Here is a 142,812-nt window from a genome sequence, read left to right on the forward strand (position 1 = left end):
AACACTACTGAAATGGTTAAAAAGATCCGCCGTTAATCAAAGGTTTCATATTCGAGTTAAATTTTATTGATAGTATCATCTTCGAAAGGATGTTATTATGTTCGATTTAGATTTAGTTAGAGCGTGGAAAACACTAGGTGGGAAATTACACGGACAAAAAAAAAACTAGTTACTCTGAGTTCAACAATAGCTATTCAATAATATTTGTCCATGAAATCAATAGATAATTTTGTAATTAATTTTTAATTTTATCTTTTATCATTAATTATTATCATTCTCATATTACTTTTTTAAGAATTGTGTTTATTACTTTTTCTGTTCTTTACTTATTCACCTTTGAATTGACATGTCTATTTAAAAAATATTATTGATATAGTGAGTTTATTATTTTATCTATATAAATAATGAAGTGGCTGGATTAAAATTTAAAAATTTAAGATTTTCAAAAAGTTTCACCTTTTTCAAAGTAATATATTGAGGATATAACAGGTAAAAAAAGGGCAACTTTCAAATATAACAAACATAAAATTTATATTTTTGTATGCTATAGCAAAATTTGCATGATTACGCTCCATAGCAAACTTATATATGTATATTCGCTATACATATATAATTGAAGCGAATTGTATAAAATTAGAAAGAGAGAAATTATATACAATTTGAATTGTATAAAAGGAGAAAGCGAGAAAGGCAAAATTGAATTGTATAAAACAAGAAAAAGAGAAATTATATATAATTTGAATTTGTATAAAACGAGAAAGAGAGAAACGCAAAAAGAGACTTGTGTAGGGAATATACAATTGATCGAATTGTATGAAACGAGAAAAAGAGAAATTATATACAATTTGAATTTGTATAAAACGAAAAAGGCAAAAGAGACTTGGGCAGGGAAATATTTGTATTGTATAATTAAATTGTATAGGACGAAGATATATGTATTTGCATGTGTTTATACAATTTTCTAGCTTTATACAATTAGAAACAAAATTTATAAAATTCTATCGTATAAAGCGAGAGAGGCGAGCGACAGGAATAAGCGAGCAAGAGAGGGTGAGTGGCGAGCGAGAATATGCGGGAGAGAGGAACTGACAAACAGTTTGCTATGAAACACAAATAAATCAAAGGGTAGCTAATATATTTATTTTATATTATTAATTTGTCGTTCTATAAAATTATCCCTAAAAAATTGTTCTTTGTTGATTTATCAAAATGAACAAATAATTAAAAACAAAGTAAGTATATACAATAATACAAAGGGTAATATAATAAAATCACGCTTCTTAATAATTTCTTAAAAAAATATGTAAAGTCAGTAACAAACATGTATTGTTAGATAGACAGAATATTATGATCTCAGGAGATTACGAATTCGAGTTATAAAAATAACTTTTTGTAGAAGTACAAAATAAATAAAGATACATATATTAGGTATTTATGGTCCATTTTTTCCCTTTTTCTTTTGTTAAAAATATAACAAAAGTTCATTAGATTGGACCATATATTTTTTTTCCTTTTCACGCACACCCTAGACTATATAATATCTTTCTTTTTGTCTTCATATATTTATAAATATATAGTAAATTCATGAAATTTGGTTCATGCATTTGTGAAGGTGGCTGTAGTTGTCTTTTCTTTTTCTTTTCATTTTCCGTTATTTGACTGGTTAGACATGCCCAAATGCCCCATCTAACTATATGGATTGTGATCACATCGATGTTACTGTTTCATTCTTTAAAAATTTTAAATTTGATTTTTGTAAATAAAAAAAAATTATATTAAAATTGTTATCTCTACATAAATCTATAATACGTGTGTGATCTATAAAATTTAAAATATTCTCTTTTAAAAACGATTATAAAGTACTAGTCCCTCCTTCCATTTACTTGTCCCCATAAGAATACTTTTTTTTATCTCATTTTATTTTATATTTTAATTACGAAAGAGGATCAAACATATTTTTGAACTATCAGAAATAGCTTAATATATACCCTTGAAGTATATTTCGGCTCAAATATACCCATATCGTCAAACTATTGGGTCAAAAATGTTAGGTTGTAGAACATGATTAATATATATAACTGTATTTTAGGTTGTACTATTTATTCTCCATTTATTCTCTGTAACAAAAAATACTCTGATTTATTAAAATATATATACCCCACCGCCGTGGAAGTTTACTTACGGGGTGTTACCACAAAATATTGGTTTCTCTCTTTCTCTCTCTAGATCTCTCATCTCTTTCTCTCTAAAGTTCTTGTGTTCTTTATTTATCAAGTGTGTGGATTCGATCCTAACAAAAAATACCCTTCTCATTAACTGAATCGGTTAAACGCCAGTTAATTGTCATGTGAATGTCACAAGGCATGTCACATAAGCCAGTAGAGTTCTACTCATGCCGCGTAGACTAATAAACTTATCCTAATTTTCTTCATTTTTCGTAGAATTTAGAAACGATTTCACTGAAGAACATAGAACTCCTTTTCCTCCATTTCCTTATAACGATTTCACAAAATACATAAGTTCTAAGGATTGGGGTTCTATGTTCTTCAGTGAAATCGTTTCTAAATTCTAAGGGAAATAGAGAAAATTGGGAGAAATTAGGGGTAAGTTTATTTTCTACATGACATGAGTGGAACTCTTGGCTTATGTGGCATCAGTAGCGGACTTAGAATTTTCGTTGAAGAGGTTTGAAAAATAAAAGTATAAACATCTAACTAAAAAAAAACTGAAACTGAAACCAAAAAATATAAAAAATAAAACACCAACCCAAGGATTTGAACCCTAAACGTCGCGCATAACTTTGAGCTCAGCTACCGCGGGGCTATCTCATCCATTTGTGATTTAGGGTGTTCAAAATATATATATCATATCGAGGGTGTTTGGTGAACACCCTGAATGGCACGTGGGTCCGCCCCTGTGTGGCATGCTATGTGGTATCTACATGACAGCCAAGTGGTGTTTAACAGATTCTGTTAATGAGAAGGATATTTTTGAGCTTATAGTTTGAGGAGAAGAGTATATTTGAGCCGAAATATATTTAAGGGTATATTTAAGCTATTTCAAATAATTCAAGGATATTTTTGACGTTTTCTCGTTTTAATCATTATAAGAAAACAAAAATAAATTTAAGAAATATTTAATTATTAAAGTAATTTATGTTTAAGAAAAATATATTAATGTATGAGCGCCGTCTTTTAACGTTCTGTATGTGATCTGGCATTCTCTTTATGATTACAGAACCCAAAATGGAATCTACTAACCATTGATTAAAATATTTCTGCTAATTAATTAAAATAATGAACTTAGCTTGTTTTGTAAATAATAATCCAAACTTAAGAGTTCAGTTTGTTAATGATCCTCTAAACCGTCTTTTTTTGATTGGTCGGTGTATTCAATTAATTTAATCCAATTAGGAATATAATTAGGATATAAACCAAGTACATTATTTAATTAATGGTTCTGTAGTTCCACTTGATATATGCTGTCTTTTAATTAATTAATTAATTATAATTAATTAATGGATTAATGGGGAGTACTACAACTATGTGCATGTAGAAATTAAAGTCAAAATTTGAAATTTTAATTTGTTAAAATTAAAGAATTTTAAATTAATCATTTTTATATATTCAATAATTTTTTACTATAGATTTAAAATTTGAAAAAAATTAATGAATTTTGACAAAAATTGTAATCAACACTTTGACTCCGGTCCGGTATGTATGTGCACCCATTTTCATCCTACTAAAAAAAATAACATAATAAAAAAAGATAGAATATTTTACGCGAATAAATATGTATTTTTATGGTGGGTGTTATTTTATGTGAATATATATGCATTTTTATGATGGGTGTTCTTCTATACAATCTAACGATTTGTGTGCGATCTGTGGCTCACGCCTCCTATTTGTTCAAGAAAAGTAATATTGAGTTCGATTCAATATATGTATTCAATTTTGCTGTTGAAACACTCAATTAATTTCTTAACCTTGATAGAATAAGAAATTTGGATGTAAAAATAATTATCATAAAATTATTTATTTTCCCTGTCTCTAATTATGTGGCACATTTCATTTTTTTGGGAGTCAAAGAAATCGAAAATTTTCGTGATAACTTTTGAAATTAAATTTATATATTTATAAACTACGTAAAAAGTTATATAAATTATAATAATTGATAATTTAGAATTTTTTTAAAAATTTATGTTAAAAAGTAAATTTATTTAAATTTTAAAATCTAAAAAATAATCACATAAAATAAAACGAAAGGAGTATTTATTAGACAAGTAAGACAACTCATCCATTTGTACGATGGCCGTCCTTTCTACAAAAAATTGGTTGGAATCTTTCATTATCTCTTACTTACAAATAACCAATTTTTAATTTAAAAAAAAAGACTTGTAGTCAAAATTAAAGACTGCATATTCAAACTATTGTCTACCACGTTTTAATTAATTTTAACTTTTAAACTTTTTGATAGAAATACTCTAATTTAAAGACTTTTATCATATATTATAATTAAACAAATTAAAACACTCATGTATTTAGTGAATTCATCAAATTTGATTCATGCATTTGTGGAAGTGGCTGTTGTTTGTCTTTTCTTATTTCTTTTGATTCATGCATTTATACTTTTTTGAGATATTTAATTTATTTTTCAAAACACATTTTAATTCATTTCACAATATTTAAGAAATATTTTCTCTAATCCATATTATATGAATTATCAAAACATTTCATTAGAAAAAAAAATTGATAACAAAACCTAAATGTTGTTTGTCACTATTATCCTTTGACTATTCTCCTCCAAAATGTGAAATGCTCCAATAAAAACCTCATTTAAAAAATATATAATAAATATGAAAGAAGATAAAATCCAAAAAATCTCTTAATTTATTATTAAAAATGATTCACTTGCAAGGTCAGACCCATCCATAACACCTCTTTTTTAAAAAATTATACTAGATATCAAATTTTGGTTATATATATATCGACAGAGAGTATCGACATCTCTTGATACAAGTTAAATTTAGTTTAGTAATTAAAATGTTGCAAAAAGTTATTGAGGTCGTGTGTTCTAATCAATCCTATTATCTTCATAATTATATTTTTTTACTATAATAACCGACTTCTCTTAATGATTATTCTGAATCTATTACTATGTAATAATTTTAGGCTATTATAATGAGACAAGAAAATAAAATACATGAGTGCTGTCTTTTATCGTTCTATAGAATGTAACGATTTGTTTGGACTCTCCACAACATTAATCAGATTCTTCTGCTAATTAATTAATTAATTTAAAATACTTTTAATAATTGAACTTACCTTGTATTATAAGATCTTCTAAACCGTCTTTTTTGGATTGGTCGGTGTATTATATAACTCTAATCCAATCAATAAATGAACAATTGGATATAAATTAACAAAATACAGTATACAATAGAATCTACTAATAATATTATACATACTTCTATATATTATTTTTAATGGTTTGACTAAATCAAAGATGATTATTAGCGATAATTAATTTTTAATTATCACTAAATATATATTTTTTGCAGCTATAAGCGTTTTTTTTGTATATGCATGTCCTTAAAATCTTTAGCAGCATTGGTTCTAATGAAACTTAACTAATATCGGTAAAGACTTAAGAACTCTTTATTAATGTCAATAATAATAATATTATACATATTTCTATATATTATTTTTAATGGTTTGACTACATCAAAGATGATTGATTATTAGCGGTAATTGATTTTTAATTATTAGTAAATATGTATTTTTTTTTACAGTTATTAGCATTTCTTGTATATGCATGTCCTTAAAACCTTTAGCGACATTGATTCTAATGACACTTAACTAATATCGATAAAGACTTAAGAACTCTTTATTAATGTCAATATTTATTACCGCTAAAAATTATTTTTGTTATAATGACAGGCATATCATGATTCAAGTTTTATGAATTTAAAATGTGATACTATCGACATTGTATTCATTATATCTAAAGTTTATAATGAAAGTGTGATGTGATTATTTTTATTGAAATTTTAATATGTAAATTTATGTTGTGTGTCGAAAATACTTCGATATTATCTTTGATCATACTATTCTACATCCACCTATATGATTTCTTCATATTAATTAAAAAAATGAGAAATTAAGGTGTCAAAGTAACCTTAATAATTAATGTTTTTTCAGCTTCCATGTGAATGACAGTTAACGATATTGTGAAGGATATTTTAATTTTTTTTTGAATAATAGTATTTATTTGTTAGAACCATTCAATTACTTGAACAATATAATACTACTAATAGTACAATGAAAAATGTTTAATATTTTAATCTTTAATTAAGGTATACTATATCAGCTAAAGTGTGTGCATTTCATTTCGTCTTTGTGAATTTCACTTATAATCTTTCAAGGATTTATTGACGAGTTTTAAAAATATTTATTTATTTGATAAATTAAATTTTAATATATTTTTAATTTTACAACATGAGTAAACTATGTTTTTTTAAATTCTCACCAAGTTAAGATACGTTTTTAATACTAATTTAATACTTTTACAAAAATTTTAAATCAGAATATATTTAACTTTAGTTAGTCAAATATAAAATATGTTTAAGACTGTTAATAATTTAAAAATTAAAAATATCTTCCATATTTCTAAAATATCTAAAAAGGTCAAGAGTATCAAATTGTCAAGTTCAAAATATGACTATTGTAAAGTTCAAATATGTTTGTCAAATTCAAGAGAATCCCAATCTATTTTGCCCAAAAAACTAACATAAAATTAGTGTATAAATGATTGTAATAACATATTTAGGGGACAAATCCCTGATCCCAGAATCTGTTTTGGGGCTGTCATTTTATAATTACGTCTTAAAACAGCAATTTTTTTATAAAATAATATTGTTATTTATTATTGTAATTTGTAGGTTTAGTAATTAGCATGATTATTAATCAATTAATATGGTCTGACTCTATTAATCATGATTTAGATGCTTACCTGCTTTTATCAGCTGACAAAAGAACTTCCACATTCAATAGTGGCTCGATATATTTTCTTTAAGAAATAATAAACAAAACAGTAAAAGATATTTAGTGATAATAGGTTCGATAATATTTATTACGCTAAAAATATTTAGCGATAATTGAGTTAATGTCATTATATTCAGAACCTTTAAAACTTTTAACGACATTTATTAGAGTATTGATCATATACATATCCATATTTATTATTGTCACTAAACATAATAGAATAATAATTTATCATATTACTTATAAAATATAATAAATTTCAAAAACTTTGCAAAATGACTAAAGATAATAATTATACTAATAAATTAGAAATTAAATAATAAATTATCTATTGATTTTCTAAACTAAACGAGTAAAAATAGAGCAAACTGACCAAATGACACATTATAGAATATGTATAAGATGTAATATAGGTTTATATATATATATATTCACGTGTGTGTGAAAGAATTAATTATTTCTTAAAGTAATATTTATTTTTATTATAAATGAATTAGTAAAAATGAACGAAGAAAATAACAATTAGTTATCATATTTTCACCAATACGTCCCTATTGATACACTAGTAGGAATGCTCTATACTGCGTTGTCAAGTCAAAATAAGACAAAAAAATTAAGATCGGAAAAAATTAACGAGCACTAATATGTGATCTGTCATTCTCCTTAAACTAATTAATTCGTACTAAATTAGTTCCACTAATAAATTAAAATATTTTTAATAATTGAACTTAGCTTGTGTTCTAAATGATCCTCAAAACCGTCATTTCTGATTGGTCGGCACAATAATTTAATCCAATTATGAACAATTAGATATAAACTAAATACAGGTAGAAATAGTATCTACGATTAATGTTATACGTATTACTACGTATTATTTAATTATTTGACCTATAGTTCCAGTTGATATATGCTGTCTTTAATATTTTATAATATAATATATAGTCACTCTATTGTTATGTGAAAAAAAATGTAGTCTTTAATGTACAGTATCAAGTTGAGACTATAATAAACAAAAGATTTTGTGGTAATTATCTATAAGTGATGTTAAAACTTAAGTAACTACGAATACATCTCAAATATTTCGTAAACTCGGATATTTTTAAAGAGAGATCAAATTCAGATCATCTTAACTTGAGAAAAATGTCACTAACAGCTTTCAAATTATGTAGATCAAATCCAAATAACCTTGGGTCAAGAATTACGTCACCCTCAAATTATGAATAGATATTTTATAAGAGAACAATCAAGGGAGGAACAAAATTATAACTGCTATCTTGAATAAAATTAGGTACCTTAAAAGAAAAATATGGATACAACGACATTAAATTAATTATTGTAAATATTTTTCGATAATAAATATTACTGATAAAAGAAGAAAATCTATTGTTGCTAGAGTGTGTTTGGCATGAAGAAAAATATTTTTCAACCTCATACTCATGGCTTGAGTAACAATTCCTGATATTAATTCAGTATCCTAATTCTCTACTTGAAACTCAACGATTCTTGAACTTGATTCAAAATTCAATCTGAACTCGCAATTTAAATGTCAAATTTCAAAAGATTGAATTACACTATCAAAATCGAATATCAAATGAAGTGTCGTATAAATTTTCTAAGTAGAAAATTTGGTAGATTTCATATTTTCGAAGTTAGAGCATTCCTTTAGATAAATACATGTATCCTTATCACTAATTAATGATAAAAAAAAAAAGGGCACAATTATGTTAATTTATTTTATTTTCTTATCTAAAAAATTTAACTTTTCGATTTTCGAATTTTTATTCTATCGTATACATTAAAAAAGAGCGTATTCACATCTTTTGTCATATCAATATCTAGTGGATAGGGGTTGTTAAGCCTAGCTATCAAATTGCCAAATTCAAGGAATAATTAACATAAAATATAGCTATTTTTAAATTAAAAGACTTGTATTCAAGCTATTACCTACCACTTTTTAATTAATTAATTGACTCAATTTATAATGAAAATAATTTTAAAAACTTCAATCAATGATTGTGTTCTAGATTATCCTCTAAAAGACGGCCTAATTTTTAATTTATGATATTATATTAATCGGATTAATCATGAAATAGGTACACTTACTATTGTTATGCATTAATTAAATAGTTTGATTTGGTAGTTAAATGAATTTGGACATTATGGTCTCATTTGTTTGTATTTAATAAATGTTATGAATTTTAATTATTTAGATTGAACGTTTGATTTTAGGTTTGAATTTGAATAAGTTCTTTTGTTTTTTTTCCAAAAGTTTATTAATGGATCTGAAAAGCTCTGAACGAATCAGATTTGCAGGAGAGTATTAACACCATTCAACCTTATTTAATAAGTTATAAAATAATATTGTATAGCGTTTCTCGGTCTTTGCATGACTTTTGCTTTCACAATTTAAAACTTTCTTTTCCTCTTTTCTCAATCAAACACTAATTTTTTCCTCTTGAAATTGTAATTTTTCATAATCTTTACAAGTATTTTTTTTATAATAATAATTTTCTTGGGTGTATTGAAGTTTGTCTTGAACACTTATTGCAATAATATTTTGTTGTGCTGATGTCATCAAGGGTTTTGAGTGAAAAAAGACTATTTATAATTAAAAATAATAACTATGAATATATATATAAGGTCTCTTATTAGAATTTTGTCTTAAGTCAATAATTTTATTAAGATTCTTTGGTCATCAAATTTGTTTGTGAGATAACACTAATACAGTCTTGTTGTTGAATTGGTTGGTGACCAAAATAATGGAGCTTAATAATTCACCATCTCAATATTTAGTTTCGGCTGGGAAAGAAAAAAACTTATTCATCTTACTTGGAAATTGACGAGAAGATTACTGCTTTGAAATAATTGATTAGTGCACCTACATTTGAAGAATATATGAAAAAATTAGATGAATTTAGATGAGAAGAGTCATTATGCAATACATGGGTTGGTACATTTTGTGGAAGTGTCAACTACAAAAAAGTATGAATGACGTTCTAGGTTTACAGGTTAGAGAATTAGATAAAGGTTATAAAAAAAAAAGGATAAAAAATCTTTATTTTTTTTAATTAACCAAAATATATGTTAGGCACTGATAATATGATACTTTAATCATTATTTTTTAACTATATTTATCATACTTATTGAACTTTTTAATACTATATTGTGTCTATAAAATACTTTTTATTCGTGTTTTTTTTTATGTTATACTTGATGGTTTTCACTTTTTTTTTTTAAAAAAAAGCAAAACGTCATATTTTTTGTTGAAATGAACTTTTTATAACATTTTATTAATAAACTGTATGATCTCATATGCATATTCAGATATTGAAAATAAATAATAATCATTCAGTGTTCAGATTTAGCGACAACATCTTAATATTCAGATGTGTATTCAAGTCTAGACTCCTAAATCTTAATGCAAATCTTAATATTCATACGTGTATTCAGATTTAGAGGTGTTGATCTTAATGAAAACAAATGAGGCTATAACAGCAATTCGAAAAATAAGTACTCCCTCGGTTTCGTTCTATTGCACTTTTTGAGTTCGAGATTCAAACAAATCTATTTTTAATCTATGTATCAGTACACTTACTATTGTCATGCATTAATAAGTACTCCCTCCGTTTCGTTCTGCTTCACCTTTCGAATTCGAGATTCAAGAAAATCTACGTAAATTTTTCATAAATCTTTTAAATACTTTGAATAATCAATGAGTGTGACTTAAGATCTCATTTAGATAATTTACAAATATATAAATTTCATTTCAAAAATATTGAACATTTCATGCGTAAATTGTCTATCAAGCTTAAACGGTTTGACGATCCAAAAATAAAATGTATCACACAAAATCAAATAAAAAAAGTACTATTTTACTAGTTCGGTTTATTTTTATTTGTCCATATTTAACAGCAGAGGCCGTAATTACAGTAACATTCAGTACACAGTAACATACTGCATGAACTCCGGGTCAGACTCCAGGGCATCCATTGTTTCCGGCGACAAAATCACCTCCAAATCCACACTTCCTCCTCCTCCTCTCCCCGGAAAAGCTGATATCTTCCCGTCAAATTTATTCGCCCGTCCACTCCGAACAGCAAGCGGCCTTCCCCACCCGAAATCATTATCGTACATTGGAAATCTCGGCGAGCTTCCCATGGTTAACATAGCTCCATCGAAATTTCCCAACGGAAAACACCGTGGATCCTTTTCCCAATCCTCTACGAACTTCCTCACCATAACATCATCGTGCGCGTTCACGTTTTTGGTCAATTGCTCCGCACACCAGTACAGATCATTAGCCAGAACTTCCCCTGCTGATGCGTAAATCGGAATGCTCTGAATTGCATTGCCGAAGTACAACGGATTTAGCTTCGGTTGGAGACGGTGACGGCAATTTACCGCCATTCTAAATGTCGTCATTTTCGAAGGTGGGAATTTCCTTGCACGTGTTACTGCACGCCACAGCAATGCGCATAGCGATTGAAATGACGAAATCTCAGCCGTTTCCGTTTTGATTTTCAGGTGATCGTTGCTCTGTTTTGCAATCAATTCAACAATGTTGATTCCTCCATCGAAATTCAATTTCTGATTGTTCGTCTTCGCTTTGAGTCTCTGAATCGATTCCCTGCTAAAACTAAAAATCCTCTCCCTCAACGGAGCATCACCGGCGAAGGTAACTTTCGGTCCATCAGCCGGTAGTTTCAGTACAGAATTTGAAATCAAAACAGAATCACGTGTAAAATCAGGCTGCCTTACAATCCTTTTCACACCTCTACTCACCTCAGCAAACGTATTGAAGAAATTCCAAATCGAAGTCCCGTCAGTGACGGAATGATTGACGGCGCATCCAATGAATACGCCGTCAGCTAATTCCGTCACTTGTACAGCTAGAAGAGGGATAAAATGCCCTCGATAGCTAACCGTTCTGTCCAAAGGGAAAAACTCGTTAACACAATGAGGAACATCAATAGAACCTATCACATCGCGAATACAAATGTGTGTAGCTGAAGCATGCACAAAATCAACACCATCGTCGTTGCAGGTGATGTATACGTAGCCATCTGAATCTGTGACAAATCGTCCCGCGAGCGGAGGGAAGCGAGTGAGAGTATGAGATAGATTGATTTTAAGAAGGGAAATGAGTTGAGGTATCGGAAAAGGTGGACGAGTGAATAAACAACCTTTCTGAATGTAGTGAACAGAGAGCATAGGAAGATCGGAAACGGAGAGTTTCAGATCGGGAAGTGACGATTTTTCCGACGGGAAAACGGTGCATTTGGATACCAAAGCTACAGGTGGAGTAGTCATTGTTAGTTAAAATTTGTAGCTGAGGATGAAAAGTGAGAGGATGGCTATTTATAGGGAATTTGATTCATGTATTTGTTGACCCTGTGTTCCATTTTATTATTTAATTTTGGGGGACTGCACTTCAATAATATCTGTATTTTGAAGTAATAATGAACTTGAGTCTTTGTCATTAACACTAACTGATAAAATTCAATGACCTATCTATATTGATTTTACGCTCGTAAGAGAAAAATAATATTATATATACAAGATAAATTTTAAATATTCTCTTCGTTTAATTTTATATGACATCTTTTGTGTTTCGATATTCAAACAAGTGTATCTTAAACTGTGATTTTTTCATAAATCCTTTTAATATTTTGAATTATCAATTACTGTGACTTATATATAGTACTTTTTACCTAGTTTACAAATATATAAATTTTATTTCAAATAAATTAAAAATTTCATATGCAAATGTCCGGTCAAAGTTAAACAATTTATCAGCACAATCCATGAATTTACAAAGTTGAAACGCGTGGAAAATATTTAGATACCACGTAAATCATAGAGGTATACAATACTTTTTACACACATGCGTTCAGTAGTAGTAGAACTTTAGTTTAGTTAAAGTGTATCTCTAAGATTTCAATAATAGTCTAGGTGGTTCTTATGTCTTATTTTGATATAAAATAATGTTATGTATCCAAGTTTAAAATAACTTTTTGAGAGATATGCTACAATTTTAAACACTCTTAAAAAAAATTCTAGTTTTGATAGATCATAAAATTCGAACAGTGAAAATAATCTCTTACAAAAATACAAATTATATTAAGACCAAATATAATAGACTACCATGTCCATCTCTACTTCAACTCTCATAAATATATATCAAAAGCTTAATATATCAAACTATTTTTCATTTCGCTTTCATATTCGAGTAATAACAAATGACTTAACAGTCTTCGGTATAATCATTTTTAGTGAATCTACGGAATTTGATTAATGTATCTGTAAAGATTGCTAATGCTGTCTTTTCGTTGCTTGAAAGATATGGCGGCACGGTGCCCAACTAACTATAAACCATAATGAAACTTATTCCTCCGTTTATTTTTATTTATTTGTGTATATAAAAATATATATTCGATTTTAAAAGTTATTTATTTTTGATGAAAAATTACGATTTTTCTGTAGATTATCTATTTTATAAAGAGGTTGTTAGACTTCTGAATTTGCAAAGGATTGACACTTTTCTAATAAGATACATTAAACAGTTATTCACACTATCACTTGTTATTTATAAATATATATCTCCTTTTATTTTTGAAAATGAATTTTGAGAACTTTATCTTCTTTTCCACAAATAAATTTCGATATACTTTATTATCGTTTAGTGATTTATTGATATCGATTTTAGGTACTAATATATTGGTGAGTAAAATAGTTTTATCTTTAAGGAATATATCACATTAACCTTCGATATTTGAGAGGAATAATTTTCTTAACAAAATATTGTAAAAATACTCTTTAATACATATTAAAGACAGTATATTATAAAAATGAATTTACTTCAAGTATCTATAGATATTTTGTGATTTTTAAAATATATGTATGTGTTTATACTTGGACAAAATATGAAATATATGTTTCTGCTAATTATTACTAATTAATTAATTAATTAATTCCACTACTTAGCTTGTGTTCTACATGATCCCAGATAAGAGTTCAGTTTATTAATTCTCAGAATGATCCTCAAAATTGTCTTTCTTGATTGGTCGGTGTATTCTAATTTATAATTTAATCCCAATTAGGAATATTTGGATATTATGAAGAAAAAAATAATTAATACAGTTGTAATCTACAAGAGTTTTATAAGTACTACTTTGCAGTATTATTTAATGGTTTTGACTTTTTGAGTTTTATTTTTAATCCGTAGTTTTGGATTCAGAATTTTTTTTAATTTATATAAATTGGGAAAAAAGTACACGTGCAAAAAAGTGTATTAAAAATAATGTTGTCAATGGAGCAACATATATATTACGATTAGAATGTGAAAAATGTATTTTTAAAAGTACACTGAATTAGCTTGTGAATTTCCTTTAAAAAATCATGTATGAGGGACCCCTTTTCATCCTTTAATATAGTCTTAAAACAAATGATTTAGCCATTGCAAATTTGCAATCAATATGTCCACTATAATTTAAGTGGAATTATCGTTGAGACTACGTGAACTTTATACCTATCTACTTTTTGAGTAGAAAGAGTATTCTCGAAAGCTTCTTAACTCGAAAAAAGTAATCAAATCGGCAAAAACAAACAAACATATGATCTAGATAGCCATTGCAATTAATACGAGCAAAACCTCTTTAGCACTTTTTTCTTCTTTCTAAGCCCCCATACACCAGAAAAAATTTAATGGAGAGAAGTATTGAAAACACTCCTGAACTTGGTGCAAGTTACTATTTTCGTCCTTGAACTATTTACGATCTTAAAAACACCCCTCTACTTAACTAACTAAATTTAGATACACCTTCAATCTGCCACATGACATAGCAAATGGTCTCAAACTCTTGTAGGAGCATATAACTCTTAATAAAATGCCGATAAAGGTGTTAAAAACACCTCCAAACTTAACAAGAATTTCAAATTTTGTTTCACTCATGTAGAAAGATCAAGAATTTCAAATTTTGTTTCACTCATGTAGAAAGATCGAGGGTGTATCTAAATTCAATTAGTGAAGTAAATGAATGTTTTAAGGCCATCAATAATTAGAGAATGTAGTTCAAAGTGTAATACAAACCACCATAACATAATTTAGATTGTGCAAGTTGCAAATTGTGCCAAATTCAAGAAAGTTTTTATGTATTAATATTACTATTTTCTGTTTCTGAAAAAAAATCGAATTGAAGCTGTCAAAGGTACTGGACATTTTCAATGAACTGTTACAAAAAGATGGAAACTTATGTATCCTTACACCTCTCTGACCTCTAACCTATCGAGTACTCCGAGTCTCTCTCGCACGGAAAATCGTCTGTCTAGTTAAACTATTGAGTACTCTGAGCCAATACTTGAAACCCATGAGCCTCATCTATTGAGAGGATTGATCGCGTTGAGAAAAGCCAGACCATTCAGTCACGCGGTCAAAAATCTGGCATTGCATTACGAGAATGAAATCATCATCAATCACAGGATCTGAGCAGCAGTATTCAGCTTTTCTGCAAAGCTGAGTTGAGTCCTAGTGAGGCTTGCCAAATACAGCAAAAGCAATTGGTCCTACAAATAAAGATAAATTCAGGGTAAGATAACCCAGATCGAACCACAGTGACTTAACCGGCAGTAAAGAGTCTCTTACCTACTTTCTGGGTCGGGAAAAGGGGCAGAGAAGCAACGGCATAAACATAGTAAGGGGCAAAAACACTACCTGAAGGCCATCATTCACAAGCTTATCAAAGGCTTGGGATGAGAGTTTAGGAATTGTAGCCACAGTATCAGCAATGAATCTTCCTGTTTTGTTATCCTGGGGTAGACGTCCTTCCTAAAAATGAAACCCAATATGAAGACTTTAAGAGACAAAATCCATAGAAACTTGCTAAATTCAAGTAAGAGAAAGTTACTGTTACCACGACATCATCAACATATTTGTGGACATCATCAATAAGAGCAAGTAATCGCTCCATTGATGCTTCCATTCCTTCGAGATCATTGGGAAGTTTGTCCACACTTGTTGTCTTGAGCATATCAACTGCATCAAGGGGCGCAAGAAAGTCACAGTAAAGATTTTTATAGCGAACAGGAAACAAAACCTAGTGCTTCAACCAATATATATACACTACTTCCCAACTTTAACACATAAACTATACGGCTACTTTTTGCATAACATACTTGAGATGAATAACTATTTAACCCCTCTTCCATCCAATCTGACCAATGCACATGGACATAGCTAAGTCAATAGCAGTAAAATAGGGCCTACTCTATTTGGAAGGGAAGGGAAGTAGAGACGACATACATCCAACCCTTTCAGCTTCAACCATGCGTAGATCCAATGGGATTTCCTGGAATTGAGCAGCAAGTGGCTGATCTCCAAGAGACAAATGCACAGAGACAAAGCCTTTTATTGAAGCTTCCCCATTTTGAAATCCAGTATCAACAGTCAAATGTATAGGATTTGAACTTTCTCTAGAATAAAACTCTTGGATCAAAGCACTACCACCAGAGACTCCAAAACCAGTAGAAAACCTGGAAAGTTTAAGCATGAGATATCCACAAATTCATCAGCTCAAGTTTTCCAAGTGTTTGATATGTTGACTACCACACAGAATAGGAGGCGCATAAGTCCACTAACCAAAACTTAGGGTGGATGTAGTGGGATGTTCAAGGAAAAAAGAACCTGAAAAAGTTGCCTAATGTTTTATATTATATAAAAGAAGGCGGAAAGAATTGTATCTTGACAAATGCAGTCATTATTACATGTTTTCTACATGCAAAATATCGTGGCTAGTACCATTCCGCTCAGTCTCACTTATCCAAACAAACACAATTTCCTTCATTCCAGATAATTCACCAAATATTCAAGTAGCACCCAAAAAAAAAAGATGAAACAAACAAACAACAACAACAATTGTGCCTTAATTCCATGAAAGTTGGGGCATAAACACAAAAGCATAAAATAAAAGGGCATAAATATATCAAGAATTACCATCCAACAATCACTTCCTTTGGATTCACCTTCTGATGAGACGATAACATGTTATGATGGTAATCAATATCCAGTGCAACCTTTAAAAGAAGGCATGCCCAAAAGTTCAGAAAAAGTAATAAAATAAAGCACATTACAACAAGCTCTATATCACAAATGGGGTTATCTTTTTAGAATCATGAAATTAAGAATACCATCACGAGAAAAGAAACAACAATATGGCAAAACAGAAAGAACGAAGACATTTTAGAAAGATGTATTAGCTCTAGGAGTATTTAGAACATATAAAATAATTCTACATAAATTTGTGTGCTTGTGTAGTTCCTGCAGACTCTTTCGTCGACATGATGTTCATTCTTGACACCATCGTGCAATAAAAAACAACCACTCTCCAAATTAAAAATATAAGGTTAAATGCAGGCATTTCCCTCTCTCCCTCTCTCATTGCATTTACCCCAACTTTCCACTTCTACACTTAAATGCTAAATAAATATTTGCTATTCCCTCCTATCCAGAATAATTGGTTTCATTAAAGTGGTTCCGCAACAATTTATGTGTCACAAAACCAAGAAGGGATTTAATTCTTTTTCTTAAATTTTCCCTCGACACACTCCTAATCAACATGATATTTATGTCAACTAAGAAAATAAAATCATAATTGTAGGTATTTTGGTCAAGCCAACTATTAATTTATAGGAGTTAGTGAATTCCTTAATTCATGTGCCCAAGCCTAAAACATCTATTGTTTCGTACCTATTCCAAAACCTTGCTAACAGTTTTGTCCAAACAAATCTTTGGTGTATTAGTTTGATACGTCTACATAGCTTCAACTATTTTTCATTGTCTCTTTCTTTGCATTTTCATCTCTACACTTTCTATGTGAAATTTCTTCTTTTAGAAATATAATGAGGAAGGAGCTTAATTGCAATCAATTAACGTAACAACTGTAACTAAGAGTGAAGAAAGAAAACTGAAACAACTAACATATCAGAATTTGGTAAACATTAAGGTCTTTATTAGTTGGACTGTCACTCCATGAGTTTATGTTGTCACTCCAGTGAAAAGCACTGGATAAATGGATCCATTATCTGATGACTGATTACTTCTTAGATATGGTTAAGACAGATCAAGGACCAGATATAACTCTTATATTGTACAAATTGTAATACTGGTGATATTTACAGGTTAACTCAAGCCACAAACTAGCAATAAGGATTCAGATTACAGAATACACGTTGCTGCAAAGAGTCCTTCATCTTCTCTTGAAACTCTGCCCCACCCCCACCCGACCTACCAAATAAGCCCTTCCTTTGCAATGACAGCAAAAATGAATTATCTAGTTTCTAACTAATACACCTTAAGTTTTCTTCGTTTACTGCACCTCAGTAAAATACGGTGCAAAATGGCCGCCATACCCTTCTCCATTTGAATTAATACACATTAAGTTTCTTCTCATACTGATTGGCTCGACACACCTGAACTATTAAGCTCTAAAGCAAAAAATAAAATTCAAATTGACACACACTAAGTTAACAAGATCTATAAACTAGTAAAAATATCAGACAAGGTTACCAAAATGCAACTACATTCCTACAAAATATATTCCTTTCTCTATGTATTTTCACTCAGTATTTGCATGGACACAATTACCATGCACAAACACAATATGCACCCTAATCAGCCATATTTTATCAATAAAGTAATATAAGCAACAATAACATTCTCTAACTTCGAAAAATTGACTGAAAATTTACTCTCGCTAATCAAAAATTACACAAAAATCATTCAAACAGAGAGAAAGAGTTACAAACGAAATACAGCTCATTTCCGATTCATTCCAGTAAAATCAATCTAAAACGGACTAAAATTAAGAGAATTTGCAGTAATGAGAGGCAAACCTGATCTTGAGACTCGCTGTGCGGAACAGCATAACAATTCCTAACATCAACAGTACCATCAGGTAATACAGAACCGAGAAGAGTGCCAATGATACGCTCGGCTTGGTCAGGTCGCCTCACAAAGCAATCGCAGATGTTGAAAATGACCAAAGGATGAACTTTAGCCGATAAGCTTGCTGATGATGCCGAAAATTGCAACGCTGTTTGATCGCTGGACGCCATTGTTGTTATCCACTGTTCTTCGTACTGTGAGCGAGCAAAATACGAAGAACTGTAAGATGGAGAGAACTGTGTGTGAGTGAAGTTGTTAGGGTTTTGCGGATTGGAAAAAACGGGTGAAGCTTTGTTTTGGGCCGGGTCTTCTTTTTTAACCCAAAAAAAAGAGAGGAAACTTACATAAATATACTATAATAAAAAAAATATTTACCATTTATAGCAATAATATTTTTATCTCACTTGATCACTTTTAATTCATTTATAATACAAGTTTAATATATATTACAAAAAATAATTTATTATTCACATATAATACAAATTTTAATGATGAATAATACATTTATCACACATTTTAATACATTTATAATACAATGTGACAATTTTTTACCAAACAAACATGATATATTTCAAAAAACAATTATAATTCATATATATTGCATACATAATTCACTTTTAATTCATATTACAGATTTAACAAAGTATTGCTATAAATGGTAATAAACAAAAAGTATCGCTAAAATCAGTAATTATTTTTTAAAATGTATTAATTTATGTAATTTTTCCAAAAAAGAGAATGAGACTATTTTGGGCTTTTTCTCGTATCGTTAAAATTGACAATGAATTTTAGTGACAGAGCTACAAATTTCACGAATGGTGTTCAGAAACTGTAGAACGAAGAGTTTTTTTTTAAAAAAAAAAAGACAACATGAAGGGTGTTAGTAACACGCACTCATTCAAGGTGTTTGATACCCATTGAAAAGGTCTGAAATTGCTACTACAACAATAAATTGTGTCAAGAGTGTTTAAAATATGTTATTTAATCACTTCATATATCATTTTACTAGTATATACAATATATATTTTTTTCGATAGAGGGTGTGCAATGGGTCACTCTTAATGGTATTGACTCATTTGATCGAGAACAAGTTATTTTGAATCAGTTATTAGGGGATTGTTATTCTATCTTCAATATAGGATAAAAATAACACTACAATTCTATGATAAGTTACATTGCGTCTTATCCAACTAAACATGAGATAAACTCATCTTAACGTTAATCAGAAGTAGTTATTCTGCATTTTATCCAATCAAATATGAGATAAACCCTTCTTAATTTAATCAGAATTAGTTATTATAAGACAGATAAAGTCATTCAAAAATTAATTTCTAAATTAGTTATCATTTGTCCTATGTACCATACAAGCCCTAAAGGTCTAAAGTTGAGTAGAACATCAACCTAAACGTATATGGTCGAAATTTATTCATGTTTATATCAAATTAAATGAATATATTATCATTATCATATTTTTTTTTGATTTATTTTTTTCGATTCTTATAATTACAAAATAAAGATTCTTAGTGAATAGATAAAGAAACAAATATATATAAGATCAGGATGGTATATATACATGCATAACTTGTTAGACAATAAAGATATATATGCACAATTTTTTAATGAGTAAATGTATCTATCTAAAATCGTAAAGTTAAAAGAATATATTTTCTACCTTTTTTCTATAATACAATTAACTAAATTTCTTTAAAGGTGAATTTCGATCCAAAAATTTATTCATTTTGAAATGGATTACCTTCTTTAATATATCATCGTAGTCATATATTTACACTTCTATTAACTCCAGAAGAGAATTGACGAAGAAGCCTTAAAGTTTCTATTGCGAGATAATTGAAGCAAATTCAAAATTTATAAATTTTTTAATTTTGTAAAATTTCATAAAAATGGTGAAAGATAGGAATACTTTCTCTTTTTATAATTGTTCGACTTTTCTTTTTTATCTTTTTAGATTTTTTCAAAAAATAATTCTATTATATTTTTGTAAAATAAAATTAAAATTCAATGACGTGCGCTTTAGAATTCTAGCTTAATTCGGATAGCGTATTACAAGAGTGTCATTCAAAAATGAGGCTTTCAATATATCAGTCTTACTATTATACGTTATCTAATAATTAGGAAATAAATAATATTTAATAATAAAAATAAATAAATATAAATATATTTTTATAATTTTAAATTAAACAAAATAAAATAAAAATACTTTTGATAGTAATAGACAAATATAAACGAACAAGAAAATATGCTAGGTGATTGTTATATTTTTGTTATTTTTTATTATATAGTTTAGTGGCGTGCATTTAAATTAATAAAAATTGTCGTATTTTAATACTTACTATATAGGTGGAAATTTTATGTTTCATTTATTGGGATATGATTTCCTCTTACGTGTGTGTGACTTGGGTTAATACACGTTGCTTTCATTCTTATCATGTTTTTTTTTTGGTTCACTTGTATTTCTTTTATAAAATTAATGTAATTTATTTTATTTTTTGTTAATAGAAGAGTCCAATTTCAAACGATATAATTATCTTTGTGTATAAGAATTCTAAATTATCTAGTTGAAAATATTGCATATAATCTTTTAAGATTATTTTTGATTAACGATTCGATATGTACGAGCTCAATTATTTTAAATTTATGTAATATAGAGCTGAAACTTCTGATTAAGAAAAAGACTCTATATTCTATTACATTCTTTGATGATAACTTTCGAGAAGTTAAAAACAAGGCTAAAAGATAACTTTTCTCTATAAGTATTTTGAAGTTTAAGCTAAATATAGCTTATTTATTTTGAAATATTTTGAAGTTTAAGTTAAATATAGATTATTCATTTTGAAATATTTTTAAATAAGGAAAATTTGGAAATAATGAATTTAGGGATGTACCAAAAAAAACAATATTTAACTTATTTCAGCTAATTGCTGAATACTTTGAATATGCATGTGTTGCACTTCTTAAAATACTTCTGATTCTCACTTTTACTATATTAAGAGACAAATATATCTTATCTTTAATATTAATTATTTATTATTATTTTTCAAACTCATTTTTTTTTAATAAATATATCTAATAAAAATTTATATATTACGTCAACATTTTTAACGAAAGAGAGTGGGAATTAGTTGAAGTGTTTCAAGATCTTGAAACTCAAAAAAAATAGTTTTCTTCCTTTTTAGAGATCTAAAAAAAAAAGTCCCCTTTCCCCACGGGTTTTCTGTTTTTTCTTTTTTTTTTTCTTTCATATTTTGTTTTGATTTGACCACTTCTTGTGCCTATTTTGTTCTACTTCCTCTCCATACATTTTTCCTATTTACTCTTAAATAATGACCAAAAAATAGGTATTATACTAATTATGAAACTCCAAAATTCTCTTCTTCTTCAATCCTCTTCTCCTTCAACCCTTTCTTTTCTCAATTCATCTCCAAAATCAAACAAATGGGGTCATAAAAATCCAAACTTTATTTGTAAACTTGTTCTTTTTAGCCCAAAATCACTTGGTTCACAATATTTTGAGAAAAATGAGTCTAAAGGTCATAGTAGAAGCATACAACCATGTTGTTGTAGTTCAAGATTTGATGAAGAAAAATTTGATGGTGAAGGGATTGAAAGAGGGGAAAATGAAGGGTCTTGTGCAATTTTTGGGAGTAAAGATTCAATTTTTCCATCAAAATTTGAGTCTCTTGAGCCAAGTTTGTTTGGTATTGAGGCAGAACCAGAAGCACCCTATTGGCCAGAAAGGGAGGAAGTTTTATGGGCACATATAGAACAAAAAGCCAAAAGTTTTGGACTTCCTTTGTCACTTAGAATGATGCAAAAGAAACATCAATGGGAATCTTGTAGATTTAAAGATTTAAAGGTAACAAATTCTTGCACATCAAAGGCTTTAAATTCATTGGTATTTATTATTGTGGAGCTGCAAACTTATGCATTGCATATGAGGGAATCAATTTGTAATGAAGATTTAGAAATGATTATTGATAAAGTGCAAAGGGATATGTATGCATCATTTGTATGTCTTTTTCGACAAGTATTTTCGCAAACACCTATGTTAATGATGGAGGTAATGACTCTCTTGGCTAACTTTAGTGTTTACTCTGCTTCTGGTGAGAATTGTGATCAACCATATCTAAAAGTTCATTATCCTGATATTGTTCCTCAAGATGTGTCAAAAGTAGTGTGGACTGATGAAGAGAAAGAATTGTGGGATTCAATACAAGATGAAGCTTTGAATATGAGGGGTGGTTCAAGGGGCATTGATTTTGATAATGAAGTCATGTCGAAGTTTGTTTCGCCATTGTCAGTGGAGATTGAACCAGATAATAGTGTTGACTATTATAAGACTGATCTTGTTTATCAGATGAATCTCACACATGAGCCTAATAACACTCTTTTGCTATGCAATTATGCAAACTTTCTGAAAGTCTTCGTTCGAGATAATAATAGGTAATTTCTTCAACTTCCCTTGTCTTACATATATTACATGATATGATCAGATACGGATTTGGATAGTAGTTTAGTTGGTAGTAGTGTATTGTTTTTGTCCATACTAGTAGTCGTAGTATTGCTCTTATAGTTTCTTGTTCTATGATTTCTGTCAATATTTGTTGTTTTTGTACTTCCATTATCGAATTATTTTGCTGTAGTTACTGTTCAGATTGACTTGGACCGTTCTTCCTTGAGCCAAGGGTCTATCATAAACAACATCTCTATCTGAGGCAGGTCTGCATAAACTCTACTCTTCTTAGACATCACTGTTTGAGATTACACTAGTATGTTGTTGTTGTCGTCATATAAAAACGCCATACAACTAAACTTAAGGCTAATACGTCGAGCAACATAGAATTCTGTTGTGTCAATGCACAAAGAAAGCACACAATGACTGTGTATACCTTTGGTCGGTCTATGTCTATCATTGCTCATGTTGTGTTAACTCCTTTTCTTTATTGTGTCAAAGAAAATGGTATGCAGAATTAGTTCCTCTTTGACCTAATATTGTAGTTCCTCTTTTTTTCTCTAAATTTTCAAAAGTTGTTTTTTGTTTTTTTATAATCGATCAAGTTTCAAGAAGAATAAGCAAAAACTGGGTTATTGAGTTTGCTTGTTCTAGCCAGCCTAGTTCCATTATTTGGTTTTGACAGTGCTACTCATATTTCAATTATTTGAAGTCCATTCCTTAGATTATAGTTTGCTGATTCCAAGATTTTGAAAAGATCACTTGAGCAATTTCTGGAAAATTCTTTGCGATCTTGGGAACAACATGATTTAGTGTTGAGATAAGTAGCATCTCAGATTCATAGCTCGGAAATGGTCCTCTTAGACATCGGGTGGAGAGCTAGGAGGCCCAAGGGGCTTCATCACAGACCCCTTCCCTATAAAATTATACTTTATATAAAAACTTAATATTATTTTTATGCTTACATAATAGATGTTGAATCCCTTTTCTTCTTCTTGTACAACAACAACATCTACCCAGTGTAATTCTACAACTGGGGTGTATGGAGAGTAGAGTGTACACAAATCTTACCCCTACCTAGACACTAGAGAGACTGTTTCCGATAGACCCGGGGCTTAGGAATCTTAGCTTCTCGTATTTAGTCTTTTATATTTTGGATCTCCTTAGTGAAAATCTTTGTTCTGTCAATGATAGACATGACTTGATATGGGTGCTTTTGGATGGAGAATAGAACAAGGAAGACATGTCCTTTTTTCTGTAAGTAGTTTCGGAAAACAAAATGAAACGGACACAAATAGAGATTGATAGTTACATAGAGCTCATATAGTCATCCCGAATTAGTTTGGGATAGAAGAGTAGTTTGTTTTCTATAATTTCAGACGATGAGTCATTTGTTGTAACAGGGCGGAGGAGTGCTTCAAACGGGCAGTCCAAGTGGAACCACCGGATGCAGAGGCCCTATGTCAGTACGCGATCTTCTTGTGGAAGGTTAAGAACGATTTATGGGGAGCAGAAGAAAAATACCAACAGGCAGTGGCAGCTGAGCCTAGGAACCCTTATTATAGATGTACATATGCCAATTTCTTGTGGAACACGGGTGGCGAGGAAACTTGTTTCCTTCCAAGTAGTACTTCTTCTATCAATAACAAGAAGGGTGAAGAAGTTTAGTCGTAACAGAGAAAAATTGTTCAAGAAATGCATCAAACTAAGGAGAAAAATGGTGAGATTCCCTTATGCTTCTGGTAATTTTAACTACAGAGTGGAGAAGAAGTTCCTCAAGACGTCGATTTAAATCACATATTTGAATAAATACTAACGTGAATGATCGATCTATTGTGTTTTTTTTCTGTAGGGAAATGGCTATATTATTTGTTCTTGATTTTCTGTGTCTAGATTGAGTAGAGTGATTTGCATGGGAGCTGTTCACCACCACCAACAACAACATCTACGGTTCAGTACCAAACAAGTTGAGGTCGACTATATGAATCTGTACTGTCATAGTTCGAGGTCAATTTTGTGGTCGATAATAAGTGAATTGAGTTCTCAAATTTTTGTAGAGTAGGGTATTTCATCTTTTGACTGACTTGTTATTAATATATTTTTGTATTTTTGAGTGAGTTTGGTAAAAAAAAAATTATAATCAATTGGGAATGTCTTGTATGATTAATCATTGTGTTACTTCCTACATTGTATATCAACGTACATTTTTTTCTTTTTTCTTGTCTTTTAAGAAATATTAAAAATATTTATTTTTTTACTAATTTACTGTTATAATTATTTTTCATAAATTCTATTTTTTGTGTCTTTATCTGTTAATAACAAAAGAGGAACTTTACAATATTTATATTTTTAATCAAAAAGAGTCGATTTAAGGTGCAAAATGGAAAAAAATAGAATTAATTTTTTAATTTGACAAGTAATTTTGAATAAATATCTTTGTTAATGTAGACAAGTAGTCTGTCATAGAGGTGTACTATTATCTCATTACTTCTCTTAATTATTATATATGTTAAAATTTCTTTATGTATGTGATGAAATCTAACTATATTTATACTCCCTCCGTCTCATTTTGCAATTTATTTGTCTATTTTCACACATAAAAAAAGATAATTTTTTTTCTTATTATATTCTTATTTAAGCTTCCTGAAAATTTTTAAGTTTTAATTCATCTTTTTCGAAATCATAATTAATAAGGGCAAAATTGTAACTTCACTATTCTAATTATTGCTATATTAATATGTTTGTCATTTCTAAAATGGACAACTAAATAGGAACAGATAGAGTTTGAGATAACACTATTATTCCTTATTTCTCGTTCCAAACAATCCTTTTCAGGTCTCAGTTTATTGCTTGATATACTTTTACATAAAAAATAATTGATCTTCTGATAACTTGAATTCACAATTTTAAAGTTTAAAATGAATGGTATTTACCATCCAAGTAACTCTTAACGTTTTTTTTTTTAAAAAAAAAAAACAAGGAAAAATAAGTGAATTTTACCTTAATTCAGGGGTATTTGAATAAAAAAAAGACAAAGGGCACATTATCTAGAAACAGAATAAGAAGCTATAGAACCACCACAAATAAAATCTCAATTCTATCAGTTGAGCTGCTGCAATGGCGTCGTTGTTAGTTGGTTCAGTTCCTATGAGTACTGTTCAATCCATGGCTTCTCTTTCTCCTAATTTATCATTCTCTCGTTCTCACTCCGTCGCCGGCAGCGTTTCAATTACGGCGGCATCTCCTTCACCATCAATTTCGTTTTCGTCTCTCACTGATTCAAATCTCCCATTGGGTACGAATCACATACCTTTTCGAATTTATTGTTTGTGAAAATTTTGTGATGATTGAAGTTTCAGTTCGAGAAATTGAAATTTTGATTTGATTTCATTTTCAGTTTACTGCGGTAGAGGTGATAAGAAGACGGCGAAAGGCAAGCGGTTCAATCACTCCTTTGGCAATGTGAGTTTGTATATTTTGGTTTATTGCAGGATAAGACCTCCTTAATATGATTTAGTTTCAGATACACCCCTGTATATTTTATAAACAAACACTTACCTCCTCTATATTAGGAGAATCCTACACTAACATTCTAGTTTGATACGTGGAATAAGAATAATAATCTCGAAATAGAATTTGAGATTAAATTTATTGCATATTTGAGTTAAAGGTATTGGCTTAAAATAACGAGTGTATCGAAGATGAATAAATAATTCCATGAGATATTTAATGTATTTATGCCTTTAAATTTTAGAAAAGAGAAGTATGTGTTTTGTTGAAATTGATAAATAAGATATCAACACAAATTACTTAATATGAATAATTTTTTAACTCATATTTGATTAAATGAATGTTAATTCCATATAAAATGATTTATAGATTCACTTGGAATAAGATTATTGGTGCATAAGGTTTTGCATAATTAATGCAGGAGTTTAATGCTTTTAATATTATAGAATTTTATACTGAGATTCAATTGTTCATACATTTAGACGAATTGACCCCTAAAAAGTTTTGAAGTTTATTTTTGATTGCAACCTAGATGCATCTCGACTAATTTTATCAATAGATGGGATAAATTACCTAGTGTTATTTTGTCTCTGATAGAATTTGAACCTGAAACCTCATGATTCTCGACCCTCTTCGTTAACCACCAATGTTGATGATAGATTCAAAATAGTCTGTTAAATATGCTCTAACCAATTTTTAGTACTTTGAAGTTTAGAGTGTTATCATCATACGTTTAACAATTTATGTTCGTTAGATTTGACAGAAATAGTGAAAAAACAACAGTTGTTTCGACATTTTTTGTTGTTATTTTGAACTGATTCCGATGGTATGAATTGGTTTAGGCAAGGCCAAGGAACAAGAAGAAGGGAAGAGGACCACCTAGGGTTGCAGCACCACCAGCAGCACCAAAGAGAGATCCATTTGATGATGGCCAAGTCGTTAAAATTGAAATACATGACCCATAGTTTTCTCGGAGGAGCAATTTCATTTTTATGTAGCTCTAATCTTCTACTACTTTGTTTATTTCATTGAAATATCGATTAAGTTAATCATTTGGACTGAGATTTCTAGTTTGCTTGAAGGGTCTTCGTTTAAATGCTCTTGTGTCCTGTTAAATTATGCATTTTGGTTCTAGCAACCTTCAGTAGACAAGTGGTAATAGTCACTACTTTAGCTATTGAGAAAAGTGAAAAGCTTAGAGAACCCCACATTCCTTATGGGTTGAAAACCACGAGGTTTTAGGTTCATATACTAGCGGAGACAAACACATTAGGAGGTCTTTTTGTAGAGTGTATAAGAATAGTAATATATAGTGTATTACTAATGCTGGGATTAGTTATGTTGGAGCTATTTCCTACCCACTATTTGGTTTGATATATTATCAAGGGCACTTTGGCCTCGAACAAAGAAAGGATCAAAAAATGTCATAGCTAATACATCCTACCAAATGACCCCTAGGTGGTTCTTATTTAGACCTTCGTGGATAGAATTACTCCATATCTGTGCTGGTTGGAGGTAACCTTTACCTCGAAGAATTAGTCAAGATGTGAGTGAGCAAATCCAGTCACAAAAAAACTTCTTTTGTTTGGGTCACCAAGTTTGTCTGCGTCCACTATACAATCATAAACCAGCTTTACAGCAGGACACAAGTTGGATAAATAGAATTCACATACATATTGGTTGAAGAAAATGCTGATTTTGATGTACAGGTTAAGCTAAGGACAAATAACCAACTCTTTTTTTAGGACCAAGAAATCCTTTAAGACCAATTGCAACCTTCAAAACTCGGGAATAATGGGTCCAACCTTCTACCTTCCTCCACTTAAATACCAGGCTTAGTCGGCATGTCATAGGGCTTGAACTTCTGATCCAAGTCACAAGTCCCTTCACCTTTGCCACTTGAACCAAGCTCTGGGGCTAACTAAAAACCAACTTCTTGAAACAATAATTGGAAGAGAAATTTTATTTCTGATCAGTTTCAGTTATAAGGCAACATCTGAAACTACTAAATAGGCTGAAATACTTAACTTGGCAACTATGGAGATGTGAGCCTGAGAAATCTCGCCAAAAACAAACTTCTCTAGGTATTAGAAGACTCTCATCTGTAGCATATTTCATTCCAAAAAGAACCAGTTCTTTGATTCCGCGAGAGAAAGTAAATAGATATCTCTATGGCCATATCATGCAACATCTTGTAGATCATTAGACACTACTGTTAACGAAACTCAGGATTTTTCTTCTTCTATTATACCACACTAATATAACTAGAGGGAGAGCTATCTAAAATCATCTGGCTACCCACCAAAACATTAAGGACGAGAAGAAAGAAGAAGCAATCTGGCTGTAACAGAAAGGACCACCAAAAGGAAAATGCTTATGGTACAAGACAATGAGGGTTCACCCTCACTTACAAATGAATGTAGATCCAAATTCACATGACCAATCTAAACGAGGTTCTATAAAATGACCCAAATAAATATATCACCGCAGAGCTAAATTAGCAAGAGCTAACCTTGGGAAGTTAATGTGTCTTAGACTCAAACCAAGACCACCACAATTTGGTAGCATACATTTTTAGAAAGATGCATATATACAAGTTGAAATCCATTTGATCTTGTGCAAACTGGGGATAAAATGTGCACTAATACAAGTTAGAATCCATCAAGGAGAAACAAAAGATTAACCAATGAGGTAAGCACAGGGCTATGGTCTAATGGTAAATGCAGAGCGTGACGTGTGTTAGACGCACGCCACAGGTTCAAATCCTGCTCCAGACAAGCATGGTACCTCTAGAAATCTAGAGGGGTGGACCCATTCTCCACCGAACTTTGAACTGTCCGCCATTGACCCTCCAGGATTTCTCGGTTACCATAAAAATAAAGAACTAATGAAGGAGCCTGTCTACAATGCTGTAATTTTGCAGGAGAGCTTAAGAGACAGATATTGAGACATGTTGAGTAAAACAGAGCAACATCCGAGTAGCTCGAGAATCCAAGAACTAATATAGCTAGAAACTAAGATAAAAAGTTCAAGGGACAGTATCAAGCCCTGGATTTCCTATTCTATGGCATTATGTAATGGTGGAAAACGATACAATCTATCCAAACATTGTATTCATCGAGACACACAATCCGATATATTATGAATCCATATATAACAACCATCCAAACAAACTGTTATATACCTCTAAAGTGCCATCAGAATTCGATAAAAAAGCAAGATAAAATCCTTAACAGGTCAAAAAAGCAAAGGAGAAACTTCAACTAACAAATGACTGGAAATTTACAAGATTCATGATTCAAACAGAGTACTTACAGCTTCAAATACCAGAAATTATATACTCAATTCACACGAAAATAATTAATTTCCAAAAAAAGAAACAAAGATACACGTACCATAATTTTATTTCCGGCTATCATTATCATAGTCGAGAATTTCATCACGAGTAACAGATCTAGAGTGCTGCACTATAGACCGTCCGATCGAATTGATCCAATACTCCTTCTTCTCCTCAGAATCAGCAATAAAATACATAGTATCAGACCTAGTTGAAAGCTCAAATGCAAATTGTTTATTCAGAACATCTTCAGCTCCTTTCACTGTAAGGCAATTAGCCACCGGAATAACACCACGCGGTTTCGATCCTCTATTGAGATTCGCTTCCTTGAACCAAAACAGTTTCCCCTGTTTCAACACGAACCACCGGCGACGCCAGGTTTTTATGTACTCGCCTTGTTTTGTGAGCCAGCCGGCTCGTTCGGGGTTAACCCAGAATTCTACTCCGTCGTAGTCGTCGGTCGATGGAGTTGTGTTATCGCCCATCACTGCTCGCCATAGACTGGCCATGGGTGATGCGATTGAAGGAGAGAGAGAGAAAAATGTGAACACTAGACAGGTATTATTTTCTTTCTCTTTTTTTCTCCTTATTTTATAAGTTTTTTTTAAAAAAATCGTATATAATAACAAACTAATAACTTAAAATAAATGGAGTAGTTAAAGTTTGATTTAATTGTGCTTTATAATAAACGTTTGCAAAAAATTGTCAGGCGCCTCTCTCCCAAATATTTCGCTCGCCACTCTCCTTTAATCTCTCGTTCGCTTCCTCACTTTTTATACAAACACAAGTGTATAAAAATTGTTTTCAATTGTATAAAGCAGAGAAAACTGTATAAATATATATATATATATTTTTGTTCCTCTCTCTCCCCTCTTCCAGATCTCGCTCGCCACTGTCCCAAAACTCGCTCGCCATCCTCGCCTTTCTCACTTATACAAACAGAAGCGAAATGTATAAATTGCGTTTTTGTTTGTATAAAGCGTGAGAAAATTGTATACGCACATGCAAGTACATATATTTTCGTCCTATACACTTATAATTATACAATAAAAATATTCCTCTGCCCAGTTTTTTTTGTCTTTCTCTCTTTCTCGTTTTAAACAATTTCCAAATTGTATCTAATTTCTCTCTTTTTCGTTTTATACAATTCAATTAAATTGTATATTCCTTGTAAAGTCTCTTTTGTCTTTCTCTCTTTCTCATTTTATACAAATTCAAATTGTATATAATCGTTCTATACACTTATAATAATACAATTCGTTTTATACACTTCGTTTTTATACAGTTCTCTGTCCAAGTGTCTTTCTCTTTCTTGTTTTATATACTTCGTTTTATACAATTTGGTTCAATTGTATATGTATAGCGAATTATACAGATTCTATATTTGCTATGGAGCGCAATTATGCAAACTTTGCTATAACATACAAATATAAATTTTTTATTTGCTATATGTGAAAGTTGCCTTTTTTTTTTACTTTCAAAATTATTTAGAACTTGTGGACTTATTACTCCATCTTCTCTTATTAGAGTTTTGAGTTTGAATTGATATAAAAAAAAATCTTAATAAAAATCATTTTCTTTTGAACACAGTTCAATGTGATATGAATTTGAAATAACCTGACTCCAATATAAGAATATTGAGCATCAGGCTAAAAACCATTAAAAAAAAAAATCACTTCCTTCTTTTATCTTGATTTTTTGATAAATTTTCCATTTTAATCCATTACATTTACAACACTCTTCATGCCTCAATTTATATCACTATTTCTTTTTCTTGATTATAACAAAAAAAAAATATTTCTATACTTAGTAACAAATTAATTTTATAATATTTTTTTTACAATTAATAAAATAATTTATAACTCCACAAACATCCATTAGTTATTTTAGATGGCACTATTTTTAAAAAAAATATTCTTAAATTGTATGTTAAATCAAATTACAACATGGAAATTTGAACGGAATAAATATTAAATTATTAAATATCGAATGGAAAAATATTTTGTTGGAAGGACTGCCTCCAAAAATGGATCGCATAATGTGCTATGCCAAGTTAAATCAGACTTCGATAAGAATATATATATATATGGATTTAATTTATAAATACTGAAGTTTCCAGCTTATTCAAACAAAATACCAACCTGTTGGGTCATAATATTATATTGTCCTTGTAGGTATGAACTCAAATTGTCCTTGACCATAGATTTTGATAGTAAATTCAAAAATTTATCTTCAAATATCTACCAAGCCATGAAAACTGAAAGTATTTTCAAAGACTTCCATTCACAAAATTTCAAATTTTTCGAAGTAAAATGCATGTCCAAATACAACTTCCAACTCGAATTTTCAAATTTAAACTTCAAAATCAATGGTCAAACGAGAGGTTATAGTCTGCAAGTAGGAACTAAAATGAGGCGAATTACTGCTTGTAGCAACTGGGAATTATATACTCACTTCAGAACCAGCATTTCTGTTTGCAAAAAATGGTTCTCAGCACACAACATAACTTATGAGAATAGGCTGGCTTAAAATTTCATAGCTAACTGTGCATCAATCTTTACATAACGTGGGAGACAACATGCATTGGTTTTTCCCAGGAAACAATTATAATTCAAGCACCAAAACTATCATTCTGGCACTGAATCGAAACTATAATTTTATGATCGTGCACCATCGAAGGGCAATCATTACCTTCCATGCATATAGGCAGGAGATCGAGCACCTTTAACACCGCTAATAGCATCATCAACTTCACTCCCATCAAGACACATTGTATTGTTATTCACACTCACTTCAGAACTAGCATTGCTGCTCGTAGCAAGTGGGGAGTCGGATACACTCACTGTCCTGGTTCTGTTAGGTCCTGATCTTACACTGTACATGGAGGATGCTGGAATATTAGTCATCGATGGACGCAGATTTCCAGAGATGCTTTGCCTTATATCCTGTGAGAGGAATGTTCTCAATTAAGCAAAATCTTTGAGCAAAAAAAAAAACAAGGATGACAATATGCGGAGCTTCATAGCGCTCCAGCAAAACCAAGAGAACATACTTTTAGACTTTTAAAAAAGGGGAAAACTAGCCATGGTCACTATACATGTGTTCAAACTACAGAAAATTATCCCAAAAAGGAAGTTGTCATTCTGAAGATCACTATGTTGCATTAACACGATAATGACAATTTCTAGAAATGCTGCATAGAGAATTTTGTGTATTAATCTTTGCCCAAAATAGCAGGCATCAAATGAAATATACATACCATGTGCCTCATAGCCATGTCCAAGGATTTTTTTGACAATGTCCTTCCAAAACCTGTACTGTCAGGTGATGAAGAGTGCGCATATAAGTTATTACGGGGAGAATGTTTATTATCTTGCTTAGCAGGAGGAGCCAGCTTCCGCATATTTACCACCCTTTCAACCATCTTAGTTCCAATCATACCAGGGCTTACATTATCATTAGCTTTAGCATGTAACCGACTCATAGCTGGAATAGGAACAGAGCTTCCACTGCTACGCACAACACCATTAGGAGGGCGTCCTCTAGCTGGGGAGCAAGATTGTCGTCTAACCCTTCCATTTGTAACTGGCTCAATGGATGAAGATCTAGCACTTGGTGCTCCAGGTCTACCCCTTGTAGCTGAAGTTGGCCTGTCAGATAGTGATGTCCGTAGATTTGGTGGAGCATCATAGGAGAGCCCTGGGATATCTGAAGGCTTCCATGGTCTGGGTTTTACAGCTGGAGAACTAGGACGTGAGGCTACAGGATTTCTCGCTGTAGTAGTTGCTGGTGTAACTGAAGACAGAGATTTAATTGAAGGAGCAGTAGCATTAGCTGTACTGGACACTGAAGTAGGCCGACGAGTTGGAGTTGCTGCCCTTGATGTGGACTTTGATCCAGGAATGGATGCCCTGGTTGTGAGTGTTGAGGAGCTTCTGGTTGGTGTTGAGGACCTTGTACTAGACCTGGCTGTAGGTGTTGAAGATCTTGTAGGAACCGTAGACTTAGCAGAAGGCAAGGTGGAACGAGAAGTTGGTGTTGAGGACCTTGCTGGCCGAGACATGGTTGTGGTCGACGTTGTTTTAGAAGTTGCAGTGGATGTCATTGCTTTGGATGCTGCAGTAGATGTGCGTCTAGTTGCTGATGTCAAGGAAGATGTTGCACTTGATGTGGTTCGTCCAGTTGGAGTTGAAGGTCTTGATCCACCGGATGAAGATGGTCTTCGAAGACCTGAATTTGAAGTATTTAACCCGGTAGCAGAAGCAGGTTGTCTAGATGCTAAACTGCTTCTACCAGAGGGCTCAGGCTGGGGATTTGCCAACTGCATCCAGAATAACAAGTTGCATAATACAATCAGTCCATTGTTCCCAACAAACTCAAGTTAAGACTGCCTAACTGGAAGCTCCAACATTCCATCTGAAATTCCTAATTTTAACTGGGGCAGGTGGTTATGGGTGGACATTAAACCGATAAAAAGGGTCCGAACCGAATTAGGCCAGTTCTTCAGTTTTGGTTCTTTGGACTGTTTTCAGCTTTAATTTTTCAAAAGTTCGGTTTTTTGTTTTAAGATATCAGTATTTTAGTTGACCGAAATACCGCCAGTGACAATGACCACTGCAGCTGCCTCTTAGTCGTGTTCAAGAGCAAAGCACCGTGGCTGCTGTTCTTTGATAAGGAGATAGAATAATCAGGTAAATCATTTATTACCAGCAATAATCCTCCTTGCACGAGAAATTTGTCCTTTTAAGAAGCTATAGTCTCATTTCTTTCAGTTTCCAGATTATGAACAAAATAGGTTGTCTCTGGATTGTGTTGCAAATATATATAACAAAGAACCATGCTAACTGTAGGAATCATTTTCTTATGTTCTCATTTGTCATGCATTTCACTAATAGCCAATATCATCTAACTTTTGAAGCTCAATGATCAAAATTGCGCAATATGATCATCAACGGGTACAACGAGAATGTGTCAATTCTAAGCAGGGCGTTGGTAGCATACTATGCTTGTAACGAAGAACCAAACTAACAATGGATCAGTATTCGGTATATACTATTGAAGAACTGAAGACCAAAGAGTCACATAACCTAAAGGCTACAGGTGGTAGGCAAAATTATGTATCTGTTTACGATTTAGGAGAATGTGTACTTTGTTAAACAAGCCTTACTACCCAACAACAATTGCACTCCTAGAAATTTACATCTACAAAAGGTGGTGAAAACTTTGAAAGATTGAGCAATGGTAATTCTACATGCTCATGAGAAACTTCAAAAAGGAAATGCACATGAGTGTATCATATTATTTGATTTAAGAAAATCATTACGATAACTGTGATATACCAACAAAGATATTTTGTTGATAATAGCATTTGCTAAGCAATGGAGCCACCATGTGTGTTTCGAACTAAAAGACCTGCAAGGTTCTTTCTACCTGATTATAGATTTTTTTTTCTTTTATTATGCTTCTTGCACATCTCTACATCCCTTCCACTGGCTGGATGTGTAGCGAAAATAACTTGAACTCATGAAGATAACATCTCATGTATTAAGCATATTATCATATATAATACTCAACCTAATTACAGAAAATGCATTATTTCAGCAATCAAGGACGAGCTTTAGAGTATATTCTTACTCTAGATCTCAATGCAGTTGGACGAGCTTTAGCAGTTCCCAGCTGACTCGTCATTGATTTTTCCGACTCCATCTCAAGCGAAGGAAAAAGAGGAGTACTGGGAGGTGTTAGAAGCCTGAAATACAAAAATATATCAGACAATAAAAGACAAGCAGATACTCTTTTGATATAGAATGTTGAATAAGTGTAGCAAAAGATCATCCAACATCAGAGGTCTCGAGGCCTTTTCTCTTCTATTTTGAGCTTTTTAGTTTTTTTGATTGATTGCATGAGGGGGGGGCTTAGGGCACCCACTGCTTTACTCGTTTGCATCAACATTTTGATATACGAAATTTATTAGTTGAACATCAAAATTGCTATGCATGAAGTCTGTATGAACATCAATTATTAAATGCCATTCTGTCCCAAATAGTTTGGCACAATTACCTTTGAAGGAATTCAAGTAGAGGTAATACTAAACTGCAGAGCTGTGACGTAACATGACTGGAGGCTACTGCAATGTGGTGCTTAAGATAACAAGTTCGTTTAATTGTCAGTTAGATTGTTAGGTAGGTGTTATTTCATTTTGCAGTAAGAATTGTTAACCTGAAGCAGTTATATTTCTCTCCCACTCGCTGGTTTTTCCTTACTCTAACTTAGCTGCGCTCAATGGACTCTCAGGATTGTCACCAATTTCTGGATTTTTCATTACCATTTTGGGAATCAAACTGCTTTTCCATTGATTATGACTCATTAAATAAGTTCTAGTTATTTTGACGGAGAAAAAATCCAAAAGCCCCCTAACCTATATCCGGATTTCCAACAACTTCACTTGAGTCTTATCACCCTGTGAACTATTTAAAACTGAAATTCCATCTCCCTGGAGGTGATAGGACTCAAGTGAAGTTGAAGAGTGTGGTTGAAAATCCGGATATAAGTTAGGGGGCTTTTGGCTATTTTCTCTATTTAAACTACAAACATTTGTAATCTGTAGTACCTTTATGTAGTTTCCAAATATGCAATTTTAATTTCCAAGCAATTAAAATTCAATGTCTGAAGTTCCACAAAAATTAGAAAAGTTGTCTCAATTACTCCGAACCAAGCCTTTTTTGGGAGGAAGGAGGGAGTACTCCTTATTGATACCAAATTAGAATGTCCATCACAAAAGTTTATTTATCCTCAACTTCTTACTTTGAATGTTCATCTTAAGTTAACCAGCATATCATGATTATAGAATTTCCTGGAAGCATGGTGACCAAATTTTACGGATCGTAATCAAGTTTTGAAAGACACATTTTCCAACGAAATTCTATTTCTAATAACTTTTAAATTTGGACTCTCATGTCAAAATATCCTAAATCAAAGACAAAGAGGAGAGACATTGTATAGGATCTAGACATTTAACATGGTACTTTAAATTTCTTTGCATTGCAACCAACTGCAGTAGTTATTTTTGAATCTGTCACTGTCACATTAAGGAAGCATACTCCGATGAGTAACTTCTTAATGTTACCTTTCATAAACTCCACCGCTCCCTGAGAGGAAACAACGATTTTTCCACCCCCAGCCCCCTTCAATCTTCACAATTTTGTGTTTTGTCTGTACTAAACTACTCCTTAGGGTGCGCGATCAATATTGAACATTATGTCCATTTAAAGAATCAGTAAACTTGCCTGCAGAAGATTAGAGCAGACATGTATGATGGTATTCTAAAAGCTATCATTGCTTTACTCAAAAAGAACAATAAACAGATAAAGATAGAATATGAAAACATAATGTAGGTGACATGACACAGACATTTCACTTGATTGAGGAATTTATGACATTTCAACCTAACCAGCTAAAAAAACATAATTAACGGAAGAAGAAGAGTCACCATCAGTACATGCTCGAGAAGACAGTAAAATTAAAGGAGATTACCACTCATAATCATTTTTGTCATTGTCAGCATTGAGGAAATCATCAGTACCATTCTTCCTCACATTAGTGGTTGATCCAATATTGAATATAGGCGAACTTCCTGCTCTTGATTCTACAAAGGACAAAGAATTTGCAAAAATAACAATAAATGAGCTTAGCTTATGAAGCACAGTTCAATGGAAAACCCAAATTCACCATAAATCAAACATATTGTAGTATTCTTATGCCTCTACAGCTAAGTTGCACAGACTCGTGACGGATTCCCCAAAAATTTAGAGAATCCAACACACACCTGCTCACAACATTTACGAAGAGTCGGAGCAACGTAGATCTAAATTCATAAATCAACTAATTATATCAAAGGAAACACAAAGTCTCAACCAGAAACTAATAATGAAGACAATAATTGAAAAAGTAAAACTTCAATTGAAAAGGATTTAGTTTTCTCACCAAGCGGAGCATCAAATTCATCGCCGTTTTGGAAAAGTAGAAGATCATTTCTCTCCTTCTCCCTTCTTCGCATTTCGAGAAACAAACCTAGCTCCTCCTCCTTCTCCTTCACTACCGAATTCCTAAAGCTCCCCATTTGCTGTTGCAGCTCCCTTAACGCCGATTCCTCTGCCCTAAAACTTCTATTCATACTTCAAAAAAAACTAAAAACCCCTAATCCATCAACTCACCAGAAATTCTCCATTTCTTCTGCAAATTTCATCAAACAAAAACAGCATTTCACACTCATCATCTACACATCCTCATGAACTACTTCAACAAGCTCAATAATGCTAAAACCCAGATGTAACAAAAATTACTTGAAAAAAATCACAGAAAATTCTACAAAAAGCTTAACGAAACCGCAATTTGCAGAGACAAAAACACGGTAGGTAAAAAATTAGAGAGAGAAATCAAAAAGAGGTACGATATGAAGATCATCAGAATTCAGAGAGAGAAAATTTGGAAGCTAAAAATGTTACTTATGGGAAGAACGAGGGATGAAAATGAATATAAAAAAAACTTTTGGGACTAAGTTGTTCATTTTGTTTTTCTTTTTCAGAATTAGATAATTGATAGGGTCAAGTCACGAGAGTGGGGGCAACCAAATAAAACAAATCGTGGTGTAACGGATAAGGTATCTCCGTCGTTAATTTGAGATCTCGTGTTTAATTTTAAACAACAAAATTTAATTACGAAAACATCTTTTACATAAACAAAATTAAAAAAAAATGCCAAAAAACACTTTTAAATTCATGTAAATTATTTGTCATTCATTCACTTGACTAACTGAACTTTAATATACCTCTAAATTCTCTATTTTTAACATTTTTCTCGACTTTTCATTAAGAATTTTATGCTTCTATTGAGACCAGTTGTTATGTTATATAGCAGATCGAGATATATCTGAATTTAATTAGTTATGTAAAGAGCGTTTTTATGACGTAATAATTTGGGAACGTGATAAATAATTTAATCAAATTTAAAAATTATTTCTTCTTACTTCTCTCTAATTAAATTTTATGCAATATAAATTTAATTTAATCGAATTTCAATGAAGTTAAAAAGAAAGTGATGAGTGTGGGACATGTTTAATGCAACTAACACAGCTTCTCTTTTGATGTTTTCTTCACTTGAAGGGTACGTTATCAGAATTCCAATGGTTGCTATGGATAATTACAAAAATAGCCCCACTTCATTAAAAAAAATTGATTTTTTTTTAATTATAATTATTTCTGAAATTTCAATTTTGCCTTGTTGTGAGGGAAAAAGAAGTTATAGTGGTTAGTTGTCTTCAAAAAGTTCAAATGAAGATATCATATTATCATTGCATTTCTTTTTAGATTTTCGTCCAGCGTTTGATATTCAAAATTTATTTAAACTTACGTTAAATAGAAATTACTCAATACAACATTTTTTATTCAAAAAAAATCATATTTAAAAGTCAAAATAGAAATCTCTTATTGAGAGAAAAGCAATTTCATTCATTGCATTACGTCCTTTTAATAATATATTTGAGGAAAAAAGAAGGAAATTTCAATACCACTTATAATAGTATGACATATAAAATCTTGATTTTAAGCAAATTCAAAATTAGTTCGAATTTGTGTTGAATAGAAATTACTCGGATACAACACTTTTTATTAAGAACTTTTTTTTATCCTTAAAATCGAAATAGAAACCTCTTATCGAGAGAAAAGCAACTTCATTCATTACATCACGTCCTTTAATAATATATTTGGGGAAAAAAGAAGGAAATCTCAATACTATTTATAAGAGTATGATATATAAAAACTTAATTTTAAGCAAATTTTAGTCAATTATATCATTTTTGTCAAGCATAATATATATCCAAACTTTATTTTATTTTATATAATACTATAATTCAGTTTTATCAAACAGGCTATTAATATATAACAAATCAAATTGGGAATTTCGAGTAAGTATATTGTATGCGTATGACACCTTGTTGAAGTAGTTGGGTAAGGTAAGTAGAACAATTCTTTGTATTAAAAAATGATTAATTAAACATTTCTTAACCATTATCCTATTTGTGCCTTTTATTTGATTTTTTTAAGTGATGTTGTGGGATATAAGTTATAAGTTGGGTAATATTGTTACCTAATCATTTTTATAAACATGAAAAATAACAAAGATAGGACGATTAAAAAAATTATATAATCTATTTTAAGTATTTGATATCAAGACTTTATTGTTATTGTTTCTTTTTATTTGACATATATTGTATAGTGGTTCAAACTGATAACCAAATTTTAAGTGACACGATAACAATTTTCAATCTAATTTATCCAGTGACATGCAAATTCATCATTTAGAGTATAAATTTAGAAGAATAATTGTAGTTACACGTTTAATTACTTTTTTAAAAATTCTTGTTATTAAATTTGAATTAAAGATAATGAGTTTGATTGAACTTGCTTTTAATATGTCATTTTGATGAGTTGGGTACTTCAGTTTTGTCATCTTCCTTTATCCCCTAATCATTGTTTAATGACTATTTTAGATGATAATTGAATTTTAAATTTAATATTTAAATATATTTTGATTTATAAGGAAAAAATGCTTTATTTAACTAAAAGTTAATGAATTTGATCAAATTTGTATCCAAATTTCTAACTCCGTTCTTGATCATATTGATATATGTAATTTTCAAAAAAAAAATCAATTTTTGATTAACAATAGAATTTGTAAGGAGTAACTAAAGACAAGTGAATTAAGGATGAGTTATATGAATGCAAGACTACACAAAAAAGATAAATATATATATATATATATATATATATATATATATATATATATATATATATATATATAAAGACGAGATTCTCTTTTATAAAAATCCTTAAAAATTTATGAAATTAAATATATTTTCAAAGTGATCTCTGTTTCTTAAAAAGCTCGATCTTTTTATAAGCTAGAAGTCAATCCTACACCTATGTATGAAATGACTATATACATATTATATACTAATTTTGAAACATATATGGTTTAGATATTGAGTTCGAGACTGATTGGAGGAAGGTCGCCATCAGACTCAAAAACATATCTAGATTTAGATATTGGGCTCAAGACGAATTGAAGGATGAAGTTGACTATTGATCTAGCCGAGGACCATCATGAGGGTGCTCTAGTTATAAAGTAATATGTTTTCGAAAAGAGATCCTTCAGGTCGCACGTTTGATTATAAAACGACTTTAATTATATCACGAGTAATATCAATTTAAGACATGTCGAACGTTTAGTGACTGAATGGTCAGGGTCTTTACTTATCTTAGCTAAGCCTTATGTGTGCGATTTATGAATCTTCTCAAGCTAAAGTAAAATAATCGATATTTCTTTGATTTCTATTCAGTCACATGTAATAATCTTATTCATTCATTCGTGAAGCGCGATGTCCCTCGTTATTATATTGATATATGTTTTTTTTTATTTTACAAAATAAAAAATTAACAAAAAAGTGAGTGTCGACAAGCTTAAGATAATAAAGAACCACATAATGTATAAGAAAAAGAAATCAAGAAAATGGTATTTGTTTGTTAAGAATAAACAAATTTTAGGCCTACTTTAATTCAATATATAATATATATATCCTCGTAAAATTGTTTGATCGGTGAATAAGTTAATCAAAATTAATAATAATGGAATTATAATATCTAAGACTAATGAAAGTTTAGAGTTGTAAATATGGATTTGACTCACTGAATGATCCAATCCAAATATATAAAAAAAAATTATAATTGGACTAAAATATTTTGAATTTAATTTTCAAAATTTATGAAAAGTATTTAAAGAAAAGTGAATTGGTTCAATCTAACTCACAGCTAGCCCATGTATAATTAGGATGTGCTAATCATAGAAAACTTACTTAACTACACAAACATTTTTGTTTTACTTACTGAGTTCCAATAATTTGAAATATTTTCATATTAAATGTCTGAATAACTAATAATTTTATAATATATTTCAAGCGAGAAACACATAAATATATAATATTAAATTTACTTTGAAATATAATATAAAAAGAGAGAGCTGAGTGAGATAGGAGAAAGGAGAACAAAAGAGTCGAACTATTTCAGTATCACGTGAATTGCGTTGATACATGAATCAAAGATATCATAAGATACACACGAAAACAAGCGAGAGAGATGCGAGTGTGTAAATCTCATGTATTCTAAACTAATGAAATTTATCTTACTTATACAAGTTATATTAAGGTTGTTGAAATGATGGGCTAGCTCATCCTGACCTATATTGACATTTCTAAATAAGAAAAAATTACGGTAAGTATCTTTTTATTTGTTATCATATATAGCAATACTATGACTTTATGGTAAGTCTCTTATGTATTAAAAATGAATTATTCATACAATATAAATATGTTATAAAGTGTTTTGAGATATATTATAAATTGTTTGATAAAAAGTTGAGATAATGAAATGTATTAAAATGTTTGATAAATATATTATTCATAAATAAAATGTGTATCATATGTATTTTATAAATTGTTTTTGAGTAGCATATATCAAAATTATATTATAAATGTATTACAAATATCCAGTGATATAAATATTATTACTATAAATGATAAATATTTTCTTAATATAATATATCTATGTAAGTTTCTTTCTGCTTATTCAATATATATTTGTATTAGTATATACTTTTAAAAAAAATAAAAATGGACCATACATATATAATATAAAGTACGTGTCTGATTTAAACTAAGATAAAACAAGATAAATTTTTAATTTTAACTTTAGTTATGTTTGTTTAAACGACTTTGTGAAAAAGAGATGTAGAGAAAGACAAATATATCAACTTAATATTTAATACCTTGATTATAATTAGAGATTATTACACCATATGATTTTCAAAAAATACAAAATTCAGATATGAAATCAATATCTTAAATTTAATTTCAAATTTCCAATTGAGTTTATTTTCTTATTTCAAAAATCAAACGATCATCAAGTTAATCAATAATAATAACAAATGATACATTTTCAATAAAATACTTTCTTCTCTCATTTATATAAGATAAGAAATATATGTCCCATTTATAATTTCAACTTTTATAAAATTCTAATTAGAATATATTTTTAAAAAATATTTTATGTAGTTGGAGGTTGGTTTGGGGTGGGGGGGGTAGGGTGGTAGGGTGTTTTTTTTTAAAGTTAAAGCTTTATCAATTTTGGAGTTATTGAACTAATACTAGATCCTTTTTGTCTCATCATCCATCAACTTTTCAATCTATTTGTTTTTTCCCATAATTAACAAAAATCAATTTGTTCCTAATAGGCTAATATGATATATAAACTAGCTACCTACGACTAGGCCACAAGTGATTTATTTTGGATTTATTAGTTGTGATTAGACAAGACATAACTCGATTTTATTACGTAATTTTAATTTCTTTTATTTATTTTTTTGTTTTCTGTTTTGAGAAATGGAATGGCCAGAAAATTTGGCCTACAGGTCAAAAAAATATATATAATATTTTTCCTGTTACAAAACAAACTGATCTTTTATTTTAAAGTTAAAAGGGTAAAAATATTTAAAAATCAAAATAACATAGATAAAATTATCATGTACGTTATTATTTGTGGGTTAAATAAGAAGGTTGGGTTCGAATTTCATTATTATGTTTTAATAGTATTATTAAAAAAGAACATGCATTTAACTCATAAAAATATAAAGTTGTATGCAAGATGCATTATGAAAATACAATTAATTAAATATAAAATATGCTTTCAAAAATTTAAGTTTTTAATTGAAATGGTCATACATACTCACACACTTCGTTAGTGTAATATAAAATTAAACAAATAAACTAATTAGAAACTACAAACAATTTTAATGGTATAATCTATGAATTACACCAAAGATTACATTACTCAAAATCATGATAGTAGAAAAACATCATATTTTATTTTATTAAAATGGGAATAAATTACAAGATGGAAAATCAAATCCCCACTGATAAAACAAATATTTACATAATCAACCAATTGAGTTACGTACTAAAATACTATAACATAATTAAATCTTGATCATCAAGATCTAATCAAAGAGAACACCTTTTCAAGATGTTTAGCCTTGAGACTAAGATACTCCTTCACTTTCACCTTTCTATATTTTGGTACAACAACACCAACATTTTTATCAAAAGAAACTAATGGAACAATTGTAGAATCAACTTGAGGTCCAAAAAAATAAGCCAAAGAAACCCTATGCTTAGTTTGATCCACAAGAACTCGATGATAAACCGATGGAAATTCACCATTAGAGAGTATATGAAGAAGATCACCCACATTAACGATGAGGGCATCATTGGAAATTGGAGTAATTGAAGTCCATTCTTGGTCTTTTTTCAAGATTTGAAGACCCTTTGTGTTATTTGTTTGATGAAGTATTGTTAGGAATAATGAGTCTGTATGAGGAGCTAACCCTAGTGCATGGTTAGGGTTTGGGCAACATGGATATGAATTCAATTGTAAAGCTTGTGTAAATTCAAATGAATTAATCAAATGTTCTTGAGATGGTTGCAAGTAATTGAGGATGAACAACCAAAGTTGAAAGGATAGAGCTTTCATCTTCTTTTGATAATTTTCCATCACATCACTACAAGATTAACCAAAACAAATAATCAAAACAAGGAACCATAATAGCATTTCTCGTGTATGAAATTATCTATCGTGATTTTTAAAAGTAAATTTGTCTCCTGAGAGAAATGTAATTGTTGTGTAGAATTATCTTCTAAATAACTTGATTATATTAATAAATGTTTTTTTGTATCGTTAATGTATATAACTTCAACTCGTTTTTATATGCTTTTACATAAAATCAATCCATGCACTTACCAAAATTCTTGATAGTCATGTGGCCAAAGTTTCTTAGCATGATCAAGTGGTGAATCCATAATGGTGAACCCTTCATGCCACATGAACTTAGAAAAAAAGGGTGTTATTCGAGCTGTGCCATAGCCGGTGGCACCACTAGTCGATCTCATGACCTTCACCTTCTCTTCTACAGGCAAGGCGAAAAGTCGCCTTGCCTGTGATTCAACTTCATCAAAAAAATCTAAAGAAATTCCATGATTAATAACTTGAAATATTCCCCATGTTTTGCATGCATGACCTATAAGTTGAACAACATTAGGAGCTAAAAGATCAATTATTGGGACATTAGGGTTTTTTTCATCATGATTAATTGGAAAATTATTGATATTAGGCCATAAATGAGAGTTTGGAACTTCTTGGATTAAGTGAAAATCTATAGGAAGGATGTGTTGAGGGCTTTGAGGGTTTTCTTTGAAAGATTCTTCAAGAGTAGAAGTAGACATTATTTGGGAATTTGGAGAATAATCAAATATTGTAATGAGAAGAATATAGTTTTTTCTTGGAATTTATATAGGGTAGGGATAATATCTTTTTTTACACATTTATTGATTGGTCTTTTGGAACATGTGTGGTGTATAAGTAGGTTTCTAATTTTATCTGACTAAGCTATCATTTAATCATAAATTTTGAATCAGAAATTTAACTATTTTTCTTTAAATATCTATTTGAAGTAAATTTTGAATTGGACATTTATAATTTTTCTTTAAATATGTGTTTGTTCAAATTTTGAATTAATCATTTAATTGTTTTCTTTAAATATTTATTTGACTTGGATTTTGAATTACTTATAAATATTTATCCTCAAATGTATGTAATCAGGCAAAGCAATTTGATCTTTATATTATTTTCAAAGTCCCTCCAAAAAGTAAGTGTTTGAGATTTTCATTCACAATATTTATGATCAAACTAGAGCAAAAAATAGAGTCAGGGTGTCAAACTATATAATATATATATATATATATATATATATATATATATATATATAATGAAAATATTTTATGTATATATAGTAAATGTATAATTTTCTTTGCATGTTTGTTTTTAAATATTTAATAAAAATTCTTATTCCGCTATTACATGGGATAGCCTTAAACTTTCACTTTTGGAAAAACCAAAAATAATTATTCATCGAGCTTTTAATGATTTAAGTTTAAAATATGAAATATAAACATGACTGCTTCGGAGTCGAAAGGATTCTTCTCAATTTTCTACCATAATAATTACATATAAATTTTCTTCCATTATATATTTATGACGAATATTTTAATTTAAATTGTGTAAGCTTATTCATATCATCAATTACAAATTCAAAAGAAAAGAAGGATAATCTAGGATCAATAAAATATAATCGTTTTTATCTTATAAAAATAAAATTAAAATTACTTTCATTTTACCCTCCCTAAGTCTTATTTATGAATTGTGAACTATTTAATTTATTATTATTAGTATTATTATTATTATGAGTATTTTCGAGCTAATTATTTTAACTCGATAACTAATATTGAAATTAATAATTCTACTAAATAAGTGTAATGATAATGGAGTTGATGGCGTATGGCCTAACTTGATTAGTGTGTTCGCCTAAATTTGTGTTCATTGAGGCGGATTTAGGTGAGGGTTTGTCTGTTCAGATAATTAATAATTTAATGATAAAAAAATAATTTATAAAAATATATTTCATGCTAGAGTTATCGATTCGAGATCCCTCCTCCGAACTTAAAAATTTAAAACTCTCAAATATTTAATCTTTTTGCACTTATTCCTATATTTCCTTTTTTTTTAATAAAAAAAAAAATAATTTCACCATTCAATTTTATTTACTGATGTGGCCATGTGGTAGGATTTTTGTTTGGTCATGTACAAATTAAATCGATCAAAACTCATATTTTAAATGTTTTGATCTTTATTATTATATCAATTTTGTTTGCTAGTGAATATTATTCAACAATTTTAATGTTCACCAAATGGATTTGTTTTATTTGACTTATTTATTATTAAACGATAATTTAAGCAGAAAAGAAAAACAAATTGTATCTATAGGACATAAGGAGTTGTCATAGTCTCTCTTATCACTTATGTTTAGGTTATTTTTTGGATTTAAAGTAAATATATATATAGAGATATTAAAATTATTTTTTTTATGGTACTTTGAAATTCCTCTTATTTTTTAATGTTGAGCTTGAATTTAACCTATCTTATATACTTCACTATTTTTCTTGTTATCAATGTGGTAAATAGTAATATTCGTTCTTTAATAATAGAGAATTTCATTTTATTATTGGATATGTGTTATTTTATTCAATGTTGCTTTCATCTTTTTATTTTATTACTCAAAATTTAAAATTTATCAATTTAAATTAATTAAAATTCACATCAGATGAGTTGTAGGAACTTGGATCGCATTGAACACATTTAATTTGATGGTCCATATTTGACTAATACAAAAATATTCAATCTTTTTGACCCAAAAATAGAAATAATTCAATCGACTAATCAATAATTGTGATTGAAAGGTGACATCTTAAGTCTGCCACATTACCGAGTAAAGTAATGGTTGTATATCAATGTTGTCATGTAAAATGTTGAAATTAAATATTTAGTATATTCGATCGTCAATTTTTGTTTATCGAAAGGCTCCCAAGCTTTCCATTTGGATCAATAATTTTTTTAAAAAAATCTTTATATAAGTTTATTTTTAGCTTTATATCTTTTATGAAATTTAAAATACAAGAGATTTTGTAAGATTATTGTTTATTATTCAAATAGTAAAGGATTTAGAGTTTAAAGTTTAATCGGATTTTCGAACTCTAGGGCGAAAACTTTGAGATTGTTGGGCCAGGCCCAACTTGAGACAATCTAGTCTAACTTTCCTTTCCTTTTGGACATGTTCCATTCTTTGTCCATATTTAAGTTTGGAAAACTACTTTTTAGATTGAGGAACTTTCATATATAGCCACTCAAAAATAATTTAATCGTTCTCATTCTCTATAGCTATAGTTTGACAATTACAATTCGTAGCTACATGTTATAGGAAGGAGAGAGGCGAGTAAGAGAGGGCAAAGAGTGGAAGAGAGGTGAATTGTATATGTATATCGGTTAGTTAATTGTATATTATACATATATATTTGTATATATGAGGAGAGAGGAGTGAGATTGGGAGAGGGAGGAGAGAGGTGAGCAAGAGAGGATAGAGAGTGGGAGAGATATGAATTATATATGTATATCGGTAAGATAATTGCATATTATACATATATATTTTTATATTCTGCTAATTATACATCTACAAATATGACTAATTATACAAATCACTGTGGTGTGATTCACATTTATCTACATAGGAGAGTGACAAGCGAGGTTAGTGGTGGTGGGGGGGGGGGGGGGGAGGCGAGCGAGATTTGTCTTTGTATCTCAGATACATGCGAATCCACTTGAATACATCTAATTTTAACCCATGTATCCCGAGATATATATGTATTGCTAAATGCAACAAAAATTGGTAATATTCATAATATTACAAACTAGAGTATATCCACGTAATCACTTCTTAAACTAATAGATTTATGTAAGTTCTGTTAAGTTTTTGCATGAATTGGCCTAATTTTGTGAAGTCATTAGCTTTTGCTTTTCAAATTAGTGATCTTTAATTTTTTATTTCTAATTCTCATTTTATGAAATATTGTGAGTTAAAAGCATTTTTAATTATGACCTAATATAGCAAATATTTCTATAAGAATAAATTATACTCCTTCATGGATTACTTCGTAAATTATATCGATATTAGTTTTGTATGAATTAAATTGTGACGATGAAGGACACTTTTGTAAAGTTTGAGAAAAAACTATAAGAGGAAAGGATTGAACAAAAAAATGTGCCAAAAAAGTAAGACCACCAATTTGAAGATCAAAAAATAAAAATAATTCTCCCATGTCCGCTAATTATTTATCTACATTTTTTTTGGGATAATGTCCAAGTACCCCCTCAACATATGCCCGAAATCTCAGAGACACACTTATACTATACTAAGGTCCTTTTACCCCCCCGAACTTATTTTATTAATAATTTTTTACCCCTTTTTAGCTTACGTGGCACTATCTTGTGGGTACAACGATGGTTGACTTTTTTTTCGAACTAGTGTCACGTAGGCTAAAAAGGGGTAGAAAATTACATATAAAATAAGTTCAGGGGGTAATAGGACCTTAGTATAGTATAAGTGTGTCTCTGGGATTACGGGCATAGGTTAAGGGGGTACTTGGGTATTTTTCCTTTTTTTTTTTGAACAATTTCTTTTTACCCGTTATACCATCATTTAGTTCAAATATTAAATTTTAATTCATTCATTTTATAATTAAAGGAGTAAAATGATAAATTCATTATGTCAATCTTAATAAATGTGTCAACTTAAAAGTGAACAAATAATTAAAAAAACAAAAGAAGCAGGTTAAACGTCACTTATAAAACTCTTTATATTTTTATCTACATAAATATTTCTAAAGAAAATAACAAAATAAAAATATGAGATATTCAGATTTAACGTAATATTATCAACAAGGCAAAGCTTTAATCTCAAATTAGTTGATGTAGCATATTTGATTTCCTATCTGATGTACGGGTCCATACATTCGAAATCGACTATTCTTAATTCGCACTGCTAAATTTGTACTCAAGAGAAATTAAAAAAAATAAAAATAAAATTCATACTCAATACTCGAACTTGATATTTATAATGAATCTGTTATTATAGCTTCATATTCTCTCTTAAATTCTTTTATTTATCTTAAAATATTTAGTTTCGATTTTAATTAGTCAATTAACATTTACCAACAAAAAAAATGCACTTTTAGATGTTGCTTCATATATTGGATATAAGTTGTAACATCTTTTTTCAAATAGATATGAGTTTCACTTTTTTTTAGAGTTCTTTTATATATTTCAGTTACTAATTACTTGTTTATTTTTTCTTTTATAGTTGTCTCTAATTACTTATCCATTTTTGATAAATTAAGAAAGGACAATTTTTTTAACCTATTATATCCTCAATTAAATGACTAATTACTTTGAAAAATATAAAAAAAAAATTCATCCACTTTATAACTAATAGGGGTAAAATTATAAACTCATTATGCTATTAATTATTTTCTTAATAGATGTGTCAGTTAAAAGTGGACAAGTAAAAAAGGAACGAGAGAGTATATGCAAAAGATGTTCCTTTGGCATGATATAGTATTGATAATTATGATTTTTGAAAAATAGTTTATTGCCATTATCATATTAAATTAATTTGGTATAGTTAGTTATTTTACAATATGGTATATCGATAACTATAGTTATTTGATTTTGACTTACATTTATTCTTACTAATAAAATTTATGATTTTGACTTTTCAAGAAACGTGTCAATCATATCATAATAACATCTTAAACATGAAGAAATATTAAAAAAAAAAAAGAAAGTACAGGCAATATTTTCCCTTAATTACTTAATCGTTTACTTAAAAAGACATTTTACTCAAAGTATAGTAATCAACATTCCAACATTCGAATAATTAGTTTTGTACTAATATTGTTTTATATATTTATTAGTATTATAATAATATATGTGAATTGTATACTATATATTTTGATATGGTATCCGATATTTTAATTTTTTTTTGTAAATACCAAATACAATATCTTTTTAAAAATGAATACCAAATACTTATCTACTACACCATGTCCGACCCTAAAGCACATTCATCTTTCTCTATAACAATTATACTATAATAATCATATTTTATTCGAAATCGATCTTTTTTATATTATGTTATTTTATATATTCATTATAATAATATTTCTATATATCTAGATAAACGATGCCAAACAATTGTTTTTAATAGTAAAATGGGATGATAGCTTTTGTCAATAAGGTAACTAAAAGGAAGATAGGTTTTGCCATTTGGCGTCTCGAGTCCATATTGGGGCTATAACTAAATTCGAATCGCGCTCTGCAGGGCCTATTTAGGGGTAGCTACTAACAAGATTTTCTTCATATCCAAGACTCGAACCCGACCTCTAATTAAGGATGAAACACTGATATTGGTTGGTGCATTTGATATAGGAATATGTAGCCATTTGTGTATGCTTAATAAACCACATGTGTAGGATATTACAAGCAGTATAAATCAAGATTAATGACTTGAGCTACTAGAGTACTAGGCAAAATCTTCTTATTAAACCCTAATGGATTCAAGTGGTCCAAATTTCTTCATGTGCAATAAAAGTTTAGTTATTTTTAGGTATGGGGATAATTAAACTTTGAGGTGGACCTTGGACATATTGTAGGTAGTAGTTTCATAACGTTTCAACTAACTAATTCATGGGGTGGGGTGAGGGATGTTATAGGTATTAATCCGACGTAGCGTATTTATATTAGGATTGACTAAAATTGAATTCGAGCCGAAAAGTATCATAGCGTTTTTTAACAAAGAAGACTCTGTTTCGAACTTGACTAGAATTTCAGGTCTTTGAAGGATCAAAGAGTAATTACAACTCACTTGAGATATACGTAGTATGCATATTATATATATTAGGTTAATATGCAACTCAAATTAATTTATGATAAAACTTGTCAATATACTTAAGAATTCTTTTGTTTGTTAATTTGACATAATAAGGGTGGGGGTGAGGGGGATTATTAGGTAATTAAACTATAACAAAAAACAAATAAAGAAAAATAAATTGTAGTTGGCTATGACCTATCATTTAGCATATTTTGTTAACTCAACTCATTTCGACTTAAATATCTTTAACCAGTTCATATTTAACTCATTTTATTTTGACCGTTCAAATTTAGTCCAACTCGATTTTTCGATTCTACTAGTATTATTATTTACTTATTTTAACTTAAGAGGGGCATTATCTTTTTTTCGGCATAATACATGTATTGGACTCTAAAATTGACTTCAATTTTAACTTTGACCTCAAACTTTCATAGTGCACAAATAGACACTTTAACTATTCCATCTTTCAATAAATAAACACGCGATTCCTATCTGGCAAAATGCGTGAAATGCACACTCTGCGCGAGTGAGGAGTAATTTTCGAGGCCCACAAAGGTAAAAATTGCTGAAATGACAATTTTACCCTTAATGAATCTCTTTTATATTAATTAAAATTAATTTTAATTTTTTTTTAGTTTCAAAATGACATGTAAGATATTTTTTTTAAAAAAAAGAGACACTTGACAATCACTGATTGGCTCACTAATACACGTGGGAGCGTTTGCATTTTACGCACTTTGGCTCCAAAAATCGCGTATTTATTTATTGAAAGATATGATAGTTAAAGTGCCTAATTGTGCACTATAAAAATTTGAGGTCAAAGTTTTTAAAGCCAATTTTAAGGTCCAATATATGTATTATGTCATCTTTTTTCATTATAGAAGACTTTTTAGCATGAACATGATCTGTAAAATTCTATTATTATTTTTTCCATTCTGCTTTTTTAAGTAGCATGTATAGCTATATATATCAAGTTGTAATCTTTTTTATCATATGGTGGGTCGTTAATTATTCACTCTTTAAAGCTATACAGCCTAGCTATTAACTTTTGAATTGTCTAGCAAAAAAAAGGTTCTCAAAAAATTATACAACAAGAGAGGTGGTTAATAGATTCTCTAAATTATATATAAAGTACTAATTATTGATTTATCTATAAATTATAGAGCATATTATTGATTATTGGACTTATTGTTGATTGTTAAATTAGTTGTTATTTTCTAATAATTTTTTTTTTTTAATTTTGGCTTAACATTTTTTAAAGTCATGATATTGTACCTTCTTTGATACTACAACTAGTTTTTATCAAATTGGACAACTAAGATATATATTATTATTGTTATTCATATCTTTGTTTATATCTATCTGTATTAGCTTTCTAGAAACCACTTGTAACACATCCAAAAGGCTTTGTGGAGTGTTAAACACTTTGTTTGTTTATTTTTATGTAGAGGTCTCGAGTTAGATCTCGAGATAAGAAATTGTCTACAATATAATCACTCCTTTCTCAAAAGAAGATTTATCAATACGAATCTAAATTAGTCGAGTTTCAATATTTACAAAAGTCGAAATAGCTTTATTTTAGGATCTTTTTTTTTTCCTTTCAGATCTCGAAAGACACTACAAGTTTTTCGTCCCAAATTTTATCACCATTGTAATTTGGTTAACCCTAACCATCAAAAAGTCTTATTTTTACACTTTTAGCTTTTTAAAAGCTTATGTCCACCCTTTGACATTTGAGTTAGCAATACTTATATCTGAGTCATGCTTGTGTTATGCAATAAAGACTACTTTTTTTTTTTTAATTTCTTTTCTTTAAATTATGAGAAGAAATTTGTGCTGTGTGGATAAGATAGAATGGTGGATAATTTCCCGCCAAAAAAGTAGATCTTATTCTTTTCGTCCCAAATAAAATAATATAGAATCGAGTCTTGTATGTGAGTAAGATTCTTGCAAGTTGCACGCTCAAATTAGAAAAAGAAAACGGTTAAGAAGAATGAAACCTTCAAGAAATCACGACTAGAAAACCACTAAGAAGAATTCACCCTAAAGCAAATTAGGGTCACTCTAATAGATAAGAGATGAGAACTTACAAGAGCTATTCGCGATATAAGTTATAAAAAGTACAATCTCATGCATAAAGTATTCCACATTAGGTCACATCTCAAAGGATATGATGTAGATAATATAACTTAAAACAAGTAACGTTATTAAAAAAAATAATCTAAAAGTTGATGACATTTGAATTTATATAGATGACAAAACAAGAAATTCTATCTTCTAATCTATGAAACACAATTGGCATTAAAATAGAACAAATATCTGTACAAGTTGTGTAAGCTGAGAGAGAGAGAGCAATGGGTGCTGAATCATAATGCTCTTGTCCTGTATCACTGTATCTATATTTAACTAATTGCTGATACAGAACACACCACATTTGCACACATATACATAAAATTTTGTTGTTTTTTTTCTTTTTATATGCTTTATAGTATACATATATAGACTATTTTTCTTTACTAATTAGACTTCAGATCTCCTTTGGATATATCTGCAAAAACAGAAAAAATTGTAAAAACAGTCAGTTAGTTATGTACCATGACTCAAAAGATTAAAGGAAACTACTAATCCATTCATAAAAGAGTAATCTGATAGCCCGTTTGGCCAAGCTTCTACTTTAATACGGGCAAAAAGCGTTTTTCAAATTGATTAGCTAAACACAAACGGCTACTCTCCAAAAGTACTTTTTTAAAGCAGGTTTTGGGAGCTTGAGTTGAGATGTTTGGCAAGTGTTTTTGAGTAGTAGGAGAAGTTTTTCGGAAGATGAAAAATGTAATTGTTCCCGAAAAACACATTTGAGAACTTAACAGAACACAAAATTACTGCTCTAACATTGGCAGAAGTGTTGTTTCAAATTGATTAATCAAAACACAAACTGTAACTTTCCGATACTTATGATAAGATGCATTTCTGAAAATAAACAGGCTTTGAATGTTTCGTCAAACAAGCTATGAGTATGAATCTCGAGGTAGCTAATGGTTTATCGTACAAAATGTAGTGAACTAGCAGATAAGATGATGATACGACAATAGTTAATTACCTGAAACCTGCACTGTGGAAACTGGATTTGGTCCAAAGGAAATAAAATAACAACTTCATGTGGATATGGATTCTGTAGATTTGAGTTTTACTTCAGTCTTTCTGAAGGGAGTTACTTTAAGATATCGATAAAAAGATCCGGTTTTTAATGCTGAGACCTGCATTCATGTGCTAATATGTTAGTTAATAACAGAAAATAAGAATAAGTAAAACCTAATAAATGAGTGACATGTGCTTTTTAAATCAAGATTTAGCACTTAATCATGATTAATGAACACATATTTCTATTACAATTAATCAATTAAGGAGAGTAAATCAATATCTTAGTAAGTACTTGTTCAAACCAAATGTGACCAAGTCAAAAGGCACATGGAAGTTGCAATTGGAAAGAGGACAAAAACCATGTATTGTCAGTCTCCTCCTCCTTTTTTAACAACCGTAGTGTTCGAGTCCGTTCACACACACCTCAACTAAATCCACGGGTACCTGTTACCTCCCACCAACACAAGCACATGCACACCAAGTAACACGGTCCATCAAGGTTAGAACAAGAACAACATACCTAATGAAATCCGTTAAGTGGGGTCTAAGAGAGTAGAGAGTATGCAAACCTTACAACTACCTCTAGACTGTTTTCGAAAGACCCTTAGCTCAAGCGAAGGGCTCCTCTCAAGACGCGAAAAATCAAGAGTCCTACTTCATTTCTATATTCAAATTTCCCATTAAGTGTATTGATCAAGAAAGCATGTATACAAAAAGGTTGTCTTCCTTTCTCAACCTTAGTGGACCCAAACAACTTGCAATTCCATATCCATGTTGTCTCTAAACATGATTTTCCTTAGTCCCCACTTTTCAAATTAGTTGTACTATTTCAAGTAAATAAAGAAGTTGCTGAACTGGCCATGTGACTTTTTCAACTATCACCAAAATTCAAATTTGCTAAGATCAAGGAGGATTAATAAACTTACAGCTTCAATATCAATCTTGTAAACAAGAAGCTTTCTTCTTTCCCTGCAGCTAATTCTATAAGCCACAACTACATGAGCAACAGCCAATGCTAACGAGCATACGAACAACGCCATCTCCATAACTCGAACATATCCTCCTCGATCCATACTCGAACTATGTGCAAACACATATGAAGCCTTCAAGGACACAAACACCAATGATGAAACAGAACAAATTGTAGCAATCCCCAAATATGGACCTCTTGATAACCTTGGTCCATCACATAAGCTATAAACACCTATAAATCAAAATCAAACAAAAAAAAATTCAATCTTTTCAGTATTCAACATCCCAATTGATCATAACTTCATAACCCTCTTGCCAAAATTACTCAATTTATCAAAAAAATCATCAAAATCTGAACTAAACAATTCAAAAATACAACATCCATCCACCTATCTAATTTATCATAACCGTTCGACAAAATGCTTGAATCAAATTAATCTAAAATTTTACTTACTATTAACTAAAACAACAAAAGATATTTTCCATCATGAACCAACTTACATAGAATGATGACGGACCTAACGATGGAGATGAGAGGGATATCAACAAGTGAATATCGAAAATCATAGTTGCTTAAGTGAGAAGAAAGAGATTGAATTGAAAGTGAAGACAGTGAAATTGAAGCAGATAATAAAAGTGAAGGAAGAAGTGTATCTGCAATTACAATAAGAATTGGTGCAGAAAACAGTAGAAGTGATATCAACATAGAAATCAAGAAAAAAAGAGTTTTGACCCATCTCAAAACTTTGGTTTTTCTATCTTCTTTCAAAAACCCCATCTCGAGAAGAGAGATTTCTTGAGGTTTTGGTGCAGAGAAAATGGTGGGAAAATGGAGAATTTTGAGAACGAAGGCCAAGTGTTTGATGATTTGACTCAGAGAAAATATTGAGAAGATGAATTGAAATATAACACGCATTAAGGTATCGGTCAAATATAGGAAGCTGCTTTATTGGGTTTCTCCATGTGGACTAACCGAATTAACTTTCATAAATCTTACCCACCAAAGGATGTACGAGTCGTTTCTTTCTTAATCAGATATCTCGATTTTAAATTTTCAATTTTTTTTTATATTAAGTATTTTTTTTGCGAATATATCGTGGCATAAATTTAAATTAATTGAGAATATAGGATAAATGGCTCAAAAAATCGAATAAGTTTATAACGATGTTATTGTCGAAATATTGTTATAGAGAATGAATTATATAACGTTACATGAAAAAGACCTTTTTTTTGTTTGATATGGTGTTGGAGTCGTTTCTTCTGTAATTTGAGATTTTAATTTCGAATTTTAAATATAACTTTTTAAAAAAATATTTTTTCGTCTCAATGGACTAACTACAATATAAGTTTTGAATATACAATAAGAAACTTGTAAAAAAAAGGGGTCAAAATCTCAAATTACTTTATAGTAATGTTGTTGTTATAATATATAACTTAACATAAAAAATGGATTTCAGTAAAGATTTGATTGTTACACTGAAATGTTGTTATATTGGGTATAAATTACAAATATATGTGTCATTTAACTTGGTGTTTATTGATATTTATGTTTTTTAATTTGGTGTGTGTATAAATAAGCATTTGAAGTATTATAAAGGTAAATAAATATACACTAATCTGCATGAAAAATCTCACGTGATTTTCCATGTAGGATAATTGCATCTCACGCTATTAGTTATTAGGACGTGTGTATCTACTTGTTTAATTATATGATAGTTAATATGTTTATGTGTGCACACTTAAAATTAAAAAGTATAAATATCAATTGATATCATATTAAACGATACATTTATTTATTATACTTTTTTATATATATGAATTAAATAAACTAATAAATACTACACTCCTAAATAGTTTTGATTTTTTTTAGAATTTTATTATCATAAAACAAAATTATATATCGTAACGGACATTAACACATTCTCTTTAATCTTGTGGAATTAAATATGTATATATTTTATCATTTTTCTAAGAAAGTATTAATAGAAAAAAATATTAATTTTTTTCCAACATCATAATTATATATAGGAAGAATTTTAAAATAGGAGATTGAAGCCTCATAAATACAATAAAAAATTCAAATAAATCAACTTAGCTACTACAATTTGTTCGGTATATGAAAATATTATTTTTAAAATAATAAAAATAACAAAAAAAAAAAGTTAAAATATAAATTGACACAGTGAAGCAAATATTTTGAGATACACATTTAAGTGAAAAGAATCTCACATTAATAGACTTGATGAATTATTAATATTTAATTAGCATTAAATACTTATACAAGTCAATTTTGGAGCCTGGAGGGGCGTTTCACTGTTGCAAAGTTTGTGTTCCATCGACTAATTAATATTTAAAATTCACTAATATTATACTAATTAATAGTAAATTTAAATTTATAATTAGAATTATAACATATATATTCAACATCAAAAAATTGAATAACAAAATCTTAATTGAATAATCAAACCTTTTTTTTTATATATATATATATATCTAAGTTTCTTGAAAATAGAAGCAAAGTTTACTGATTTAGTCGATAAATTTGTGTCAATCTTTTTTAAACTAATTACATAAATATTAAGTTCATGAGTTTAGTAATTAACATGAAAAATCGTAATTCAAAATTTCAAAACTGCTAAAATTAAAATTCTGATTTCATCTATAAAATATGTGCAAATTGCTTTAGCAAGATGATTTTAACAATTTAAACGTGTAATTTTTGTATAAATTTCTCTTTTAAAATTCTAAACAAAATTTGCTATAATTCTTTCTAGAAACTTCTCAATCTGACTTTTAGGAAAAAACTCAATTTGAAGGAAAAAAAAAACAATATTATTTCAATTGTAGCATCACTAATTTGAATATTTGTTTTTTTCTTTCTATATGAAACCCTACAATAATTTTCATTATTCCCTATTTATTTAATTTCATCACAACTAATAAATACCCTCAGAATATTAGCTCTAATTACCCACCTTCATGAATTTGAAATTATTTAATGAGAAATCATTAAAAGAAGAAAATTAGTTACTCTCGTATGTATGTAAAAATATCTTTTAAAAATACATATAGTAAATATTGAATTTTGATAGCTAATTCATATATTTATTTTTTTATATTTTAAATTTACTTGGTAAATTTTTTTGACTCCATCACTATAATTTGTACCAACAAAAGAATTACACGCACTAGTATGTTAATTCATTCACCAATTTATAAGATTTTGATAGATTTGACGTTTAATTAAAACGTAATTTATATTATATATAATTCGCTTAGTAAATTTTTGACTCGTACGCCGCAAAAGAGATAATATTTGCCTTTTCTAATATTCAATATTTGCATAGATGCTAGAACCTCCAATAGGTAGATTAGTCATTGGTTAATTAATTAGCACCATAATTAACTTCATTTTAGGTCAAAATTAAATTAATGTTTTGTTGACTAAAAAAAAGTCATAATCATGTCAATAAGATCTCAACCGCTACTTAATTTATTTGTAATAGAAATGTTCCAAATTCAAAATTTTTAACTTTATAAAACTACATATATACCTATTTTTGTAATTATTTATTGTGTTTATTTACTCTATAAATTGTACAAAATATCTTGATTGTACAATTTCAGTTAAGACACTTGAACCTCACAATTTTATCATCTTAAATTTTATTTTAACTATTAAAACAACTCAATAATTTATGACTCGCTGCGACTTATATACATAACTATTTATATACTATTTTTCGTCGTCAGAGTATTGTTTGTCATGATTTCTATTTTTACAGTTAAATTATAAAAAATTTTACTAACATTTTTAAGATGTATTTTTTCATCATATTATTAATATGCAAAAAATTGTAATTTATACTATTTTTTGTATAGTTTTAAAATATATATATTTTTTATTTACAATATTAAATTAATATAATATAATTTAACTTTAAAAATAAGTCAAATTAAAAAAAAAATTGATTCATTTGGACATTATTGTACCTAATCTAGTTCTATGAATATTGTAACAATGGACAGCAGCCAATATTGGAAAAGATGAAATAATATTGGACCAACTGAAAATTGTCTTTATTCAAAAATTTATGATGAATGGTGAATAGTTTATTCCTAATTAACTAGATTGATTTACAAGTTACGATTTCGTTGTTCGAACACTAAATATCTTTTATTTTTAATTTTAAGATTATAAGTTTGAATCACTCAATTATAAGGTTATAAATTCGAGTTATCAAAAAGATAGAAGGAAAAAATAACAAATATATTTTCGAACTATCATAAATTATTTGCAGATGGTCAAATACTCTCAATCATATTTTTGGTACATTAGTGGCTCTATGGTTCAAAAACTAGAGCATATGTATATACATTTTATACTAACGGACGTACATTTATCATAATCTTATTCACAGATACGATATTTGTTAAATATTAGATTAATAGATTAGATTATGTGGCGTATCCTTCTTTAGTCTTTTATTAGAATGGAAGGACATATATGCTATAGTTTTTACACGATAGAAACACTAATGTTTTAAAAAGCATAGCTGAAAATAAATATCTGTATATTACTTACGATAATTTGAAAGTGAAAAATTCGATATAAATTTTTGAGGAGTAAACTTTTGTTTTTTTAAATTTTATGTAAAATCAGAAGTCAGAACCATATAATTAAATTGAAACATGTAGAGAATAGAATAATATGATTGTTGTCTTGGAATTTGGTTGACACCATGTGGTAACATGCAAAAATTTTGTAAAATAAATTTATGTTTCATAGTTTAATCAAATTACAATTGGATTTTGCTATAAGTATATTTGAGATTGAGACATAGCTGTCATGAGACTATTTGGAGACTTATTTTGTCAAATATGTCATTAAATTTTATCATATGGTCCAAAGTTGAGGTAAATATTTTTCATGCTGTTATAATATTAGTCCAAATATACCTTTATTTGCCAACATGTGGTTAGTATTATTTTATTAATTTTTCTGTCACAACTTTACCTTCTTAGTAATACTATTTTAAATATTGTTAGATTGCTGTAAATAATTTAAAAATTGAAATTGAATCGATGAAATTATTGTAATTTTATCTTGAATATTGTTGCAAATGATTTAAAAGTTAAAATTGAATCGTTGAAATTCTATCAAACGCGAAAATTTAATTTATTGTGTATTTTTTACTTATTTGTTATAACATGATTTGATGCTTGCGAATAGAATACAAATTTTAGATAAAATCTATCAGAAATTGATTTGTCGATCGTACACATTCCCAACAAACTTTTTATTGGCAAATTTCACGTTGGATATTTTCTCGATATTGTCATTTTCTTTTGAAATAGTTAAGAATTTAACGATTAAAGATAAATATATTTTTAAAAAAGTATAATATATGAGTATTTGACATATGTAAATAAGATAAAAGTAGGCAAATATAGAAAGCAAAATAAGACTTTTACGTCTTACTAAATGGAAACAACAAAGAAATTTCATTATATTTTAACGTTTTTATGAAACAAAAGTTGGAAAATATTATGCTTCTAGAAGGCATTGCTTCTAGACATACATTTCTAAAAATTATTTAATTATATACTCCATTTCCTATAGTCTTTTTTTATTTGACCTTTTTAAAAAAAATTTGGTCTAAAATTATTGATAAATTAAATGAAGTTCTAAGAAGCTTTTATAACTTTTTATGAGTCAATTTAAGAAGAGATAAAGATTAGGAAAGAAATTATTATTATTTTCTTGTATCACAAGAAAAAATTGTTTAATCGTTTCCTACCATGTTCCATCTTTAATATACAATGAATTGGCACATAATATATATATATATATGTTAACTTGGTTTGTATCGTGAATTAATAATAAAATATTTTATTTTTGAAAATATATATCTAAATATCTCAATTCGTCTCTACAACATCAGTTGAATATTTCAACTTATAAAATGATCATTTCGATACCTTTAAATTTCATGTGTCACGTCATCGTCGAATGAAATATTTAGATATATATTATACTTAAAATTACAGTATTTAGTTGTCAATTAAAATCAGACAAAAATGTTTATTCATATATTATGTATAATGAATAAATATTAACATCTTATATGTTCATGACTTCATTCAAACATTGCAAATAGAAGACAAAATGAAATTAAATTAATTTTCAAATTTAGTTTACTAATGAAGCCAAAGCACACCTTTGATTGTGAAGTGTACAAATAATATTTATACATGAGAGAGAGTCGTTGACAAATTGCAAATACAAAATGTAACAATTTCTTCTTCTTTATTAATGTAGTGCAATAAAGTTTTTTTTTTTACATAGTCAACACATTATATACATAAAATTCAAACAAAATAAAATCAACACATTAAATATGTGATCATCAAAGAAAAAAATATATATTTTTGTGGATTTATTAAGGAAAAGGAAGACTCTCAAACTCTTGACCATATATATTTTAAATATCTTAGGGGTAAAAAATGAAAATAAATTAAAGGATCGGGTATTTAAAAATGTGAATGTCATTTAATTTTGAGCTTTAATATTTGTCTCTTTGTTAAAATTAAAGGCAAAATTGTATCAAAGTATAGTGGGAAGAGTATATTTGAACACAAAATACAACAGAATAGCTAAGGGGTATAGTTTAATCGAAATTTTAAAGAGGGTTATATTTAAACTATCTTTAATAGTATATGAGCATATTTGATCTATTTTCAACTATATTACTAGTACACAAAATTCTTCTTATAATCATACTCATATTAGTTATGCAGGTTGTAAAATTACAAATTAAGTAATTTTAATTCGATTCAAAATTAACAAACAAATTTTCTATTTCTTTGTTGAATTATACACGAGGCCAAGGGTACATCTGAATCAGGGGTGGTGCTATCTGTTCATTCAAATTCCCTTTTACGAAAAATTATATTATTTATATATGATTATAATAAATTTATATGTATATATAGTAGATGTCGAACTCCCTTCGATTATGTATTTCTATAGATTTTAAACCCCCTTTATATAAAATTATGACTCCGGCTCTGATTTGAATTTCTTTTTTACAATAATACAAAGTGGTTATTTCCATGAAAATAAATAAATTTTTAATTGCCACGTGTCTCATGTTGTTTCCCAAATAAACCTTATGAATTTTATTTATTTATTTTTGCACAATTTAGATTTTTCTTTTCAACTCATTGACTTAAGAAAACGAAAGGCTGCTACGTACCCAGACGTTCCAGAAACTGATCAAAACATATTTTTCATACTCACTTTTGAAAAACTTATATAATTTTTTTTTTTAATTCCGGTATATATATATATTATAATTCAATTAAATTAAAATTAAAATTTAAAATGTCTCACATTAAAGCTAAGATATTTTTAATAAAGATGATTTCATGCTCTAGAAAGCTCAAATTCAAAACTTTTAGATTAAAGACGAAGAGGAAAAAAAATCAATTATATTTATGTAATATATGCATATGCCACCTAGGTCTTTTTAGTTTTTTACATTTGGAAAATCTAAATCTAGGAAATCTTTAATAAATAGGGAAGATATTATTGAGAAAAAAAAACACAAAAAAATCTCAGACAGACCTGATTTTTTTCTTTTTCAAAGTTGATTAATTGTTTTTTTTTTCTTTTCCAAAAACAAGTCATATTGGAAGTCTCTCCACCAAATCTAGAACCAAATTATTTAATTTAATTCATATATTGCTTATAACACTATGTGATTTTATTTTGTTTCTAGAAAATAGTGGGATAATTAATCTAAGGTTTAACAAATTTTGAATATTAATATTTTTAGCTCTACTGAAAATTGAACCTGAGACTTTTTTTGATGACGATGCTTAACCCACATCATTTACCACTAAATTATTCTCTTGGATGCGAAAAAAAAAACTCGCTAACTAAATTTATGAGTATCTTTTAATTTTCAAGAGTGAAGTTTCTTTGATTTTAAATTTTTATATACATTTATATGTAATTTTTAAATATAAAACTTAAAAAAAAAACCTAACTCTTGTTAGTTTATTTACGTATTGACCTTGCTTTTGTGCAATTCTTCATTAATCATGTTTTTTAAATGAATTTTTACATTATAATAGAGGGGGAAAAATGAAAATATAATATAAATATCACAAGAAAAGGGCGGACAAGGTAAAATATATAGTGCTTATCATGAATTTAGACTTTTGTATAATATAAATAAATTTAAATTTAAATTGTATATAGTAAGTAACATTAATATTTTTGAGATCTCTATATGAATAATCGAACAAAGTTATTTTTTTCTTTCTAATTAGTATATGGATTATACACTCATTATGCATAACCATATACGTATTATAGATGAATTTTGTATATTCACTATTTTTAATTTAAACTTGTATTTTAAACTCGTCGACTAAAAAAATGAATTCATTTTAGCCAAAGGATATCTACATATATATAATTCAATCTCATAAAAAATGAGACTTAATTATTATTTTCCTTTATTTCTCCTTTTTTTTTGGTCAACTAATCCATGATCTTTTTTATAGTGTGATTCTTGTGACATTTGTGTTAATGACAAAAGCAATGACGAAGTTTTAATCTTTTTTTCTAAGAAAATAGGACTAAAAAAAAGTATAATTAGGCTTTTAGCATGCATGTGACATTAGATTAGTGTTTGGTTATTTTTAATTATTTTATTATCGTCGTATATATCCAAAAGTTAATCAGATAGAGTTTTTTCATCTATCTTGAGAGATAAAAAGAAGTTAGTTTTGATAATCATCAATCGAAAAAAAAAGCAATTTAAAATAGTTCTAAAATAATAGTTTGACAAGGACAAAAAGTAAAAGGATAAAAGAAGTAGTACCTATAAAATACTATAATATTTGAAGTAAAAAAAATAACGAATTTAAAGGACAAGAAACTATGAGATCAGTAATACTGTATTTAATTAATATGCATAAAGAAAAAGAAACAACACTCAATTATCTCTAGTGCTACTAATTATCTATCCTAGTATAATATGTTTTCAGTATATAACCTCTTATATAAAATTATATATATCCTCGCTGATCTGATATCGAATGTTTTTTTCTAAGAATATTTCAACAATACGATAAAGACCTTATTGATGCAACTTCCACCATATCTAACAAAACATTTGGTGAAAAGTTAAAAACACCTAGGCCCCAACTGAGATTTTTGAGTGTTATCTTGGGGAATTTAAGCCACGTATAACATAATAAAAATCTTAGTATAAACTTTAATTTTAACACTCATACAATAATCCAAAATGTTGATAGTACTGATTATCTCATGTTAATTATTTAATCAGTCACTTTAATTTGTCTGTGTTGGAATATCCTTTTCTTGTCTTTTTATACAAATGTAAGAAATTAAAAAAAAAAAAGTATAACCTAAAGTTTTGATTAAACAAATAATAATGACATTGATGTATACACGAATTATACACGGAGAAGCTTTGTTACGCGGAAGAATTTGGTGCCCCATCATGTCTTATTTTAGAGTTAAAAGAAGTGCATTTTTATATACTGAAATAAAATTCGGAATTTAAAGTTTATGAATTTTCGTATATATACTTTCTTCGCCTCATTTTATATGAGTTAGTTTGACTTGATACGAAGTTTAAAATGAATGACAGATATTTGTGTGACTATAAAACATTTCATTAAGGATAAAATTGGTAACTTTAAATTCAAATAGTTACTTAGTGTAGAAATGTGTCATTTTTTTTAAGCAGAAGAAACGAAAAGTAAGTTATATAAATTGGGATAATGAAAATATTAGGTTCAGTGAGGATGTTAAAAAATTTTCTGATCCGAGTTCTAACGCACTAATCATGATCTTTCATTTTTCTTCCACTTAATATGTTGTACGTGTCTTATACAAAGCCACACTTTGTTGTCATGATGAGATTGGAAGAGGGGTCGGTCTTATTTATTACCCTTTGTCCCAATTTATGTGTGATTTCGTTACGATAATTGATAATATGTTTTTTACTTAGATGATTTAGCCACATAGATACATGAGTCATGACTTTGTTTTAGATTATAAGCATCGAAAATCTTTTTGTTTACCTTTAACCTCTGTATCAACGATAAAGTCAAACAACATCACGTAAAATAGAGTATCACCTCATTTTTGCAAAAAAATAAAAGTTGGGCCAATTCAAAGTTTAATTGAGTATTTCCATTGGGCTGTTATATGGGCCTTACTTTCTATTTGGGCCTATAACTTACCGATGCAACGAAGTGGGCCGTCACTTCGTTGCTGGTAGCGTCTGGGCAATTTGGTTGGGATTTCGAGAACTCTGATTAAGGTTCAACCTCTCATATAACACGGTTCGATTCGGTTTTTTAGTGTTCGATTTCAAATTAATCAATTTGATTATGTTATAGAATTTTAAACTTATAAGTTGGGCAATTTCTTGTTTTGAATAAATGGGCCTTAAAATTAGGTAATTCATATGTCATAATAGTTCTTCTATTTCATCAATATCATTTGAAAATTTGATAATTCTAAGTACAAATCTTAATCTTTTATTATGATCGAAATATTCAGGTATCATGCGAAAATAAAAATAGAGCAATATTAATAAATAAGTGATTTTTGTGAAATGTTACTTTCATTATTTAATCATCTATCATCAAATAGGAAAATTGTTTGATACAAAATCACAAGTTACGAGTACTGTTTTAGATGAAAAAAGTGAAAAACCGTAAAAATGAATATTTCGTGAGACCTGAAAATTTTGGGGCCCTTTTAAAATGAAGGCCTCATTTGTTTTCGTATAAATCAATATATTTAAAATTAAATAATAAGTATTATCTTATTATGAGTTAAATTATTCTACAATTAAATATTTAAATGTTCATTTTTATTTTCTTTTTTGGAAGTGGTAACAAATTAAAAACCAATTATACCTTTTCTTATTCCTAAGCAAAAACATATTCTTTTTTTCTTAAAATATTTCATTTTTCTAATCAATTATTCTCTTTTTTTTTTCTTGGTTTTTCCTCTGTTTGCAGGAAATTCCAAGGAATAATTCCCAAAATTGAGTGTAATATTTTGGACAAGCTAAAAATGTAAATGAGAAAAATATTTTAATCACGGTCTAAAACTTTTAGAAATTGACGTTTAATATTTTATGATTGAGTTGATATTAATTAGATTCGAGTTTAACATGCACCACTTCTAAAAATAAATTCAAAAGGGGATATTAAGGTCAATAACTCGATAGCTAGTGTCTCTTTAAAAACGATAAAGGCTACATAGATTTGGTCATAAAAGTCAGTGAAATCGATGACTTTCTCACCTTTAGAGCTATATTGAACCTTGCTTGGTCGAACTAGTTACATAAATAATCTCTTAAATGGAGAGTTTCAAATTTAAAATTCTTCTATATTTTCTCGATAGTAATTATCAGATATCTAATATAATACATATAATTACGCTCGAGCTAAGTTTAATCATTAAAAAAGGAGCACAAAATGAAAAAAATAAATAAATAGTGGGGTTTATATTAGGTGCAGTTAAAACATGTCATTATTGGTAATAAATAATATATCTAATTAAATAGCTATTGGTGGTTGGTTACCAATCGCATTGACACTTTAAAAGCTTATATGATATATATATATATATATATATCGAATTTAAATATAGATATCGAATACTAAATATAAAATCATAATAAGATATTCTAGATACATACATTATTTTTCAGGTAACTATATTAACTTATTTGACAATTTTGTATAGTGTCCTCTCTCCCTCTTTCTTTTGTATTAAGCATATGTACGATATTTCTAATTTTCTCATTTTTTATTAGTTAAAACAATTTGAAAAATAATTTTTATAACTAACAGAATAAGTTTATTAAAAATACAAAAAAAATATTTTTTCTTAGGTAAAGATTGAAAATAATTTTCACATGTGATAATTTGCAATAATTCTGTCCTTCTCCATCTAAATATCATTTTTACTGTGACACTGTCACTCCCATAAGCCCTCATCCCCTGTTCCACCCTCCACCTCCATCTCCATCTCCGTCTCCAACCCAATCTCTCGTAACTGTTTAAATTATATATAAATACTTTTTAAGATGGTATTTTTTTTAATACGCATTTAACACACGAAAATAAATATTAAAACGTTTCTCTCCCAAACACACCCTAAATCACCATCCACTTGGAGGGTTTACAATTGTCACCTGGATACACATGTACTATATTTTCCCCTCTTAGAAAAAAAAATATTATCCTAAAAAATATACTTCTGTGTTCTAAGCATTTATAATGTTGTCCCAATCCAATAAAGCCAAATTGGACTTGTGGGATCCAACATGCCTGGAACTCATCGAAAATATCTCCGAGGTATTCGATACTTCGATATGTTATTTGTTTTATTTGTCAGTAAAAAAAATTCTTTTCCCCTATAATAAGTTTCTTAAATTGAGAAAAATAACTTATCAGATGAAAATAAGAAAAATATGTTTCACAAAGTGAGATTTCATATAACACTTTTGTTTGGATGTTGTTATTTTTGTATTGTATTGTATTGTATTATATTGTATTTTTAATTTAAATATAATATTTATTTAGATTGTTACTTAAATTATCTTATATCATATATTTTAAATTCATTGTTAAAGTAACAATCAAAAAACCTATTTTATTGCGTCATTGTTTTAATATTTTCTTAGTATTTTATCTTTACTTATTATTTAATAATGAGATAATGCTCAAGTACCTCCTCAATCTATGCCCGAAATCTCAGAGACACATTTATACTATACTAAGGTCCTATTACCCCCTGAACTTATTTTATTAATAATTTTTTACCCCTTTTTAGCTTACGTGACACTATCTTGTGGGCCTAACGATGGTTGATTTTTTTTTAACTAGTGCCACGTAGGCTAAAAAGGGGTAGAAAATTACATATAAAATAAGTTTAGAGGGGTAATAGGACCTTAGTATAGTATAAGTGTGTCTCTGAGATTTCGGACATAGGTTGAGGGGGTACTTGGGTATTTTTCCTTTAATAATTTTATTTTATCTTTTATTCTATCTTTTTATTTTATTTCTACCATATATCATACTTATATTGTAAGTTTATCATTCAAATTATAGATATATAACATTGAAAAATGATAGAATCTATTCAAATATTATATTCATTAGAATAATATAATATTACACGATATATTATTAAATAATACGTAACAATCATCCTAAGCATAGTATAATTGTGCTTTTCACACATGTAACACACCCTATAGCTCTCATCCCCACCCCCACCCCCACCCTTACCCTTCCATCTAACATATCCTGAATTTTAAACTATAGGAATAAAAACTATCGAATTCAATCAAATTGACATAAAATATTAGAAAAAAAAATGCATAAATATTCTTATACTATGATCGAAATTTTAGAAACACATTTTAACTAAATTAAGATTATATTATCCTTCTGAATTTATTTTTTTTATAATGACTTATATAACGATTAAATACCTCCCAAATATCTCAATTATGTTAAGTCACAAAATATACCACATAAGACAAAAATATATAAAATTACAAAATAATTATTTATTTTACGAAAAAATATTTTTCGTCGTATCGAACCTAGACTTGGCTTCCATCATGCAAACTCATTTGATACGCGTACTAATTTAACCACCAAAAAAAAGAAACTTTTATACCTTCCCTTCTTCCCAAGCAATAATGAAAAACCGTTATAATTATAAATAAATAAATAAATATATAATTATCATTTTTCTCTGTAAAAAATAAATAAATCATCCTCTCCGTTATCCATTTTCCGTTTTTCCTCCTTTTTTTTTTCCAATAATGTCCAAACAGACGTACAGAGTCTGTTTCTGTTTCCGGCGACGGTTCCGGGTAGTCGCCGCCGAGGCTCCGGCGGATGTGAAGAATTTGTTCAATCGGTACTCCGATAATGGAGTGATGAGCGCGGATAATCTACATCGATTTTTAATTGAGGTTCAAAAGGAGGAAAACGCTACTTTAGAGGATGCTCATGCTATTATGAATAATCTTCATGATCTTAAGATCCTCAATATTTTTCATAGGAGAAGTCTTCATCTTGATGCGTTCTTCAAATATCTTTTTGCTGATATTAATCCTCCTCTTAATTCTAAGCTTGGGGTAAGATACTGTTGCTCAATTTGTTTCGATTTGCTTATAGTAGTGCATAATTGAGATTTTGTTTGTGTGTTTGATATATCAGAAAATGTTGGTTCTGAAAAACATTTTTGTGTGATTGATTTTGATGAAGCTAGCAACATTTAGGAATTTGATGAATATTGTGCAATTTTTTGTTCTCAAATGGGTAAACGGTGTGCAAAACTAAATATACACTCATAATAGCAAACATTTAACATTGATACACTCCTTTTCCGGCGAAGGGAAGGTTGCTCCGCGACCAAGTATTGGAACTTGATCTATAATCAAATTTCAAGGTAAAATGCACCAAAATGCAAATTTGTTCAACATGACCTGTTTAGAATTATAAGGTTCTAGCAGGTCTTAAAGAGGAGTCTTGTGTATAAATTATAGTAACTAGCAGATTCAGAGGCGGAGTCAGAACTCAAAAGTTTTAGTTTATGGGTTCTGAACCATAATTAGTTTTGTTTACTGGATTCTGAATAGATTGTTTATTTATACATATTAAAAATGAATTTTTAACACAAATACAGGGATTGAATCAAAAAAGCTTTTAGATTTGATTGTCAGGTGATTTGACCTGTATGGAATGCTTTTAATTTACTTGTGGAGGTTTGTTGTAAGTGAGCATATGTTATGGACATGTTCTTAGTTAAAAGGATGCAATAGACAGGTAATTTACTAGTATGTTTGATGTATTCTTTTCAGTAATAACTCCCCTTTTCTTTTGTTTTTCAGATTCACCAAGATATGAATGCGCCTTTGTCTCATTACTTCATATACACAGGCCACAATTCTTATTTAACTGGGAATCAGTTGAGTAGTGATTGCAGTGATGTTCCCATTATACAGGCCCTGCACAGAGGTGTAAGAGTAATTGAATTGGATATATGGCCAAATTCCGCTAAAGATGATGTGGAAGTTCTTCATGGAGGGTATGTCATTGTTTCTCTCAAGCTTTGCTGTGTTATGTTTCTACTGGACTAGCATTGGAATTTGAATTTCATAAACTTCGGGTGAATTTTTGAGTTAGCAAAACACATGTCTCAATTATTGAGTTCTCTTAATTATTCTTGTACTTCTCATTCTTCTTGTAGTTTGTAAGTGTACTTCTTTTCATACAGAACGTTGACCACACCAGTTGCGCTCATCAAATGTTTGAAGTCTATCAAGGAACATGCTTTTGCTGTTTCTGAGTATCCTGTGGTAATAACACTTGAAGATCATCTAACTACAGCTCTTCAGGCAAAAACAGCGGAGGTGTGTATGTTCACATTCTGGATATGATACGAATTATGACCTTTATTGATCCTAATTATGCTTTTGTGGAAAAATAATAGATGATCACTCAAACATTTGGAGATATGCTGTTTACTTCCGATTCATGTTTGAAAGAGTTTCCATCCCCAGAGTCACTGAAAAGACGTGTTTTGATATCAACTAAGCCACCCAAAGAGTACCTTCAGGCGAAGGAAGTTAAAGAAACAGGTGCAACGAAAGGAACGGATGATACTGAAGCTTGGGGAAGGGAAGTTTCAGACATTAAAGCCAGATACAATGATAAGGTGTAATAAAATGCATTACTAATTAGTTTGGCCCATTTGAGTATGTGAGTTTCTTCAATTAAACTCTATTTTTGCCACATTCTGTTACTGTACCAAGCAGTATGACTCTGATGAAGGTGAAGCTGACGATGATGATGAAGAAGATCCCACCTCGCAGCAAAATACAGCACCAGAATACAAGCGTTTAATTGCCATTCATGCTGGAAAGGGGAAAGGTGGACTGTCTGATTGGCTGAGGGTTGATCCTGATAAAGTAAGACGACTTAGCTTGAGTGAGCAAGAACTTGGAAAGGCTGTAGTTACTCATGGAAAAGAAATTATCAGGTATAGTATTATTTTGCTCCATTAAACATTTTAGCTTGAATGAGCAAGAACTTGAAAAGACGACTTAGCTTTGTTTAATGTGATCAAACGAGGGAGGCCTAAAATGTAGCAATCAGTGTAGATGTTTAGGTTCAATGACAAGCTAGACAAAAATATAGCATGTGAAGGAAGTGTATTAAATGACCTAAAATCTTTCTGAATCCAAGTGGACCAAAAAAATAATAATACACAATTGAAACAAAAGATTTATATACATACATAATAGTTGAGATTAAGGTTTAGTCATACCGGTACACACTTACATTACCTTCGTTATTTGCAAGGATTTTTTATTCATATTAGAGATTTGTATGCCTGTAGTAAACGTGAGAACCTCTAGTGTCAAAGAACCCCATATTACTGATTATTGGAAAGAAAAAAGTGCAAATGGAGCAAAATGGACATTGGATTTTTCAACCACAACTAGCTGTTGAGATGTCACCGTCATTGTTGTTGGTGTTCTTGTTTGTCATGTGTGATCGAAGGATTTTCAAATGACACAATCCAACTCATTTGATACTTCAAAATTCTGGAACATTGTAGCAGATTTACTTTTCATGACGTTTCATGTAATTGATCTACAGCAGTCGTGTGTATGCTTTCTAAGATTTTACCAATTTATTCATGCCATGTACTTGTAATAGAATGTTTGTGCGTAATTATGGTATGCTTACAGGTTCACTCAGAGGAACATTCTGAGAATATACCCAAAGGGCATACGTTTTGACTCATCCAATTACAATCCTTTCAATGCATGGACACATGGAGCTCAAATGGTGGCATTCAATATGCAGGTTAATTTTCTCTTTTCATCCCTGGATATCAAAAGAGGTAGCATTCATAAGAGAGAATCATAATGCAAAGTTGCTCTTTTCTTCTATGCGTTTGTTTGATCTCAGTGACCCTTTTCTTGATTAAATCATTGCTGATATTACATTCATGGTTACAAGATTTACATGTGGCTTTCCCTTCATGATGTAACATTGATTTAGAGGAAATGAGTGGACTGTTAATCTTTGTTCTGTTTTCTCAAGGTGAAGGACATAGCAATCATAAGTACCTATCAGAACCCAGTTATGCAGTTACCTATCCCCCCAAGCATGCATATAAATCCTGGGACTACTTTACACTTGTGATCATTTTTGACATCTGACACATATCACATTAGAATTTATTTGAAGCTTCTTTCACCCTTGAATATGTGCTCTGATTCCAATATCTGAAACAAACCTCTCTATGCCGCAAAGGTAGGAGTAAAATCTGTGTACATCCTACTCTCCCTTGACCTCACTTGTGAGATTACACCGAGTATGTTGTTGTTTGAGTTGAAGCCTCAGATCTATTATATTTTATATGATTTGTCTGGAAATGAACTTGGGTGAGTAACATTACGTAGTAATTAAGGGAGAGCTCAAACTTTGGTGCGACTATGTAATATTACCCCCGGGGTGTGCCTACTCCAAACACCCCTTTAAGCAAAGTAAAATAGTTAAAAAGGTCACTGCCTTGGATGGTGGGTTATTTGTACTAAGTTCTACTCTACATTTGATTCACTATATAACTTTAATTGTTCCCAAAATTGTTTTCTTTATCAATTCGCTTGTCATAGTCTTCTTAAGGGAAATGCATAAACAAGAGTTTCCTGGCAGGGCTATGGAAGATCACTTTGGTTAATGCATGGTATGTTCAGAGCCAATGGTGGTTGTGGATACGTTAAGAAACCAGATATACTATTGAAAGCAGGTCCCAGTAACCAGGTCTTCGATCCTGAAGCATCTTTGCCAGTCAAAACTACATTGAAGGTACTTGAGTGGATTTAGTTTATAGCTCACCTTATTGGATTATGTACGGTTTGATAATGTTGATGCAAATAATCCAATGCTTCCTGAATTAAGCAGGTCACCGTATTTATGGGTGAAGGGTGGTATTATGACTTCGAACACACACACTTTGATGCATACTCTCCTCCAGACTTCTATGCAAGGGTAGATGGATATACTTGACCTTCATTATTATCATTGTTATTTGATTGACTTGTTTTAATTCTGTATTTGCGATAATAATCCGTCAATACACTTCGGGTTTGGATGTAAACAGATAGGAATTGCTGGAGTAGATGCTGATATTGTAATGAAGAAAACAAAGACTCTTGAGGACAATTGGATACCAACTTGGGATGAACAGTTTGAATTCCCATTAACAGTTCCTGAATTGGCTCTACTCCGCGTCGAAGTTCATGAGTATGATATGTCTGAAAAAGACGATTTTGCTGGACAGACTTGTTTGCCTGTTTCAGAACTAAGACAAGGTATTCGAGCAGTACCACTCCACAGCCGCAAGGGAGATAAATACAACTCTGTCAAGCTACTTATGCGTTTCGAATTTATCTAAGTGTGAGTTTGTCTTATCTTGTTTTGTTTTATTCTGTTTGTGGAAATAAGGATTTTGCCATGATTTGCAAGCTTGCTTCTGTGTATTTTGTGGTACGTTCTATATCTTTGTTAATATTATGTGCCCAGATATGTAAATAAGTTTGTGGTAAAATGTGTGCAATTTTTTTTTGTAAAATCATTCAAATATTATGTACTATATGCTAAGATGTAAATATATGTGTGTTTGAAAAACTTTTCCCATTTCCATTATGGTTTGTATTCTCTTTTGTTTAAGCCTTGGTTTTATTAAAACAACATATGTTTTGATATAAATCAAGATTGCTAATCCTACATATTCAGTGTACTAACATCCTTACCCTATCTCCGGAGGCAGAGAGATTGTTTTTGAAACTAAAAAAACTGAGAAATATGAGTATGATTATACAGCTACCACCAACAAATTTTCCTGCAGTAGAAAGTAACTACATTTACAGATCTGGATTCCCTCATTCCTCCAATTTCACTTTTCTCCAGTCACTCAGAACCTTACCCATAAGAAAACATCGAATATCTACGAATTAACAACATAAAGCTTTACCAGTTCAGTATCGATGTTTGGTTTGAGAGTGATAACTGCTGAGAGAAATCACCTCGTTTTAGTACATTGCAAGAGAGGGAAAAATCGAACTGGTTGCCTTGTTGGATGCTTGAGGAAATTGCAGAACTGGTGTTTGGATGCTGTGGTTGAAGAGTACAAGCATTTTGCTAGAGAAATTGGCTTGAAAGTTTTGGAGAGTTTTCATGTGTTCAAATATTGTTTTGAGTATTTCAAATACTACTTGTAAATGTGAAAATATCGTTTTGGGCGAATTTCTTCCGTCTCATTTTATGTGAAAGTGTTATTCTTTTCGTTTTAATTCATGTGTTTACTAAATAATACTATTCTAGTGCTCATCACATCCCTCTCCAACGTAAAGTGTGATAATACTCGTGTATCTACTAATCTTCTATTCTAATATTCGACCTCCGCATAGTTCTATCTAGAATCATATCCTCAATAAGTTGAAGTTGCGTCATATCTTATCTAATTACCTCCCTTATTTTTTCATCAACCTATCTATACCTCTCATAACTTATGTGACACATCTGTGTTGGCGCATTCACACACCTTCTCTTCACATGTACGATACATCTCGATCTTGCTTTCCTCGTATTGTCTTCTACGTAGGTCACCCTCAGCTTCCCAAGTATAACTTCATCCCTAATCATATCAGTATGCCCAAACATCTATTTGAGCATACTCATCTCTTCTATATTTATCTTTTAAACGTGTGCATTCTTGAAAAGTTAACTTTCTGCCCCATATAAGATATTTGGTGTAACTACTATCCTATAGAACTTAAGCATTGCGACACATTCTTATCGCATAGTACCCCATATTAAACCTCCATTTCATCTATTTGCTTCAATATAGCGTGTGACATCATCATTAATCTTCCGTATCGTTGGATTATGACCTAAGATACTTGAAACAAGAGCTAGTATTTATTCATTTCTTAAAAAACAAAAAAATGAAGCATAAACAAGGAACTTACTAGTGTAAAAATAAAGTATTAGAAGACAAAATTTTTGCCTTATATTTTGTACTTTGCAAACAAAAGAGTTACGGAGATAGAGTGTTTTGGTTTGCTTAGTAAATATGAAGATAAAAGGATTATAAAATTAAATTAGGTTTTGATGGAGTGGTAAAAACGTATTACTTCTTAATTAGATGTCTCAAGTTTGAGCCTTGAAAATAGAATTGGAAAAATATTTATCCGCACGAGGTGGTTACACCTAGCCAACATAGAATTCTCTTTAATAGAGAGCGTTTTATCTCAAAATAAATATAAATTAAATCAAACGCGAGTACCAGATATAAAATAAAAAAACAAACATCAAAAAATATATTATAAAAGTAGTGCTAACAATGGCCTATAACTTTTTATATATAATTCCTATAGGTTGACACATTGAGGTGTAGTGATTGCTAAATTGAGTATTATAATGCTAGAATTATGTATCAAAATCATGATAATAGAATTGTAAAAATAATTAAATGCTAGTAGTACTATATATGATTTCCATTTTTCTCCTCCTCTATTTCAAGATGCTTTGAATAATGACTTGCCATTTTAATTCGAACAAAAAAAAATTCATTTAAAGCTTTATGTTATTTTTTTTAAGTTTCTTATTATATTTATTCAAGGTCCAACTAAATTAGAATTTGATCCAGAAAATCTCATATAATGGATAAAATGCACTTCCGAGTGAATGAAAATTTATATCCAATAAAATTTAGTTACAAATAAAAAATACTTACCGCTCTATTACGACTTTCGATGGTATGTAAAGCTTTATATTCAGTCTTCATTGTGTCAACAAAAACATTGATAACGTGCTAGGCATATTGCATGCGGTGCCTGTCCTAATTGCCATCTAATCATTAACTTTATTTAATTATTTAAGATATTTATTATCAAATTGAAATGAAAAAGTTTGATTCGTATATTATAAAAAATAAATAAGGTCAAAATAGTGCATTATCTTTGGATTTAAGTTTACAATATATCTTATTTCTTTTTAATAGAGCACTATTAGTCCATAATCTTTGATAAAGTGATATCCTTTTAATCTCTTTAACTTTTAATACCGTATTAGGCATAGTATAAGTTTTATAAGGTCATTTATCTAATCTAAATAATTAAGTAAAGTAATTAGGTCATTGATTATGTTCGCTTTTGCGTCAGGGCGTGTTTCTTGTTATGGTCAGCATTCCATACTGTCAGAGTAAAACTTACATTTGTTCACTAATTATGATAGTTCACCAGAGTCACTTTCCTTTTTCCTTCTCTGCTCACTCATAGGGGTCTGGACCCCATATAAGGGTAGAGAGTCGACGGCACATTTCATCCAATGGCAGAAATTTCGCCCATATTCGATTCACAATTCTTGTTCACCTTGAATGATCGCGTTCGGTGAATTGTGACTGCTCGTACGGCCGTGTTGGGTAAGCAACAATCGCTTCATCACAATATTTATTTATGGGCTAACAGGTCACATTTTGACCAAGTATCCTGCAAAAAGACTCCGCAGAGGCAGAATTTATGAGAGAAATGACAATAGAAATAGGCGCATCATGACATAGTAAGATATCTCATGCTCGGATATAAGACCCTCGTCGTTGACATATATCCAGTGCCATCTTTCCTAAACAGCCATGCCCGAGAATAAACATGCTGAATAAGCCATAACTCAATTCCCAACTCTTGCTATGAATATCATAAGTTAATTATCGTTAATTTTTCGAGTAATTAAATGCTTCCTTTTTTCAAAACGAAATTCCCGACTATGTTAATTATTGTGTATTTATTATTTTTGCGCTAACAATTATAGAATATACAACTTTGCGATTAAAAGCCTTCTCCATTCAAAAGTGAATAATTTGTAAATTTTACTAATGTAGCATTATAAACAAAAGGGCTAACCCTAGCTATTAGCTAAACTAATGTGATACTAATAAGCATAGGTGGATAAAGAATGATCTACTTGCTATCAAACTAGTTTAAGTATAAGAAAATCTAATGATTTTTTTTTACGAAATTACAAAATGAAGAATCGAACTCTCATCAATGAGAGATAAAAATGCAGATAATCAACCAATTAAACCATAAAAATTCTCTCAAATTTGAATTTTTAACCGTTGCAATTTTTAATATCTAAAAAATTATACTGTTTGAACATGCATTTTACTTTTAAAATTTATGAGTGCGAAACTCAAAAATCAAAATTTAATCGAGTTTCATGTCAATATATATATGTTCAAGATATAAAATTTTAAAATCTACTCCCAAAATCTACGGCAACTCCGAGATTAGTTAAATATTATGTCAAAGTCTAATACAAGTCTACATGTTGTCCATTACATTTCATGATTATATAGTCATCCAATTACATCTTCTAAATAAACTAAAGATATTTCTCTGCTTTTTTTTTTCTCCCATTCATCATTCTCTCTTTGGCTCATTCTCCCAGAAAAAAACATTCTCTTCATCCGCCATTAACGCTCGCCGCATCACAAGCTTCGCTCCATCAACAGCACCATTTTTTTTTTGATCTTCCAATGTATGTATCTTTTGACCTATTTAAAATGTTTTTTAGTTGTTTAATTTTTCATAGTATAGATCTGCGTCTGCGTAAAAATTACGCAGATGCAGATCTATAGTTTTAAGTGAAGTTTAGTAGCTTTTTGGTAATGATTTTTGTAATTGGTTGATTATTGTATATGTGAAATAGTATGATTGATTGATTTTTTTATTTTTTTTTGTAGAGTCAAAGAGGTTGGAGGATCAGATCTAGGAGTTGAAATCATGTCGTTTACAGGGACTCAACAGAAATGTAAGGCTTGTGAAAAAACTGTTTACCCAGTTGAGCTTTTGTCAGCTGATGGGATTAGTTATCACAAATCTTGTTTCAAGTGTACTCATTGTAAAGGAACTCTCAAGGTAATTTACTTAAAGTTTTGCACGTTATGATCTTATCGTTATGTTTTTATTGTAGAATGGATGTAGATGATTGATAGAATTTGAGTTTAACTTGTTTCGGATTGAGTGGTAGTTGATTGATTAAAACTTGATTTTTTGTTGAGAGGACTATAGATTACTGGGTGAGCTAGAGGTGGAGCGAGGATTTGAAGTTCATGGGGTTGGGATTCTAGGTCTTTTATGTTTTTGGTTCTAAATTAATAATTTGTACATCTTCAATGGATTTTTAAGATAAAATACAGGTTTTGACTGGATTCATGGAACCATAAGCTATGCTCTAGCTCCACTGAAGCAAAGATTCAGACTTTTGACTTAAAATGTGGAGGAAACCCCTAATCGATAGATTGCAATTTTTCATCCTACTTAAAGTTTTGCACATTATAATCTTCTTGCTATGTTTTTACTGCATAGTGTTAATTTCTTGCATGAATAAAGTAGAATGGATGTAGATGATTGATACAATTGAGCTTAACTGGGATTTCGTCGTACTTGATTGATTAGAACTTGATTTTTGCCGAGAGAGCACCATATTATTGGGTTTTTGTTAATGTGTTGAGGTAGAAGCTAGAGATTGAGCCAAGATTTGAAGCTTATGGGGTCAAGATTCTATTATAGTTCGTTTAAGTTGCCAGGTTCAAAATTAATAATTTGTGCATACTCAATGGATTTTAAAGACAAATACAGGTTTTGACCAAAGTCCAAAGCTATTGGATTCACGGAACCATAAGCTATATTCTAGCTCCACCCCTGGCAGATGCGAAGATTCAAAATCTTGACTTTGAGTGTGGAGCAAACCTTAACTGATAATAGATTACAATTTTTCATCCTAAATTTTTTCTTGATTTGTGTTGGAAAAATGATAAAAGGGTAAACTTCCATTATCCTGATGTTGGAGCATGATGCAATAGCAGTCGTAGTTTGAGTTGCCTCTAACTCAATCATTAGAATAATGTCTTAGTGTATGTCAGTGGCGGAGAGAAAATTTTTATGAAGGGGTTTTAAAGTATGAATGAGTAAACTCACGAAGAAGCAAAGGGGAGTCGATGCATATTATATATACAAAAAATATCTTTTATCTAGCTACATGGTGTAATTTTCCGACAAAGGGATGTCAATTGACACCCCTTGACTGACTACATGTGGCTACCTTTGGTGTATGTAGTATATGTAGAGTTCCAATATGAAAAGATTATGTTGTTTTCATGCACACTGACTGATGTTATATGTTTATGTGATCTTTTCTTAGTTGAGCAGTTACTCCTCAATGGAAGGTGTTCTGTATTGCAAGCCTCATTTTGAGCAGCTCTACAAGGAGTCTGGCAACTTCAATAAGAACTTTCAATCCCGTAAGTGTTTATTTCTTGCTTAATCCTTTACACAACATTAATGACCATAATACTTTATCTAATATGAAAATGCATTTTACTTGTGTTAGCTGTGAAGTCAGCTGAGAAGTTAACTCCAATGCTGGTAACTATCCTTGTAACTTTTGATACCTAATATTAACATACAGAAAGAGAAGAACAGTGTATTTTTCTTAGATCTGATGCAATGTTGTGCCTCTTATTCTTTCTTCTCTTGCTTTCGCCCCACAGACAAAATCTCCAAGCAAAGCTGCCGGCATGTTTTCTGGGACACAGGAAAAATGTGCCACCTGTGGTAAAACGGCTTATCCACTTGAGAAGGTATAGATATCAAATTCTCAAAATTTCACCCTATTATAATGTCTTTATTGAGGGATAAATTGTGCTTATCCTTTAGTTGGCTTTGGTCCACATTTTGTGAACCTTATCCGGGGAAGAGTGTTTGGTGTTGAGGGGTCAGGGGTGGGAGTGCTCCGTTCAATAATAAGTTTTTTCTTTCTGGAGTTAGTCTTAAGTGTCAAAAAGGTTCATCTTTTTCATCCACAAGAGATGGCTTCAGAGTTGATTTCTGTTGTAATATTATGCACTCGTGTAATTTCAATCATTTCTAGTGGCACAAGAAACAGGTTCATCTTTCCTCAAATGTAAATATACAAGCCAGGTTTCAAAGTCAGAGAATCTCTCTCTCAATTGGAACATGCTATGTTGCTGCAGGATGATGGATGATAATATAATGACCCAAGTAGGAATGGATGGTAGCTAAAAGATATTTAAAGTGGCTGAAGTTTGCATGGTTGACAAATGTTGTGATTTGTCCGTATTCTTTTTAATTAAATATAGAATAGAACAACGTTAGAAGTACCAGTGTCATCAGTTAGTGGTAGTGACAGCAAATGTGTTGTCTATTTTTTTAAGACTTGGAGAAATTTCTCTTAAGCATAGATGAACTGAGTGTCCTAACTTTCGAGCTTATTTGCTCACGGCTTAATCATTAGTAGTTCTTTGGAGGAAGGACGTCATCTACTGCACCACTCTGTTCTACTTTCTCATTAGACATCTCACCAAATACTAACTCAAAATTATTAGGTAAGTTGTGTGTGCTACCCCATCTTCTCGGCAGCCTCACACCAGTGAACTTTTCCACTTTTGAGTTGTAAGGTAGTAAAGAACTTGAACTTTATTAGGTAAAGTCAACTGTGTGCTAGGTAAGAATTCAAAAATAAAAAAAAAGGAAGAGTCATTTGAACCTTCTATATGCTTATTTTAGGAAGTTACGATCTAATTATTGTTAACGTATATATCTAAATGTGTAGCCATCTCCGAAATTTGAAACTTTTCAAAATTGAACTACATATACATTGACTTGTCAACATTCCAGAGTTTTTGAGCTTTGAGTTCATTTCATCATTTAAATTGTTGACGACATTTGTCCCTGTTCTGTTGACTACAAATTGTTAATGTCTTTATCTTTTTGAGATGTAAGTATAAACTTTGAAGGGTACCTTCTGGACCATTCATTTTCAGAACTCCGAAACTGGAGAGTTTTCAACTGCAGGCCTTACTTCTACAACACTTCAATTTCTTGACATCTAAGTTGATTGACCATTTTTTTCAGGTGACAGTGGAGAACCAAAGTTATCACAAGTCGTGTTTCAAGTGTTCTCATGGTGGGTGCTCTTTAAATCCTTCGAATTATGCTGCCCTAGATGGGATATTGTACTGCAAACCTCATTTTTCACAGCTTTTCAAGGAGAAAGGCAGCTACAATCATTTAATCAAGTCTGCTTCAATGAAGCGTCCAGCAGCAACTGTTCCAGATTCTTAAACTATATCTCCATCAACTATTTTATCCAGGGAGCTTGGTCTTTTAATATTTGTTTCCTCCCTTCTTTTCCGTATATCTCCAATTGGTGTGCCATTTTTGTTTACTGTGTGATCTGATTTCCACAACTGTGAAAACTTATCCTTTCGTTGTTGTTGTTGTTGTTCCTTTTTAACTTTCGGATGTTAAATGTTCCTGCTGTTTTATCATGACCTTTGGCAGGAAAGTTGTGCAGTCCTTACGAGTGTTGTTACATGATCGTCCTCTCATGCTGTTCTTTATCTGTGTTGACATGCATTTTTCAGTTATTAGATTCTAATAGGCTGATTAGTAATAAATAGTTTGTTTTGGTATCCTGTATCTGTAACCAAAACCAACTAGCTCAACTAAATCCGGATTTTGACTTGGTAAACCAACTACCACGAAGGCTCGAATCAAAGACTTCTAGTTAAGATTAGAAGGATTACACCTATTCTACCATCCCTTGATGGTGTACTATTAGAGTTCAATCTTGATATTTTTCAACCTTGGTGGATTATGGGTGTACATTTTACTATAGGTCTATAGTTTGCCTCTTATGTGATTCTTGTTGAAGCATATACCTATAGAGCACTTGCATCGCGAAAGATTTTAAAGTGGACTCCCCATTGAGAAGACCAACAAGATTTCGCGATCCTCTTATGAATATATTCCAATTTCAAGAGCTAGGATTGAATTAGTATTGATATACCAATTCGATTTGAGTTTGCTTATTATACTGTGGGCAAATTCAATAGTATACCTTGAAGGGGACTTGAATGCACAAGATTTTGTGTTTCCATTGTACTTTGACGAGTGTTTGGTTACAACTTACAAAGATTTGGATGGCCATATTCGAAGCTATATTATCAAAATACTCATACGCTAACACAAAAAAATTGAGAAAATTGCATAATTTTTGTATAATAGCTCCTAAAATGCCTAAAATTTGTGTAAAAAATGGTGAAGCTTCATGTATTGCTCCCTTAAATCTCTTTGGAGGGTTTCGTGAAGATATGTAAAAAAAATAATAATAGTGCAAAAGCTATATCACTAAAATATTCATGGTTAATATTCACGAAAATTGAGAAAATTGTCGAATTTATGTAAAATAGATCCTAATGCCCAATATATGGGCAAATAATAGAGAAGCTTCATGTATTGCTCTCTTAACTCCCTATGGAGGGTTTTTCGTGAAGATTTTGCAAATTTTTTTATCCAAAAGTCAAAATTACATATTTTGTGCAATTCCTGTACAATGGTTCCTAAATGCACAAAATATGTGCAAGTGAAACTTCAGATACTGCTCCTCAACTCCCTACGAAGGGTTTCTAAAGGTTTCTCAAAAAAAATAAAATTCAAAAGTCATATCACCAAAATATTTATGGACTAACATACATGAAAAAACTAAGAAAATCTTCTAATTTTTATAAAATAGTTCCTTGATGCCGAAAAACTTGGGCAAAATATGGTGCGACTTCATGTATTCTTTCAAGTCCCCATAAAACAAAAAAAGTCACATAATTTTTAAATGTTGACTCGTAAATAGGAAAACATGTCAGAAAAAAATGCGGCACTGTTTGTAATGCTTCCCTAACCTATTATACAGATCCTCATCAACTTTTTCCTGAAATCATTTTTGGGTGCTTCGAGGCGCTAATTCATGGGCTAATACACATGAAAAATCAAGATATTCACGAGCTCTTAAAAAGTTGCTCGTAAATACAAAAATATGTCTAAAAAATGGTGGGACTGTACGCATGGCTTCCCCAATACATTATGGATGTCCTCATAATGTTTTTCAGAAAAAAATTTAGGGTGTTCCGAGGAGTTATATCCATTGGATAATACACAGGAAAACCCAAGAAAATTGTATAATTCCTAAAAATTGGCTCGTAATTGTGAAAATATGCTTAAAAACACTGTGAAACTGTACGTAATGCTTCATTAACTCATTACAGAGGTCCTCATGAAGTTTTTTTTAAAGAATTTTTTTGGGTTCTCTAAGGCGCTAGATTCATGGGTGAATACACATGAAAAAAAATTGCGTGACTTTTAGAAAGTGGCTCGTGAATGCAAAAAATCCTGAAAAAATAGTCAGATTGTACTTAATGCTTCCTGAAATCATTACGGAGGTCATCATAAAGTTATTTAAGAATTCTTTTTGAATACTTCGAGGCGTTAGATCCATGGGCTAATGAACACATAAAATGAATAAAATCGTGTGATTCCTAAATCATGGCTCGTGAATGTGAAAATATGCCTTGAAAATGGTGGGATTATACGTAACGCATCCCAAACTCATTACGGAGGTCCTCATAAAGTTTTTTCAAAAATTTCTTTTGGTGCTCCGAGTTCTTTGATCCATATGTTAATACACACAAAAAGCGATAAAATTCACGTGATTTCTAAAAAAATGGCCCGTGAATGTGAAAATATGCCTTAAACATTATGTGAATATACGATGTTTTCCCAACTTATTATTGAGATACTCATAATGTTTTCCTGAAAAAAAATTGGGTACCTATGAGTCGCCAGATTCATTGGGTAGTACTCATAAAAAATGAAGAATTTCGCGTGAATTCGAAAATATGCCCGAGAAAAATTGTGGCAAATAACGTTTTCCCAACTCATTATAGAGGTTCTCATAATATTTTTTAGATTTTTTTTTTACTTTGAGACGTCAAATCATCGGTTAATACACATGAAAAAATCGCGTGATTTCTAAAATATGGTTCATGAATGTGAAAATGTGCTTGAAAAAAATGGTGTGACTATGTGTAATGCTTTCCTAATTCATTACGGAGGTCCTCATAAAGTATTTTAAGAAAAATAATTTGGGTGCTCCTAGGAGCAAGATCCATGGGCTAATACAAATGAAAACGAAAAAATTCGCGTGATTCCTAAAAACTTACTCGTGAATGTGAAAATATCCTGGGAAAAAATAGTGCTATTATACTTAGCACTTCCCAACTCAGTACCAAGGTCCTCATAAAGTATCTTAAGAAAAAAAATTATGGGTGCTCCAAGATGCCATACCGATTTGCCAAGACATAAAAACTAAAAAAATCGCGTGATTTCTGAAAAATTGCTTGTGAATGTAAAAATATGTCTAAAAATGGAAAAACTATATGTAATGCTTTCCCAACTAATTATGGAGATCATGATAAAGTTTTTAATAAAAAATAAGTTTAAACCCCTAATTAGGTCTATGTTTGGGCTGTTGCCGTAGTCAAAGGCGAGGGGCTCCAAAAGTGGATGTGATCGGCCTCAGAGGAGAGGGGAGACAACTTGGGATTCTAGGCAAAGTGTTTTTTTTAGTTTTTATATAGGCCTTTTTACTTGTTTATTTTTGCATATGATATGAATTATTAAAGATATATGTGTGAGATACAATCTACTAATTAATCTATTTCTTCAAATACCCCACTCAAAACAGATCACAATTACATTTTATAATACCTTGGGAGTGAGACGCCAAATTCATGGGCTAATACACAAAAAAAATGAAAATATTCAGGCGATTTCAAAGATTATGACTCGTGAACGTGAAAATATGTCTTAAAAATGGTTTGAGAAAAAGAAATATTTTACTAACTCGTTACATAGGTCGTTATAATTTTTTTTTAAAAAAAATTTCTTTTGGATCCTCCGAGACGCCAGGTCCATGGGCTAACATACACGAAAAATAAAGAAATTCACGTGGTTCCTAAAAATGTTCGTGAATGAGAAAATGCCGGGAAAAAATAATAGAACTATACGTAATGTTTCCTAACTCATTACAGAGGTCGTCATAAATTTTTGTTTTTTAAAAAAATTTAGACGATTCGAGGCGTCAAATCCATAGACTAATACACACGAAAAATGGAGAAATTTGTATGATTCCTAAAAAATAACTCATGACTGCGAAAATATGCCTAAAAAAATGCTGGGACCGTACGCAACACTTTTTCTGCTTATTTTGAAGGTCCTCATAAAGATTTTTAAGAAGATACTTTTAGGGGCTCTGAGACACCGGATCATAGGCTAATACACACAAAAAATGAATAAATATTTGTGATTCCTTAAAAGAGACTTGTGAATGCGAAAATATGCCTTAATAAATAATATGAGAATACGTAATGCTTTCACAAATCATTACGGAGGTCCTCAAAAGCTTTTTTTTAAAAAAAATTAAATTCTCTGATGCTTAGAACAATGGGCTAATATACACAATAAACGAAGAAATTTGTTGATTTCTAAAAGTGGCATGTGAATTCGAAATATGTTTGAACAAAATGGTAAAACTATATGTAAGGTTTTCCAAAATTATTATGGAGGTCGTCATAAAATTTTTTAAGAAAAAAATTTAGTTGCTTCAATGAGTTAGATCCATGGATTAATACACACGAAAAAATAAAAAAAATTGTGTGATTCTTAAAAAATAACTCTTAAATGTGAAAATATGCCTGAAAAAAATGATGGGACTGTATGTAACACTTTTCCAACTTATTTAGAAAGTCTTCATAAAGTTTTTTAAGAAAATAATTTTGAGTGCTCCGAGACACAAGATCATAGGCTAATACACACAAAAAATGAATAAATATGTGTGATTCCTTAAAAGAGACTTGTGAATGCGAAAATATGCTTTAATAAATAGTATGAGAATACGTAATGCTTTCACAAATCATGACGGAGGTCCTCAAAAACTTTTTTAAAAAAAAAATTGAATTCTCTGTGGCCTAGATCCATGGGCTAATATACAAAATAAACAAAGAAATTTGTTGATTTCTAAAAGTGGCACGTGAATGCGAAATATGTTTGAAAAAATTGGTAAAACTATATGCAAGGTTTTCCCAACTTATTATGGAGGTCGTCATAAAGTTTTTTTAAAAAAAAATTTAGTTGCTTCGAGGCCTCAGATACATGTATTAATACACACCAAAAAATAAAAAAAAATTGTGTGATTCCTAAAAAATAACTCTTGAATGCGAAAATATGCCATAAAAAACTGATGTGACAGTATGTAACACTTTTCCAACTTATTTAGGAAGTCTTCATAAAGTTTGTTAAGAAAATAATTTTGAGTACTCCGAGACACAAGATCATAGGCTAATATACACAAAAAATGAATAAATATGTGTGATTCCTTAAAAGAGACTTGTGAATGCGAAAATATGCTTTAATAAACAGTATGAGAATACATAATGCTTTCACAAATCATGACGGAGGTCCTCAAAAACTTTTTTTTTTAAAAAATGAATTCTCTCAGTCCTAGATCTATGGGCTAATATACACAACAAACAAATTTGTTGATTTCTAAAAGTGGCACGTGAATACGAAATATGTTTGAAAAAAATGGTAAAACTATATGTAAGGTTTTCCAAACTTATTATGGAGGTCGTCATAAAGTTTTTTAAGAAAAAAATTTAGTTGTTTCGAGGCGTCAGATCCATGGATTTATACATACGAAAAAATAAAAAAAATTGTGTGATTCCTAAAAAATAACTCTTGAATGCGAAAATATGCCTGAAAAAAATGATGGGACTGTATGTAACACTTTTCCAACTTATTTAGGAAGTCTTCATAAAGTTTTTTAAGAAAATAATTTTGAGTGCTCCGAGACACAAGATCATAGGCTAATACACACAAAAAATGAATAAATATGTGTAATTCCTTAAAAGAGACTTGTGAATGCGATAAATGCTTTAATAAATAGTATGAGAATACGTAATGCTTAAACAAATCACGACGGAGGTCCTCAAAAACTTTTTTTTTTTAAAAATTGCATTCTCTGAGACCTAGATCCATGGGCTAATATACACGATAAACAAAGAAATTTGTTGATTTCTAAAAGTGGCACGTGAATACGAAATATGTTTGAAAAAAATGGTAAAACTATATGTAAGGTTTTCCCAACTTATTATGGAGGTCGTCATAAAGTTTTTTAAGAAAAAAATTTAGTTGCTCCGAGGCGTCAGATCCATGGATTAATACACACGAAAAAATAAAAAAAATTGTGTGATTCCTAAAATAACTCTTGAATGCGAAAATATGCGTGAAAAAAATGATGGGACTGTATGTAACACTTTTCCAACTTATTTAGGAAGTCTTCATAAAGTTTTTTAAGAAAATAATTTTGAATGCTCCGAGACACAAGATCATAGGATAATACACACAAAAAATGAATAAATATGTGTGATTCCTTAAAAGAGACTTGTGAATGCGAAAATATGCGCGAAAAAAATGATGGGACTGTAAGTAACACTTTTCCCACTTATTTAGGAAGTCTTCATAGAGTTTTTTAAGAAAATAATTTTGAGTGCTCCGAGACACAAGATCATAGGCTAATACACACAAAAATGAATAAATATGTGTGATTCCTTAAAAGAAACTTGTGAATGCGAAAATATGCTTTAATAAATAGTATGAGAATACGTAATGCTTTCACAAATCATGACGGAGATCCTCAAAAACTTTTTTTAAAAAAATTGAATTCTCTGAGGCCTAGATCCATGGGCTAATATAAACAATAAACAAAGAAATTTGTTGATTTCTAAAAGTGGCACGTGAATGCGATATGTTTGAAAAAAATGATAAAATTATATGTAAGGTTTTCCCAACTTATTATGGAGGTCTTCATAAAGTTTTTTAAGAAAAAAATTTAGTTGCTTCGAGGCGTCAGATCCATGGATTAATACACACGAAAAAATAAAAAAAATTGTGTGATTCCTAAAAAATAACTTTTGAATGCGAAAATATGCGTGAAAAAAATGATGGGACTGTATGTAACACTTTTCCAACTTATTTAGAAAGTCTTCATAAAGTTTTTTAAGAAAATTATTTTGAGTGCTCCGAGAGACAATAGGCTAATATACATAAAAAATGAATAAATATGTGTGATTCCTTAAAAGAGACTTGTGAATGCGAAAATATGCGTTAATAAATAGTATGAGAATACGTAATGCTTTCACAAATCATGACGAAGGTCCTCAAAAACTTTTTTTTAAAAAAAAATTGAATTCTCTGAGGCCTAGATCCATGGGCTAATATATACAATAAACAAAGAAATTTGTTGATTTCTAAAAGTGGCACGTGAATGCGAAATATGTTTGAAAAAAATGGTAAAACTATATGTAAGGTTTTCCCAACTTATTATGGAGGTCGTCATAAAGTTTTTTAAGAAAAAAATTTAGTTGCTTCGAGACGTCAGATCCATGGATTAATACACACGAAAAATAAAAAAAATTGTGTGATTCCTAAAAAATAACTCTTGAATGCGAAAATATGCCTGAAAAAAATGATTGGACTGTATGTAACACTTTTCCAACTTATTTAGGAAGTCTTCATAAAGTTTTTTAAGAAAATAATTTTGAGTGCTCCGAGAGACAATAGGCTAATATACATAAAAAATGAATAAATATGTGTGATTCCTTAAAAGAGACTTGTGAATGCGAAAATATGCGTTAATAAATAGTATGAGAATACGTAATGCTTTCACAAATCATGACGGAAGTCCTCAAAAAAAAAATTTTTAAAAAAATTAAATTCTCTGGTGCCTAGATCCATGGGCTAATATGCACAATAAACGAAGAAATTTGTTGATTTCTAAAAGTGGCATGTGAATGCGAAATATGTTTGAAAAAAATGGTAAAACTATATGCAAGGTTTTTCCAACATATTATGGAGATGTTCATAATGTTTTTTAAGAAAAAAATTTAGTTACTTCGAGGCGTCAGATCAATGGATTAATACACACGAAAAAATAAAAAAAATTGTGTGAATCCTAAAAAATAACTCTTGAATGCGAAAATATGCCTGAAAAAAATGATGGGACTGTATGTAACACTTTTCCAACTTATTTAGGAAGTCTTTATAAAGTTTTTTAAGAAACTAATTTTGAGTGCTCCAAGACACAAGATCATAGGCTAATACACACAAAAAATGAATAAATATGTGTGATTCCTTAAAAGATACTTGTGAATGCGAAAATATGCTTTAATAAATAGTATGATAATACGTAATGCTTTCACAAATCATGACGGAAGTCCTCAAAAACTTTTTTTTCAAAAAAATTGAATTCTCTGAGGCCTAGATCCATGGGCTAATATACACAATAAACAAAGAAATTTGTTGATTTTTAAAAGTGGCACGTGAATTAGAAATATGTTTGAAAAAAATGGTAAAACTATATGTAAGGTTTTCCCAACTTATTATGGAGGTCGTCATAAAGTTTTTTAAGAAAAAAATTTAGTTGTTTCGAGGCGTAAGATCTATGGATTAATACACACAAAAAAATAAAAAAAATTGTGTGATTTCTAAAAAATAACTCTTGAATGCGAAAATATGCTTGAAAAAAATGATGGGACTGTACGTGACGCTACCCTAACTCATTACAGAGGTCCTCATAAAGTTTTTTAAGAAATGTTTTAGGTGCTCTAATGCGCCACAGCCGTGGACTAATTCACATGAAAAAAAAAAGAAATTTGCCTGCTATATGACAAAATGATTCGTTAATGCAAAAATATGCTTGAAAAAAATGGTGAGATTAAGTAATGCTTCCCTAACTTATTACGAAGGTCCTCACAAAATCTTTTAAGAAAAAAATTTTGTGCTCCGAGGCGCCAAATCCATTGATTGGTACACACGAAAAATAAAGGAATTCACATGATTTCTAAAAAAATGGTGGGCTTGAACGTAACGTTTCCCCAACTTGTTACAGAGGTCCTTATAAAAACTTTTACAAATTTTTTTGGATGTTATAAGTGGCCAGGTCAATGGGCTGTTACACACGAAAAACGAAGAAGTTTGTGTGATTCTTGAAAATGGCTCATGAATGAGAAAATATGCTTAAAAATGATGAGGTTGTACACAACACTTTTCCAACTTATTACGGAGATTCTCATAAAATTGGAAGCAATTCGCATGATTTCGAAAAAAAGGGCTCGTGAAATCAAAAATATGCCTGAAAAAAAAAGTGGGGGTCATATGTAATGCTTCCTCAACTCATTATGAAGGTCATTATAAAGTTTTTTCAAAAAAAAGTTTGTGTGTTCAGAGGCACCAGATTCATGGTCTAATACACACGACAAACAAAGAAACTCGCGTGATTCCCAAAAAATGTCTCGTCAATGCGAAAATATGCCTGAAAATGGTGGAACTATACCTAACTCTTCCCTAACTCATTGCGGAGGTCCTTATAAAGTTTATTTTAAGAAAAAAAATTGGGTGTTTCCAGGCGTCAAATCAATGGCCTAATATACACGAAGAATGGAAAAATTCGCGTGATTCCTAAAAAATGACTCATGAATGAGAAAATATGCCTTAAACCGATGTGAGTAGACGTAATGCTTCCCAAACTCTAAGGAGTTCGTCATAGAAAAAAATTCTGAAAAAAATTTGAGTGCTTCGAGGCGCCAGATCCATGGACCAATACGCACGAAAAATAAAAAAATCACGTGAATGTGAAAATTATGCCTGATAAAATGGTGAGACTGTATATAACGCTTCCCAACTCATTACGAAGGTCCTCAAATGTTTTTAAAGAATTTTTTTTAAATGCTCTGAGGGACTGGATCCATAGGCTAATACAAATGAAGAATCAAAAATTCGTTTTACCTAAAATACGTGCAAAAAATTGTCAAACTTCACATACTATTCCCCCAACTCCCTACAGAAAGTATTGTAAAAAAAAATCATCCGAAAGCCATATCATCAAAATATTTTTAAGCTAACAGACATGAAAACGAAAACAGAAAAAAACACATAATTCCTATAAAATGGCCGCTTAAATATCCAAAAATACGTACGAAAATGATGAGATTTCATGTACTGACCCCAACTCCCTATGAATGATAAAATAATCTCAATTTTTTGAGTCTAAGAATATCACAGAAGAATATTGGTTGATACCAATAATGACATCTCCATGTTGAATTATAGTACTTTAGGACTCAAGTGGGACTTATAACCAATGGTCCTCCAAACATTTCATCTTTGGATCCTTTATTGAATGATAAAATATTTTCCTCAAACAAAAGAATCCATTTATAAATTTCTAATATTGATATCCTTTTTCATTAATAAATCAATTTGACAACTATAGTGACATATTGTGTGTAGTCTCAATTTTACAATCTTTTCTGAAAGAATAAAAAGACAAAAAGATAGACAAATCAAGTCACTTCTTAAGACTTGCTATTCCATCAGCAGCCTATTCCTGTCTCACAGATGAAAGCCTGCTGTTTCACAGGTTTTTCAGGGCAAAATGCAAGAGCATGATCCGCGACTTGCCTCGTGAAAGTGAATCATTTCTTCAACAAACAATTAATTTCAGAAGTCGCAAGTGGAAAACTTTCAATGCCTCATTTACTACGTTTCTTCGCTTCACTATAGAGTATGACTCCAAAAACTGTAAGTGCATAGCCAAGCATCCCTGTAACTGACACCGGGTTTCTAAATATTAAGATTGAGATGACTACAGCTACAGCTCCTTTTGCGTTTCCCAGGACCTGTAGTGCAAGCAATTTTTGTTACAAGGACAAACAATCTATGGAAGAGATAAAGCAAAAGGTACATTCCTCCTTAGCCAAAAGGTAAAAGGTAAAAGCAGAGAATCACAGAACACAATAACTGAAGGGGAAGATATAACTATGGACCATCCAGGTATTACCGAGAAATCAATATCTCTTCTCCTCTCATAAAATGAATAGAAGAAAATGATTTTTCCTGATCTCTTGCCCTCTCATAAAATGAATAGAAGAATTGTACGTGGTCTAGGAAACCAATTATCTCGTATTATCATCTCTCTATCCCAATTTTAATTTTAGTCCTTATCATATCTAGTCCAATAACGGGTTTAAGTGGTCTAGGAACTGCGCTTGAGTACACTCCTAATTCTGTTCAAATTTCAAGTGGGTGACCATCAGGCCAGCACCACCCCTATAATCTTTATCCTTCACTTGTGGTTTTGTATAAATTTTTAAAAGTATGATTCAATTAAAAACAGCATTTGCACATAAAATTCTGCAACAAATATAAAACAGCATAGAGATGGAATCCAAATATTTGAAACAACAAACTCTTGGTAACTAAATGTCAGAAAGAATAAGTAAACATCAAATAGAAATCATAGATGAAAACATCGAACATGTTAGGTTGTGGAGCCTGATTAATATTTGATGTACTGTCATATATTAATGTTTACGCGGTTCAAAAATACTCTGAATAATTAATATATATACCCCACCGCCGTGGAAGTTTACTCACGGGGTGTTACCACGAAATATTAATTTCTCTCTTTCTCTCTCTAGATCTCTCATCTTTTTCTCTTGAAAGTTCTTGTGTTCTTCATTCATCAAGTGTGTGTGTGGGGATTCGATCCTAACAGAACATCCATGCAGACTGTTCACTAGGGGTACAGAATCTCTCCAACAATACGGAATACGAAATTTTGATGTTTATCAGAAGTTAGAATCTCAAGAGCAAGAAAGACAATGAAACTATGAAAGTGCCTCCCAGTAAATAATATGATCAAACTAAGCCAAGCTATATTTAATGAAGCAAAGAAGAGACAAGATTTCTGAGTAAGTAGCTCCAGTCCACGCATAATTTGTGGAGTTATCATGAAATTCATAGATCAAAGATCATAACAATCAACATAATTTCTTAATCAGATTGCAGCTATGATCTAAGAATTCAAAGAGCAACACTCAATCTTTTCTGACAAGTGACAAAACTAAAGACTTATTCATATAAAAAGAAATCTGACTAGTAAATGAGGAGGAATACCTGAAGAGTCAGGGCACTGGTGTGTTTTGTCACCAGAAAGTTGGTCAGATTTACAAAATATGCCAGCGCAGAATTGAATAGCAAAAGCCAGATGATTCTACTATCATCTCTTGCAAGTGCCAGTGTGATGCCAACTACATTTTCTTCCATCACAAGTGTTGCCGGTAATAGAAATACAACTGCTATGGGAGCCATATAGAGAAGAAGGTTCATGGAATTCAGCTTCTCCCTTTATTCAAAAAGAAACATTTCAGCATTCATATATCCTAGGCCCAATATATTCACATCAAAAAAACACAAAACTAGGCTACGGATTCACTAGTATGTAAAGTACATATTTATATGTGCAGTAATTACCCTTCAGAAGATAGCAAAATCCCCTGAAGCACTGACTTGAGTGCTCTTGCAGCTGTTGCACCGATACAAATTATGAATCCAAATAGATGAAAACTTGGTTCACCCTGAGAGGATATATGGAAATGAATCAGACACAAATAAATTTCTCCATCAGCATTGTGCAAATAAAATGAATGTGCTAATACAGTTTTTGAAGAAGCAAACTGCTACAATTTAGTCATATAGAATATTGATGCAATCCTAGCTCAGAAGATACTTCTTTAACGCCATAAACATTGTGCGACTATTAAATCTACAATCTGAAGAAAGAACTTGCTCTCAATCATATAACAAGGAAATAAATACTAATCACTTCTCTTTTAGCAGGTTCATTCATCATAATGATAATTAGCTAACCATATTATGTTAACAATATATAGAAGGACCAGTTCTACAAACAAGTATTACACCCTTGATCATGAAATAACTAGGAGGATTCATTGTATTTCTTCACAGCTAACACAAAGATCCCCCACTCTTGTATATTCTACCAATTCCAACACTCGACTCCCTAAAAGAAAGAAGGAAACAAACAACAAGAAGGAAAACAAATTGCAATAGAAATTATCAGCTTCTAAAGTAGACATGACAGATTTTCTTCCACATATTAGATTACTAAACAAAAATGCTCATAAACTTGTTCATGTAGAATATTGATGCAGTCCTTGTTATAAGCCTAAATCAGAAGATTTTCCTTTTGCCACATTCCAAATACACTGAAGCCCCACTGAATAAATAGCCAGACTTTACTGAGCTAAGCACCTGGTGGTATGCAGCCGAATCGCCAGTATGATTGTTTTTTATAACCACTCTATTGAGCTAAGAAGCTGGTGCATGCAACCGAATCACCACTATGATTTATTTATTTTTATTATGACTGTGGTGCCTAGATCAACTTTGACGCACCGTGACTAATTACAAGAGATATTTCCCACACAAGCAACATCTAAGGGGTAACTCTGTCCACTAGGAAAGATGGAAAAGAAATCACCTAGTGCTCTTTTGTCTCTACTAGAATTTGAACCAGCAACATTGACCACTAGGCCGAATCACCACTATGATTCCCAAAGTTTCAGACAATTATATTAAAAGATCACGAATTCAAAGCCTAGTTGATTGAACTTAACCAAAAACAGATCAAAAGCATTAGACATAGTACCGCAAAACAACTACAATTTCAATGAAGTATCATTATCATTAGACAATAACCACAATTCAACTACATACAAATTTAACAAAATATAAAACGGGCATACCCCACTGGCGATGATAACCCCGGTGACAACAGGAATTAGAGTGACATAAGTCAACCATGCCTCCCTCTTGAATGTCATCAAGTAAGCAAATACAGCAGTAAAGAAAGGTGTAGTAGCACCTATAGCCTGATTAAAAGATACTGGCAAATACCTAAGTGAGATATTGCCACTAACAACAGATGTACAAAAAATAAGACTCAAAGCAGAGATCTTCATAAACTGAACCCTAGATCTTATAGTCTGCATTGGTACCATTTTCATCCAAGCAATAGCTATATAACTCAGTAAAGAACAAGCAGTCATATGACACATAGTAAGAAAAATTGGGTATTTAAACCCATAATTGCTTAACAAATACTTGTTCAGTAACAAAACCCCAATGTTTGATGAATACCAAGCTGTTACTAGCCCAATTGTAAAGAATTGACCTGAACTCTTCATTGCCGACATTATAAACTGATCTATTCAATACCCACAACCCTAAATCTCACAAACAACAAAACCCACAAAGGAAATACTCTATAGAACCAAATAAACCCAAAACCAAATATCAAAAATCAAGAATTTCGAGTACTAAAGTTAAAAAAAAAACAAAAAAAACTAGAAAATTATAAAGGAGAAAGGAGAATGGATCTTCTATGAGTAGAAAATGAGTAAACAAAATGTAATTTTGACACCATTAATTGGATCTGATTCAATTTCTTCAGCAACAATCAATTCAATTCAACACCAAAAAAAAAAAATTCAAAAAAAAAGAGTAAATTTGCAGCAACTTTTACTTATACTGAACTAACAAAACTAAAAAAAATTGGAAATTTTTTTGGAGCAAATATAGAAAGATAAAAGAGAGAGGTTTTTGAGGAATGAAAAATGGAGTTTTGAGAAAGACGACCGACGAATTTGCAGAGAGAAAGGGTGGGGGTGGGGGGTGGGGTAAACGCGTGGGAGAAAGAAAGTGTTTGAGTAGTGCTATTAGTCTTTTTTTTTTAGTGAATTAAATAAAATTAATTTGTTTTAATTTTACATAAAAAAAGAAAAAAAGAGTTCAACTTTTAGTTGGATTCTTTTATTTGTTTCTTTGAATTTTTCTTTTTGTGGAATAATAGGGGTAAGAAATAGAAGTTCAAAAATAGGGACTAGGAGTCTAGGATGATAGTAAAATTAAAATTTATGGATTTTTATAACTGTTTTTTAGTTATTACGTGAGTTTGTTATAGTCGTTGCTTATTTTTTGGTATGTTATGCTGTTTTTATATATATTTTTTTTTTATTGTTATATGTTTTAATGTTTGTTACTCGAGGATTCTTCAGAAATAGTTTATATTGTGGCTTGTTGCTGTTATTATATTAATAATATTAGAGGTATAATTAATAATGTTTTTAATATATGTATTTGATATTTATTTCTAAGTTATTAAATTTTATCAATAACTATCTTTCTATTAACCTAGCCTCCTACATTCGTTAGGATTAACAACTATCTTTAGGTTAACCTAGTCTTTTTCATTCGTAACAAGGAATAGTACATAAATATTTATATTATTATTCATAGACTATGTCTGAATCTATAGATGATACTTTATACGTTTAATATATAAGTCTTTTATAATACTTTTTTCACGAAATTAATATAAAGTAAGAAATGATCAATTAGAGGAGATTGATGAAAGGTCAATTTCATTTGCTTAAAATTGGAATTTTAGTGATGATAAAAGTGGAATTTTGGTAAACTTGTATATGAATGTAAAATGGTGCACTTTGTTTGACTTTTATATTAAGGTATCTTTAATATTGTAATTTGTAATATTAAATTCAATGTTTTTTGTTTTTTGAACATTTTTCGTGTAAGCCGGCCAATTTACATGTGTCTGGGAGAATTTTACTGTTAAAAATAATTTTAATAATATTATGCGTAGTTAACACAAAAAGTAAAGTAGACAAATTATTATTTTATTATTTATAAATATCTTCGTTTTTTAAAGTATACTAATAAATAATTAACATCCTTGCTGGCTTTTGTGGTAGTGGTTCATTTTTAGTTGGCATTTTCGCATTTTTCCTTTTTATGGAAAATTTATATATATATATATATTATAATAATAAAATATTTACCATTTATAATAATAATATTTTTTTCACTTAATCACTTTTAATTCATTCATAATACAAATTTAATTTATATTACAAAAAATAATTTTTTATTCACGTATAATATAAATTTTAATGATAAAATTCATTTCACACACATTTTAATTTACTTATAATACAATATGTTAAATTTTACCAAACAAACATTTTCAAAAACAATTATAATTCATATATATTGCACACATAATTCACTTTTAATACATATGACATATTTAACATAGTACTGCTATAAATAATAATAAATAAAAAATATTGTTAAAATCAATAATTATTTATTAAAATGTATCAATTTATATGATTTTTTCCTTTTAGAAATCACCTAGTATTACTTTTATTGGTATGTAAGCATGAGACCTCATATTCTCAACCCTCGTTCCTCGTTTGCAAACTACATAGAAATAGTACAAGATATTAACAATTAGCTAGATTTAAACCCCTTAAAATATTAAATTCGAAATATGATCAATGAAATGAAAATTTTGAGTTATTTAAACTCTACTAGGCTTTTAATCCGTATCATATAGAGTTTTTAAAAGAACGCAAAATCTGTAAAAATATTATGATCAATAAAGATATATTAAGGTCTGAAATTTTAAAGTGAAATTATTAATTTATGTTTTTTAGTCGTCAAGGAAAGAAATACTTCCATAATGAGGTGATAAATAGAGTAGTCATGTGAAAGGAAAAATATAATATGATCAAAAAAATTAGGTCATTTTCATGCATTTTCTTAGTCAACAAAGAAAAATGTCTTGTGAATAAAAAAGAGAAAAAGTTGGTACATAGTGTGGAAATAGTAGTGATTTATTAGACAACTTGATCAACGATTAAAATTCAACTCTTTTTTTTTTTTTTAAAAAAAACTAGATCTACTTTTAATGAAAATAAACCAAACTTGAAAATAAGATTTCTTTCGAGAAAACTAATTGAAAATAATTCACATAACGCTTGTGCAGTCCTATGCATTATTTCTTTAGATTCGTAGAGTCAAGTTTCACCTGACTATCACGAGTCATAACGCACTCTTTAACAAGAAAATTAAAAAACTATCGAAATACTATTTCCTCAACATTTCTTCTAGAGCCCTTACACATTCTTATTTTTAGTAGTAAATAAACAAATGCTACTTCTATTGTTGCCTCCTTATTTTTTAGTATTAGATAATAAAACATATGCTAATGTTGCCCATCCCTTACTAGAAAAACTAGCATTGCCTATAAATGTACATACACAGACACCAACTGTCACAGCCAGACAAACTCAATTTCATCTATGTATGCACAACACCAACAGTTTTATTCTCTCGCAAGTGTCTACGAAGATAGAATGTATGCAAACCTTACTCCTACTGGGAGGCAGAGAGACGATTTCCAATAGACCGTCGGTTCAATGGAAAAGAAGAATTAACATGGTGAAGAAGTCAAGGTAAAAAAATACCGACAACACAACATCACCATGAGCACAAAAATGCATATCTAAGTATAGACAACACAACATCATCTAGCTGCAATCTAGATTGGAACTTACTCGAATAGAACGTATGCAAGACTTACTCATACATTAAGGGAGGTAGAGAGGCTATTTCCAATACACCCTCGGTTCAAATGAAAAAAGAATTTACATGGTGGTAAAGAAGTCCGGGCAAAAAAGTATAGACAACACAACATCATCATGAGCACAAAATGCATATGTAAGTGTTGTTCTTAGGCACCACCAGTCCAGCTGCAATCCACATTGGACCTTAGAAAAGATGCAGCCTTTTGGCTTATCAAATGCATTTGGTAAAAATAGCTGTGTACCATGGTGGAATACGTTTCCAGTGAACACCTCTAAGAGACTTGAAATGTGTTGGAATAATTATAGAAACCAGGCATATGATTACGAGATACAACAGAAATATCACCAGGCAAATGATTTTCAAGTTAGATGGTTCATGTCAAAGTCATATAAGATTTAAGAGCAAAGACAAAATGAAAATCCAAGAATAAAATTAGACATCTAATTAGATGTTCAAACCATGGTATTTCAGAGTACATGACAAACAAAAATACCAAAAAAACTTGAAACAATTTATGTCAACTATATTTTAAAGATTCAAAACCTTCACCACTAAAGACCTCGATAGACAAACGTAGGGCCTCCAAGTAAGCATCAACTAAATACCTTGCTGCAACAACAGATATGCACTATCAGTTACTACCTTCAAATAGTGTCAGCAGATACAAAACCGCAACATCAAGGTAACAACGGGCTGATTCTACAGAGTAGTGATATGGCAAATAGCAGGACATTTTTGAACCAAAGATCATCTGATAAAACCCATCTGAAGGTACTAATTTTGCAGTTTCTCAGGTTAAACATTACATGTGGTATCAAGATGATGGAAAAAGCAATTTCAACATCACATTATATCTATTATGATAACAAGTCAAAAATAGCTTTGTTTAGAGCACTTTCCCTTTCCACACTGTCCAAGCAGAGGATCACAGTCAGCTATCCGGTCAATGCTTCCGTGCAGGTATTCAAGAAAAGTGCTTACTTGAAGGGATGGAAGTAGGCACTATTTTTTGTTGGAACTAACGTCAATAAAGACCCTGTAGCTAATTACGATCTTTTTCAGGTGTTGTGGGTCCTAGTTTTTTCATAACTTCCGAACAGACACTAGAAAACAGAGCTGAACAATGTTTATTCAAAAGCCTACAAAAAGACACTATGGTGATAAGCCCCTTCCTATTTATTGGTTTACTAATATAGAATGAAAGGTTAGCAATTATTCCATAGGAGCGAAAGACGTATAAAACAATCCTTTCTTTCATGCACTTATCAGGAGTAAGGATAAAAAACAGGCAACATACTAGATAATTGGCATATCATAAATGTTAAAAGGTAGTTGAGTACCGCACGGACTTTGAGCAAATCAGTCACACCAGCTAGGTACGTCAATAAATGAACTTCTATCTAATACCCCTAACCTAACCATAGGCACGATAAAATGCGAGAATATTATCCTTGTTTCCTCATAACAAACGACCTCATTGATTAACCATCTTAAGTTAAGAGTCGATCAAAAAGTATGCAACTCATACAAATACTTCGACCAATTATAAATCCATTATTTCACCATCACCACAAACTAATAATCCTTCATTCATTAATCTAATATATATATATATATATAAGCAATGCAATCCACGTAACCAATTAATAACTATAGACCATAGCATACAAAAAAAAATTAAACTAAAATACAGTACCTTTATATATTGCTTGGGTACATGAAAACTCTAACCTTAGCTCCCTGCAAAAATGGAAGATAATAAATAAATCCACAAACTTCTCTATAAAAATACACTATATACTATCCATCTTTACCAAGCACACAATTAAATTAGTCAAGTATGTATTGTAGTCGAAATGTACCATGGATTTTGGTGGCAGATTGGACTTGAATTTAGCTCTAACAACTCCACTGTTACCATGAGGCCTACAAACTTTACCCCAAATACAACGATAATGCGAGTTGTTCTTCTTAGTTTTCGCCTTGTATACATAAGCCATACGCTTCCCTAAGTACCAATCTACTTCTTCCTTAGTGTTGACTCCCTCGATCTGAACCAATGAAGTGTTTGGATACTGATTCGACTTCGACCTAATTCACAAATTCAAATTCAATCAATCAGCGCCAAATTCGATTTCCTTATATTCGTTCAGCTCTATTCAGAACTATTTCAGTTTAAAATTAGATAATGACGATAAACTAGTTACGGTACCTCTTGTATCCAAGGACCGTTCCTCTAGTGTAGAGTCTGGATGAAGAAAATAGCAAAAAAAGTAGTGAATATGTGATTTCACAAGCAAATTTTATGAAAATGAGAGTGTCATTGAAGATGATTCAGTACCTTACACGCTCTCCTTGGCGTCCCTTCACCATTTTCGACTCTGGAGCTGTAAACTGGAGAAGAATACTGAAACCCTAGACTGCTGGTATTTACCGAATGAGGAATGGGCTTGTAGCCCAGTAATATAATCTTTTGGGCTTCGACTAATTTGGGCCAAATTGAGAAGAAGGAAGTCAGGTCTTTTGTTAGTTTAAAACCCTAACAAACAAATTGAAACAAAAAAAGTACTATATCGTTAAATCGATTAATTAAAACAAAAGAAATACTATATATCGTTAAGGAAAAAGTAAACATTGGATTTAATCGATTAGTCGTATAGTGATCCTAGTTTGCATGCAAAATACGTAATTTATATGTGGAATGTGAGTTGATACATGCGTTGATGAAGGATATTTTTTGTACACACTCAACCTATTTGAAGCACCATTGTGCTCACATGATCACCGGGGATTTTTACCAACGAATAAGGGACACGTGTCCAAATCATTTTACTTTTTAAAATTGAGTTATGCACATCTAATTGTGCATAATGAAGTTGCTCTGATTTGAAGCACTAGAGATTATATCTTGCCCTAGTTACTTAATCACGTGCAACTACTTTCGTAGAACATTCGTTATTCCTTTTCGTTAGCTCTTCAACCTTTCTATCTTTTTATTTGTTTGTTCGTTATTCCTTTTCGTTAGCTCTTTAACCTTTCTATCTTTTTATTTGTTTGTTGATCTAATCATTCGACGCTCGGTAAAAGGGAAACCTTCAAACTTTTCAAACATTCCTTAGCTCTTCAAGCTTTCTATCTTTTCATTTGTTCGTTGGTCTAATCATCCCACACTAGATAAAGGAGACACCTTCCTAAGAAAGAAATTTTTTCAAACTTCCAAAAAGTAAGACAATTTAATTCCATACAAATGGGACACGTGGGGGATTGTGTGTAAGGAGGATTTACTCAACTTAAGTAAATCATAATAAAACAACAATGAAAAAGAAATATATTAGAGAAAGGCATTAAACCGAGGAAACCATTCTGCAAAAAAGGCAAAATTAAAAACTGGATATATCGAAGATTTAAAGAACAAAGAGAACGAAATGATTGTATGTAGAAACTCCAAGAACAAAATTAGACATCTAATCAGATGTTTCAACTCATTGGTGTTTCCAAGTACATGGTAAACAAATAGAATAGAAATGTAATTCCACATAGCCCAAAACAAGTTATGTCCAACTACTTTAAAAGATTCAAATCCTTCATAACTAATGATAGACAAATGTAGGGGATCCAAGCATATGCGTCGACTTGGTACCTTGCTGCAAGAGTAAATATACATAATCAGATTACTTCAAAAAGGCGTCAACGGGTAAGAATACAGGAAGAGAATTGTAAATAGCAGTCGCAACAGTGTAACATCATGTTAAAAGTCTGATTTTACGGTAACATCTCGTGGCAATCACAGGACATTTTGAAACATTTAGGATATCTGATAATCATAGCTTCATACACTATAAAGGGTAAGAGGAAAATCCATCTTCAAAAACAATATTCCAGTGCACAGGTTAAATACTACATGCGGTAGCAAGATAATGGTGAAAGCAATTTCTATATCATTAAATCTACGATGATAGCAAAATTCAAATACAGCTCTAGAACACCTTCCATCCCTTTTCCACACTATCCAGACAGAGGATTCACAAGTGAGCATCTGCTTAAAGCTTCTGTGCAAATTTTTCTTTGCATGCTTCATGAGGGGATGGAAGTCTTTACAATATTTTGTTGAAACATATGACATTGAAGACCCTATAGTTTATCCGATACAGCAAAGATAACCATCTTTCTATGTCTTGCCTCCTGATTTCTCATAATTTCTGAATGGACACAGGTAAACAGAGGTAATCGATGTTTGCTTAAAAGGCCACAAAAGGACTCTACAGTGCTAAGTTGCCAAGTAATTTTTGGTTATGTGGAACGAAAGAATAGGAGATTATTCCAAAGTAACACAAGAAGGATCAAGTGATCTTCAGTTCATGCACTTTATGATGTAACTTGTAAGGAGGAAAAAGGGAAGTACAGTAAATGTTTGGCATAGCATCAACATAATCTTTAGTTTAGTAACCCCCCCCCCCCCACACACACACAACACACACACAGTGAGTAAATATGGTAAGCACTGCCAAAAATATGGTTATTGGGGTTAGAATTTGAGGCATCAGGTTATACGACACCAGATAGGTGTGTAAATGAATGAACTTCCATCACCACAAACTCAATCCTTTATTCATTAATCTATGTCCAAAAATTTAAGCAAATGTAGAAAAATATTATTAACAACAACACCAAACTAAAACTAATACTCTGAGAAACGTAAGCCTAAGTACTTGACTACATACTAACCTTCTACCCTACATAACACATTAATCACTATAGATAACACATTAATCACTATGGAGTATAGCACATAACATATCAAAAAAACAAATTTTTTTGGTCATATCAAATATTTAAATAAAATATAGTACCTTATATGTTGCTTGGGTACATGAAAACTCTAACCTTAGCCCCCTGCAAAAGTGAAACACAATCATAAATACAAAATCACCACCTGATAAGCAAATAAATTCAATTACAAACAATTGTAGTCGAAATGTACCATAGACTTTGGTGGCAAGTTGGACTTGAACTTAGCTCTAACAACACCACTGTTTCCATGAGGCCTACAAACTTTTCCCCAAATGCAGCGATAATGTGAGTTATTCTTCTTTGTTTTTGCCTTGTATACATAAGCCATACGTTTCCCTAAGTACCAATCTACTTCCTCCTTAGTGTTAACTCCCTCGATCTGAACCAATGAAGTATTCGGATACTGATTCGACTTCGACCTAATTCACAAATCAACATTCCATCAATCAATCAGCTGCAAACTCAATACTTCAGTTTACAATTATACTGAAACATTAAATTAGTTATATTACCTCTTGTATCCGAGAACTGTTCCTCTTGTATAGAGTCTGGATGAAGAAAAAGGCAAAAAAAGTAGTGAAAATATGATTTTATAAGCGAAATTTATGAAAATGGAATTGCAAATGAAAATGATTCAATACCTCACACGCTCTCCTTGGCGTCCCTTCACCATTTTCGACTTTGAAGCTGCAAACTGAAGAAAATCTCTATAATGGAGAAGCCTAAAACCCTAATTGCCGAGGGAGAAGAGAGAAATTTATATTTAGCGAATAAGAGATGGGCTTGAGGCCCAAGTTGTTTTAATTCATTGGGCTTGACTTATTTGGGCCGGATTGAGAAGAAGAGGAATCTAACTCATTTGCACTTTTATCGCTCCGGAGAAATATCTTTTTTACGGGATATGATATATTTCATATCATAATATCTCACAAGTTATGAGTTCCGCCTTTAAAGATTTTATGTGTGATAGGTATAAGTTCGTATTATAAAGACAAAATTAAAAATCAACCTATTTAAAGGACAATTCGTGCAATTAAATACTTCTGAATTTGTCCATCGAACCACTTATATTAATAATTTTTTAATAGAGAATGTGTATAAAACATATATTATCATGTATAATAAGGCATGCAACAACTAGAAAAAATGAATAGTGAATAGATTAGATTATTTGTGTAAAAATCCAAAATATATCAACCATTCCTTTATAAATTTTACTTGTCTTTTCGAATTGAATATTTGAACACATTACAAAGTAAGTTTTTATTTGTATTGCATAAATACAGAATGCTTTGTGCACCGTCAATTTAACTGTAATTACTCAATGGAATCAAGTCATGATGCTTAAAACACAATACAAGGAGAAATCACAATACTCAATAGTAGTCAAATGCTATTTCACATATCAATGTATACATATTTGTACACCTTTCTCAGAGTTTAAAAAAATAATAATCAAGAATACACTTCATTAAAACTGAATAATTTAACATTTACATATAAATGACCCCCCCCCCCCCCAAAAAAAAAAGATGGGTAAATTATCACTCAAATAGTGAAAAAAAATAAAATTATAAGTCAGCAAATACATGGTATGTTGTGGAGTCAACTGTGATGAATCTCAATGCAGCTACAAATGCAGCAACTGCTATGCAACTAAAGAAAATAATATTGAGCCAATGCCAACTCTTCTTTAAAAATGACAACTTTTTTCTCTTAGCAACAATGTACATGTGATTTGGAAGTATAAATGTGAGTGGAAATGTACTGATAGCCCCAGCAAGGTTCATGAAGTCTCCCAAAAAAGGCAAAAGAGCAGACAAGAAAGCTGTAATGGCTATATAACCACCTCTAACAATGATTCTGAAGGCCAAGTTTTTACAAGCCAGTGCACTTCCTGTAACTCCATACTTGGTATCCAAGAACTCGTATGTCGGACTCGCAAATATCTAGGATCATAAATAGAAGCAAATTAGAGATATTATAGAGGGACTAAACAAGTGCAATCCAGTGCACGAAGCATCCCAAGTTCATGCAGGGTTTGGGGAGGAGTCGTGCCACAAGAGGGTATATGATGTAGGTAGATTATCTTGACACAAGCATAAGTGGTTGATCCCATGGCTTGAACCGGTGACCTATAGGTCAGACAGAGACAACTTTACCGTTGCTCCAAGGCTTGCCTTCTTATCTGGAGAAAAAACTTAACGACACCTGGTGTTTACACCAAACTCCAAGGCTTGAACTGGTGACTTATAGGTCAAACGGAGACACCGTTGCTCCAAGGCTTGCCTTCTTATCTGGAGCTGGTGTTTACACCAAACTACATTTCCTTTTTTTACCATGGTTAGTAGTAATAGAAGATGAGATGAGAATCGGTATTAGTTAACTGATAACATTTCTATATATAAAGACGCATGTTAGTGAATCTATTGTGTTGGTGTAAATACCAGATATGGCTAGCCTTTTTTCTTGTTTAAATAATGTAACATGAAAATAGCTGTATAAAGACTAAAAGATCAGAGCAGGGTGTAATTACATGCAACGCGATGATAGATTGCAAGAAAGCAGCAATGTTAGCCATTCCCTTCAACCAAATTGGGCCACTAACATTGTTCAGCAAATAGGAAGATGCACTTGATCCATAAGCCCAATATCCAATGTACGTAACAGCATGCATTGGAATAACTCCTAAAGTGAACTGAAAGTTAAGGGCTTTTATCATGTTATTGACAACTGGTTCTCTCACAGTGGCCTACATGAAAGACACAAGAGATTACGAGAGTTGAAAAACAATGATCAACAACAAGAAGAAGATCGCTAGTGTAGTCCCACAAGTGAGAGGTCGGGGGAGGGTAGAGTACATGCAGACCTTACCCCTACCTTGGGAGGTAGAGAGATGACACCTGCAGCTGATTATAGAAGTCAAAACATATCATACCAAATTTCAATTATCAACTCATGAGCCGTAATTCGATACTTTGATTTCATTATAAGTCAGGCTTGCTGAGCAAAAGATAATATGCATAAATAAAGTCTATCGATTTATAGGTCAGTTACCTGTATCTCGGGAAGCATTCCTGTGTTATACGCAAAAACAAGGTTAGCAGCAGCACCAATTGTTGCCCAAGTCTTACTGTTTTTGGTTCCTGGAATGCTATAGTCTCTAGGAGGTGCCTCAAGACCTGCAGTTCAGGATATTCAGAAAGGATGAACCAAGATGGCATTCCTCTTTGAGGAAGCAAAATCTGCGGGTGCAAGGCTATGCTTTCAGTTCCAGGCAAATATGATTTCATGCAGACAGGTTGCTTAATTTATAAAACAAGCCCTGATGCTATGTGTAAGAGGACTAATATTTCGTAAAAATGTTTAAAAAAGCATAATCAGAGATAATGTAATATTGTGTGACAAATGGTACCAAGATACCCCTACCCCTCGATACCCAAAATTAGGAGCAAGAATCAGTTTTTCATCAATCTCCTAACTGGAGGATTGGGAGAACCTAGCAGGCAAACCCCACACTCATACACTAAGATACAATCAACTTTACTTTTCAACAATAATGTATAGCAAGAAGGAATAATTACCAGAAAGTACCATCAGTTAGATTAACAGTATGCATATATTGAAAATTTAAATTTGCGTTTGACTCACCGTCTTTAAGAGACAAAGCAATCACTATACAGATATAAACTAGACTGAAGAATGTTGAAAACCCCAGCCAAATCCTTAAAGCTGACAAATGGGGTATAGCAATGGCAAAAAGGACACACGCCAACCCAGCCACTGCAATGAAGTGTGGCAATTTCATTTGATGGTCATCCCTAAAGAGAACATAGAAAGCCTGCGATCAAGTTGTCAGAATCATCCCATCAGAAAACAAAAAGAATCTGAATGGAATCGTATTCATATGTATAATTCTGCTTGGACATCAATCTAAGTACTAATGCATATTACTATTACCTTTAATGCTTGTCCACCCAAAATGACATATCCAGTATTTATCAAGAAAAGATTTGCATACTGGGATGCCCAGACAAGTGAATAGGCTGTCTGTCCTGTAGCAAACAAAATCCCATTCAGCTAAACCAACGGAATCAAAACCATATAAATCATAAAAGAAGCGTAAGAAGCTTCTATGTATTTGATAAGTTTTCAGCAACACATACCATACATGAATCCCGCAAGGTCTCTATATCTGATATGCCTCCTTCCTCCATATTCATGGAGCTTAGCAATAAGAGTACTAGCATAGAGTGATATAGCTGATGATAAAATCAAACCAACCACACCACCAACCCAACCTAGAGGAACCATAATTAGGCCAGCATATCCGAGAGCAAAGGCACTGTTAATACCAGTGCTCAAAACAACTCCTACCTGAAACCATGAATCTGCAGCTTGCACAACAGGTAAAATGATCACAATCTACTATAGATCAGCAGACAATTTATCGCAAGAATCATAATTTGCAAATATCATATTGTAATGTTCTTGGCACCTTTTTCTTCTGCTCATATACATCTTAATAGGATTGAAGATAACAAAAGTACGAAATTTTGCTGACAAACTCAAAAATCTTATTTTACCTCATATTTGGTAACTCAATTCTTGTACATTAATCACACGGGGAATGAAAACATTACAATCTATGTAACTAGTAGGTACTGCACCATGTCTATGAATTATACAAGTGTATCACTTGGTTTGCAGTTTATTAACTGGATAAAAGTGAATGGAAATGTTATCCAGAGATGCAAAGGTGGAATCAAGATTCGAACTTTATGACTCAAGTTCGGGATTCACCACACACCATTTAAATCTACTGGGATTGAACTCATTAGTTTTGTCTCAAGGCCTGTATTTCAATATGTATAACTAATCTATCCAGAACCAAGGAAGCAAAAAATATTCTGATTCAGAAACTATATATCGAAAATCCTCGCTCCACCTCTAATCACAAGACTTGTCATACAAAAAAGGTGCATTTGAAATTAACCTCACAGAAACATGAGTGTGTTATGCAGAAAAGAAGACATTAATCTTGCTTACTCATTTACATCATTAGGGGTCTAATTAAAGCATCAAACTCGTTAAGGTAAAATATCTCATAATTAAGCCTACAATAAATTTACTATCATAAATCACCTTATCCAATCCAACTTGGAATTAAAGGGAGCTACGTCTGAGTTAAACTTGGAGATAGAAATCTTCTTTCCTTTCTCAAACGGTGAAGTAAGATCAAACTCATTAGCTTATTATCCTAGATCGAACAAGTTGATAGAACCCCTTTTTTACGTCCCATCTTGTTCAAAAATATCATTGACTAATTAGGTATGCTCTGTTTAACAGCTTAAGCTTTTAGATTAGATAGTCACACATTTCAATATGATATCAGAGCAGGTCGAATCTCATCGACACTCAAAGAATTTCCACGTGTTTGACCAATAATAATAACATATCATACATTTATGAATATAATCTAAGTATGAATCTAAAAACCCAAAAAGAGTATTTTATAAAAGAAAGAGACCATTACTAACTTGATGTGCAGAACTAGGAATATGAATAGCCAATTCATCATCATTGTGCACATTTGGTAGAAGTGGATGATGAAACGACGTCGTTGCCATGAAAATTTCAAAAAAAAGGGCTAAACAGCAAAAGCTCAATTCTCTTTCAGCTATGGCTTCCTCTGTTAATTCAATTATAGTGAAATGGGTATGGGTTTTTCCTATTTGTAATTGCAGATATTATTTGCCATTGTTGTCCCACTTGCTTCCTCCATGATATCACTGCACAGTGATGGGTGATTTTTGATAGCTTGGAATGTTAGTTTTATATTAATCCTCGCTCGTGACCGAGTTAGAATTTTCACCAAAAATTTCAGATTAAAATAAATAAACTGAAAGCAGAAATTCGAGATTCAACCCCTCTCTCTATATATAAAATAAATTGTTTTAGTTATATACATATTTTTTCGAATGAATTTCTCAATTTTATTTGACTTCATATGTGTATATTGTTATCTATTACTTTTTCAGTTATTGCGTACGTTTGTAAGGTCTTTATACGGTTGATTCAATAGAAAGCATTTTCGTGATTTAAAGTTAAAAATAAATATAAAAGGTTTTGATTTATGGTATTTATTTGAATTATTGTATCTGTTAAAATTTAATAAAAAAATAAAGTAGATTTTGATTTATATAAGCAGTTGGTATAATTTTTTGTTTTTTTTATAAATATTTATAATAATTTTATTATTATTAAAAACTAAATAATTTTTAAGAGAGAAGCGTAAGTGAAAGCCTATAAGGTTGCTTCTATTTTTAATTGATTGCGGTTGGCGACATAAAATATCATGTACAAACATTCTTTGTTATTTAATGGATCATCAACAAATTTTTTTTGGTTACCTAATATCTTTGATGTGACAATTTCAATATTTTATTTGAGTCTAGAATATAATTATTTTTATTTTATGTTTTTAAAAAAGTCTTATACAATATTTTGAATTTTTATATATATATATATATATATAACAAAAAGAATCATTTTAAACGTAAGTTGATGTCACACCTAAGAGTGGCCATAAATAATAAAAAAATGAATCACCAAATTAGGATGCACTACTTTAACAATTGATTTGTAGTGAATTAAGGGCATCTTTCACGTATATCAAATAAAAAATTTATATTTGTATGTTTGCATAATTGTGCTTCATAGCAAACATAGAAATTGAATAATTCGTTATATATATACAGTTGAAGCAAATTGTATAAAACAAGAAGGAGAGAAATTAGATTCAATTTGAAAATTGTATAAAACGAGAAAGAGAGAAAGACAAAAGAAACTGGGCAGGGGAGTATTTTTATTGTATAATTATAAGTGTATAGGACGAAAATATATATACTTGCATGTTTATATACAATTTTCTCACGCTTTATACAAACAGAAATGCAATTTATACATTTCGATTTTGTTTGTATAAGTGAGAAAGGCGAAGGTGGCGAGCGAGTTTTGGGAGAGTAGCGAGCGAGGTCTGGAAGAGGGGAGAGAGGGGAACAAAAATATATGTATTTATATAATTTTCTCTGCTTTATACAATTGGAAACAATTTTCATACACTTGTATTTGTATAAAAAGTGAGGAAGCGAGCGAGATTGGAGGAGAGTGGCGAGCGAGATATCTGGGAGAGAGGCGTCTGGCAATTTTTTGCAAACGTTTGCTATGGAGCACAATTAAATCAAACCCTAGCTACTCCATTTATTTTAGGTTATTAGTTTGCTATTATATACAATTTTCCCGTCAATTAATTAACGATAATAGTTCAATTATCGTTATATGTGTATTTTTAGCGACAATTAACACTCTTTATATATATGTTTCTAAAGCATTTAACAACATTGAAATTAATGACACTTAACTGATGTCGATAAAGAGTTTAGCGCTCTTCATTGATGTGTCTATTTATTGTTGCTAAAAGTTGCTTTTATTATAGTGATGTATCTTAACCGTTTGAATTGTATTTTCTTTTAATTACCTAATTATTGAAATTAAACTTTAAAAATATCAAATCAAAAATTGAACATCCACCACCTATAAATTGTTTACCATATATATAGATAGCATTAACGAGTGATTTGATGTCTTGATTGACATATGTCAACAAATTAATAATGTTAGAACTCGAGAATTGATATCTAACCTATATACATTGTTTCTCCAAAAGCTAGCATGTCAAATATTGGACAAATTATGAATATGTCTTATCAAATAGTTTTTCTTTCATATGTAAGTATCGAATTAAAGTTTGATTTATCATATCGAAATTTAATTTACTAATATTTGATATCTACTTTCAGCTATCGATCAAACTGAATTTGTTAATATCAAACCAAAGTCACACCAATTTGTCCTTATTTCTCTGTTATTCTTAAATTCTTTATCGAGTCAAAATTATAACACATAAATTGAAACGGACGAAGTATACGATGGTTTACGCATTCATATCCACTAATATTTATTGTCAGGTTACATTAGAATCACATCTTTTTTCAGAACTACAAGAAGCAAAAGAAGATGTTGAGATGAGGAGATAACTTATTTTGAGTTTGTATAAAGGATTCTAGGTGCAACACATGGGGTCTGTGTAATCCCGCGAATTGAGTCTGTATGAGGAGTGTAGAGTATACGTAAACCTTATCCCTACCTTGAGAGATAGAGATATTGTTTTCGATGAAGTCAATTTACTTAAACACCATTATGTTGACAACATATTGTAGTGGGAAAATGGCACAAGCAATATATTATGAAGATATAGGTTATGACTGAGTACAAGGGCGTAGCTAAGGGTGGTAGGTTATGACTGAGTACAAGGGCGTAGCTATGTATACCTAAGGGTGGTTAGTTTGAACACTCTTTATCGAAAAATGACTTCAACGTGTATAGGTCAAATATCACTTTTCATATCCTTGAACGTCCTTTACAAAATGTCTGACTTGGCTAAGTTATCAATGAAGGGCATGTGAATTTGAGAGTCGTTTTAAGAAAATTGAAAATGTGTTCATTGATCAAACACGCGTTAAGGTCCTCAAGTTTACAACACGAAATGATGAACATGATCTCCTTCCCACATTTCATCCAAGTGATCAATATGAATCGGTTTGATGATATATATTTTTTCATCCAATTTACAAACATACATATACCTCTCTGAGGCCGGGGACTTGAGTAAATTGATATTAACTTGAACGTTAAATGAATAAGACGAGGGACATTCCCCTCGATGTTATGGCACAGGAAGTTACAAATCAGCAAACGTATGGTAGGTTTTCGAGTCCACTGCTATAAGCCTGAAAGCAGCTACTAATGCAGCAGCAGCTAAGGCGCTGAAAAAGATAATGTTGAGCAAATGCCAACTCTTCTGTAGTGAAGATAGATTCTTTTTCATGGCAATCATATACATGTGGTTTGGAAGAATAAACGTGAGTGGAATCGCGCTGATAGCACCAGAAAGGCTCATGAAATCTCCCAAGAAAGGTAATAGGGCAGATAGGAAAGTAGTAAGCGCGAGATAACCTCCTCTGACTAGAGTTCTGAATGCCAGGTTCCGAATAGCAAGTGCACTTCCTTTGATGTCGTATTTGGTATCCAAGTACTCATACGCTGGACTTGCAAATATCTATAATGAACAAAAACAAGGCAATGCAACATGAGGACAGCGCGATCATATACTGTCAGTGTATAAAAGTTAAAACTCAATACTATAAGATCAGCAACGCGAAAGGAGTAATACATGTAAAGCTATGATGGCTTGCAAGAATGCAGTAATGTTGGCGAGTGCCTTAGCCCAAACTGGACCGCTGACATTGTTGAGCAAATAGGACGTTGAACTGGATCCATACGCCCAGTATCCGACATAAGTAACAACATGAACAGGTACAGATCCTATACTAAACTGAAAATAAAGGGCTTTCAACATGTTGTCCACAGTAGGTGCTCTCACAGTAGCCTGAAAGATTTAACGAAACTCGTCAGAATCAAATTATAACATCACGTGAAAATGATTCGTCGTGTAAAATACTTCAAGCAGAGGTCATAGTCTAAATAGAGCTGAGTTCATCAACAACAACATACTCAGTGTAGTCGTCCACGCAAGTGGGGCCTCGAGAGGGTAGATCGTCCATAGACCTTACTCCTTACTCCTACCTAAACTGTTTCTGATAGACACTCGACTCAAGGAAAGCAAAAACACAACATTTACGAAGACATTAATACCTGGATCTCTGGAATCATTCCTGTGTTGAATACAAAAATAAGACTTCCAGCTGCACCAGCAGTTGTAAAAACTCTGCTTATTTTCGATCCCGGAATACTATAATCTCTAGGAGGAGAATTAATACCTGCAATGTACCAACAACAAAAAACTCTGGTTATATACATATAATGCAACAACATCTACGCGTAACGCGAAGATAATACATTTAACTGTTACATTTTGTATGCATACCATCTCTAAGAGCCAACACAAAGACTATAGTGAGATAAATTAGACTGAATGCAGATGAAATCGCCAGCCAAACTCGTAACGATGACAATGTAGGAACAGCAATGGCGAATAACACGCATGCTAATCCAGCAATTGCGATGAAATATGCTAGCTTCATCCGATGATCGTCCTTAAAGAGAAGATAGAAAGCCTGCCAATTATACACACACAAAAAAAAGAAAAAAGTTGTTTCAGAATTAACATTTTCTGGATGTGTGAGGAACATTACGAAGGACGGGTCAATCAAAGAGAAGGACTGACAAACTTATAGACGTATAAGTTTCATAAGAAGAGGTGCATATGACACTTTCGACTGACAGACGTATAGGTTGACAAATAAGACGAATATAAGTTCACATGGTACGCCCGCTTCTGGGCTCAATGTGGCATAACTCGAGGGACTAATCCGTGAGGTCTACACAAAACGTACGATATGATCTTGGATGCTAGGCTATGTTGCTCACACTATTCAAAATGTGATGTGTTCACTACATCAAAAACGACTATCAGCGGCAATTAAGAGCGGCAATTAATACTCTTTGTATATGTCACTAAAGTTTTTAGTGATATTGGTTCTAATGACACTTAACTAATGCCGGTAAAGACTTTACCACTCTTTATTAATGTCAATATTTATTGCCACTAAAAGTTGTTTTATTGTATTGGTTGCATATGTCAGATTCATCGAAAGTAGTCCATTTGTGAAGTACTGTCTCGATGTTGTAACATTTTTGAAGAGTGCGAGTAACACCGACGGAAGGTAGGGGAATGTATCATATACCTTTAAGGCCTGTCCACCTAAAATGATAAATCCAATATTTATCAAGAAAAGATTAGCATATTGCGATGCCCACACAATTGAATAAGCTGTACGGCCTGCAATATTAACAAAGTCAAAGGAATTAAAATCTTATAAACATCAAATGTATGTTTGGTTTTGATTCGGTTCACACAAATATTTATAACTTATTTTATATTAAAAAAAAATTCAATAGTTCTCCTTTATTTATTAAGAGTTGATGATCAAAAAACACACGTGAAATATCACATTTTCACGAGTTTTCTACATGAACTATTAGGTGAAACACTTTTCCTACCAAAACTATTTAGTATGAACTATTTATCAAAACACATCTGCATTATGAGTTGTTCCCTTTTACTACTTGACTATCACTATCGTTTAAGTAGGAAAAGGAAACAAAAGATAGTTGATGTGTGCCTTGATAATAGTTGGCGATAGTTTAGGTAGAAAATATGAATACTGATAGTTCAAATACACGAAACTCGCAAAAACATACTCCCTATGTTTCATAAAAAAAAAATGATCCAATTTTACTTGACACGAAATCCAAGAAAATAAAGAAGGCTTTAGATCAATCTTATGGTCATAAATTAAAGTTATGTCACACGTACCAAAATGTCTTTTTAATCTTATGACTTTAAATATGTCACGTAAAAATATGATTGTCAAAAAAAAAAGGGTGTTACTCTTTTTTAAACTGATCGATAAAGTGATACTTTATGTCTGTCATGAGTTCTACCATGAAATTTCGTATTCAATCAAATACCGTCACGCGATCGTACTTACCATACAAAAATCCTGCAAGATCTCTGAATCTAATATGCCTTTTTCCACCATATTCATGAATCTTGGCCATAAGAGTACTTGCATATAATGAAATGAGTGTTGATAAAACAAGACCAATAACACCACCAGTCCAGCCAAGAGGAACCATGATTGTGCCAGCATATCCTAGTGCATAGGCACTGTTGATACCAGTGCTCAAAACAATTCCCACTTGAAACCATGAATCTACATTTTTTTTTTCAAAACACACACATCATTTGGTTTTGAAAACATTATAATATTATCGTATCAATTTAATTCGGTATGATTCGGTACATTGAAGTTCAATTTTCAATATTCTAAGGTAGGGTAAATCAATAATCACAGTTTGTTCAACTTTAACCAGTATATCTATACTCGTAATAAAGTATTATGACTTCGATAATTAAAAAAATGTCAAAGATATATTACACATGTAGAAATATATATTCTGTATAAATAACTCTTTTTATTAATCATGATCAGTTAAAATTCAAAGTACATATTTATCAAAATAGAATAGTGAAACTTTCACATTATATATATGTAACTATATACTTCGGTGTATTATTTCTAAATACCAAATATTATATCGAATATCAAATAAATAAAAAATATACATCATATACCATATCAAATACTATAATACCAAAACTATGATAATAAAAATTCCAATTTGATATGATAATTCGGTATATACCATATCATGTTCACTCCTAATGTTAACGTATTGTCACAATTTGATTTAAGTTCTCATTTAACCATAGATTTTGAAGTTAAAACTTAAAGAAATTGAGTTTTTTAAATAATAATTTAGCCAAACGTATCTTAAACGAAAGTCATAAATCCAAACTTATTTATTTTAAAAAATAATTATGAGATTTATTTTTATTTTTTATTTATATATTTTTATCGATTCTATTCACTTGATTAAAATTAAAAGCCAGAACAATAAAGATTAATAACAAATTATAAGTTAGAAAAAAAAATCTATTTTTATTTTAGGAAAAAAATATCAAGGAGAAACACTATTATGTTTCTTATAGAACCAAACTCATGGATGTAAGTTAATGTTTGATTTGATTTTGTTTAAAAGTAATAATTGAAAATCAATTAAATTAATTTAATGCAAATAAAAAAATCAGTCAAAATCAAATCACCATCACCCCTACATATAATAATTGTCGTCTTAGTTTTTTTTTTTTAAAAAAAAGTCAATTATTTTATACGATGAATTTAATTTAGTAAAACGACTAATAATATTTACGATAAAATATAACGATTTTGACTATGATGTATGTTTTAATTTTTATGAAGAGTTCAATTTTGGTCAGCAGGTCAACATGACCGTCTTTCTATAACTATTCATATTTGTCCACATTTCGAAAACCATAACTATAGTACGTTCTCTGTTTCATATTATTTGACCTTTTTTGTCAAATTATCACATGACTTATAAATATAATAATTGAAATATATTTTATTAAATTAATTCTATTAATAATATGTTAATTATTGCTATATAATATAATTATTTGATACTAAAAATAATATGGAAAAAAGAAAGACACTCTTTAATTTGCTCATAAAAAGTAAAATAAAATGTCAATTTTTTCTATTGAAATTGCGTAAAATAAAATAAGAGTGAATATATAGTAAGTCCATAAAAGAGGAGACTCCAATGGAAAAGATATTTATAGATTTGTATTATCAAATTGTTGACATTTACTATTTGGACTAAATTAGTTGGCAAATTTCTATATAATAAGTAATATATTATAAAATATGATTATTATAAAAAAGAAATAATCGAATAATAATATTGAAAAAGATTTTTATAGATTTAAATAGAATTAAATCGTTGATTTTTACGATCAATCAAACAAAAGTTGATAAATTCCTAAGCATCCTCATTTGATATTAATAATAATGATAATAATAATTTATTTGTAAGCAATTTTTGTCTTTAATTTAAAATCACATAATTTAAGTAATGCGATAATAAGATTCAAAAGTTTATTAAAAATATAAATTATAAAATATAACTATTACATAAAAAGTTGACGTAAGACTTCAACGAAAAGATCATTAAAAGAATATATAATCAAATTGTTGACTTCTAAGATCCCAATTCCCAGGCAATTTGATTCAAAATAATGAATAATTTTGATGTTCCATGTTATTTTTTTACGTTATTTAAAATAATTATTTTAATAACTTACTTGTTAATTTATAACATGTTCACGTTATTCACACTAATTATTTTAAATAGGTTACTTGTTAATTTATTAAATCAAAAGAGAAGTAGTCGTTAAAAATTATAATTTATTTTAATAAATTTATAAAATTCGATAAAAATATATTTAAGAAGTAAATTAGTGAAACATTATGAATTAAACCTATATTCAGTAAAAAATAATTATAATTAGTAAATTGTTTCTTTATTAGAGAAAATGTATAAGTATCCCCTAAATTATGACTGAAATTTCAGAAATACACCTCAATTAAACTAAGATCATATTACCCTTTCCTTTTTTTTTTGTAATTTTGTGCACCTTTTTGGTTTTCGTGACCATCCAAATATCTATCATGCGTTTCAATTACGTGGAGTCATAGAGTGTGTCACGTAAGACAAAAAATGTAAAAATTACAAAAAAAAGAAGATCAAAAAATAATAAAACCTTATTTTTAGTTGCTAAAAAGTAAAAAAGATAAATCGAATTAGTTTTAACCTTTCAATAATTTTAGTTATTATCAATCTGAAGTACTTGAGAGTATTTCAACCGGATGAATTCTAATGAAAGAATAATTAAGTCATTATTTCAATAACTTTTTTTAAAGAGAAACTTATTAAGACATGACTTATATTTTCTGTCAATCATGGTATATATACGAATCTATTAAAAATTTTAACGAAGTTGATTGAAAATTACGAACTTATACATCATATCGGATAAAAATTACCTGTTCCAATTTGATGAAGAGTTTGAGGAACTTCAACTTCTAAAGCCACAATATGATGATGATCCATTTCTTGTGGATTTGAAGGACTTGAAATTACTGGCATTTCCTCCCTATGTTCAATTCTATTCATTTTTTTTTTCTAAAAAAAAATAAATCATTTTCTTAGATAAATTTTCAATGGAAAATTCCAAAAGAAAGTTGTATTTTAGATATATGAATGGCTGAATGATGTATTTATTCACAATTAGTGGTAGTTGGAAGTAGGACATTTTGACTATATATATTGAGTAGATAGATTATTTCTTGTTTTTTAATTAAAAAGTACAAAATAATTGTTTCTTATTTCTTTTTCTTTTTTTCCGTCCAGCTCTATACTAATTTTTAAGTCGATTGTGACGAACATGACAGAGGACAAGCTAACGAGGAGGAGTATAAAGACGAGAAATCGTTTGAAGGCGTAAAGTCAATACTGTAACAAATAAAGAATTTTGTGGTAGTTATTTAACGGTAACAGTAAAAAGTGTTATTAAATTATATTTAGCGTGAAATTATATAATACAGATATTTATAGCAAGTAATCTATATACTATCACTAATATCTCTTTTATTGTAGTGAAAGAGGCTTTTCACATAATCGTCACGTTGCGATAGTCAATTCATAAGATTTGTTGGGCCAATATGAGCAAATATATGTATCATTTAAGATTTTGCACGATTCTTAAAAAAGACAAATATTACCTTTATCGTATGAGTATATATTTAACTAATGAAGGATATAATTTATTATCACTTATGAGTTCACTCAAATCTAATATTTTGACAAAAGGATATATTGATATATTTGGGTTGTTTTCGTAATGATTTTTTGATGATAAAAATTAAAGTGAGTATAGTCAAAGAAATTAGGCCAAAATTGGTATTTTTCCTTAATTAAATACCTATATCCTTTCTAAAGCCGTCCTAAAGATAATTAATTACTACATGAAAAATATGAACGGAAGGTTTACAAATATATCATTCGATCAACTAGTTCTTTCGTACTTATATTTTATATTTGATAATATTTTTCATGTAAAAATAAATAAAATAATAATTTTAAGGACATAATATATTTTAGAAAAAAATATTATATGATTTTGATCCCAAAAAAATGACATCATATCAAGTCAATAATATTTTTAAATATTTTAGAACCAATAATTTAGTGGGACAAGTATGAAGACATTGAAGGGGTAGCTTTGTGCAATAAATATTCAAATTGAGCAGCACATAATTAATTTTTAGGGAGAATACGCAATTACTTTTTAGATTATGACTCCGAAATCTCAGAGACAGACTTTAGTTCTAAGGTTTTATTCCCCTGAATTTTTTTATTTATTTTAATTTTATATATTTTTTGTCTTATGTAGCACATTATTAGTTCACGCAATTCATGAAGCGCATGAAAGATATTTGAATATCACGTGAGTTAAAAAGGTACACAAAATTATTAAAAAATAAATTTAAGAGAATAATAAAACCTTAATTTAGTTAATATATATCTTTGAGATTTTAATCATAACATAATAGAGTACTTACGCATTTTCCCAAGATGAGATTAGAAGGTGATTGATCACGTAGAAATTAATTTAATTTTGTGATGGCCATGTGGCTCTTAGATTTTTTGGTAGTGCAAGAAAGTGAACATTATAAAGTTTGACATTACAAGTTAATTAGAAAAAATAGTTTTATATATATATGTGACAGACATATGTAAACTTTGGAAAAGATAGGTGCATGATTAAAAAAAATGTATCTTAAATATAAATTTTATCTATTTGATTTTTAAATTTTTAATATGAATTAATAAATTTTAAAAATTATAGATTCAGAATATATAATATTACTAGTTTTAAATTTTAACATCAGGGCTGACCCATTCTTGGCCGGATGTACCAAGCGACACCCCTTCGCTCAAAAATTATATTATACATAGACATCAAATTTTAATTTTAAAGATATATATATTAGCATTAACACCATCTGACACGAACGAAAGGTTTAATTTAGTGGTTAAGATGTTGCAAAAGTTTCTTAGGGTCGATAGGTGCAAGCCTTGTTCGGCCTAATAATTTTTTTTTTATTTTCTAACTACAATTATTGTCACCGCGTCATGCTTTCATCACTGTTTTAACATACGCATCTGATTTAATTATATAAAAATTTTACAATGCTAAACATTTTAGAATTTTTCAATGTAACACACTTAATATTTTTGAATAATTATTGAAAAAAACTAAAAAAAGAAATTAGTTAACTATTATATAATCTAGTAAAAAAATATGAATTCACGTTAACCCACGACGTTCCCTCGAAATACGCCATTTAACTCAAATTAAATATGGTGCTGAGAATTCCACGTTTTTCAATTAGAGAGTATTGCATAGAAAAATATCAAAGATCGTTTTGGGAGTTCTCTCTCCAATAATTGCATTATCTTTTTATTTGTCATGTTATTTTTTTGAAAGTTAATTTAAAAATTTTTAAAGTTAAATTAAATTATATTAATTTAATATTTTAAATAAAAAAATTAGATATTCAAAAACTATATGAGAAGTGATATACATTGCATTTTTTTACATATCAATATGATGAAAAAATATATCGTAAAATGTTAATCTAAACTTTTATAATTTGATCCAAAAATAAAAAATATGACAATTAATAGTAAACAGAGAAAGTATAATTCAACAGTAAGAACTTTCGAAAACAATACGTAAAAGTATATAAAAACATATTATTCAAACATATTTAATGTGGATGATCACGAAGATGAATTTAAAATTTATGAATTTATATAGGAATTTCGAACTAATAATTATAATTAGAGATATAACAATAAAAAATTTATAAATATTTGATTAAATTTGTATAAAAGTCACTAAATTTATTTAAATAGAAAATTTAAATTTTAATATATTTTTATACGATTTTAAGTTATTATATAGTATATAATAACTCACACCGTCTTGTTAAATTTTCAATGTATAATTAGTCTATGTAAAAATTATTAAATTATCGTGAATTCATATACTATACTCTGAATTTTTATTTATTTATGTGAACATATAATTCAAATTTTAGATCTGCCCAATACGCGTGAAGAAAATTTAAATTGTATTATGGTAGACCATAATTATTTAATGTTGCAGGCAAAGTGGTTGTAGCAAAAAATAAAAAATACAATAATATGTTTACTGCCGTTGACTGTTTACATTATGATTTTCATATGATTATAAATAGTTTTTTTTTAAAAAAAATAATCATAAAAAGTAACATGATAACTATAATTTATAAATAGTTTAAGTTTTTGTGTGTTGGTATTATGTATTTATTTGTTGTCAACTTAAAATGATTTAATTTTTTTTACAAATAATAGTAAATTATAATATTTGGGGTGTAAATGAAAGGTATAGTACGTCTTAGAATTTGAGAGGTAAGCCTCGAGCGTAAAAGCAAAACCTCTGAATGCAAAAATATATAAATTTATTGTTTGGTTGTTCGAAAAATATTTTCCTATTGTTAATTATTATTGATGATGATATTTATGTTGGGATATACTATTAATCCCATATGTTAAGAAATAATATTTAGCAAGAAAACTAACGTGTATTTTTCAGTTGAAGAAAAATAACGTGTGTTTTGATTCTCCTCTTTGGACTGGAAAGAAATCTCTATAATCAGGAATTCTTCTAATCCTACAAGATGGAAGTTTTCTATTTATGCTTGTCCGTATTGAGAGAGTTCAGATGTAAACTTGGGATCTCTGTGCCATAGCTATTGTCTATCTTGTAGATTCGCTTGAAAGTCTGTCTAATTTAGAGATTCGCTTTAAGGTATCTGCTAATGTTTTAAGAGGTATTTATCGAATTAAATTAGGACAAGTTTATGTGTTTTAACATAAACGGTATTGATTATCTATTACTTCATGCAAATAGTAAAGTTCCTAATATACTTTCGCTGTGCATATTAATTTTTTCAATAATTGACATCAAGAGCCATACTTAGCGGTGCAAACACATGTTTGGTCTTGTGTGATTTTAAAATTTGTTTTTTATTTCTTAATTACAAAGGAAATTGTTGATAATGTAAACTAGGTAATGTGAAGGCTGATTTAACATATTAAAATTAAATGGTTTCTACCAATTGTTGTCCAGATTGCTTCAATTTTATTCAATTTAATATGCTTCTCTTAGTTACCTAATTACAATTTAAAATTCACATGTGTGCCTTGTTTCTTCAATAATTAGAAAGTTTTTTCTTATTTGTATGGGCATAAAATTTCTCTTTCTCACATGTATATAATAACACGTAAATATATTAAGAATATTATAATTAATAAATGGTTATCATTAAGTGGTTTGTTTATTTGATTATTAGAAGTTCTTAATATTATATATATATATATATATCTGAGATTACAATATGTGAACTGATAATAATGATAAATAAATAGGATCTACGAAAGTTATCTATTTATTTGAATCGTTAAAAATATTCTTAATATATCATGTATGGATTGTTCTTCATAAATGTATACTAGTAAATGTTTGTTGGATTTACTATTAGATACTAGTAAATTCTCTAAAAGAATTTGAATTTTTATAATAAGAGTTTGTCATTAACCAAATTTTTTATATACACAAGAGGAGCCTAATAAGGTCTTTCACCGGAAAGGAAAGCGCCAAAAAATAAGGAAATTAAGTTAAGCCGGATTTCTCGTCACTTAAATTAATTAATGAGAAGAAATACTAAAGATTTTCATCAGTTTAAAGGAATAAATATAGTATCTTGAATTCTCGAGTGTATTAATTGAGAGAACAATATGTTGTAAAGAGGTTAGTTATGTGTCTTAGCAGAAAGACAGGATACAAAGTATGTTTTGTACTCATGAGATAATTATTAAAAAGAGAATAAAAATGTGAATCAAGTTGTTTTAATTTTTAACTATGCTTGAAACAATTATTTTTTCAAATTTGGTCATAGTTAAGGTGGTCATGAATTTTATGACATCTGATTTACTTGATATTTGATGGTTCCAACGAAAATTGTTTTGATGGTTTTAGATAGTTTGTCGGATTAAAATTTGATTCAAGTATGATAAGGTCATTCTTTATATCAGTTATGTTTATGCTAAATTTGAAACATGATTACACATGGTGATTTAATATGAGTTGATAATTAATGTGATAATAATGTAGTTCATGTTGTTTTAATTTCTTAAGATGTTTAAATCATTTAAATTTGAATATGGTCACAGAGTTGGAAATAAATATTTTTATAGACTCCAACTGATCTGAATTATGGTAAGTTCATTGATAACGTCCTAGTAAGAAGTACTCATCGCAATGTGGTTATATTTTTTTGAGGTCGTTAAAATGATTTTAAAGTTATTCTTTGAAATTAAAATGTGATTTATTATGAATAACATACTTTATATTGGTTTTATTTATGTAATATGTGGTACATAATTGCACGCGATGAGTTAACATAAATTCATCTATGATAAGGATGAAGATCTGTTCATTTTTCCTCAGATCTTTTGAAACTGAATTTGATCATAGCTTTGTAGATAAATATCAATTTTGAACTCTGATTGATCTGAAATTCAGTAGATTCATTAGAAAGATCAATTTTAAAATACTCATTGTTATGCGGTGTTTTGGTAATTTGAGGTCATTCAAATGCTGTTTTTAGATAATTTTTGTATCCTGATAATCAATTTGGCAAAAAATTACTCGAATATGATATAGTGGTGATAAAGTTTGTTCTCTATAGTCTTCTTGACTAAATTTTAATGAAGTATTAAGTTCATGTGTTGGCTTAGACATTCCTCCCTATCGGATGAAATTAATACAAGTCATTATAGACTAATCTCTAATTTTTAATTTGATTATCTGTATTGACTCTCCTAAAATGAGTAATATTTGATTGGATCAATGGATCTAGGAATAATGATATTCACTTGACTTAAATTAACATATACTCTTCATCCGAGGTAGCTTTTGTTCTAAATATTGTTGAAGTAAATATCTGAGACCACATATTTATGTTGCATGAGTAGTCATTTTTTCATCAAAAATTTATCGTTCAAGATGCATGTATATCTATGAGGTGTATTTTGAATTTTTATATTCAATGCATCCATAAACATGTCGATTTTTGAAAAATAGTGTTAAGATAAAGTAAAGAGTTTTGTTGAATTTTTTCTTAGTTCTTGATTTGTATATCTATTTCACAAATGATGATATGTGTCATGTTATAAGAATTTTTGAACGGAACATTTTGAACTCTATTTTGATCATATAACGTTTTCAACCAAATTGATCATACTTTTTGGAATTCAAAAAATAAAAAAGAATTCTGATTGATTTGAAATTTGGTAGATTTATAAGAACAACCTTGTAAGAAATTAATTTTTTTTGGATCGTTATATGAGTTTTTGGTCATATTTGATTAAATAGTAGTGAAATATTAGTTTTATGTGTTGGCTTAGACTTTCCTATCCATTGAATGGAATTGATATAAGCACTATGTATTTAATCGTCTAGTTTTGATAATCTATATTAACTCTCTTAAACTGAGTAATATAAGATTGGATCAATGTAATTAGAGAATATTCATTTGACTTAAACTAACAGTAGGCTCTCCAACTGAGTTAGGTCTGTATATGTTTATGGAGTGAATAATCGGTCATTGTACATGTGTATTGCATGGGTAGTTCTCCAATCCCATCGTTTGTCTATTCGAGATTCATATATATATATATATAAATGAGACCTGAATTTTATTATTTGGGATTAATCAAAATATTATGATCTATTTAATGTATTATATCTTATATTCTCGATAAACTTCACGCACCCACTTAGTACTACTTAAGTTTTTCTTTTAATATAGATAAGATATTAATTCAAAGAATGCATTGCACATATACCTTATTTTAGAAGGAATTAGTTTTAGTTTCTAACTAGATAAGAGATGAATATTTGATATATTTATTTGTAACTCTTCTATCATTGAGTTTGATGAATATTTCATTTCTTGTGATACATTGATGTGTGATTTTTTTAATTGATATTATCTCGCATAAATTGAATTTTATTAATATATCTAATAAGAGAAAGTATATTTCAGATTGAACGAAACTTATTGTACACTAGCGTCTAAGTTATTTATTTTGAATAAAACTTCGAGATTTGTTAATGGATGAATATAATGGTTCATTGAAAGTGAAGTCACTACTAAATACCAACATGTGAGTTCTGTTCAGATGGAAAATAACAAAGAGACCTTTCTTCTTGGCAGTGAGAAGTTAAAATTATTTTATTTTGATTTGTGAGTGTATTGTTCTCTCAAATAATAATTATTATATTTCTTTCTATATTATAGGTGATTTATTTGCAGAATTATTAAAAATTTATTTTTGCTAATTTTCTTAACGAAAGAATGATAAAATTAAAGATACATAAAATATACGTCCCATAAATTTATGGATCTTACAAAATATACGCCTCATTTTATGCTATATAAAATATCTCATAGTCAACCCTAATATGAAAGACTTGGTAGTTAGGTCTATTCATACAAAGAATAGGCTTATGTTTCTTTGGATATAACTTTTTTTTTGTTAGAGAGTATTTTATCTCTCAATGTAGAATTTTTAACGCAAATTTAAATTTAGTTGTGTTTCAATATGAATAGGAGACCCTTAATAAGAAATAATAAAAAATGTATCATCACTACTCTAAGAAGAAGAAATCACATGAAAATATTGCTCACAAGTTTTTTTTTATCAATAATAACAATCACCATTAAACTTCTCAAAGTAAATAAATTATTTATTACAAATTCAGACTTGGGACTATTCTTTAGAAATAAGATTTTTTCTACTCTAGGACTTTAAAGTTTAAATACACCCATAAAGGTTCGTTTGGTATTGTGACGGTCTAGCTTAGGATAAAATGTTCCACATCTAGATATAGAGTATATATGTAAGCAGACGTTACTAACTAGTGAAACATATTAAATCATGCGGGCCTAGGTCCAGAATAGACAATATCACTAGGAAATTGAGCCATTACAAATGGTACCAGAACCTCCGTATCGGCTTTGTCAATGTAGTCCAGAGTTCAACTGAATTTAAGAAATGCATGTAAGGCAGGGCAAACCTAAGTAATGAGTCTAGGCAAATCCAATTTGGTGGGCAAACCTCAACGAAGATGCTAAGTCCATAGAGTGAGTGCATGTGACGCCTTAGCTTAAGATAAGAAGTCACACATAGACAAAGCACATGAGAAATGTTGGGTACATAAGTAAGTGGGCCGTACCAACTACTGACGCGTTTTAAGTTTGTGCGGGTCTAGGCCCAGAGCGGACAATATAACTAGTGGATTGGACCGTTACAGGTATGAGGGATAAAAAATAAATAGTCCTAGAATAAAATTTGTTCTTTTGTTTGGTTGTCAAGTTTGGGATAAGTTATCCCGCATTTATATCATAATTATGGGATAAGTTATCTCATATACATGGTAGGATAAGTATCTCATGATAACTAATCCCATGAGAATTAATTATGGGATAACTTGTTCTCAACTAAACGACCCCTAAGAGTTAAGAGTATCATACAACTAACATGAATTGTAGTGCAGTGGCGGGACTGCTTAACCCTTAACCAGATGTCTTGGGTTCGAGCCTTGAGTATGAAAAAAGCCTGTTGGAAATGTCATCCCCAAAATGACCCTGCAGTGCGTAATTCAAATTAAGTCGAGCCTCTAGTGTGAACTCCAGACACCAAGCGAAAAACAAAAAAAGTATCACTAAAGGTACAGAGTCCCCTTGATTATAGAATCACCTATAGTAGAGAGTATTTTCATTAATAATAATAATCAAATTTCTCAAATAAAATAAATTATTTATTACAAATTTACAATAGTCAACTCTAATATAGATAAGATTAGAGTTGGGACTATCCACACAAAAGATAGGCTTAGACTTGGGACAATTTTTTCGAAATAAGATATTTTTCTACTTTAGGAATTCTTAAATGTTTATTTTATAAGATATTTTTCCATTGTGTGATGTGATTCGGAGTATGAAAATTAAATAATCAATCTAATTTTTGGTATAAACGGATGCTCTATACAATAAGAGAATAATTTGAGATAATTATTTTTAAAAATTATGAAAAATAATTTGAAATCGAAGGAGTATAATGTCAATTATTTTCTTTGTCTTGATAAGTGTCACCCTATTCATTTTACGTTAAGTATGAAAAATTTAAAGTACGAGCTGAAGTGACACTTATTTTGAGGCAAAGGTGTTATTAACCTATACTTATTTGAGACAAATTTTTTGTTGTTTGTTAAAGTGATGCTCCCTCCATTGTAAATAGTTGTCATATTTCATTTATCAAAAAGTTATTTTTGACTAATTTTTAAAGCTAAATTAGATTAAGTTAAGTCAATATTTTAAAATCATAATTTAGATATTCAAAAACAATACAAAAAAAATACTGTAAGTTGCATCAATAACTTATTCCTCAAATTATTTTTCAAGACCTAATACAAAATATCAAATTATTTTTCAAGACCTAATACGAAACATCGGTTACTTCCTACCAAATTTGGGATGTTGCTCCTGGATCTTGATCAAGATGATATACATAACAACTAGATAATATTGCTTTCATATATAATCATTGGTGAAAAGTGTTAGAGAAAAATATATAAAGAAAGTAAAAGTCGTATGAAGATATAGAAGTTTGATAATATGAACAACAAATACAAAATTATAGCTAAGTATTTCATTATTCATTCTTAATTAAAGATTTTGAATTTGAATTTTTTTAGCTACGAATTTGTCTTTGTTAGGTAGAACTTTCTAATCATAATATGGACTTTTTGAGGCAAATCCAAATATAGTGAAACTTATATAGGTACCAAACATCGAGTAAAAAATAAAATAATAATAATTTATGCATATTTTGATGATTCTTTTGTTATATAATTATATAGTTTTGATCATCACTATTAAATTCAATCAAACTAATAATTGAAATCCTAGCTCTATCTTGATAGGTAGGTGTAACGACCTATTTAGTCGTTTTGAGCAGCAGATTTTATTTCTGGAAAAACTGGCTGAGACGACGGAACCCACGACGGACCGTCATGGGCACGACGGACCGTCGAGGGTGTCTCGTTCCAAAATACTTAGAATTCTGAAAATTGGGTACTGAAATCGACTCTCTAAACTTAGTAACGGAATGGCAGGACGGACCGTCGTGGGCACGACGGACCGTCACAGAAACTTGAATGGAATGGAGTCTCTAAACTCTGTGACGGAGCAGCAGGACGGACCGTCGCAGGCACGACGGCCCGTCACAGGCTGCGTAATTCCAGCGGGGTCGGATTTCTTTAAATGTTTTAAGGGGCGTTTTGGACTATTCCTGCTATAATTATAAATTTAGTGGGTTAATGTTAATAATTTAACTACTTGAGGGTTAAAAGAGATAACCTTGAATTAATTAATGGGTTAATTCACCATCTTTTATACTTAATTATATGCTAATTAGGGTAAAAGAAAGAGGGTTTGAATAAGAAAAAGAAAAGAACAGAGAGAGAGAGAGAGAGGGGATCGAACGAGAAAGAGGAGAAACGAGAAGAAGAACAAAGCTTTGGGAACTTGCTTGCTTGATTACTAATCTTCGGTGGAGGTAGGTTATGGTTTTTATACTATTCGTAGTAAACTCTTAATAGCGAATGATATGTATTGGGTAGTGTTGTAAACCCTTCTATATGCTTAATTATGTGTTTGCATGTTGTGATTATATAATTGTGATGAAATAAGCATGATGAAGCTATTGAATCCCAAATCTTGAAAACTCCAATCTTGAGAAACCCTAATCTTCTTTGTTAACGATGATGCCTTAGTGTAAAAGAAGGCTGGATGAACGAAAGTAGTGAGATTAGGGGATCGGGTGCCACGTTCCGGTACCAGGATAGTATATGAGGATCGGAGTGTCACGTTCCGACACTAGGATAGTATATGGATTAGGTGCCACGTTCCGGTACCAGGATAGAATATGGATCGGGTGTCACGTTCCGACACCAGGATAGAATGAGGATCGGAGTGTCACGTTCCGACACCAGGATAGTATATGGATCGGGTGCCACGTTCCGGTACCAGGATAGAATATGGATCGGGTGTCACGTTTCGACACCAGAATAGAATGAGGATCGGAGTGTCACATTCCGACACCAGGATAGTATATGAGGAGCGGAGTATCACGTACCGACACGAGAGGAATAAAGATAATGAATCTTGAAAGATGTTAATATACTCAATCTAATGAACCTAATTCCCAAATGAGTATGATAAGGAGGCGTGAGCTCATTGATGATACCTACTCAGTACTTGTGTTTGTAATGACCCCTACTTATATTTGTTTTCTTTGTTAATTGTGGAGTGCAGCAAACGTACCGTCGTCTTCAACTCAACCGCAACTCTAGCCAGTCTTCATTACTCTGGATATCAGGGTGAGCTAATGCTTCTAGCTTGGACTGGATCCTCCTCTTCATGTCTTGATGCCTTGAAGTTCCGGCATGGACTAGCTGTTTATGTATTTTAGCTTCTTAGATACTCTTAGATTTAGTAATTTGAAGTAGATGTTCTTGTGATGATGACTTCCAGATTTTGGGGATAATAATAGTGGTCGAATTTTTAGAAGTATTGAATTGGTTTTTATTAATGAGTTTAAGTCTTCCGCATTACTTTCTGTTGATATTATATTGAAATATTAAGGTTTAGATTGGTTGGTTCGCTCACATAGGAGGGTAAGTGTGGGTGCCAGTCGCGACTCGATTTGGATCGTGACAAACTTGGTATCAGAGCATTAGGTTCGTTGGTCTCATCACACAAGAACGAGTCTAGTAGAGTCTTAAGGAATGGTAGGGGGACGCCTTTACTTTTCTTTGAGAGGCTATAAGACTTTAGGAAAATTTCATTCTTTCTTTCTTTCTTTCGTGCTATTACTTGGATCCAATTGGTATCTAGGTGATACAAATTGGTATCTGACCATCTTCACTCTATTTCGCAGATGGTTAGAACTAGAGCAACAACTGCGCCAACATCAACATCGGCAAGACAAGATGCATTTGAGCCAGCCACTGAGACTGTAGCTCAAAGAGGAGCAGTGGCAAGAGGCTGCGGTAGAGGTCGCGGGAGGATGTCCTCTAGAGGAAGAGGACGAACGCCTGGCCCATCTGGTACTAGGGCGGTGACTCCTCCACCGACTGAGGAAATAGTAAGAGAGGGGAGGATGGGGAGAATGAACAAGTGCAGAATGAGGAATTGCCACCCCAACCTACCCCAGAAATGATCAATCAGGTTCTTGCTTACCTTAGCGGGTTATCTGATCAAGGCCAGACACCTCCAGTGTTTTCTGCACCAACACCTCAGGCTCCGGAAGTACAACATGCGGCTACTGTGGCTCCCCGCATGGATGCCTCATTGGAAATAGGCACATTTCCTCGTCTGACTATAGGGCCTATAATGAGAAATGATCAGCATGAACTTTTCAGTAAGTTCTTGAAATTGAAACCTCCAGTCTTCAAAGGTGCTGAATCTGAGGATGCCTATGATTTTCTGGTTGACTGTCATGAGCTACTACACAAGATGGGTATAGTAGAATGGTTGGTGTGGAGTTTGTGACTTATCAGTTCCAAGGGAACGCCAAAATGTGGTGGCGGTCACATGTTGAGTGTTAACCAACAAAGGTACCACCTATGACTTGGGCATCATTCTCTAGCTTGTTTATGGAGAAGTATATCCCCCGGACTTTGAGGGATAGGAAAAGAGATGAGTTCTTGAGCCTAGAGCAAGGCAGGATGTCGGTTTCTGCCTATGAGGCTAAGTTTCGTGCATTATCCCGGTATGCCACCCAACTATGTTTCAGTCCACAAGAGCGGATTCGCCGTTTTATGAAGGGGTTGAGATCAGAGTTGCGAATTTCAGCCTTACAGGTAGCGGCTACAGCGAAATCTTTTCAAGAAGTGGTAGACTTCGTGATAGAGGTAGATGGAGTGAATCCAGATGACTTCACCATGGCAATGACATCAAAAAGGCTTCGAAAGGGAGGTGATTTTAATGGTTCTTACTCTAGAGGACATCTTTCAGGAGGTTACTCAGTCCGACCAATTCAGTCTTCACTACAGACTGTAGTTGGGGGTCCACCGCAGACTGGTCAACACTTCTCTGAGTTTGGAGGTTATTCCCAGACTTCGTCATTTTCACAAAGACCTATGCTTGAATCCAGAGAGTGTTATGGATGTGGGGAGACTGGACACATTAAGAGGTATTGTCCAAAACAGAGTTACAGACCTCAAATAGTCAGAGGTAGAGGTGGTTATGTAAGAGGCCGTCATTCTGGAGGGCGTGGTGGCCGAGGTAATGGTGGTCACCAAAACGGCCGGGTGATGGACAAATGGGAACTACTGCAGCGCATCCTGGTAGAGGCAATGGGCAGACAGGTGATAGGGCCCATTGTTACGCTTTCCCTGGGCGGTCAGAAGCGGAGACATCAGATGCTGTCATCACAGGTAATCTTTTGGTTTATGATTGTATGGCTTCTGTATTATTTGACCCTGGCTCCACATTTTCATATGTATCTTCCTCATTTGCTAATGGTCTTAATTTACATTGTGAATTGCTTGACATGCCTATTCGTGTTTTTACTCCGTTGGGTGAGTCTGTGATAGTTGAAAAAGTGTATAGGTCTTGTTTGGTGACTTTTGTGGGGAGCAATACTTATGTAGACTTGGTTATCTTAGAAATGGTTGATTTCGATGTGATTCTGGGTATGACTTGGCTTTCTCCAAATTTTGCAATCTTGGATTGTAATGCTAAAACTGTGACGTTAGCCAAGCCTGGGACAGATCCGTTAGTGTGGGAGGGTGACTACACTTCCAATACAGTTCGTATCATCTCCTTTCTTCGTGCTAAGAGAATGGTTAGTAAAGGGTGTTTAGCTTTCTTGGCACACCTCAGGGATGATACTACCCAAGTACCTTCAATTGAGTCGGTTTCGGTAGTCCGTGAGTTTTTAGATGTGTTTCCTGCAGACCTTCCTGGTATGCCACCGGATAGAGATATTGACTTCTGCATTGATCTTGAACCGGGTACTTGCCCCATTTCTATACCCCCTTATAGAATGGCTCCCGCGGAGTTGAGAGAGTTAAAGGCCCAACTTCAAGAGTTGTTGAGCAAAGGCTTCATTAGACCAAGTGCATCCCCTTGGGGTTCTCCTGTTCTGTTTGTGAAGAAGAAGGATGGAAGCTTTCGGATGTGCATAGACTACAGACAACTGAATAAGGTAACGGTTAAGAACAAGTATCCTCTTCCTCGCATTGATGATTTGTTCGATCAGTTACAAGGTGCTTGTACTTTCTCAAAAATTGACTTGAGATCTGGTTATCATCAATTGAAAATACGGGCAGCAGATGTGCCCAAGACTACTTTTCGGATCAGGTATGGGCATTACGAATTTGTAGTGATGTCTTTTGGTATTACGAATGCTGCTGCTTTCATGAGCTTGATGAACGGGATTTTTAAGCCATATCTAGATCTCTTTATGGTCGTATTTATTAATGATATATTGGTATACTCAAAGAGCAAGAAGGAACATGAGGAGCACTTGAGAATGGTATTGGAAATGTTGAGGGAGAAAAAGCTTTATGTCAAATTCTCCAAGTGTGAGTTTTGGCTAGATGCAGTGTCCTTCATGGGGCATGTGGTTTCTAAGGATGGGGTGATGGTGGATCCTTCTAAGATTGAGACAGTGAAGAATTGAGTAAGACCTACTAATGTGTCAGAAATAAGGAGCTTTGTTGGTTTAGCTAGCTACTACCGTCGATTTGTCAAGGGATTCTCTTCCATTGCTTCCCAATTGACGAACTTGACTAAGCAGAATGTTCCATTTGTATGGTCGGACGAGTGTGAAGAAAGCTTTCAGAAGCTCAAGACTTTGTTGACTACCGCACCAATCCTTACCTTACCAGTGGAAGGTAAAAATTTCATTGTCTATTGTGATGCATCCTATTCGGGTTTGGGTGCAGTGCTAATGCAAGAGAAGAACGTAATTGCTTATGCTTCAAGGCAATTAAAGGTGCACGAACGTAATTATCCGACCCATGATTTGGAATTGGCTGCGGTAGTGTTTGCCTTAAAGCAATGGAGACACTATCTATATGGGGTTAAGTGTGAAGTGTACACGGATCATCGTAGCCTACAATATGTCTTTACTCAAAAAGATTTTAATTTGAGACAGAGGAGATGGATGGAACTACTGAAGGACTACGATATCACTATCTTGTATCATCCGGGAAAGGCTAATGTTGTGGCAGATGCCTTAAGTAGAAAGGTAGGGAGCATGGGAAGTCTAGCTCACTTGCAAGTTTCTAGACGTCCATTGGCTAGAGAGGTTCAGACTCTGGCCAACGACTTTATGAGGTTAGAAGTAAATGAGAAGGGAGGATTGTTGGCTTGTGTGGAGGCGAGATCTTCTTTTCTTGACAAGATCAAGGGAAAACAGTTTGATGATGATAAACTAAGCCGAATTCGGGATATGGTGTTGCGAGGAGAGGCTAAGGAAGCAATAATGGATGAGGAAGGTGTTTTGAGAATTAAGGGAAGGGTATGTGTGCCCCGTGTTGATGATGTAATCCACACTATTCTTACAGAAGCTCATAGTTCCGAATATTCTATACATCCTGGTGCAACCAAGATGTACCGTGACCTAAAGCAACACTTTTGGTGGAGTAGAATGAAGCGCGACATTGTTGATTTTGTTGCCAAATGTCCAAATTGTCAGCAAGTAAAATATGAACACCAGAGGCCCGGAGGAACACTTCAGAGAATGCCCATTCCTGAATGGAAGTGGAAGAGAATTGCAATGGACTTCGTGGTTGGTCTTCCAAAGACATTGGGGGAGTTTGACTCTATTTGGGTAATCGTTGATAGGTTAACTAAGTCTGCTCACTTCATTCCAGTCAAGGTGACCTACAAAGTATTTTCTTTTGTTCACTTTTATTTATCGCATTTCTATTGACACACCCATTAACATGATTATCAATTATCATACCAAACTACTTTATTAATTATTCGTAATGTTTAGTGTTAAGCTTTGAAAAAATTATTATGGAAATTATATGCCCCTCAAGCATCCGCGGTAATAAAACTATATCATTTCATAATAATAAAGCAATTTACTTAAAACAAAATATTGTTACCTCAAATTTTGTAGAAATGACTATAAATCACATTTAAAATTTTATGAAAAAGAGTAGTAAACTTAGAAAAATTATTAATGAAAATCCTTCTATTTATAAATAACAAAGAATAATACGAATGTGTTTATTTTGCCTTATTTATTAAACAATTACAACTCATTTTCCTCCACACTTTTTAAAACCTAACAATTAACTTCTGTTTTAAATTGAGTTAATTAACAAGTCAAAAGAAGCCACCAAAATATGGTTTTTGGCACATTTAAAACCTAACAATTATTAATGTAAATTATGTCAGAATTGTGAACATGAAAATGTAATGACTTGAGAATATTTAGTTTCTAAAAAAGAGAGACATATTATACATATATACAAAATTAGATAGTAGTTGAAATCAAAATGACTTGGACCACTAAAATAAGAAAAAAGAAATTTACGTAATGAATCGACTATCAACGTTACGATAAAATGATTGAAATTTATTTATACATATTAAATCAGATGTTTGAATTAAATTCAAAGGGGTCATCCACATGAATATCCTTATTCTAAAGTAGTATTAAATTTTTATACTTCAAATCCAAATTATTCGGACAAGGCTCGCAATAAAAACTATTTTGGAAAATTTTATTTTAAAGGAACTTAACATAGTGTAAGATCTAAATTTTAATATTTGACATGAGTTGTTAAAAGTGGCTATTTCATAAACTTTTTTAGAAAATCAAGCCCAAATCACAACTCATAGGTAAAGGCATACATAGTTGATTGGAGAACCTTTAATAATATTGTTTATCTTGTATTTATTTTTTTATTTTTTTGATGAGCGCGTTGAGTAAAATATAAACAAATAAAAATGAACAGAGAAAAAATAAAAGAAATTGGGATTACGACAAGCACTTATCGTTATGAAACATATTACCCAAAATCACTTATATTGGGTGCAAATATGTATGTCCGTTCATAATTTTATAGATAAGATTCAGTATAGTTTGAATTAGGTTCAATCTCAATTATATTAAGTTGTAAACAATTTTAAGAAAATCTAAATTTGAGCCTAATTTAATCACTTATTTTAACTTGTTTTAAAATTCTTTATTTGTATTGATGTAATGTATGTTCTTATATTGAAAGTATGAATTACTATCTATTTTACATCTTCTAGGTTTTATCTATCAATTTATAATTTTTTATTTTATTTTCTTGAGTTAAAATGCAAATTGTGGTTATAGAAATTAGATAACAATATGTTAAAATTATTCAGATTAAGCACGTCAAATTGGGTGGGTCATGACCCAACCAAATTTAGCCCATTCGAGTCCAACCTATTTGAGCCTGAAGTAAACTTGGGTGGATCATGACCCAACCTAATTTCTATTCAACCCATTTTTAAATCTCCAATTTCAACCTGCTCATTTGATAGCTCTAGTCAACTTTATTTTCTACCCATACAAAAAAGATATTATGTGGTAATCAATTTTTCTTTTGTTCTTGCAAAAATACATCTTCATAGTCACTAAAGTCTTTAACAACATTTATATGGAGTGTTTGTAATAAATATTCATATTATATTATTACTGCTAAATATAATATAACGACAATTATATTATTGCCACCAAATAATTGCCAAAAATTCTTCATTTCTTTTAAACGGCCATTTAAATTCACCATTTTTTCACCAATTAATTTGATTTTTACAATTTAAAACAGAGTAAAATCATAACATGAAAATTATATTCATACACAAAACAATGTGTTACTAATACAAACATTAGTTAAACATACACTGAAAAAATGTACTAAATAATGAAACAATATATTACTAATATTGATTTAGTATAAATATTCAAAGTGTTTACTCTTACTAGCTAGCAAAGCTTGACATTCACAAAGAAACATCAAAATACAAAGAACTAACCATATTTTAAAAAAAAAAACTTTTAAAATATTATATATACAAAAAAAAAAAAAAAAAACTTTGAACTAGCCTACGATGAAAGAAATATCAATTAACACTCCTTATATAATGATGACTCCACCATTATTACTATCAAATTCTTGGCCAAAAATTTGATTTGATTGTAAAAAGGTTCACTCAAAAGGACAATGTAGGGTTTTTTTTTTGGGCAATTGCAATCCATGGTAAGGGCCACATATATACTGTAATTTTGTAAGCGCGGTATAAAAAGAACAATGCACAGTATATACGTAAACCTTACCGTTACAACATGTAAAGAAGTTGTGTAGATTTAAAAATAAAGGAAAATTATTCGATCTAGCAATGTTGGTCCACATATTATTTTTTGTAGTGGTACTTTAAAAAAGTTACCTAACATAGTGATATCATGCAATTTTATAGCATATATCATATACATATATTTGTATATCTAAAAATCATAATCGTCACTTACTACACATCTACATGATATACGAGTGCGGAGTTAAAAGGGTAAAAAAATTGTCAAAAATTCCAAAAGGGCATATCAATTTCTTTTAAAACTAAAACGGTAAAAACGCTAGCGACTTGTAACTTCTGAAAAAGCGAAATCGCTGCCATAGCAGCGATTTCTTAAAATTGCCTTTTTAAAAAAAATAAAAAATTAAACAAATCGCTCCACACGGAGCGATTTTCAAAATAAAAAAAAATATATTGTTTTTTTCTATAAGTCACTGCTTCTGCAGCGACTTCCATCAAATTTTTTATTTTTTTTAAAATTTTTTTTGTTTTATTTAAAAGAAAAATTGATTCAATTTTTTTTAAAAAAAAATCATTGGCAGCGATTTTTAATCAGTTTTTTTTTAAAAAAAAATCAAATCGCTGTAAAGGCATCGATTTACACTAAATTTATATTTTTTTAAAAAAAAATCAATTAAATCGCTACAAAAAAAATTAGCCGATTAAATTAAGTTTTCAAAAAAAAATAAAAATTTAAGTGTAAAGCAAAAAATGTGTTAATTAAGAATTCATTTTATGTTATGAATTCTTAATTAACACATTTTTTGCTTTACACTTAAATTTTTATTTTTTTTGAAAACTTAATTTAATCGGTTAATTTTTTTGCAGCATTTAATTGAATTTTTTTTAAAAAAAATATAAATTTAGTGTAAATCGCTGCCTTTACAGCGATTTGATTTTTTTAAAAAAAAACTAATTAAAAATCGTTGCCAATAATTTTTTTTTAAAAAAAAATTGAATCAATTTTTCTTTTAAATAAAGCAAAAAAAAAATTGATGGAAGTCGCTGCTTCTGCAGCGACCTATAGAATTTTATTTTTTTTTGAAAATCGCTCCGTGTGGAGCGATTTGTTTAATTATTTTTTTTTAAAAAAAAAGAAAAGGCAAATTTAAGAAATCGCTGCTATTGCAGCGATTTCGCTTTTTCAAAAGGTACAAGTCGCTACATCGTGAGCGATTTTACCGTTTTGGTCTTAAAAAGAAATTGATATGCCCTTTTGAAATTTTTGACAATTTTTTTTACCCTTTTAACTCCACACTCCATGATATACAGTTCGATACATATGCATACACATAATAATTACCAATTGTATAATATTTTATGTTATATTTTGAAATTGAAATGTTGCTACGATTTTAAAATATAACAATACCTCGCTATATTTTTCGTAAAAATGAGTGTTGATAACGCTATTTATGAAATTTTCGAAGAAAAAAAGAATCATTACTAGGTCCTTCTTTGGCAATTTATATGTCCTTGGACTTATTCTAGAGCCATGGCCCATGTTGTTGTAGCCCAAGAAGGAGACAATTGGGCCTACATATTTCTCATTTGAAGACAATCCATTGTCCAAAATTCTTGCATCTTGTTCACAATGGACCCCTTACTCCACCATCCTTCTTGTACTCTTGTTTCAATTAATTGGTTTATTGAAGTTTCCCCACCACAAAAGGAAAATTATTTATTAAAAAGAAAAAAAGGATGTTTGGTCTCATCCCTCTTTAAAATTTTTAAAAATATAATATGCAGAGAAAAAAAAGGCAATAACATATCTTTCAAGTGTTTTTTAATTGATTCATATATTTTTTTTGGGAATAAATGTAATTTTGAAAGATAGACATGTATACCATCACACAATAAAAGAGGTATAAAAATAATGTATATCACTATTAATTTCGTATATATTTAACCAAACGTGATATAAAATAATCTCATAGTACTTTTCAGAGTAATTTCCAAAAAAGAAAAAGAAAAAACAAGTAAACAATAATTTTGACATATTATTGTTCTTTCAAATGCTTATTTGTTGGGAACAAAGAGATATGTGATAGAAGTGTTTTGAAGAAAATAAAAAATTTATATAAAAAAAATATGATAGAAAGTTAAAATAACATGACCTGATTTTAGAAGTACTTGATTCTAAAATATAAAATTTCATTTACTCAATTTGCTTGTTACTATTCTTAAAATTTTGAGAAAGAATATATGCTTAAAAATCAAATCAAAATATGATAAAGTGAATCGATAATATTCAAAATCAAACTAAACCATCTTATAAGCAACATGCCCTTCAATAATAATATTTTGCAAATATAAACTACTTTCTTATGAAAAGGAAAAAAAGAATAATAATATTTTGGGATATATATACCAATAATTTACCCTAAAATTATAGACTTTCACATGTAAAAATCATTCTCATTTTCCATCTTGCTCAACTATCAATATTATTAATTGAATAATCAATAGTTATCTACTTATATATATATATATATATATATATGTATGTATGTATGTATATTCCTTTGTACCAAATGGTACAAATTAATTATGGGAATTCATTGTCATGAATTGGTATAGTAAAACCATTGGAGTTCTATTTTCAATCTAGACGTAAATCGAAGTAGTTGAGTTATCTGTTTTAAATCTCGATTAATTTGATTCACATATTTTAAAAGTATTTCATTTATAAAAATAACGTTTATAATAAAATATTTAAATCGCAGATACCAAAATCAATGAAATTAATTGTCACTTTTCTAAAGTTATGAATATCATGGCCATAATAACATCTATATCCCACTCATAATCAACAATGGCCTCCCCCCCTCCACCCACTATTGACTTTTAAGAAGAAAAATAAAATTCAAAACTTTTGTAGCAATTTATTTTGGTCCCTTAGGGAAAATTAATGATTGTTCAAACAAAGATAAATTAAGAGTTAATAAAAGGAAAGTAAAAGGAGGGTTGATAATTCATCATATGAAGATTTTTTAAAAAATGGTTTTAATGTTAAATGGGTGCGTAGAGTTATCTGATACTCGAGTTTAGCTAATAGCAAAAAATAAAATAAAAAAATTAGAAGATTTTAAGATTTTACATGTGGGTAATATAATTTTTTATATACCTAATACTATAACATTTGAATAGAGGATTGTAACGAAGAATATTCAGCTAATTACCCTTCAGTTTATATTATATTGCTCTGCCACAATATGTGATTGTTGGAAATACCACGATGAATTAATCGAAATACGCACAAACTGATATTAAAAATATTTGACTAATGTGTGGTTTCAATCGTACTTACATTTTCTCTTGTGATATTACTTCACATTGAAATGGTTTCTTCTACCAACATTGATGTTTCTTTGCTATTCATCACATCTCCAAGTTATTAGTAGCTCCAAAAGGAGGAGTCCAAAGGGATAGCATGATCCAAATTCATTTTACTCTTTGAAGTAACATATTGTGTTGTTCGAATACTTTGAAATTACGTGTTAAATCCTTCAAAAAGTAATGCATTTTTTGGAAGATCTGATCGATATGACAACATTTTGAAAAGACCAAACAACATAACAAACAGAAAGTAATGTTGCTCGAACCCTAAAAAAAACATTGTTGTACCATATTGAATCCTTCCAAAAATACAACATGTTTGAAGAATTCTACACGTACCTGTTAATATTTTTGAAGAATCTGAACAATATAGAATAGAAACCGGATCAATGCGATCCCTTTGGATGCCTCCTTAAGTTGCTGTCAAAATCAAGAAAAATTATCTTCATATTTTTCTTCTTTCTTCAAAGTTCAAAGCTTTTAAAAGAAAAAATGGAGAGTTGAAATTTTGGGATTGGAGACATAAGAAAGTGTACAAAGGGTGAGTTAATATATAAAAGAAAAAAGAAACAACAAGTGCTTTAGCTACATTGAATTATATGCTAAAAATTACTCTAACTTTCACTTAGTTTATAGTCTTTCAAATTATTATTTTTTGGCAAATTATGAGAAGAATTTTCTTGTCTACCCATAAAGGTAAAAATAAATAAAATTAAATTAGTAGACCCCATTCCTTAACAAACTAAACAGCCACATGGGAGCTAGGTTTTACAATAGTGGGTCACCATCCCTTCCTAGTCAATTATTTATTTTGTTTGTGATGACGGAGTAGTTAAGTAGGTATTTTTTCATTATTAATTAGATATTACAGATCGAACTTGTATAAATAAAGTCATTTTTATGTTAGATAGTATTTTTTAGGGTGAATTCAAATCAGTAGAAGAAATAAAAGTATATTTATTTTGTATTAACTAATAAATATGGTAGGGGTGTGAAGTGATTAATACCATTCGTTCTTAATCAAATATATTAAATTTGAGCTCTTGTCAGATTAGAGTTGTTTCAATTTGGGTCGAAAACACTATAATCTCAAAGTGCTTCCTTTAAGCGAATAAGAATTAATCAGATTAAAATTTGATCGAACATCGAATCGAAAATATATATTTTTTAAAAATTTCTTTGAATCCTTGAAACTTCCATCTACTATGCTTATTTCTTAAGGAATATGAACCCTCTTTCTCTTTCTTTACGTAACTAATCACATGATTACAATTATAAAGAATTAGGTTAATTTATTTAAAATAATAAAAAGAGACATTGTAATGATGTTATCATATAATTGAGTCAGAAACACATGTAATGATGGATACTGTTAGATCTGACCATATGGCTAGCTAAATAATTAATTAAGGTGCTAAATAATATTCAAAATTTTATGTTGAGTCAAAGATTTCATAACATAATATTACTCGATCGTGGAGTGTTTATGAAAAATAATATTTTGATTCTTATAAAATAATAGTAAAATTACGCTATATACATATTATCATTTTTAAATTTTACTATATATATTAGAAGAAGTGGCTCCCTTCTCTCCGTATATAATACGAGGCAAGAAAATCATTAAGGCTCGTATATTTTCTTTTTTTGAATTGACCTATCGTAAAGAGAAAAAAATAAAATGAAATACTCTAGACTTTTATTATTTTTTCAAATTAGTGATTTGACTAGATTCAAAAATGCCTCCGTTTATTATGAATATACTTATTTGTAATGATGATTTTTGTAGTGTAAAAAGTTATTAAATTTGTCACACAATAAAAGTAAAATATTTTAATTAAAAGGGACAAAGGACATCAATGATGAGAAAGTGGCTTTAAGTAGTTAAGTTACAAATCAATTATTTCCCTAGCTCATGCATGTGTGTAGTTAAACACAATTAACCAAATTAAAAAAATATCTTACCCCAAGAAATCTTTCGCCCTAAGTAAGGTCTAACTTGCTTTCTCCCGGGATTCTAAAAAAGGAGAAAATTGTAAATAATAGCAAATTAATAACCTAAAATAAATGGAGTAGCTAAGATTTGATTTAATTATGCTCCATAACAAACGTTAGCCAAAGTTTGTCAGGCGCCTCTTTCTCAAAAATCTCGCTCGCCACCCTCCT

General features: G+C 30.5%; 15 protein-coding genes across 21 annotated transcripts; 4 read left to right on the forward strand and 11 right to left on the reverse strand.

Moving 5' to 3' along the window:
- Positions 1–10,777: 10,777 nt before the first annotated feature.
- Positions 10,778–12,453, reverse strand: LOC101255889 (BAHD acyltransferase DCR). The gene has a single exon (XM_004239887.5). The coding sequence runs from the start codon at positions 12,351–12,353 to the stop codon at positions 10,980–10,982; it is 1,374 nt and encodes a 457-aa protein (XP_004239935.1). The 5' UTR covers positions 12,354–12,453; the 3' UTR covers positions 10,778–10,979.
- Positions 12,454–15,167: 2,714 nt separating this feature from the next.
- LOC101255595 (eukaryotic translation initiation factor 3 subunit F) lies at positions 15,168–19,263 on the reverse strand. Its single transcript, XM_004239886.5, has 6 exons — positions 18,930–19,263; positions 17,032–17,111; positions 16,342–16,571; positions 15,953–16,074; positions 15,754–15,867; positions 15,168–15,605 (listed from the first exon to the last, which is right to left on the reverse strand). The coding sequence occupies exons 1-6, from the start codon at positions 19,149–19,151 to the stop codon at positions 15,516–15,518; spliced, it is 858 nt and encodes a 285-aa protein (XP_004239934.1). The 5' UTR covers positions 19,152–19,263; the 3' UTR covers positions 15,168–15,515.
- Positions 19,264–22,085: 2,822 nt separating this feature from the next.
- On the forward strand, positions 22,086–25,667 carry LOC101255300 (uncharacterized). 4 transcript variants are annotated; one of them, XM_069298374.1, is made up of 4 exons: positions 22,234–23,442; positions 23,643–23,714; positions 24,856–25,172; positions 25,305–25,667. In XM_069298374.1, exons 1-2 carry the CDS (start codon positions 22,352–22,354, stop codon positions 23,656–23,658), a joined length of 1,107 nt encoding a protein of 368 aa, XP_069154475.1. In that variant the 5' UTR covers positions 22,234–22,351; the 3' UTR covers positions 23,659–23,714; positions 24,856–25,172; positions 25,305–25,667. The 4 variants fall into 4 exon arrangements, with proteins under 4 accessions (XP_069154473.1, XP_069154475.1, XP_069154476.1 ...); XM_069298375.1 differs by having other exon boundaries at positions 25,346–25,667; XM_069298372.1 differs by lacking the exon at positions 23,643–23,714 and having other exon boundaries at positions 22,086–23,442.
- Positions 25,668–26,346: 679 nt separating this feature from the next.
- Positions 26,347–28,058, forward strand: LOC101254999 (small ribosomal subunit protein bTHXc). Its single transcript, XM_004239884.4, has 3 exons — positions 26,347–26,747; positions 26,850–26,914; positions 27,805–28,058. The coding sequence occupies exons 1-3, from the start codon at positions 26,570–26,572 to the stop codon at positions 27,925–27,927; spliced, it is 366 nt and encodes a 121-aa protein (XP_004239932.1). The 5' UTR covers positions 26,347–26,569; the 3' UTR covers positions 27,928–28,058.
- A 2,133-nt stretch (positions 28,059–30,191) lies between these two features.
- On the reverse strand, positions 30,192–30,889 carry LOC101254695 (pleckstrin homology domain-containing protein 1). The gene has a single exon (XM_004239883.5). The coding sequence runs from the start codon at positions 30,806–30,808 to the stop codon at positions 30,365–30,367; it is 444 nt and encodes a 147-aa protein (XP_004239931.1). The 5' UTR covers positions 30,809–30,889; the 3' UTR covers positions 30,192–30,364.
- A 1,917-nt stretch (positions 30,890–32,806) lies between these two features.
- On the reverse strand, positions 32,807–38,904 carry LOC101254388 (uncharacterized serine-rich protein C215.13). Its single transcript, XM_004239882.5, has 5 exons — positions 38,283–38,904; positions 37,833–37,944; positions 35,934–36,048; positions 33,559–34,620; positions 32,807–33,244 (listed from the first exon to the last, which is right to left on the reverse strand). Exons 1-5 carry the CDS (start codon positions 38,470–38,472, stop codon positions 32,987–32,989), a joined length of 1,737 nt encoding a protein of 578 aa, XP_004239930.1. The 5' UTR covers positions 38,473–38,904; the 3' UTR covers positions 32,807–32,986.
- A 5,491-nt stretch (positions 38,905–44,395) lies between these two features.
- Positions 44,396–45,684, reverse strand: LOC101250306 (gibberellin 3-beta-dioxygenase 1-like). The gene is made up of 2 exons (XM_004240177.1): positions 45,203–45,684; positions 44,396–44,963 (listed from the first exon to the last, which is right to left on the reverse strand). The coding sequence occupies exons 1-2, from the start codon at positions 45,682–45,684 to the stop codon at positions 44,396–44,398; spliced, it is 1,050 nt and encodes a 349-aa protein (XP_004240225.1).
- Positions 45,685–53,993: 8,309 nt separating this feature from the next.
- On the reverse strand, positions 53,994–57,531 carry LOC101254095 (uncharacterized). Its single transcript, XM_004239881.5, has 4 exons — positions 56,388–57,531; positions 55,841–56,118; positions 54,874–55,030; positions 53,994–54,324 (listed from the first exon to the last, which is right to left on the reverse strand). Exons 1-3 carry the CDS (start codon positions 56,800–56,802, stop codon positions 54,929–54,931), a joined length of 795 nt encoding a protein of 264 aa, XP_004239929.1. The 5' UTR covers positions 56,803–57,531; the 3' UTR covers positions 53,994–54,324; positions 54,874–54,928.
- Positions 57,532–69,690: 12,159 nt separating this feature from the next.
- LOC100301921 (PI-phospholipase C PLC3) lies at positions 69,691–74,676 on the forward strand. Its single transcript, NM_001247261.5, is given in 9 exon segments — positions 69,691–70,111; positions 70,868–71,064; positions 71,254–71,389; positions 71,470–71,694; positions 71,795–72,018; positions 72,734–72,851; positions 73,707–73,859; positions 73,956–74,042; positions 74,155–74,676. Coding segments are annotated over 9 exon segments (1,752 nt in total). The 5' UTR covers positions 69,691–69,793; the 3' UTR covers positions 74,449–74,676.
- A 3,610-nt stretch (positions 74,677–78,286) lies between these two features.
- On the forward strand, positions 78,287–82,453 carry LOC101253787 (LIM domain-containing protein WLIM2b). Its single transcript, XM_004239880.5, has 6 exons — positions 78,287–78,593; positions 78,799–78,973; positions 80,259–80,358; positions 80,448–80,482; positions 80,608–80,697; positions 81,992–82,453. Exons 2-6 carry the CDS (start codon positions 78,839–78,841, stop codon positions 82,199–82,201), a joined length of 570 nt encoding a protein of 189 aa, XP_004239928.1. The 5' UTR covers positions 78,287–78,593; positions 78,799–78,838; the 3' UTR covers positions 82,202–82,453.
- A 9,765-nt stretch (positions 82,454–92,218) lies between these two features.
- LOC101250019 (nucleotide-sugar transporter family protein) lies at positions 92,219–96,608 on the reverse strand. The gene is given in 4 exon segments (NM_001320097.1): positions 92,219–92,706; positions 93,986–94,214; positions 94,343–94,446; positions 95,638–96,608. Coding segments are annotated over 4 exon segments (930 nt in total). The 5' UTR covers positions 96,088–96,608; the 3' UTR covers positions 92,219–92,559.
- A 1,323-nt stretch (positions 96,609–97,931) lies between these two features.
- Positions 97,932–101,841, reverse strand: LOC101253490 (large ribosomal subunit protein eL33y). Of its 2 annotated transcripts, none has more exons than XM_069298387.1 (5): positions 101,685–101,841; positions 101,556–101,591; positions 101,206–101,434; positions 101,040–101,083; positions 97,932–98,173 (listed from the first exon to the last, which is right to left on the reverse strand). In XM_069298387.1, the coding sequence occupies exons 1-4, from the start codon at positions 101,714–101,716 to the stop codon at positions 101,042–101,044; spliced, it is 339 nt and encodes a 112-aa protein (XP_069154488.1). In that variant the 5' UTR covers positions 101,717–101,841; the 3' UTR covers positions 97,932–98,173; positions 101,040–101,041. The 2 variants fall into 2 exon arrangements, with proteins under 2 accessions (XP_069154488.1, XP_004239927.1); XM_004239879.5 differs by lacking the exon at positions 97,932–98,173 and adding an exon at positions 99,754–99,952.
- A 905-nt stretch (positions 101,842–102,746) lies between these two features.
- On the reverse strand, positions 102,747–104,866 carry LOC104647572 (60S ribosomal protein L35a-3). The gene is made up of 5 exons (NM_001320098.1): positions 104,776–104,866; positions 104,647–104,682; positions 104,325–104,553; positions 104,194–104,236; positions 102,747–102,987 (listed from the first exon to the last, which is right to left on the reverse strand). The coding sequence occupies exons 1-4, from the start codon at positions 104,805–104,807 to the stop codon at positions 104,195–104,197; spliced, it is 339 nt and encodes a 112-aa protein (NP_001307027.1). The 5' UTR covers positions 104,808–104,866; the 3' UTR covers positions 102,747–102,987; position 104,194.
- A 635-nt stretch (positions 104,867–105,501) lies between these two features.
- On the reverse strand, positions 105,502–109,942 carry ProT3 (proline transporter 3). Of its 3 annotated transcripts, NM_001247065.1 has the most exon segments (8): positions 105,577–106,083; positions 106,671–106,886; positions 107,192–107,316; positions 107,786–107,975; positions 108,095–108,189; positions 108,301–108,525; positions 109,665–109,764; positions 109,767–109,783. In NM_001247065.1, coding segments are annotated over 7 exon segments (1,329 nt in total). In that variant the 5' UTR covers positions 109,767–109,783; the 3' UTR covers positions 105,577–105,705.
- A 2,840-nt stretch (positions 109,943–112,782) lies between these two features.
- On the reverse strand, positions 112,783–118,998 carry LOC101253191 (proline transporter 2-like). Its single transcript, XM_004239878.5, has 7 exons — positions 118,753–118,998; positions 115,771–115,995; positions 114,964–115,058; positions 114,144–114,333; positions 113,912–114,036; positions 113,430–113,645; positions 112,783–113,315 (listed from the first exon to the last, which is right to left on the reverse strand). Exons 1-7 carry the CDS (start codon positions 118,880–118,882, stop codon positions 112,938–112,940), a joined length of 1,359 nt encoding a protein of 452 aa, XP_004239926.2. The 5' UTR covers positions 118,883–118,998; the 3' UTR covers positions 112,783–112,937.
- Positions 118,999–142,812: the final 23,814 nt, after the last annotated feature.

Source organism: Solanum lycopersicum, chromosome 5 (genome assembly GCF_036512215.1).
Source record: "Solanum lycopersicum chromosome 5, SLM_r2.1".
NCBI classification, from domain to species: domain Eukaryota; kingdom Viridiplantae; phylum Streptophyta; class Magnoliopsida; order Solanales; family Solanaceae; genus Solanum; species Solanum lycopersicum.

What these genes read in the sequence shown, in the direction of transcription:
- LOC101253490 (XM_069298387.1), bottom strand. Translation starts at nt 101,716, where the DNA reads ATGGTGAAGGGACGCCAAGGAGAGCGTGTAAG. An exon ending in CGCCAAGGAGAGCGTGTAAG is followed by an intron (nt 101,592 to 101,684) that starts GTACTGAATCAT and finishes TTCTTCATCCAG; the next exon opens with ACTCTACACTAGAGGAACGG. An exon ending in ATCTGCCACCAAAATCCATG is followed by an intron (nt 101,084 to 101,205) that starts GTACATTTCGAC and finishes CCATTTTTGCAG; the next exon opens with GGAGCTAAGGTTAGAGTTTT.
- LOC101250306 (XM_004240177.1), bottom strand. Translation starts at nt 45,684, where the DNA reads ATGTCTACTTCTACTCTTGAAGAATCTTTCAAAGAAAACCCTCAAAGC. An exon ending in CATGACTATCAAGAATTTTG is followed by an intron (nt 44,964 to 45,202) that starts GTAAGTGCATGG and finishes TTAATCTTGTAG; the next exon opens with TGATGTGATGGAAAATTATC.
- LOC101255300 (XM_069298372.1), top strand. Translation starts at nt 22,352, where the DNA reads ATGAAACTCCAAAATTCTCTTCTTCTTCAATCCTCTTCTCCTTCAACC. An exon ending in TTCGTTCGAGATAATAATAG is followed by an intron (nt 23,443 to 24,855) that starts GTAATTTCTTCA and finishes TTGTTGTAACAG; the next exon opens with GGCGGAGGAGTGCTTCAAAC.
- LOC101254999 (XM_004239884.4), top strand. Translation starts at nt 26,570, where the DNA reads ATGGCGTCGTTGTTAGTTGGTTCAGTTCCTATGAGTACTGTTCAATCC. An exon ending in TGATTCAAATCTCCCATTGG is followed by an intron (nt 26,748 to 26,849) that starts GTACGAATCACA and finishes TTTCATTTTCAG; the next exon opens with TTTACTGCGGTAGAGGTGAT. An exon ending in TCAATCACTCCTTTGGCAAT is followed by an intron (nt 26,915 to 27,804) that starts GTGAGTTTGTAT and finishes GAATTGGTTTAG; the next exon opens with GCAAGGCCAAGGAACAAGAA.
- LOC101254095 (XM_004239881.5), bottom strand. Translation starts at nt 56,802, where the DNA reads ATGCGTGTTATATTTCAATTCATCTTCTCAATATTTTCTCTGAGTCAA. An exon ending in TAGGTCCGTCATCATTCTAT is followed by an intron (nt 56,119 to 56,387) that starts GTAAGTTGGTTC and finishes TTTGATTTATAG; the next exon opens with GTGTTTATAGCTTATGTGAT. An exon ending in ACAAGATTGATATTGAAGCT is followed by an intron (nt 55,031 to 55,840) that starts GTAAGTTTATTA and finishes ACATGAATGCAG; the next exon opens with GTCTCAGCATTAAAAACCGG.
- LOC101253787 (XM_004239880.5), top strand. Translation starts at nt 78,839, where the DNA reads ATGTCGTTTACAGGGACTCAACAGAAATGTAAGGCTTGTGAAAAAACT. An exon ending in CAATAAGAACTTTCAATCCC is followed by an intron (nt 80,359 to 80,447) that starts GTAAGTGTTTAT and finishes TACTTGTGTTAG; the next exon opens with CTGTGAAGTCAGCTGAGAAG. An exon ending in CGGCTTATCCACTTGAGAAG is followed by an intron (nt 80,698 to 81,991) that starts GTATAGATATCA and finishes CATTTTTTTCAG; the next exon opens with GTGACAGTGGAGAACCAAAG.
- LOC101254388 (XM_004239882.5), bottom strand. Translation starts at nt 38,472, where the DNA reads ATGAATAGAAGTTTTAGGGCAGAGGAATCGGCGTTAAGGGAGCTGCAA. An exon ending in CAACTGCATTGAGATCTAGA is followed by an intron (nt 34,621 to 35,933) that starts GTAAGAATATAC and finishes TTCTGGATGCAG; the next exon opens with TTGGCAAATCCCCAGCCTGA. An exon ending in ACATGGCTATGAGGCACATG is followed by an intron (nt 33,245 to 33,558) that starts GTATGTATATTT and finishes TTCCTCTCACAG; the next exon opens with GATATAAGGCAAAGCATCTC.
- ProT3 (XM_010322988.4), bottom strand. Translation starts at nt 108,448, where the DNA reads ATGGTTCCTCTAGGTTGGGTTGGTGGTGTGGTTGGTTTGATTTTATCA. An exon ending in TGGGTGGACAAGCATTAAAG is followed by an intron (nt 107,976 to 108,094) that starts GTAATAGTAATA and finishes ACTTGATCGCAG; the next exon opens with GCTTTCTATGTTCTCTTTAG. An exon ending in AATCTATCATCGCGTTGCAT is followed by an intron (nt 106,084 to 106,670) that starts GTAATTACACCC and finishes TTATGATCCTAG; the next exon opens with ATATTTGCGAGTCCGACATA.
- LOC101254695 (XM_004239883.5), bottom strand. Translation starts at nt 30,808, where the DNA reads ATGGCCAGTCTATGGCGAGCAGTGATGGGCGATAACACAACTCCATCG.
- LOC101255595 (XM_004239886.5), bottom strand. Translation starts at nt 19,151, where the DNA reads ATGGCGTCCAGCGATCAAACAGCGTTGCAATTTTCGGCATCATCAGCA. An exon ending in ACAGCGAGTCTCAAGATCAG is followed by an intron (nt 17,112 to 18,929) that starts GTTTGCCTCTCA and finishes CTTCTTTTAAAG; the next exon opens with GTTGCACTGGATATTGATTA. An exon ending in AAGGAAGTGATTGTTGGATG is followed by an intron (nt 16,572 to 17,031) that starts GTAATTCTTGAT and finishes TAAACTTTCCAG; the next exon opens with GTTTTCTACTGGTTTTGGAG.
- LOC101255889 (XM_004239887.5), bottom strand. Translation starts at nt 12,353, where the DNA reads ATGACTACTCCACCTGTAGCTTTGGTATCCAAATGCACCGTTTTCCCG.
- LOC101253191 (XM_004239878.5), bottom strand. Translation starts at nt 118,882, where the DNA reads ATGAATAGAATTGAACATAGGGAGGAAATGCCAGTAATTTCAAGTCCT. An exon ending in TGTGTTGGCTCTTAGAGATG is followed by an intron (nt 114,037 to 114,143) that starts GTATGCATACAA and finishes GGTACATTGCAG; the next exon opens with GTATTAATTCTCCTCCTAGA. An exon ending in AAGCCATCATAGCTTTACAT is followed by an intron (nt 113,316 to 113,429) that starts GTATTACTCCTT and finishes TGTTCATTATAG; the next exon opens with ATATTTGCAAGTCCAGCGTA.
- LOC104647572 (NM_001320098.1), bottom strand. Translation starts at nt 104,807, where the DNA reads ATGGTGAAGGGACGCCAAGGAGAGCGTGTGAG. An exon ending in CGCCAAGGAGAGCGTGTGAG is followed by an intron (nt 104,683 to 104,775) that starts GTATTGAATCAT and finishes TTCTTCATCCAG; the next exon opens with ACTCTATACAAGAGGAACAG. An exon ending in ACTTGCCACCAAAGTCTATG is followed by an intron (nt 104,237 to 104,324) that starts GTACATTTCGAC and finishes TCACTTTTGCAG; the next exon opens with GGGGCTAAGGTTAGAGTTTT.